Source organism: Zootoca vivipara, chromosome 8 (assembly GCF_963506605.1).
Source record: "Zootoca vivipara chromosome 8, rZooViv1.1, whole genome shotgun sequence".
In the NCBI taxonomy this organism is placed as follows: Eukaryota; Metazoa; Chordata; class Lepidosauria; order Squamata; family Lacertidae; genus Zootoca; species Zootoca vivipara.
This window is the reverse complement of record NC_083283.1, coordinates 15,839,960-15,984,138: the sequence shown is the minus strand read 5'-3', so window position 1 is coordinate 15,984,138 and position 144,179 is coordinate 15,839,960. Positions and strand designations below refer to the sequence as shown.

At 44.6% G+C, this 144,179-nt stretch overlaps 2 protein-coding genes across 2 annotated transcripts; one reads left to right on the top strand and one right to left on the bottom strand.

The window, feature by feature from the left end:
- Positions 1 to 67,390: 67,390 nt before the first annotated feature.
- Positions 67,391 to 137,075, bottom strand: EIF3H (eukaryotic translation initiation factor 3 subunit H). The gene is made up of 8 exons (XM_035125028.2): positions 136,899 to 137,075; positions 121,998 to 122,154; positions 83,083 to 83,250; positions 80,386 to 80,485; positions 76,246 to 76,395; positions 73,510 to 73,630; positions 71,374 to 71,506; positions 67,391 to 67,676 (listed from the first exon to the last, which is right to left on the bottom strand). The coding sequence occupies exons 1-8, from the start codon at positions 137,019 to 137,021 to the stop codon at positions 67,579 to 67,581; spliced, it is 1,050 nt and encodes a 349-aa protein (XP_034980919.1). The 5' UTR covers positions 137,022 to 137,075; the 3' UTR covers positions 67,391 to 67,578.
- A 761-nt stretch (positions 137,076 to 137,836) lies between these two features.
- UTP23 (UTP23 small subunit processome component) lies at positions 137,837 to 141,945 on the top strand. Its single transcript, XM_035126351.2, has 3 exons — positions 137,837 to 138,078; positions 140,205 to 140,379; positions 141,436 to 141,945. Exons 1-3 carry the CDS (start codon positions 137,891 to 137,893, stop codon positions 141,826 to 141,828), a joined length of 756 nt encoding a protein of 251 aa, XP_034982242.2. The 5' UTR covers positions 137,837 to 137,890; the 3' UTR covers positions 141,829 to 141,945.
- The last annotated feature ends 2,234 nt before the right edge of the window (positions 141,946 to 144,179 follow it).

Genomic DNA, 144,179 nt, shown 5'->3' with positions numbered 1-144,179 from the left:
TCCATAACAAGAGGGCACGTGTTGCGGTGGGACCTGGCTATCAGGCCTAGGTGTTGGGGGCGGGACCATTGGAGCAGCCACAACACCCTATTGGTGATCCCTCAAAAGGGGAGCAAGTGGGCTTTGGGTATGCCATCAAAAAGTTAGAGGGATCACTATTTAACTGCTGCACGTGACCCAGAGCTTCTCCTTCGGGTCTCAGTGCACCAGAACACCCGCCCACCTCTCCCTATTTTTAGGGCTTGCGCTTGACCTTGCTATGCCGTCGTGTGTCGCCTGTCTTTGAGACAGGGGCACGGCAGGAATTTTCCCCATTTGGCTGATTGGCTGGTGCCACTTGGGTTTCGCCTGCCATGTAGCAAATCGTCACAACCTGTAAGGTTGGCAGATAGGCTCTGGTTCTTGTCGATAAGGGTGGCAGGATCCCTAGCCATCCCTGTTGTTGTTGTTTAGTCGTTTAGTCGTGTCCGACTCTTCGTGACCCCATGGACCATAGCACGCCAGGCACTCCTGTCTTCCACTGCCTCCCGCAGTTTGGTCAAACTCATGTTCGTAGCTTCGAGAACACTGTCCAACCATCTTGTCCTCTGTCGTCCCCTTCTCCTAGTGCCCTCACTCTTTCCCAACATCAGGGTCTTTTCCAAGGATTCTTCTCTTCTCATGAGGTGGCCAAAGTATTGGAGCCTCAGCTTCACGATCTGTCCTTCCAGGGAGCACTCAGGGCTGATTTCCTTAAGAATGGATAGGTTTGATCTTCTAGCAGTCCATGGGACTCTCAAGAGTCTCCTCCAGCACCATAATTCAAAAGCATCAATTCTTTGGCGATCAGCCTTCTTTATGGTCCAGCTCTCACTTCCATACATCACTACTGGGAAAACCATAGCTTTAACTATACGGACCTTTGTCGGCAAGGTGATGTCTCTGCTTTTTAAGATGCTGTCTAGGTTTGTCATTGCTTTTCTCCCAAGAAGCAGGCGTCTTTTAATTTCGTGACTGCTGTCACCATCTGCAGTGATCAAGGAGCCCAAGAAAGTAAAATCTCTCACTGCCTCCATTTCTTCCCCTTCTATTTGCCAGGAGGTGATGGGACCAGTGGCCATGATCTTGGTTTTTTTGATGTTGAGCTTCAGACCATATTTTGCGCTCTCCTCTTTCACCCTCATTAAAAGGTTCTTTAATTCCTCCTCACTTTCTGCCATCAAGGTTGTGTCATCTGCATATCTGAGGTTGTTGATATTTCTCCCGGCAATCTTAATTCCGGCTTGGGATTCATCTAGTCCAGCCTTTCGCATGATGAATTCTGCATATAAGTTAAATAAGCAGGGAGACAATATACAACCTTGTCGTACTCCTTTCCCAATTTTGAACCAATCAGTTGTTCCATATCCAGTTCTAACTCTAGCTTCTTGTCCCACATAGAGATTTCTCAGGAGACAGATGAGGTGATCAGGCACTCCCATTTCTTTAAGAACTTGCCATAGTTTGCTGTGGTCGACACAGTCAAAGGCTTTTGCATAGTCAATGAAGCAGAAGTAGACGTTTTTCTGGAACTCTCTAGCTTTCTCCATAATCCAGCGCATGTTTGCTATTTGGTCTCTGGTTCCTCTGCCCTTTCGAAACCCAGCTTGCACTTCTGGGAGTTCTCGATCCACATAGCCATCCCTATGTGATGGGTATTCCTTTAAAAGGAATCCAAGGACTCGTGATGGGTCTTCCCTGAGCAGGGTTGTGCCCTGAGCCTGAGTTCAGGGCTCATCTGGGAAAGGCGTGGCAGGCACCCCTGCATGCCTCCGTCCCAGGTGTTCACCCAAGGCTGACTTATGGTTGGTGCCCAGAGTCAGTGCTGCCTGCAATGCTGTAGGAAGCTAGCTAAACCAGAGCCTATGCAACCACTCACTTGATTTGTAATCAATAAAGTTGTGGCCTAACAGAGGTCCTCTGGCCGGGTCGGGACGACATGGGGTTGGGGGGCCAACTCCCATCTCTTGCAGGGGCTCAATTAGTGCCAGCGCCTTCTGTCAAGAGTTTGGGTGTAACCTTCGACGCCTCCCTTTCCAGGGAGGCGCAGGTTGCAGCCACAGCAAAGGCGGCATTTTTCCATCGCCGTATCAAGCAGTTGGTCCCTTACTTCTCTCACCCTGATCTGGCCACAGTGATCCATGCGACGGTCACCTCCAAGCTTGATTATTGTAACTCGCTCTACGCCGGGCTGCCCTTGAAGCTGACCCAGAAACGCCAGCGGGTGCAGAATGCCGCGGTGAGGCTCCTTACGGGGTCCTGGCCGCGGGATCACATTCATCCAGTGCTTTACCAGCTGCAATGGCTCCCGGTGGAGTACAGGATCAGGTTTAAGGTGCTGGTTTTGACCTTTAAAGCCCTATGCGGCTTGGAACCCTCGTATCTATGGGACCGCCTCTCCTGGTATGCCCCGCAGAGGACCTTAAGGTCCACAAACAACAATATTCTGGAGATCCCGAGCCATAAGGTGGCTAGATTGGCCTCTACTAGGGCCAGGGCCTTTTCAGTATTGGCACCAACTTGGTGGAACGCTCTTTCACTGGAGACCAGGGCCCTGCGGGATTTGTCATCTTTCCGCAGGGCCTGCAAGACAGAGCTGTTCTGCCTGGCCTTTGGGTTGGACTTAGTCTGACCCCTGTGTTTTCCTCCCTCATGGCTTGGATTTATGGACTACTTAAAATGAGGCTGCATTTTAAATTTTAATACTGTATTTTAATCTGTATTTTAATTAATTTCTTTTTATGTTTTACTGTAATTTTTTTGGTGTGAGCCGCCGTGAGCCCGGTTTTGACTGGGGAGGGCGGGGTATAAATAAAAATTTATTATTTATTATTATTATTATTAAATTCTGCCAAAAACCAAATCAAAATTTGAGTCCTGTTTGAATTTATTTCTAGGCCAAGTTAAAGGGTCTCCACACGCAAATCATGGGGAAGAGATGGTGTCACGGTCCTTGCAGACCCGTGCAGCACCCCCGGACGTTTCACGGTCTATGAGTACTGTACCAATGACAAATGGTACCTCGGCTACAGCTCACCAGACTGCTAACTGGTACCTGCTCATTTTATTTACCACAGATGAGGATGATGCAATTTGTATGCAATAAGTTTATTCAAAGTTGTTTATTCGAAGTTGCTTTATTGCGTACAAAGGCTTGTGGTTGCTGGATAATAAACAGTGTTTTGTTGTTGTTGTTTAGTCGTTTAGTCGTGTCCGACTCTTCGTGACCCCATGGACCAGAGCACGCCAGGTTTGTTAAACAGTGTTTAACAAACTTATAATAGATGACCTATACCAGCCTATTACCGCTATAAGGTTACCGGCCTACTACAGCTAATTAATAAACACAACAAGTTTCACAATAACTGGTTATCCTGTCTGCTAACTACCACCAATTCTACACCTATCACTCCCAGACCCAGCTCTTACTCTTCTCTCCCATAGCTGCCAAGTATCCCGTATCCGCCGGGAAAACCCCTTTTTTCTTACCGTTTCCCGGCGGCCTCCCGTTTGGCGGAAAATCCCGGCATTGTCCCTTTAATTTGCTTCTTCCCGGCGGCCATTTTTCTCGTGCCGCTTTGCCCTTCTATGGGCACCAGAAAATGGCGGCGCCGGAAGTCGCTTCCGCGCATGACCGGAAGTTGCGTGACACGACTTACGGTTGCGGTTGGCCCTTCTATGGGCATCAGAAAATGGCGGCGCCGGCGTCGGAAGTCGCTTTTACGTGTTTCCGGTCATGCGCGGAAGCGACTTCCGGCGCTGGCGCCGTCATTTTCTGGTGCCCATAGAAGGGCAAACCGCAACCGGAAGTCGCGTCAAGCAACTTCCGGTCATGCGCGCGCTGCCGATCCCGGATCTTTACGATCCGGACTTGGCAGCTATGTTCTCTCCTCTCCTACCAACTCCACAGGGAGGGGCTTTTTATACCCTGGCTGAGCCCGCCCCTCTGGGTTCTAACTGGCACAAAATTTAACCCTTACTTGTTTGGGCCTGGCTCTGGGGCTAATCGCCACAGATGGCAATTAGGAGAAAAAATGTGCAGGTAAGCTCAACATTGAGGTTTTCTGAAAGTCCCCTCCTTACATGGAACAGCATAGAAGAAGCAAATTATTAATTCCTCATTGGTTTGAGTTTTGTGTCTTTCTGTTGTTGTTTTTTTTAAAAAAATATTGAACATCTGTATAAGTGATGCTGCGTCCCTTGAGATTTGCGAAGGAATGCATTTCATCAAGCTGCAGTTTGAATGCCAAAGTTTCTCAGACAATCCATTTGATCTTAACAAGCAGTTGATAGGAATAGTTGTCCGTGAAGGCAGACAGGAGTGGAAATTAATTAGGTGATAACAAAGCCCATTGCTGGCAATGGCAGACACATGCAATCTTGGTCTGCAAAACAAGGAAACCAGGCTAAGGAGCTGGCAACCACATAGCAACTGTGCAAAATGGGCTGTTAAATGAGGATGTTAACAGTAGACTGAACTAGAGGTTAGCAGAGCATGGACAACCAATGGATCACTAAGCCAAGCCAAACCAAACCAAACCAGTGGATTACAAAGTTGCAGTGTTCACTGAGTGCAAAACTTTCAAAACGGAGTGCTGCAGTAAGTAGCTAAAGGAAACCATGTCTGATCTAAGAACGAACAGCTCAGATTTCCATGAGGATTCTATTCCATGTTCCTCCACAGAGAAAGTTGAACATGGGTGGAGCAAAACGAGAAATCTACCAAAGAAATGGTCCTGTCCTAAACCTAGATTTGAGGAAAGGCGTAGAATAGTACAAGCAAAATGATCATGGGTGTGAGCTTTCTGCAGTCTCATCCTGCTGGTCGGATCCAGCGGGACAATTCTTAGCTTTCTTCAGTGGAACTTAGACCTAGTTCTCACAAACATCAACCTATTTCTGGACTGTACCATTTTCACATGACTAAATGTTTCTCAGTTTAAAAAAATAGCAATCATTGCATGTCAGGGACAAAGCAAGCTATTAACTCTGCTCTCTAACAACTGCTTTTCTATGTGGAAGGAAAGGGTTTGTCTGGTCAATCCTTCAACCACCTAAGCACTCACCTGCAGTCTCAAGTGTACACTGCAAAAAGAGGTTTACCTCCCCATCCACTGTTTTATAAGAAGTAGGACTTTCTCCCTGGTAAGGAGCCTTAATCCTGTGCAATCTTACCTGAGGCATTAGCCGCTCCAAGAAAGTGGGGCTTACTTCTGAGTAAACAAGCACATGATCAAGGTAATAAAAAGTCAAACATCCTGCTCCTAAACCTATTTATATAGTACTGTAGTCTCATGGCTTTCTGCAGAACCTTATTCAAGTAAGTATGCTTAGGACTGCCGCATAAGGCTAAAATGTTTCTGTCTCAAGGAAAAAGCTACAATTTCCCAGTTGTGTGGAGGCAAATAAAATGTGAACTTTATTTATGCACCAGTGAATACCATTGTTAAAATGAACCAGAATAATTACAGATAGTCTTAGGAAATATTTGCAAAGAGACCTTTATAACCTCCGTTCCGTTGTTCATGCTTACCTTGCTATATTGCTAATAATAGCCGCTAAAATATGATATCTAATATCTGATAATGTTTCACAGAATTATATCACTGATGTGTGGGGCTCTCAGCACTCTTCAATTTCTCAGACCGTAGGGTTGCTCCCAACTGTTGCTAAATAGCATTCATACCAACAACAACAACAGTCTAGTGCTGTGCTAAACTTTTGCACAACTTTTAAAAAATTACCCAAAGGAGTGCTGAAGCTAAGTGAAAACTGCTTTTCAAAGGGTGGGCAGGAGGTGAAATTTCTCAATAAATAATAATAATTTCGAGGGACCCACTGTGTGTGGGGGGGGGTATATTTAGTCTTCCTTATACAAGGGGAAATTGCTTTTTTCTGCAAAAATGAGGCTAGTAGGCAACATGAAGAGAACTTTGAACTAAACTACTGCTGAATTTTCATGGCCATTTGCTTTTTTAAAAGATCACAAACTGATGTGGAAATGTGGATAACTGAAGAGTGGGAAAAGAAGAAACAAAGAGAAATCAAAACTGACAGATTCACCCATCGCTAATCCTAACAGCTCGAAGCTACGAACATGAGTTTGACCAAACTGCGGGAGGCAGTGCAAGACAGGAGTGCCTGGCGTGCTATGGTCCATGGGGTCACGAAGAGTCGGACACGACTAAACGACTAAACAACAACAATCCTAACAGACGGGTGTCTGTGAGAAGTGGAATATGTGAACCTGATGCTCGCAAATTTTAGCTGCAGAAATCTCTCTTATCAAAGCTCTGCAAGAACTCAGAGAATGCTTAGCTTCTAACCTTATATATTATGCCATCCAGAGTGTCTGAAAGCAATGAAAACTGAACAAGTATTGACACTCTGAATGAGTTCTCATGCTACAGGAATGGCTCCGGTACCACTCTGTGGCTTCATGCGCTGGTGCTCTGGTAAACGAAAAAATAAAACAAGAATATGCAATGGGCCAGTTGTCCAATTGGCTACCCACCCACCATGCCAGCATCAGCAGAACAACCATCCCAGGTGCACATGTGAAACAATCATGTCAATAATGTACCTCACCTGCGTAACTTCCTTTATGCAGATATTGCCAGAGCAGCTTGGTGATGGAGCCAAAAGTGGAAAGACAAATTAACACTGCAGTCTTGTACACATTTACATGGGAGTAAGCACCTTTGAACTTACTCCTGAGTAGACACATATAGGACTGTAGTGTACGACAGACACTTGTGTACAGAAGAACTGACTCTAAGTTAAGAAGCCGCTGAGAGTTTCGGAAGGGAAAGGGGTTTTTAAAAAAACAAACCTCTAACCAACCATTTTTTGTTGTTGTTGTTGTTTTAGGATGCAATTCTTATTCCTTTTCCTTCCTCTTATTGGGTAATAACACCCACATCAAGAGTGGGAGAATGGACTCTGTGCAGCTATAAAACAAGGTTGAAGATATAAAATATCTTATGCTTCCCCTTGGCATTTAAACATCTATGAAAGCCATTTATTGCCTCATATACTCCCCCTCCATCAACTTTCCTGTTTCCTAATTATCTGGCATAAGAAAAGTAATAAATGCCTAATGATGCTCAAAGTGGCAACGTTATAAACATTTATTTGAACACCTTGAGCATTATGGGCTGCTTTACGTTGATTGCTTTGACTGCCTGCCCATACTCTTATATAGACAGACAATAAGGTAAAGGTAAAAGGACCCCCAACCATTAGGTCCAGTCATGACCGACTCTGGGGTTGCGGCGCTCATCTCGCGTTATTGGCCGAGGGAGCCGGTGTACAGCTTCCAGGTCATGTGGCCAGCATGACAAAGGTGAACCAGAGCAGCACATGGAAACGCCGTTTACCTTCCCGCTGTAGCGGTCCCTATTTATCTACTTGCACTCTTTGACGTGCTTTCGAACTGCTAGGTTGGCAGGAGCTGAGACCGAGCAATGGGAGCTCACCCCGTCGCGGGGATTTGAACCACCGACCTTCTGACTGGCAAGCCCTAGGCTCTGTGGTTTAACCCACAGTGCCACCTGCGTCCCTAGACAGACAATAGACTGTGGCAAATTCGGCAGTTATTTGTTTGTTTGTTTGTTTGTTTGTTTAGTATACCGCCCTTCATCCTTAGATCTCGGAGCCGTTCACAATGTAAAAATGCAATTTTAAAAAACCCACAAAACACATAATCCAAACAAGAACTAAAACATACCCCAATAACTCCCCTCCTAGAGCACATTTAAAAGGCTATCAGATGCTCATCACCCAAAGGCCTTGTGAAGAGGAACTGATGGTATATAATGAAGGAACCAGCCCAACGTTCCCGAGGAGAGCATTCCACAAACAGAGCCTCCGCAGAAAAGACCTGTTCCCATTTTGCCACCCTCCGGACTTCTCGCGGAGGAAGCACACAAAGAAGGGCCTCAGAGGATGATCTCAGGGTCCAGGTTGGTTCATATGGAGAGAGGCAGCCCTTGAGGTAATGCAGTCCTGAGCTGCTTAAAGCTTTATAGGTCAAAACCAGCACTTTGAATTGAGGCTGGGAATTAATGGGCAGCCGGTGCAGTCAGGCCATAATCGGTGTAAGATGCTCAGACTTTCTTGCCCCGGTGAGCAACCTGCACACAGTGTACAAAAATATGTCCCTATGCTGGTTCTGAATCTTTCAGCTTCATTTGAGATTTTCGATCTCAGGGTCTTGAGTTCAAGCCCCACGTTGGGCAAAAGATTCCTGCATTGCAGGGGGCTTGGACTAGATGACCATTGTGGTCCCTTCCAACGCTACAATTATATGACTCTTTGACTGCATCAAGTCATAGTAGTATTACTGCCAAAACAATAACAACCCTCCCTTAAAGATCAAAACTATAGAGCAGGGGTGGGAAGCCACAGCTCAGAGGTCAAATGCAGCCATTCCCAAATAGCCAGTGGGCCACATTTGGTTCCATATCACAAGCTGTCCAGGCCTCCTCTAGTCAGTGGCCCATGCGGCAGCACTGTAAAGAAGGAGAGTTGCGCACATTTTCCCCATTTTGTTTATTGTATTGCTACAGAAAAGGCAAAGCTCCCTTGAAGTTAAACAAGAACAAAAGTCGTTTCTTAGACAGTGGTCACTTTCTATCCAAAATAAGCACGGTCTCCGGTGCCAGCTCAGAATAAAACACTATTCCACAGCATTCATAAATCATACTTAGGCTTGATAAAATTTGGTTCAGCTACAATGCCCTCGCTGCATGGGGCGATATGGAACTTGTTAAGACTGAGTTTGACATTATCCAGTAAATGAATGGGAACGCTTGTTCATTAAGGCTGAAAATTCCCATTTTTGTATGTACAGCCTGAGTTTAAAAAAAGAAAAGAAAAAAGGACTGATGTGGGAGTCTGGAAGGGATGGAAATTCTTTATTGAAACCCTCAACTTGGCAACGAGACGTAAGGCATTCCCAAGAGACGGTTTGCACCCAAAACCACTACTGAAGTTGGTAATTTCACAGGACAATAACAAAAAGCTTCATTAAAGTGAAAAGGGAGCCCTTAGCAATAAATGTATCATTCATCTTCCTTAGCGTTTACATAAGAACATAAGAAGGCCTCTAGTGCTGCGTATTGTTTCTCACAGCGATTGGCTGGAAACCTCCAGGCAGGCGTGGAATTCAGAAAGCATGGGGGGGGCTACCTAATTAAAGTGTGGGTCCAGCCATCCTGTGGACATGCTTTGCTTGCAAAGGAGAGCAAGTCTAGTATACATGATGTCACCAGATAAGGACAGGATAAGGCTTCGCATTGGAGACAGCTGCTGCCATGCAGTATAGACAGCAATGATCTAGATTGTGCTGTGCTGTTCTGATGTAAAGGTGCCTCCCTCTATCTCTGTGCTCCAAACTTAGGGTCTCTGCACTTAAACGTTTACTTGAGCCCATGGTGCAGCAATAAAACAACTAGGGGGGAAATAGCCTCCTTCACTTGCCAATAGACTCAGTGCCCATAATAATGGATGTGCCATCTCTCGACTCTTTGCTGAGCATGTGCAGAAATATCCTCCCATCAGAATAATGAAAGCAACATTCCCAATTGGGTCACACCTACTCTATTACCAATCAATTTCATTGGATGACATCATGCTCTGTTATTACAGGATGGGAAAAGGACATTCTTCCTCCTTTTTTAATCTGAATTTTTATTGAAATTATTCAACATACAATAAAAACCAAACTAAAGGTAAAGGGACCCCTGACCATTAGGTCCAGTTGCGGACAACTCTGGGGTTGAGGCCCTCATCTCCCGTTATTGGCCGAGGGAGCCGGCGTACAGCTTCCGGGTCATGTGGCCAGTATGACTAAGCCACTTCTGGCGAACCAGAGCAGCGCACGGAAACGCCGTTTACCTTCCCACCAGAGCGGTCCCTATTTATCTACTTGCACTTTGATGTGCTTTCGAACTGCTAGGTTGGCAGGAGCTGGGGCTGAGCAACGGGAGTTCACCCCATCGCAGGGATTCGAACCGCTGACCTTCTGATCGGCAAGCCCTAGGCTCTGTGGTTTAACCCACAGAGCCACCCGCGTCCCTAAAAACCAAACTAATCTCTATAAAAATAGTGAATAAAAGGTGGGGAGCAAAAAAAAAGAAAGAGAGAGAGAGAAAAGAAAAGAGAGAAAATGGGAGAGAAAAGAGAGAGAGAGAAAATAAAATAAAATAAAGATCCCTATATCAGGGGTAGATATTAACCCTCATCTCACACAAAAGGGAGTGGACCATCCCAGTCTTCACCTGCAAGCTTCCATTTCTTCTCCCAACCTCCATCCCTGGGAGTTCGAAGAGTACATTCTTTTGCAAAATTCAGCAAAAAAACTACATTTGCATCCTGGGCTGCCATATGTCCAGATTTTCCCAGAAATTTCAGCAATTTCTGCCTAGGCACTGTTTACAGGGATGTCTTTTACAGAATTAACTTCTGTCATGTCCCCAGTTTAGGTGTCACTTTTCTAAACTAAAAACTCTTGAGTGCAAAGGTGCTCCAATAGCCTGATCATTGTGGTTGCCCACTTCTGGGGCTTCTTCAGCGCTAAAACATGCATTTTGAGAAGGAGTTACCAGAACTGCACACAGTATTCAGAATACAGTGGCACTGTAGATGTGTAAAAAAAAAATTAATGTGTGAATTCTCATGCAGTTTATGTACTTATGGATAGTTCGGTCTATGACAGAATCGTAACTTTGTGTTATTGTCATCTAAAGGCTATTGGGCTCCTAAAATCACAGAACTGGTTTGTGATATTACTGGGAGTAGAACCCAAGACTTACTGACACTCCAGACCACACTCCCCACATAAGAGGAAAAATCAAACTAAGCAGGAGCATCAATCAAGGGTGCTTGTTTTCTGTGATGAGAAAGAGAAGAAATGCCACGCTTCAAAGGCTTTAGTAACAACTCAGATTTGCTGCATCGGCACAAAAGTTCTTGGAATAATATAAAGGATACCAGATGCCACTGTACACCTCAAGAGTCCTGGGGGTAGTTTTGCCATCAGGGACCTTATTTTTGGAAGTGTAGGGACTTGGAGGGGGACCTTTTCCTCTTGGAGGAAATGACCTCATCAGATGCTTCAAGACATGCAGTTAAAGTTGCCAGGATGTACAAATTGGCAACCCTGATATCCAAAACCTTCCACCAGTCATGGTCCCAGCAGGAGAATGAAAACATCATTCTTTTGTGGTTGGCTGTGATGATCTTTAGTTTCTTGTGTGAGTGGGGAGGGAGGATGTTTTGATTAGGTTAGCCATATTGTTTTGTATGCTGACGGTAAGTTTTTGTTGTTGTCTTGTTGGGCTGTATAAGTGACGAAGGGGAACCATACTGGGGTGAAGGTGTCTTCTTCTGTTTGTCCCCGTGTCAGTTTCAGCTTACTGGTTACCCCTACACATATCAAGAAAAACAGAAACATTGACAATCCACCACACCCAACTCCCCATCCCACCCACCTCTTTCCCCCCTTCCTCATAATGTCTCAACAAGTAAAACTGATGTGTAAAAATGATGCCTGAGACACTGCACTACCTTTGCAACCCACAAAAATCCTTAATAAAAATGATTTTAAAAGAAAAGAAAAAACATCATTCTTCTGTTTCAAATATGGGGGGGAACCAATCATTGCATGTATTCTCCTTGCGAAGTAGCTAACAGAACCTCACTTGCACATCTACTACCGCCATTTACACTCTATCTTGTTTGTGACAAAGTGCAGAATCCATCCATCCATTTTTTTTTTCTCTATTCAGATGTCAGCGACTGGTTGGACACAAAGGGATAGTGGGAGAAGCCAGCTGGGGAACCACCAAGAGTATCATAGAATTGTAGAGTTGGAAGGCACCATAAGGGTCATCAAAAGATTGCACACTGTTTTGTAGCATTTTGGTTGACCCAAAGGTATTTCCCTAATATGGATTCTGGGTTTTGTGTTTTGTTTTTTGTCTTATGGGCCAAAATTTTCTGTTTTTTGTTATTCTTTCTTCTAGCAGACTGGAGCATCCCCATTCCAAGGGCTCTTTAAACATGCACATGCGGATAAATACTTACCTAGGAAATCTATGCCCTGTGGTTTCTTTCCATGCATAGATCTAAAAGCCAGCTCCAGCTTATAAAAGGCTGAAGCACAGGAGAATTCAAACAAAAAGTAGGCAGAAGGAAAAATTCTTCATGTGAGACATATCTGTGCCAACATCGTGTTTATATTATCCATCCAAATCCAGGTCTACAGCTAACTTTTCCAGCACTTGCAGAGGCTGAGCACATCTGGGAAGCCTTCCCAGAAGCTGGGGAGGGGGGGGTAGGCACTGTCCCCCCCCCCCAGATCCTGCATACATTTGTAGACCCACATTGCAAAGCTCTTGTCGAAAGCCTAGCTTTTCGGTGACTTTTATGAATCTGTTCACGCTATGCTAGTCGGACACTTATCACTTCTTCAGGCATCGGCTTGAGTCAAAACAAACCAGCCACCCTCTTGGCTGGCATGCAGCTCCAAGCTGAAAGTACAAGGCTGCTTAAATCCCTGGACAAATGATGCATGGAATGTGAGTCTAATTGTTGCCATGGTGATGCCATTCGGATATTGCTTAACATTCTGTACTGGTTGGCACAGGTCTCTCTTGGTACCCCACTGAGACCATGCTGGCAAGTGACAAAATCTTCAACAAGTTCTTGCCGCATTATGCAATGCCCCATTGAGAAGAATATGTACAGTGTCTCATTTTTTCCAAAGCAACTTTGACTGCCTTGGTGTTTTTTCCTTCCTGCCACTGCAGCACAACTTCCATGATGGACAATCTCATGCAACCTCAAAAGAACAGCTGTTGCAGCACCTTCTTGTAGTTGTTTTTTAAAGGATCCTGGCAGGGTCTGGATCTGGCTGAAGCAACAGTGTTCTGAGTTTGGAAACAAGTACCTGGGCCAAGTAAGATGGAGCATAGCAGGCAACTGATGACATCAACCATGTAAGACGCCTGCCAAGGAGGCAAAGAAGAGAAAGGAATGGACAGCATAAGACTATAACACACATACATAACAAAGTTTATGTAGCCTTCACAATTCACAAACGTTGCATGATGGAGATAGCCATTCTCTCTTCCTTGTCCCCAGCTTCTGATTGGCTAAGCACGGTGAGGCCATTGGCTTAATATGTCCATTTGGCATTATTTATTTGTAATGTGTTGTCTTCCTTCAACAGTGAAGCTTGGCATGCATATTTGCAACACGCTTGCTTGAAGTTCAAATACTGGCATGCCCTCCAATTCATTGCCAAGGTGGTGGGAAGGAAGACACAAGATACATTGTGATGCAGAGCCTTAAACAAGACCTCTTGTGCTTAATTAGTGCATGTTTCTTACATTTTTAGCTCTTGGTGCTAATATGACTTTCCCTCCATGAATTTTTCTCATCGTTCCTTAAGTCATTGAAACTAGCAGGAGGAATCTGATGATGGTCAACAATAGTAGCTACATACCTTCCAGTTTGTGACCCCTAAATTCAAGTCAGATATTGTTTTGAGGCAAGACAAAGACATCTCATGGTGATCTTAACTGGCTTGATTTCATGTGGTTAATAAAAATGAGCAATTGCTTAAGAAGAGTTGGCTCCTAAACTATGGACTCCTTTCATAAATTGGTCCAGAATGGAAATCTTTTTTAAAAAATGAAGCAAAATTTCTCTTCTTAGGATAATCTTTGGGGAATCCTAGGATCAGAGACAGCAAGTCACTAAATACCAGTCACTTGAGAAGAACAGTGTGGGAGGTCTATTGCCCTAATGTCTTTCTTGTGGGCTTCTCTGTTTGGCCAGTGTGGGAAAATGGATGCTGAACTGGATGGACCATTGGTTAGATCCAATAGGGATCCTCTTATTTCATTTATCTAACTAACTTGGCTAAGCGCCGATTTCATATTATAAATGTAGTTTGTGGGTTATTTTATAATGTGCAGTGGTGTTTATTTATAACCTACCCTTTGTCTTTCAGGAGCCCAGAGTGGCAAACAGATACACAATCTTAAAACAAAGCAAAAACATTATAAAACAGCTAAAGCATTCTAAAAACAATTACTGTGTGTGGTTTTTTAAAACAACAACAACACACACCCTAATACCAGTTATACAGTGGTGCCTCGACTTACTAATTTAATCCGTTCCGAAGGCACCTTTGTAGGTAGAAAAATTCGTAAGTCGAAAAGCGCCATTGGAAACGTGATTTCCCATAGGAATGCATTGGAAACGAAAAAATTCGTAAGTTGAAGCAACCCCATCTAAAAATTTGTAAGTCGAAAAATCCCTATCAAAAACCACCGCGGTTTCCGTTCGGATGTCGAGAAATTCTTAAGCATGCGGCCATTTGCCCCACTCGTAAGTCGAAAAATTCTGTTGTCGAGTCATTTGTAAATCGAGGTACCACTGTAGTTAAAAGAAAAGCATTCAATGATCTCTGGGTTGCCAGAAATAGTATTTTTCAGCCACCAAATGCCTGGGTACACAGGAATGTTTTCAGATTCCTCCTGAAAGTTAATAATGATGGAAACAGATACACACCACTAGAGAGGGCATTTCACCAACAGGGAACCACCACCAAAAAGACCCTGTCTTGAGTCAGTGGCAAGTAGGCAGCCCCTAGTGATGGTGGCACCCACAAGTCACACTTGTCGATTGTAGGGTACTGGGGAAGGCACTTTTTTTGGTACGTGAGACCCAAGCCAACAACAAAATTGTTGTCATCCCGTGCCTTGTTATCATAACAAAATTTTAGATGTCTCCGGACTGCCACTATTTTGCAGGGAGGATCCAAGCGCATAACAGAAATTTAGGTTTACACAAATAGTGGATTAAAGCATTCTGCCACCCTACTGCAACAAATCCATTTAAAAATGTGACTTTTTGCAGTTAGGAAAATGACGAGGAAATGTACTAATAGATGTGGGGTGGATAAATGAATGATTAAAGGGGAGATGTGCAAACACCCCACAAGTAAATCAGCATGAATGTTCATTGTCGTACAGTATAACCACCTTGTAAGCAAATCAGAATGAATGTTCGTTGAATATTGGACATAGCCTAGCCACCATGTTTGCTTTATGCAAGCAAAACCAGGATGAATGCTGAATGAATGTTCCCTAATGATTTATAGTTTTAAGATGACTCTATTTTGGTAAGGATTTGTAAGCAGCTTTGAGTAAATGCAAAATGTCATGCAATAAACCTAAATCACAAGTCCTATGTGGAAAATATTGACTCATTGTGTACAAAGGGAAGGGGACTGCTTTTAAAAATAGACATAGTTCATAGATTTCATAAATCCTAGAAGTAAATTATTGCACATCAATCTTGGCCAGGGAAAATAGCATAACATCTGGTAAAACAGGATCAGAAGTGAGTTGATCCAATGGGTTGGCTGAGTGAAAAGACATACTTGGCAAAACAACAACAATAATTTCAAGGCATGCCTAACATTTGTCTTTACCCTGAACCATTTTATCATCTTCCCAATAATTTGGTTAGGAAATCACTAAGGGATGGGACATAGCTCAAGGGAAGGGCTATATCTCTATGAAAGAGCACACTGAAAAGGGCCAAGATTCAATCTCCCTGGAATCTCCAGGTAGATCTAGGTAAGACTCTGAAGATCCCCTGCTAGTCAGTATGGAACTAGCTGGGGCAATTGTCTGGCTCCATGTAAGAGAGCTTCTTGTGTTCCTATTTATGATAAGTTACTTATGGGCTCTGCTGAGGAACCTGACACACACAAACTGGCATGTACTTTGCATGTGCAGACATCCATATACACATGAAGTGGAGACAGGAGGGGAAAGCAGCAGCAGAGAAGGTGAACCTCATCAGGTGACACAATCTCTTGCTCCATCACTGGTGGCTTAGTAATGGAAGTTAATAGATGTATCTAACTTAGGGTCTCCTCTGAGGAAGACTTAGCTTAATACAACCCAATGCGTCAAGGTCCAGGGAAGCTTGGGTATATATATTTGTGTCTGTTTAAGAGGTGTGGCACTGTGGGTTAAATCACAGAACCTAGGGCTTGCTGATCAGAAGGTCGGTGGTTCGAATCCCCGCGATGGGGTGAGCTCCCATTGCTCGGTCCCAGCTCCTGCCAACCTAGCAGTTCGAAAGCACGTCAAAGTGCAAGTAGATAAATATGTATCGCTACAGCAGGAAGGTAAACAGCGTTTCCATGTGCTGCTCTGGTTTGCCAGAAGCGGCTCAGTCATGCTGGCCACATGTCCTGGAAGCTGTACGCCGGTTCCCTCGGCCAATAACGCGAGATGAGCGCCACAACCCCAGAGTCGGTCATGACTGGACCTAATGGTCCCTGGACCTTTACCTTTTAAAGGTTATTACCACCCTGGTCTCATGAACTGTCCAAGGGAGGACATTCAAGAGATTGGGTGCTCTCATTGAGAAGGCCTTCTTCCATGAGGCCACTAAATGATAATCCACTGGTTGTGAACTGACCAGCAGAGTCTCCTTCGAAGATTTTGAAAACCAGCTTGGTCTGTACCTGCTAGGTATCCTGGAACCAAGTTGCTTAGGGCTTTAAACTCTGACTTGCCATCCTTTTCCACAGTTGTTTTAATTGGGGCCTGAGGGCTTACAATTGCATTTTAAACACAGCCCTGGAGAAATCAAAGCCAAACCTAGATCTTGTTATGACAATGCAAAGAGTTCAGAAGAATAAGTAAGAGGAAGCATGGTTCACTTAGAACATCAGTCAGAGAAGGTCCAGGAAAGTTCATAATTGGCATAAAATGAAATAGTTAATGAGCATATTAGATTTAAACGTTGGACCGAGGTTAGCCACGGATGATTGATTAGCTGATTATAATGGCTTCATTGATGCTAATACCTGAGCCTCTAATAAAGACCTATTGCCTTTTTGATTTACCCAATTTTATTGACTGAGGTTAAGAAAGCATTACTTCAAATGAGAATTGAATAAAAACATAGTAGCAAGCAACCTTGACCTCCAACTATTTAAAATAATTGCTTTGTCCATAGAAAAATTACTTGCTGATTAATGTTACCTATATTTCTGGGCTGGTGGATTTTATTAATCACTTCGCCATAAAATCAGATCGTTCGACCAGGGCAGGGTGTTGAGAAAAAGTCTCTTTTCCGATTCCCACCAGAGAAGAGATTCTTCCACAGGCCAGATTCCCATGGCTGTAACCTGGCACAACAGCAGAAAGATGTTTTTAAGCTTATTATACTTCCCACTGAACGCTGGAGATAGTGTATCTACAGGATATGCATCTGTTATTTTCCCAGTCATGGAACCTAATTCTAAATAAGCGCTAGAAATAAAAAGAACTCAGAATGCGCATTATCCAGAATGAGGTGATGGGCTGCAATGTAGGGTGTTGGTAGAGCATAAGACTCTTAGTCTTAGATCATTGGTTTGAGCCCCACGTTGGGCAAAAGATTCCTGTATTGCAAGGGGTTAGAATAGATTACCCTTGTGGTCCCTTCCAACTCTATGACTCTATGATTCCATGTATGAGAAAAGGGCCAGCCGCCATGTTGAAGGAGAAACTGAAGTGCCTTTCCCTGAGGAAATGGCCCTTCCTCTATTGCGGTCCCCCCTCTGCTTTCTGTTCTGTCTTTAGCCCCTAATGGGCCACATTGTCTCTTCAGTGCTGTCTGAAGTCCTTCCTCTTTCAACAAGCCATTTTTAAGTGCATGTCTTTATCTCAGTCTGCACTTGTATTAAAATAGCTATTTTAACTGTTTGGGTTTGGGGGGGAATTATTTTTAAATGCTTGCATTGTTTTATACGCAGAAACGTTTTTCATTGTGTTTGCACTTTCCTGGTCTTACGTTGTAACCGTTATATTTATACAACAACAACAACAACAACTTATTATTTCTTCCCCAGCCACTCTGGGCAGGTTCCAACCAAAGATTAAACATACATTAAAGCATAAGTCATAAAAAATTTCCCTAAACAGCCCCTAAACACGGCTGCCTTCAGATATCTTCTAAACGTCATATAGTTGTTTATTTCTTTGACATCTGATGTGAGGGCACCACTACCGAGAAGGCCCTCTGCCTGGTTCCTTGTAACCTCACTTCTTGCAGTGAGGGAACCGCTAGATAAGGCCCTCGGAGCTGGATCTACATGTCCAGGTTGAGCAATGGGGGTAGAGATGCTCCTTCAGGTATACTGGGCTGAGGCTGTTTATAATTACATATTCTATTGTTATAACCCAGCCTGAAGAAATCAAAAATGAAATGAAATGAAATAATAATAATAATAATAATAATAATAATAATAATAATAAAATAACATCATACCACGCCTTCCTTTCTTTGCTACAACATTACAATAAAATGTAAATCATTTTATTCACATTATATAATTAATACATGGTTACAACATAGTTGTAGCATAATGTTAACTCCCTCTTAAGCAGCTATGACTGAAATAAGGACCCTTCCTTGCCAAATTATTAACCAAGTTAATTATTAGAGGGCACCATGTTGACAATCCCTGTGGCAATCTACACGTAACAGAAAACAATTTCTGAAAATTGCCTTACACTCCTAACAATCAATAAATTGTGTTGTCCAGAATGGTATTGGCTTCCTTCTTTTAATGATATGAGTGCATTTATTGTCCCATATATCCTAATTCCCAGAATGCTAATATGACTGCAATCTGTGCTCCCTTCAGTAAGATATTTCCCATGAAGAGACGGGAATTATCAGAAGTAAACACATGAATCTGCTAGGTAGCATGGAAGATCCTTCATAAAAGCTACAAGTGCCTATTCCTTTGGGAAAGCTTCTTTCCAGAAGGGGGGATGACTCTCACAAGACAACTTTGTAGGCCAGGAATGGCTCGTGGGGGCCATCTTGTGCCTTTGAAGCAAAGCATTCAGAACCAGCCTCAAGTCTTGTTTGCTTTAAAGACCACTGAAGAGATACCCATGAATAAAAATTAACGATGTGAAGCTAGGAAAGCAGATATTATACCTCTGTCACCAGAAAGATAGGAGAGATATCAGCTTCTCTCCCTCCCTCCCTCTCCCACTTTTTATCTCCCTCAAATAAGTGCTGGTACCCCAGACCACACTAAAAGTGCTTGATAGTTTATGAGAAATAATAAAAAGGGTGGGCATCTACATAATTCTTCCAGGGATGTTTTCAAAAGCGAGTGTGGGAATTATTCTCAGAGGCTATTTTTGCATTATACTGCACAGCTAAGAAGAGGCATTTAACGTCATCTCTTAATGTGCATTCCTTTGGACCTTCAGAACCCGGCGCATGAGATGGCGACTCTTCTAAAGCTCCCCCAGACAAAACAGATCATCCCATATCACTCGGCGCAATAGTATGAAAAGCAGCACGCGCCGATAGTGTGTTTTCATAACTACTCGGTTTCCCTTGGGAAGAAGCTCTGAAGGAATCTCATTCCATTAAACGGAACTACAAACACTCTAGAAACTAATCTCCATTAATAGTGCAATATTTCGTGTGTAAGAGAAGAAAAGGGACATCTTTTCCTCGGGACTGTTTTGAAGAACACTTCCCTGCTCTCAGAGAGAGAGAGAGAGAGAGAGAGAAAGAGAGAGACCCTGCAGCGTTTCCTCCAACTTTAATAAAGTCTCCAGCTATAATAAAGTCTTCCACTCTACCAGAGTGGAAATCAAAAAGAATCAAGTATCAAAAAGACATGTTGGTAATAAGAGAAATGCTGATTGCTTTTTCAGTGGTGCGTTAAGTTTGACCGTGAGCTTAGAAGCGCACACTTTTGACTTGTGTTTGAAGGCATGAGACCAACCACTGTGTTTATGGGGCTGGGGTGGAATACAGACACACACATCCCCATTAGGGATGGATAGATCAGCCTCCTTCCAGTCTATGTCAGTTTTGAACATGTTCCTTCACATGTCTGTTCCATCCCCTTTCTGAGTCCATCTGTGGTTTCTTTTAATCCATAATAAAACTCCTAATTAAATACTTTTTTCATTATTGCATTTCTACCCCACCTTTCCTTCAAGGTTGTGCAGATTCTTCTCCCCCTTCTGTGCAGGCGCTGGAACATCAGAAGAACTTCAGAAGAATCCTGCTGGTTCAGGCCAGCCATCCTGCTGTCACATTGCCTAGATAGCTGCCAAGTCTCCCGCTGAAAAATGCGGGATCAGCAGTGGCGCGGCACCGGAAGTCACTTCTACGCATGTCTGGACATGCATAGAAGCAACTTCCGGTGCTGGCGCCACCCGATTTCCGGTGCCCATACATGCGTGGCGCGGCACCGGAAGTCGCTTCTACACATGTCCAAACATGCGTAGAAGCAACTTCTGGTGCTGCTCTGCCCAATTTTTGGTGCCCAGGCATGGGCGGAGCGACACTGGAAGACTTCCGGTGCCACGCTACCCATGTCTGAGTAGCCTCCCAAAATGGAGCCTCCCTGGCAGGTAGGAAATCCGGGGGATTTACGGGATTTTTTCCAATCCGGGCTGCCAGCGGGAAATGGTTTAAAATACGGGGGTTTCCTGTGAAAAACGGGAGACTTGGCAGCTATGCATTGCCTAACTAGATGCCCATGGGAATCCAGCAAGCAGGACCTGAGCACAAGGGTACTCTCCCTACTTGCGATTCAAACACATACTGGCTCTGACAATGAAGGTGGAACATAGCCATCCAGGCTAGCGGCATTGGAGAACGTCTACGATGGCATTGGCAAGTGTTCAGTGGTACCCTGATGCTCATTGCACATTCACTATCCTGCATAGCTCCCTTTCCCAGACCAGCAAACCAGTCCTGGGATTAATTTTTTCATTTATTTTGAGCATTTCCCCCCACCCCCACTCTTCAACCAAAAAGTCTCCCAGAGTGGCATGTGTACAAGCAATTAAAGCAAGACTGTCGTTTGCAGGCTTACTATCTTTTTTATTTTTTTAAAAAAAGACACACAGGGAGGGAAGAGGACAGGAAGTATAATCCGGCATCAATACTTAAGTCAGGCATGTCCAAAGTTCGTTTCTGGGGCCCCCCGTGGCAGTATATGTCCTGGGGTAAAATTCTTTTGAAAACCTCACATAGAGCATCAGTCAGAGAAGCTCAACAACTTCAATCATAAAAAAGCTCAACAACTTAAAAACTCAACAACTTTGGTCAGCTCTCATGCATGTTCACTTCATCAAATCTGGCCCTCTTTGAAAAAAGTTTGGGCACCCCTGACTTAAGTAAAAGCTCTGCTTCTTTCTCTCCATCCCTGGTGGAACTGTTACTGCCTGGTGACAGTTGAATGAGAGGCACATCTCAGTTACACTGTGCAAAAGAATAATAAAAAGCAGCATATGATAAAGTAACATTGCGCAAATTTTCCAAACACACATAATTTATGCAGGTTGCAGGATTTTGCTTTTCTTGGTGCAGAATCTGGATTGTCTAATTAAGGGGCTTTAATTTTTATTTCCCTTTGCAGGAAAGACATAGTTGTAATGCATGTCCCCAATCAGTGTCTCTTGTCTTGTATACTCTTTTTTTTAACTGGAATCCTGTTATATACCACTTTGTATAGGCTGGCGTTTGAAAAAGGATTTTCAGGAGAGTGCATGCTTCTACGTGCTCACTTAGCTTCTCGTCACATCTTACATAAGCTGTTGGGAAGAATTTGGAAGAGAATCTGCTTCAAACTGATTTCTCAGCTGCCCTGAGTTCAAAGCTTTCGTTATCTCTTGTATTAAAAAAAAATGTTTGGCTTGTCCCTTAGGATAATTTCTCTCTCCACCCCCACCCCCACCCAACTCCTGATAGGCTTCTTGTCAAATAGGAATTGCCTCTGAAGAGGAGCCTTTGAAAGATGATATGTTTTATGCATTCCTTATTTTTCCACGTAGTGTTTCCAAAGGAAATCAAAGGGAAGAATAGCTTAGTTATAAGGAAAGTGCGAGGTGGTGGCTGTACATTTGAAGTTTGTTTTTGTTTTTTAAATAGCCAATACAGTACATTTTGTTTGCTTTAACAAACTGATTTTAATGAGGAGAGAATGGCTTTAAATAGTATGCTGCAATAGCCTGGCCCAGATCTCTTGGTATCTCCTCACAATGAATGGCAGCAATGCTGAACTATATGGTTCAGGATCGCAGTGAGACACAAAGACACACACATTTTATATATATATACGTACGTTTCAAAAGACGTTCCACCTCCTGCCTGCCTCTAAAGATGCTCTACAGCTGCTTGCTCGCCAACTCAGTAGACTGAAAGCAAAAGGCACCCCAGGGCAAGGAATGTTTATTTACTGTACAAATATCTACAAATATACTGCTTCCCATAGGAATATACCATTGCAGGGAACAACATTTTAAAAAAATCAAAATAAGATCAAAAGCAAAACAAAGGGTTCAAGTCACGTTGATCAATGGTATACGTAGCTGGGTTGCACTACAGAAAAAGGCTAGCAAGAACAAACAGGTACTGAGCAACTGTCTAAAGAGGACAATGGTTGGCACTTGCCTGGTGTAAGCAAGGAGGGAATTCCTCAAGGCAGGTGCTGCAACACTTAATACCTTGTTCCCAGTGATCAGGGACAGATGTCAGGAACACTGGGATGAACTTTATACTGAGTCAGACACATTGGGGCATCCAGCTTAGTATTGTCTCCATCTGGTGGGGTGGGGGGGCGGTCTCTGGAGGTTGATGAATTACAGCTCCTATCAGTCCCAGTAAGCTTGGCCAACCTTGATGACACAACCTTGATGGCAGAAAATGAGGAGGAATTAAAGAACCTTTTAATAAGGGTGAAAGAGGAGATTGCAAAATATGGTCTGAAGCTCAAAAAACTAAGATCATGGTCACTGGTCCCATCACCTCCTGGCAAATAGAAGGGGAAGAAATGGAGGCAGTGAGCGATTTTACTTTCTTGGGCTCCTTGATCACTGCAGATGGTGACAGCAGTCACGAAATTAAAAGACGCCTGCTTCGTGGGAGAAAAGCAATGACAAACCTAGACAGCATCTTAAAAAGCAGAGACATCACCTTGCCGGCCAAGGTCCATATAGTTAAAGCTATGGTTTTCCCAGTAGTGATGTATGGAAGTGAGAGCTGGACCATAAAGAAGGCTGATCGCCGAAGAATTGATGCTTTTGAATTATGGTGCTGGAGGAGACCCTTGAGAGTCCCATGGACTGCAAGAAGATCAAACCTATCCATTCTGAAGGAAATCTGCCCTGAGTGCTCACTGGAAGGACAGATCGTGAAGCTGAGGCTCCAATACTTTGGCCACCTCATGAGAAGAGTAGACTCCCTGGGAAAGACCCTGATGTTGGGAAAGATTGAGGGCACAAGGAGAAGGGGACGACAGAGATGGTTGGACAGTGTTCTCGAAGCTACCAACATGAGTCTGACCAAACTGCGGGAGGCAGTGCAAGACAGGAGCGCCTGGTGTGCTCTGGTCCATGGGGTCACGAAGAGTCAGACATGACTAAATGACTAAACAACAACAACAACAACAACAACAACAACAACAACAACAACAACAACAACAAAGCATGGCCAATGACCAGGGAAGTTGGCAGTTGCAGTTTAGCAACTTCTGGAGGGCCAAAGGTTCCCCACGCTTGGTATCTACACTGATTGGCAATGGCTCTCCAGGATTTCAGTCAGGTTTCTGTCCCAGCCTTATCTGGTGATGCTGGGAATGGTATGCAAAGCTGATGCTCTACTATTGAGCATCTCGCAATGACTGCAGTGTCTGAGGGTATACAAAAACTGTGGTCTCTAAGGTAACCTGGCCACAAGTTTTTAAGGGCTGTGTATGCTAACAAGGAAACCTGAAACTGAGCTTTGTAGCATATTGGCATGTTTCGTTTATTGTGCAATGAAGACTAACATGTCTTGTGGCACACTTACCAAAGAGGGATTGGCCAGCAAAGCCACACAATCTGAAGCAGAATAGCGTTTTACACCTACAGCTCCTAGGTGCATGGGTAGCTTGCTATGCTTCCCAGAAGGCCTCACTCTTGTGACATTGACAACCTAGTGGCAATGTATACATACCTACCACAGAACCAGCTGTCTAGGTGCTGAGCTCATCTGTTTGCTGTGCACCTGATAAGACCCACAGCTTAGATAATCTCAGTATTCAAGTGCTAAATTATAAAACTCTTGCAGTATTTTGAACATAAGCTGACCGCTTTTATTTATTTACTTGTCTGTTTGTTTTAAAACATTTCTATGCCACTCTTCAATTGAAAAAAACAAACAAACCTCAGATCAGTGAACGATAAAATAATCGAAAGAGTGCTTTTTGTAATTTACAAAAATAAAAGAGCAGAAGCATCAATCCCTACAATTCAGTAGAATGGATAAATCCATAATCAAGGCTGTGAAGAACAGCAAAGAGCTTCTTTGTGATCTCGCTGGCTTTGAAGCTCAAGGCACCTCAGAGCTATGGGGTTTCTTGAGAGCAGGGAAGGAATGCTTTGGAAGCCCATCTGTCACCAGCCAAACAGACTCTATTTTGTTATTTCCTAGCAAAATCTATGGCATTGACCCAAACGAGTTAGACAAATCTTAAGCTAGCACCAAATCAATCAGCCTCGGGCTTTTTTAAAAAAAAAAATCAAGATACTTCATGGGGAAACGGATGAGGGGAAACCAGAGGTTGTGTTAAAATAAAACTCAACTTAGCATTCAAACCAAATCAGGGGTGGCCTTCCAGATGTTGTTGGACTCCAACTCCCATCAGCCCCATTCGGCAAGGCCAACAGTCAGGGAAGATGGGAGTTGTAGTCTTGCAACATCAGGAGGGCCACAGGTTCCCAATTTCTGACGTAGACTGTTGCAACATAAATTATTCCACTAACCTTTATAATTGATATAATCCAGTAATGCTATATTTCAGTCCTTTGAAATAAGAGAGTATGAGTATTCCACTTCTACAGCTCAAGCAAATGTTTTTTTAAAAAAGACTATTTTGTCCAAGGTGTCTATGAGGTGAGATACCAGGACTTCCCGGCTCATAAGGAGAGCCTGCTGGATCAAACCAGTGTCCCATCTAGTCCCTGTTCTCACAGCGGCCAGCCAGAGACTCAGGGGAAAGCACACAAGCAGGACTTGACCACCAGAGCAATCTCTTCCCTGTAGTTTCCAGGAACTGGTATTCAGAGGGATCAGTGCCTCCAACTGTGGAGCCAGAGCATAGCCATCATGACTAGTAACTATTGATAGCCTTCACCTCACAGACTTTTAAAACCTTCCAAGTTGGCGAGTATTGCCGCATCCAGTGGCAGTGAGTTCCATAGTTAGGTCTGTCCTGAATCTTCCAACATTCTTTGGATGTTCATGAACTCTAGTATTAAGAGACAGAGAGAAAAACTTTTCTCTATTCACTTTCTCCAAACCATGTGTCATGTTGCGTCTTATTCACCTTTCCTCATTGAGGAGTTCCTGCGTCACCTCAATCATTTTGCTTGCCCTTTCCTGAACCTTTTCCAATCGCACAATATCCTTTTTGAAGGGAGGTGACCAGAACCGCAAACAGTATTCCAAATTCAGTTGCTCCATAGATTTGTATAACAGCATTATGATACTGGCAGTTTTATATTCAATCATTTGCATGGGATTTGCTTCTTTCTCAGCCACCTCACATTGAGCCAACATCTTCATAAAGCTATCCACTACAATGCCAAAGTGTCACTCCTAGTCAAGTCATCATTGCCAGTTCAGACCCCATGAGCATATATGTGAAATTAAGGTTTCTTGACCTGACATGCATCACTTTGCACTCATTTACACTGAATTACATTTGCCATTTTAGGGTCCATTCAGGCAGTTTGGAGAGGTCCTTTTAGAGCTCTTCACAATCCATTTTTTATTTTAGCAAACCTGAACAACTTAGTTTCATCAGTAAACTTGGCCACCTCTGCCCACTCCTAACTCTAGATCTTTTATAAACAAGTTATAAAGCAAAGGTATCAATACTGATCTTTGGAGAAGTCTGCTTTCTGCCTCCCTCCATTGGAAGAACTGTCCATTTTTTCTCATGCTCTTTGCCTCTGTGCTAAACTAGCTCACATTTCCCTAAAAACTTCTCTTTAGGTATCTGTGTATCTTCATTGCAGTGTGTCACGAATCTTTGTCTGTGTAGTGATATGTTCCCCAGAATTCCCCTCACAAGCAACTTAAACATCATTTGTCATTTACATATGTTTTCACTTGATTGAAAAGTTTTTAAAGTCCCCACATTTCATTTCATTTCATTCCAGAAATAAACAATAAACAGAGTCACATATATCTCCCGGGTCTGGTTGAAGAAAAATTTAAAAAGCCTTTGCCGCAAGATCTCTGGGCCTCAAGAAAGTGATATGTTTTTAATGTTGAAGGGTTAAAAGAGGACACTCTGGGATCATCTGGAAATCATTAACGTTACAAAGCCCCGAGAAGATAAAAGTTTCCATTTTCTAAAATGTAAATCAAAAACATATTCATTAGTATTGCAAAACAAACATGCAAATCTTTGCCACTTCAAGAGCCTGGCTAAATATGTACAAGGGCAAAACCCAAAAATACATCTGCTCCTCGGTTAGGAAACTTGCCTATTCGGTTTTATCTAAAGAGCTTGTCTGCCTTCCACGGTCGGCTTCTTGGAATATAACAGTTCGTAATAAGCATTTGAACTAAAGGATGGAATAAACAAAGATAAAGCCTGTGTCCTGGTGGTGTGGGTGTCTGCGTGTCTCTCTCTCTGTGTGTGTTTATGAACAGTCCTGATGAGATTATTCTTCCATAAGCCTTCATGCATACCAAATGTTTAGGAATCATTTATTACAGGGCTTAGCGGAGATTAGAAGAGCTGTATAATGGTGTCCAAGGACTAAGACGTATGGTTTGTATATAATTGCCGCACACCTTTTTAATCTCCCATTATTCCACTGTTCTTCTCATTCACTTGCGGCGTCCGTGTGTTATAAGACAGAGGAGTTCCATTCAGCAAGCCGATCAAAGCAAAGGGCTTGCTGTGCCCAAATTTGGATACAGCGTTGGGCACAGGCAATGCCTGACATCATAGCAATGACAATGAGGGGAAGGGTTGGCAAAGCTTGACTCATTCCCCTTTATGATGATTTACTTACTGTCTGGCAATCTTCTCCTCACATGATGTTTGTTTCCCATAAACAGTTTCAACATGAGGGAGCGTGGCGTCAAGATAACAAGGGGAACATCCATCATGGCAGAATACCAACCAGGACTGGCAAGAGAACAGGACTATCGGTGGCTTCTCGGAGAGTGTCGGTGAGGGCAGCCGTTCCTCAACGTCTCACACACTGTTTTGCTTGAAGTCCGACAGTCACCTCTGAGCTGTAGCCCTGACTGATACAAATTAATTGAAAGCAGGCTAAGATTGAAGACACGCATGGGAAAGTGTCTGCTTCCATGTGGGGAAATGTTCCTCTGAGCGCATCAGGAGTACTTGTGGAACGTTGCCAGGGTTAAGGCTCCCAATTGCATAAAAACATCCATGCTGTTCTCTGTCACAGAGTAGAAAGATAGTCACCTCCTTAGGCTTCATAGCTCAAGGGTCTTGCTAGAAAGGCACTGTTGGTTAGCTGGTAGTTCCTAGAACAAAGGACAGGAGGGTGACCACTGGTGCTTTTTCCCTAGAAAAATAGGTGCCAGTACTCACCATGAAGTTGTTACAGTAAGTACCACACTTTTTAACTACAAAAAAGAGGTGCTGGTACTGCGTATCCTTGAGTACCCCCTGGAAAAAAAATACCCAGCACTGTTGATCTATGTTATAAACTATAGCCACTGTCTAAAATAGAGATGGAGAACCTTTGGCCTGCAGGCCACTCCTCTGTATTTGATCTGCCAGGCAGGGGCGGTGCTAGGGTTTTTTGCGCCCTAGGCGAGATCACCTTCTGGCGGCGCCCCCCCCCCAATTTCCCAGAGCTGTTGACCTTTTTTTAGAAAAAATAAAAGTGGGAGAAAAAATATAAAAATAAAATAAAAAGAGAGTTCCTTGGTTGTTGATGAGGGGAAGGGGTAAAAAGCAGTCTCTTTACCTTGTCAGCTAGCGGCCTTCCCTGTTTCTGGCGTGGCCTTCCCCTGCTTCCTGTGGAGCCCGATCTCGGCGCACTAGCTGCTGGAGGGGTAGGCCCGGCTCGAGGGAGTGAGCGGAGAGGGTGCCTCCAGGACCGTCCCTAGGCCTGGGCTGGGTGGTGCAAGGTGCCAGGGCGCCTGGCCATCAGGGGCGCGGAAGGGGCACCAAACTCAGCGGAGGAGGCCCCAGGCTCCCGCTCCCCGCTCCGGAGGCACGCGGGGAGTGCGAGCCTGGGGCTGCGCTCCCCATGCACCTCCGGAGCTTCGCGCGGGGAGTGGGAGCCTGGGGCCACCTCCGCTGAACAGCTGAGAGGCGCGGCGAGGTGGCCCCAGGCTCGCGCTCCCTGCGCGCCTCCGGAGCTTCACGCAGGGAGCGGGAGCCTGGAGCCGCCTCCACTGTGCCTCTCAGCTGTTGAGTGGCTTCAGGCCGCTCTCTGGAAGCCGCTCAACAACTGAGAGGTGCAGTGGAGGCAGCCCTAGGCAGCACTGAGCGGTGGGCGGCAGGTTGGCCAGCCCCCCTCCATTTTGGCGCCCTAGGCAGCTGCCTAGTTCGCCTTAATGGATGCACCGGCCCTGCTGCCAGGCCATTTTGTGGAAGCCATGCCACTTTCTTAACATGACATGAGAATTCGAGTGGGTAAGAATAGGACTTCAATGGAAAAACCAGGAACTTAAAGTAGACTCTCAGTTGTTCCATTGCTGCAGCAAGGCATGCTCACAAGGAAACAGAATGCACCAAAGAGTTCACTGGAAGCAGGCAGCATGAAATAGTATGTTAGGCACACAGCAGCCACCCTTTCCCCATCCTGTTTCCTTCTCTTTCAATACTGGCTCCTTCTGTAAGTTTTTCCAGTCTCCCTTGCCAACTGTTCCATTGCCACCTGACTCTTCCCCGCAACTCACTGTCAATTGATGAAATCTTCCCCATCATCTACGGAAGACTGCAAGCCCTAAAATGCAAGAAACAAATCATTTCTGTATTCTGAACCGTGTCTGGCACACACTTGTTCTGAGATGAGCATTGGAGAGGAGTGCTAGCTGTGGGACCTCCAAAGAAAATCAACCATCAAGAGCTGGAAGGAGCCACCCAAAGTCCCCTATGGAGGTGGTGTTCACTCTGTTCATATCTGACACTTAGAGAGGACTATGAGAGATCAACTCTGTGTCAAGGCTAACCTGGGGCTGAGGGCGTAAGAAGGTAAGAATAACCTGCTGGATTAGGCCAATGGTCCATCTAGTCCAGCAGGCTGGTCACACAGTGGCCAACCAGATGCCTGCGAGGAACCCGCAAGCAGGATTCAAGCACAAGAGCACTCTCCCCTCCCGTGGTTTCCAGGAACTGGTATTCATAAGCATTGCTGCCTCCAACTGTGGTGGCAGAGCATAGCCATCATGGTTAATAACCACTAATAGACCTCTCTGCAATGAATTTGTCAAATCCTCTTTTAAAGCCATCCAAGTTGGTGGCCATCACTGCCTCCCGGGGGACTGAGTTCCATAGTTTGTCTGTGCTCAGTGTCAAGAACTACTTTATATTATCTGTCCTAAATCTTCCATTGTTCAGCTTCATTGGATGTTTGTGAGTTCCATTGTTATGAGAGAGGGATAAAAGCGTTGTCCTCTCCGATTTCTCCATGCCGTGCATACTTTTCTAAATTATGATGCTTTCCCATACACATCTGGGTTATATCCAGGGCTGGTCCCAGTAAGAGGAGACCCATTGAAACTAATGAACCTAATGTAGTCATGTTCATTAACACTGATGGTTCTGTTCTTAGTAGAGCTAGCATGTTCTCCAACCAGAATCCCTGTGTTGGGTTCTTCAATGCCTGAACTCACGCAAGAGCACAGTGCCCAAAATGGCCGCCATTCTCGTACAAGAAGAAAGGAGGGTGTCTCCATTTTCCCGGAACATTTGTGGGGTATGCTACTGTGCTACAGCCTCTCTTCAAAAGTGTGACGTCTCGCAGCAATTCCAAGTGACTTGAAGCAAGACACACACACAGGACTAAAGGTCCTGGCCCATATCCCCCCGATGATGATGATGATGCCCATGTGTCACTCCAGAGACAACCTAAGGAAAGAGGCAGAAACAAAGGTATACATGCAGATTAACATACAACTTTCAAGCAAGAGCCATGGGAAATTTGTGGCTTAAAAACTGAGTTATCTGTGTGAGTCCTGGGTGGTCCCACTACACTTGAGTGCCCTGCTCAGCTCTGAAGAGAACTGTTGATGTTCCCTGCTGGTTGAAGCTTTGGAAGGGAAAAGATGTGGAATGGATTCGTTCATGTATATACCATGCAAAGAGTCTCGGCCATGACTTACGACAAAGCGCCCACAGAGGACCATATGTGCACACAGTTTTAATTTAATTTAATCTAATCAAGTAAATGCAAAAAAAAAGTTTTTAAAGGAACAGGCTGCCCAATCATTTGGGGACTTTTGACATTTCTCCTAAAGATTCCTTGGCAACAGCATGCCATCGCAATTATTTGTTAAGTCCTCATAATGTTTCCCAGAGACTCAATAATATCCAAGCTCCCTGCAGCACATGGGAAGGCTGTAAGTACAGCAGCCAAGCAGCCCTTTCTGGAAATGGGTGGGAGGGAAATGGGGTCTCTCACACCTGGGACGGAAGGAGAAGGTGGGCCACTAGCTTAAAACATTTATATGCCGCCCTTCTTCATTAAACCAGAACAGCCACTGCAGTGAAGGTTAGAAATCACGGCATTTTAGAAAGCACGTCCATAAAATGCACAGAAGCCCTGTTGGGACTGTGATGAAGTTTCAGAGATCGAGAAGCAGTTCCTGTGTTCGGTGCCATGTAAGCAGGAACTAAAGTGATTTGGAAATGGTTGCATGGGGGGAATCAGTTCTGGGTGACACTATCAGGTAAAGGAAGCTAAGATGACCTGACTAGTTCTGATTTTGTATGATGTCTGATAGCAGCACGCTGCTAAACTAGTTCCCGGGATTCTCCACGACTGTTAAAGTGGTATAAGGGTGCTTTTAATGTGCGGTGTGGATTTGGCCACAGATTGTGAGAATCTCCTTGTAAGAGAATACATGCTGACCATAGAGGGCTGTGGGGGACCAGTCTTTACTGCATCATCATCAACTGCCACATCAATGCATGCAGTTGATGCATGCTATTCCATTTACCTCCCCTGCACCAGAACATACATACATACATACATACAAGGGCAGGACTTCTCACAATATATAGATATTGCCCCTGTGAAGGAAAATTACAATAAGTGAAACAGGTCTCAGGCAAAATGGATGAGATAATTCATCATCAAAGCTGTTGAGGGATTTCACTATGGATCTGTTTTCTAGATCTATTCCTTGCACATAAGGCACCCAGTAGAATACAGTGGAATCTCTAATTACCACCATAATCCATTCCGGTGGCCTGTCCTTTAGGTGAAACGGGTCGCTAGTAGAAGTGCCGTTGTGTGGATGTGCAGATGGTGGCAGCCACTTCTGCGCATGCGCAAATCCCAGCAAACCTGGTATTTACTTCTGGGTTTGCCGTGGTCACGACTTGGATCGGGCCCAAGTAGAGGCAGTTGTAAGTAGAGGTTCTACCGTATGGCCAGTCATCCATCGATGCATTCAGTATGAATGGTGCAGATCCCAACCTTGAGAAGTTTATGATCTAAAATTTGACACAAGGGAAGCAACAGATAAAGAGGAAGGAAAGGGGAGGCAGGAATATACAGTTGAGCATTATGTGCACAGATGCGCTCTTCAGCCCCAGCAAGAAACAGGAACCTCAGGCACTTTCCATAATCTCATTTCTGCAGTTTTGCGTGATGTTACTTAATCTGCACGTGTACTAGATGAAGCTGTGAATGTGCTGCAGAATGTTGTGTTCTGGGGCCCCCACGCCAGTCAGAGGCCAGGAACAAGGCATTGGCCATTCAGGAAAATGCAGAGGATTGGGGGAGGGGGGCACATATCTTCATAAATGTCTGCTCTTTTCTGTTTGCTATTGTTTTAGGTCTTTTTTTAAAGCATTTTCAAATACTTTTTATTGTTGGTTTTGGGCAGATTTCATGCTGTTAGAAAGTCACCATGGGAACTTCAAGTCCAGGAAAAGAAAAGGCAGCATAAGAGGGCAGTTTGGGATGCAGCAGAACTCCAGCTCAGCTGGCTTTAAGTCCAAAATTCAATCTCCAGATACAGTGGTGTACAGGTGACTCCCCTTTTACACGGGGTTTATGTTCCAGCACCCCATGAGCATAAGTGAAAATAACGTAAGTGGGGAGCACCCTCTAAACGCCCCCTAAATGCCCTCTCTGCCACTCTCTCTCCAATCCATATCAAAGACACTGTATCAAAAATATCCACAACTGGAATTAAAGTTCTGAAGCTGGCAGGAGGCTGGAGGATGCACGGAAAAGGGGCTGCTGCTGCTGCTGCGCTACCCCATATATCACCTGTTAGGTGGGGAGGCTGTCGCGAATTCCTTCACGGCGCTTTAGCAGAGATGTTAGAGTTCCAGTTTCTTTAGTGCAGTATATTTATTGTGAGCTATATACAAATATCTACAGGCAGTTCATACACAAGCAGTTCATACACTCTCTATAAACCTCTCACTGACCATACCCTTCTACAACAACAACAACAACAACAACACACTGCTGGAAACGTTTCCCTTTTAAACCATTGACAGCCAATCATAGAATCATAGAGTTGGAAGAGACCACAAGGGCCATCCAGTCCAACCCCCTGCCAAGCAGGAAACACCATCAAAGCATTCTTGACATATGCCTGTCAAGCCTCTGCTTAAAGACCTCCAAAGAAGGAGACTCCACCACACTCCTTGGTAGCAAATTCCACTGCCGAACAGCTCTTACTGTCAGGAAGTTCTTCCTAATGTTTAGGTGGAATCAACTGACAGCACATTACTGCTGAGTCATTCTGACCCAGCACTTCTACAGAAAGTATTGCATCAGCCAGTTTCACTTTACTAGTACACTCAGGCCTGCAGACTTACTATTTCACACAGCATTCTGTGGATCCCAACAGAGGCTCGGCAGCATAAACAAAGCCCAGCTGCACCTCCAGTTTCTTCTCTGCCCTCACTGAAGTCCGATTTAGGCTCTGGGCATGCTGCGAGTACTTTCCAGCTCTCTCCCTCCATTTCCCAGTATGAATTAATGGGCATTTCAGGGTTGTGGCAGGACTAGAGAGGAGAAACTTAGGTTGGATCCTGAGCCCATTCAGCTCAGTCATGTGACCTGGCGACCTGGCAGAAAACACTACTTTGAGGCTTGTATTCACTTTGCCAGCCTTAGGCAGAGCAGCAGCAGCAGCCCTGCTGCTGAAACCGGGTCTGGATCCGCTGTAACTTTATGCCAGGGTAACTTACACTGCCTTGCTTTCCAACAGTTTCTTGTGCAAAGGATTGTGTGAATGAATAAATAACAGCAGACTGGCAGGGACTGAGGAATAGTTTGTTTTATAGCTGCACTGGCTCCCGGTGGAGTACAGGATCAGGTTTAAGGTGCTGGTTTTGACCTTTAAAGCCCTATGCGGCTTGGGACCCTCGTACCTACGGGACCGCCTCTCCTGGTATGCCCCGCGGAGGACCTTAAGGTCCACAAACAACAATACTTTGGAGATCCCGAGCCATAAGGTGGCTAGATTGGCCTCTACTAGAGCCAGGGCCTTTTCAGTATTGGCCCCAACTTGGTGGAACGCTCTTTCCCAGGAGACCAGGGCCCTGCGGGATTTGTCATCTTTCCGCAGGGCCTGCAAGACAGAGCTGTTCCGCCTGGCCTTTGGGTTGGAATTAGCCTGACCCCTGTGTTTTCCTCCCTCATGCCCTGGATTTATGGACGACTTGAAATGAGGCTGCATTTTAAATTTTAATACTGTATTTTAATTTAATTGTTCTTATGTTTTATTGTGGTTTTGTTGGTGTGAGCCGCCCTGAGCCCGGTTTTTGGCTGGGGAGGGCGGGGTATAAATAAAAATTTATTATTATTATTATTATAGCTGTTGCTCATGTGCCTTTTTCTCTAGGTTTTCAGCAGAAAAACATATTTTCTGCATTCTCTCTCTCTCTCTTCCTTTCTCTCTCTGGAAAGCTGATATTCCCAGGATTCCAGTTATAGGTCATGTGGAGCCTAATTTCCAGGTCCTTCTGCAACCAGTACAAATCATGGGAACTCACATTCTAACTTGCAATCTGAAAATCTGAAATTTAGCACCAGCCCTGTGATGCTTTCCTTTAGGCATGAGTGCCTTTTATCTTTTCTTTTAATGCATCTTGCCTTGTTCATCCTTTCCTGCCAATAAGTTCTCTAATTTAAAAGCGCATATTTGATTGCTATCAGGAGTTATTATCTGGTTTGGCTCCTTGAAAAGAAATCTGGACTCTCACCACAGCTTCTAACAAACAGCAGGGTTCCTCTGGGCATCCTGAGATTGGCAATTAGCTGAAGAGGTACAATCTTTTCTCAGATGGAGAAACTAGCCATCTGATAAGGCTTCCTTGGAGGTCAAGTGTGTGTCCCCCCCCCCATCCTTGCTCTTTCCCAGATGCAGACTCGGCAGGTCATGACACTGACTGAGGACGTATCTCGAGGCTCTAGAGCAAATCCCATTGAACATTGTCTTAAGTAACATACATGGGGTTTAGCTACACACTTGGCCCTCATTCCCTCTCCCCAGGAAACTCAGAATCAGGGCCAGTCCTATCATTAGGCACTGTGAGGCAGCTGTTAGGGATGCAAAGCTGTGGCAAGGTATTGGAGGACACAGCTATGTTTACCTGCATTCCCTAAGGTTGTCTGCTGCCCTGAGGTTTCTGTCTTGTCCCCAGTGTTAAAAGAAGGTCTGGTCCGTTTCTGTGCATAGAATCGGAAGGGAGGAGCTCAATCTCTTCCTTTGCCTCAGGCAGCAAAATGTCTTGGACCAGCCCTGATGTCAGGGCTACCCATCACTATGTACCTCAGATTCTTGTTCCTGATCAGATAGAGAGGGCTGTTTATCCTCCTTCCTATCTAATGCAGCAGGGGATGTGTCAGACTAGTTCTCCCATGATGCACTTCAAATATGAGCCAAAAGATGGAAGACGTGGGGGGGGGATCTCTTCTAAAAGCTGTTCATCATGGAGAGGTTGGGATGGAGAACCTGCCAATTTTTGTTTCCTTCATATTTCAAATCTTAAATGCAGTTCTCTACATTTCTACAGCAATTTGCTATTTCTTTGTCACGAAAACCCATCAGCATTTCAGTGCAAATTTTTCCCAACAAGCACCTTTTTTGTATGTATATCTTTATAAGCACTTCTCCCAAATATAAGGCACTTTTGTATCTTATTTTCACTTAGATATTCATTTCTGCACATGTGCATTTTTCTAACTATTGTTTGGCTGGGGAACAGCATCACAAAATTCAGGGATGTGTGGATTTTGAAAGAGAGCTGTCTTTCAGTTAATGTATTGGTTTAATAATTGTGAATCACATTGTTCCATATTAAAATGCAAACAAAATTAAATTTCTCCTCCATCCCTATGAAGGGAGAGACAATTACAGTGGTGCCTCGGCTTACCAATTTAATCCGTTCCGAAGGCAATTCGTAAGTCGAAAAGCGCCATTGGAAACGTGATTTCCCATAGGAATGCATTGGAAATGGAAAAATTCGTAAGTCGAGGCAACCCCATCTAAAAATTCGTAAGTCAAAAAAACCCTATCTAAAACCGCCGCGGTTTCCGTTCGGATGTCGAGAAATTCGTAAGCGTGCAGCCATTTGCCCCATTCGTAAGTCGAAAAATTCGGTTGTCGAGTCGTTCGTAAGTCAAGGTACCACTGTAAAAGAAACCATTTGACCGTCTCTTGGTTTATAAGGGAGCGACTTAGTGGACAGAGCTGATGTTCCTGACCCTTCAGCCCCTGCCACAGGCAGGATAGCCAATGTTCAGTAATTATGGGAACTGTAGTCCAGAAACATTGGGAAGGCCACCGGTTTCCTACTCATGGTCTGCATAGACTGACAGTGGCTCTCCGGAGTTTCAGAAAAGGGACATGAGTGGTCCTGCTTGGAGATGCCAGGGATCAAATTAGGGACACTATGCATACAAAACAGATGCTCTATCACTGAGTTGTGACCATCTCCTGACTATCAGGGATGTGGCTAGATGCGTTCAACAAACACATGGAGCAGAACATGTTGAAAGTGTCATTGAAAGTCTACTCAATATTGATCCAGAGCAGAACTCGGAAGTATAGTTAGCATAGTAACAACTTAAACACATTGCAGGATTCCCCAAAAATAGACCAGAGGCAATTAATATTACATCCAGCAGAGCTTTACTGCTACTGAAGGCAAATGAGCACAATGGTCACAAATCCAATACATTCAGAATTGGCACTGTCCATAAGAAATCCAGTTGCAGCAGACTTTGCTTAAACTTACAATAACTTATAATAAGACTAAACCTTGTTGTTGTTGTTTAGTCGTTTAGTCGTGTCCGACTCTTCGTGACCCCATGGACCATAGCACGCCAGGCACTCCTGTCTTGCACTGCCTCCCGTAGTTTGGTCAAACTCATGTTCGTAGCTTCGAGAACACTGTCCAACCATCTTGTCCTCTGTCGTCCCCTTCTCCTAGTGCCCTCAATCTTTCCCAACATCAGGGTCTTTCCCAAGGATTCTTCTCTTCTCATGAAGAGAACTAAACCTTATGGACTAAACCTTATGTTACTGTATATACAGAACACCACACCAGATGGAAAGAGCCAGAAAATGAAAATGCGAAACTCAGGCTCCTTCTGGCCTATTATTATAATCAGCATGACCTTGACTGAAAGAGATAACAGAACCAGCTTAAACCAGCTGTAATCAAGTTCTCTGAAGGAATAACCCAAACATCATGAACCTTTTGCATGCTTCTTTCACACAGAGAAGCTTCCAGAACCCTCCTGAATTAAGTAGAATAGGAAAGATCTCTACACATCAGATCAATACTTTCTATACTAAGAAATGCAAACTGAACCGCTGGAGACAAAGCGAGTCTAGATCTGGTCAGTGTCTGAATGGGATATTAATGGGAACCCTTGGTATAGGCCTAGTGCTCAGAGCTCTGTTAAGAAAAGCCAAGGTCAAAATGAAATAAATGAAATGTTGAGAAAACTTGGGGCCGCTGCAGAGGTGTAAGAGGATGACGGCACTACATAGCACTTGTCTGTATCTTCTGAAGCATTCTGTCTGCTTTATCTTCCCAGAAGTGGACTATAAACTGTAAGGATCTCATAGCTGTATAAAGGAATGGGAGCCTACCTCCTAGGCGGTGCTTCCCCCCCCCTCCCCATGGCCTCTCCATCTGTAGCCTTCTGGAATTTGCCCTGCCACTAATGGTCTTATGCAATCTGGGTTTAATCCTTGGCTAAATGAATGAAGCATGTGAGTTATAGTATTGCTAGTTAGGTGTTGCATGCACTTTAATTAATTTTTTTTAAGGGGGAAATAGCTGGATTAGCTCATATAAACAAATATTAACACGATCATTGATTGGGATCTGCGAGGTTTGTGTGCAAGCTGTAAAATGGCCTTTGGCAAGCCGGCAGCTATCTGAACTTTCATGACTGTATATATTTTATGGAATATATGATCCGCATGCATGAAATATGCAGGTAAAATGTAAAAGTTGAGTCTAGACTCATTATGGACATTATAGAACCCCTGGAACTTCACACTTATTATAGGCTTTGCACAGGTCTCTGACTCTTGGCCTGAATCCATGCAATGCACCTGAATTCCATTTTGCTTTAAGGAGGCAGGCTAAGGTTTACTTGAATTGTTCTTTAGCTTTAGCATCTAGACTGGGATCCTTCGGGCTAAAGGAAGGCTGTGCCCTCAGATTTAATAGGGAACCATAGGAGGAACAAGCCTTCCACTCATCCTCTCCTATCCCATGCATGAGGGAAGGAGATTAGAAGCCTCTGGTGCTGGTTTGTGGCAAGCCAGAGTTTGCCCTTCTGTCTGAAGCCACTAAGTGATGGTTTGCACAAACCATAGTTTGCTGGGTTTGGACTCAACAGAAAAATATAGTTTGAAGGAAAACAGCCTCAGAGGCTTATCTCTCCTCATCTTCTCGCATGCAGGGAAAGGGGGGAAGGAACAAAAGCTAATGATCATAGATAATAATAATAATAATAATAATAATAATAATAATAATAATATATTATTTATACCCCGCCCATCTGGCTGGGTTTCCCCAGCCACTCTGGGCGGCTTCCAACTGAATATTAAAACAGTACAGCGTTAAACATTAAAAACTTCCCTAAACAGGGCCGCCTTCAGTTGTCTTCTAAAAGTTAAATAGTTACTTATTGCCTTGACATCTGCTGGGAAAGCGTTCCAAAGGACGGGTGCCACTACCGAGAAGGCCCTCTATCTGGTTCCCTGTAACCTCACTTCTCGCAATGAGGGAACCGCCAGAAGGCCCTTGGTGCTGGATCTCAGTGTCCGGGCTGAATGGTGGGGGTGGAGACGCTCCTTCAGGTATACAGGACCGAGGCTGTTTAGGGCTTTAAAGGTCAGTACCAACACTTTGAATTGTGCTCGGAAACGTACTGGGAGCCAGTGTAGATCTCTCAGGACCGGTGTTATGTGATCCATCTCAAAGCTCTTGTTCACCATCTTGCACTTAAGAAACAAGGAGAATGCAAATAGAATTTGGGGTTCACACCACTATGAATACAAAAATTCCTTCCAGTAGCACCTTAGAGACCAACTAAGTTTGTCATTGGTATGAGCTTTCGTGTGCATGCACACTTCTTCAGATACACTGAAACAGAAGTCACCAGAAGTCACCTACCTGTAAGTAACACCACTATGAGTACAGCCACCATGGAAGAATGAGCTGCACTGTGTGGCAATATTAGAAGCAGAGGTAACAAGCGTTTTAGAATGCAGTCCCTTAGGAACACCTGTTTCCAGGAAGGAACAGTTGAGCTTCTGCCCAACTCTTGACCATGGATCTTGTGCAGGAGATGTTCCTGATGGACTGAGCCCATATATTCACAACCCTATCAAGGCCTTATGTGGGCTAAAGCAAATTTTCATATGCATGTATCTGTTGCATGGAGCAAGAGGAATAAAGGAAGAGCAAAAACTACACCTTATCTTCCAAGTCCTGGACTGCAGAATCCGGGACCAGCAGCCCTGTGACACCAGAAGTTGCATCAACGTAACTTCCGGTGTCGCTTTGCCCTTCTATGGGCACAAAAAATGGCCGCCGCCGGCTTCAAAAGTCGCTTCTACGCATGTCAGGAAGTGTGTCGACGCAACTTCCGGTGTCGCTCTGCCCATCTATGGGCACCAAAAATGGCCGACACCGGAAGTCGCGTCTATGCACTTCCGGGCATACGTAGATGCAACTTTTGAAGCCTGCGGCAGCCATTTTTAGTGCCCATAGAAGGGCAAATCAGAAAGAAAAAAATGGCCGCCGGCAGGAGAAAATAACGTAGAAAAATGGGAGACGAAGTGATACGGGGGACCACCAGGAAAAGGTAAGTAAAAACTGGGGTTTCCCGGGGAAAACGGGGTACTTGGCAGCTATGAACTACACCCAAATAGGAAATAGGTTAAAAATGACTACAACTTTTGCCGGTGGTATTTGACTCCTAGTAAGTTAACAAAAATGTATAGAACAAGTACAAATACCTGCTGGAAATGTAAAGAGAAAATAAGGTACCTTTTATCATATGCGGTAGTCATGTAAGGTAACAAAATCTTTCTGGGAGATGATCTATAATGAACTAAAAAATGTTTTAAAAAACTTTTGTTTAAAAACCAGAAGTGTTTTTATTAGAAATTATAGGTACCAACATTCCAAAGGAGCGGGAAAGACTTTTTTATGTATGCAACAACAGCCGCACAGATGCTTCTAGCCCAGAGATGGAAAGAAGAAAGAGTCCCTATCAGAGAGGAATGACAAACTAAGCTGATGGACTAAACCGAAATGGCAAAGATGACAGGAAAGCTAAAGAACCAAGAAGACAAAAACTTCAAGAAAGAATGGGGGGGTGGGGAGAATATAAATTATTTAGGAGACCACCGTAAGCAGATGAGAACATTAGCAGGATTAGTATAACACTTGTAGTGTAACAAATGTGATGGATAACATGGATAGATATAAAACATAGATTACAATACAATATGCAGTTTAAAAAGTTGACATTAGGACCCACTGAGGGATGAGGGAAAGTCATGAGATTCAGAGAAATCTCTGTATATGGAAATGTATTTGGTTTTGTCATAAATTTGAATTTGAAAAATCAAATGAAAAAGATTACAAAAAATTATATGACAACTTTTTATTGGTTGCATCTCATGCAGACTCCCTATTTGAGCATTCAGCTCCACACAACTCTAATCACATGAGGCAGGAGAGATGGGCCACACATGTGCCCTGAACACACCCTGCCCTGGCTTCTACCCAATATTACCCACACATTGGGGGCATGACTGCAGGGGACAGGCCATGCAAGTTCAGCAGCAGACCTTCCCCCAATGCCTTTGCAAAGTGCAGAAGCGTGCACCCTCCTCCTCTCTTTACACAATTAGCCGTGTGTGGCTGAAAGCCCAAATAGGGCAGGCATTTGGCGCAGCATAGGGCAAAGATAAACAGCTCTGATGGTCTGAGCTTCTGAGCAAGACCATCACCCGGCCTGTACGTTGGATGGAAGGCAAGCTCAGGCATAAAACATGGCAGACCAATTCTGCGGGCTGTCACTGCTGAATCAGGCATGTGGCAAGTATACTAGGCCCCCAAGCTAGGCCAGGTCTTGAAACACCACCCCAAGAAACTAGCCATCACAGCAAGATACTAGCAAGGTTCCGGCTATGTTCTACCTCCACTGTGAGAGGCAATATGAACAACACTTGCTGGGAATCACAAGTAGGGAGAATGCTCAGGTGCTTTTTGCAGGCTTCTTTCCATGGGCATTGAAATATACTCGGAGTCGAGAGTGAATTTCATGCTCTTTATTCAGCTCGTAGTCATCAAGGAGAAGAAGAGAAGAATGCCCTTTTCCCAAAACCATCTGCTTATATACATTATTTACACAATGGGCTTTGCGTGATTGGCTACTTCAGGGCTACACCTGTGGGCCAATCCGTTTGTGGATTGACTTCTGTCAGCAGCCTGATTGGCTGCTCCTGCAGATTCACTTCCGCCAGCCACCTGATTGGCTGCTCCTGCAGGCCAATCAGGTTGCGGATTCACCTTCCACCTGGAGTTGGATTGGGTGGCTCCTGCGGACCAATCAGACTGCTGATTCTGGATCCTATTGTTCTATGATTCAGCTCAGTACATGACAGGCATCTTGCGGGCCACTGTGAGAACAGGATGCGGGACTCTGGTAGGCCTTTGATCTGGTGCAGCTGGGCCCTCATCCTGCAAGAAGGTCTCTCAGGGGAAGCCTGCGGTGCATCGTGCCCAGTCAGAACCATTGTAATGCAATCATAGAGCAAAGTATTAGAACCCCTTGACTAGAGCTACTCCCAAAATTTCAAACAGATAAGGCCCTCCGGCCTTAAAAATGGCCTGCTTAGGAGCTCATTGCTTGCTGGATGAGGCGCTATAGGCCGCTGCCTTGCCCTCATGCACACAGGTGCAAATCGTATGAAAGGCAACAGGGAACTGGGTACGATATTATACTGCCGTAAAGGATTTTAGGTTCCCTAGTGTCGAGGGGCTGGGTGAGGACAGAACAGAGGTCGGGACAAATAACATTGACTCTGATGCAGACCATATGATCTGCCTGTGGAAAAAGGGGTTTCCTTCAAGGAGGTACAGCGATAATGCAAAACATCTTGCTCCCTGTTCTGACGTTTCATGAACTAACCACAAAAATACTGGGATTTTTTTCCCCTTCCACCACCCCTTCATTAATATTCTATTAGTTAAATGTACACCAGAGACAGGCTGCTCCGGAACATTCCTCTCCCTGCCCTCCCACAACCGCTCCCCACTTTCCTCTTGAGAAAACACAGCCAAACAGATACCACCGCTCAGTGGCAGAGCACATGTGTAAAGCGTGTATAAAGGCCTCAGGTTTACTCTCTCCAGTTAAAGGATCTCAGGTGGCAGCAGAGCTGGGCCCTTCAAAAGGCTTCAGCCACATTCACGCCACACATTTAAAGCACTTGTTGTTGGCATCCCTCTTTCTCGAGAGACAATGGAGTCAGCACCGGTGCTAGGGCTTTTTGCACCCTAGGCTAAATCACCTTCTGGCGCCTCCGCCCAGCACATGCGTCATGTCGCCGCTGTGTCCCCTCCATAGGCGGGAGGGCGCTGAGCTCTCATTTTGGCTCGCGCACCTCCCGCCTATGGAGGGGATGCCGTCAGGTCTTCGGCGGCGGCAGCAGCAACAGCGTCCATAGCTGAAGGCTTCAGTTACGGGTGCTGCCGCCGCCACCGCTCACTCTTTGCTCCCGGTGCTGGCAGCAGCGTGGGCAGGCAGTGGGCAGGCTTGCCAGTGCCCCCTCCATTTCAGGGGCGGAGCCGAGGAGCCGCCCGCCAGGCTCCCGCGACCCGTGTGGAGGCACCAGCAGGCGGCGGGCAGGCGGCGGGCAGGCGGCGGGCAGGCTCGGCAGCGCCCCCCATTTTGGCACCCTAGGCCATGGCCTAGTTTGCCTAAATGGAGGCGCCGGCCCTGAATGGAGTGCATCTCTGGGGGTGAAGCCAAACCTCTGTATTAGCAGCACCGAAGTGACTTCCCCAGGGCGTAAGCCTGGGCAGTGTATATGGAGGTCCTGGGCTTCCCAGAGGACAAGACCTCGCTGATGTGGTCCAAAGGAAAGTGGAGCAATACGTTTGACACCAGCTTGGCTGCAGGAGATGTAGAAGGCACCATCCAACTATCCTAGGGATCCCACTCTATATTTGTGTAGGGTTTTACTCTTGCGGAGGTTTAGGATCAGTGTTTTCCTTTTACTAGATGTGTTACCTTCCCAGCTTGATGAGCCACATCTGACCCTTACTTCCCTCCTCAGTGTGTGCGGAAACCGCCTACTTGATCGTTGAACCCACTATTGGTCTCATCTCATGTGGAGCCTGCCTCCACATGCAGGGGAAGACCCTAACTCACTGAGGGTTGGAGACCCATCAGCTACCCTCACCTGGTTTAGGTGGCCAGTCAAAGCTGTTTCCTAGAGTGTGACTGCTGTTGAATGCTAACAGCTTCTAGGACAGTGATGGCGAACCTATGACACGCGTGTCAGACGTGACACGCAGAGCCCTCACTGCTGGCACATGCCCCATCCGCCCATTCACGTTGTTGTTGTTGTTGTCCCCCCCCATTTGTTCTCCCGCTCCTCCTCCCGCTACAGATTGTCTCCGCTTGTCTCAGCTGTTAAAACCCGGATCCTTTTTTGTCGTTGTTGTTGCTGGTAGCCAGAGATTGGTTTTTTAACCCTTTCTGTGCTGTTTTTCTGGCGCTTTGGCAGACAATGATTGGGTGTAACAGCATTCATTTTTCAACCCGTTCTGTGCTGGGTTTTTTGGCGCTTTGGCAGACTATGTCGGTGCTGCGTGTTAGTTCCAGCAAAGGTATTATTCATCATTTATTTCTGTTCTCTTCCCCCCCCCCCAAAAAAAGTGCAGCAGCTTTGGGGCATTCCCCCCCAAAAAGCAAAGCAACTTTTGCACCACCACCCCCCAAAAAACCTCCAAAACTTTGGTCAGCAGCTCCCCCAGAAAAGCTTAACAACTCTGGGCACTTTGTGATAAATAAGGGGTTTTTGGTTTGGTTAAATAATTAGTTTTTTGTTTATTAAATACAGTTATAAATTACAATTATATATTTTTGTTATTTAAACTATAAATACTGCGAAACTATGTTGTTTTTTTCCTTGAAGTGACACACCACCCAAGTTATGCTCGGTTTTTTGGCGAATTTTGACACACCAAGCTCAAAAGGTTGCCCATCACTGTTCTAGGAGCCACAGGTGAGAGCTGGAAGCACTATTGTTGTTGTTACCGTTCTTACAAATATATTTATACCCCACTTTTTCTGCTGGCAGGAGTCAAAGTGACACTTTAAAGAGTCATGCCTCAGCCTCAGAACTTGTGCCAGGCTGAAGAGACAAGACTGGGCTATATGGACCATTGGACCAATGCTATGTGGCAGCTTTGTAGGCTCAGGAAGTAAGAATTCAGTGTTACTATTTACTTAATGCAGCACGTTGTAGACCCTGGGTGAGGTTTGCACACCTGAACCTGGATTGGCTTCTGTGCCGTGTGTTCAGCAATCACATGAAAGCACTTAACAAGATAGCCCCCACCATTCACCAACCAGCTCTTTTGGACGACTGGTCTAGACCATGGACAGCTCCAAGTGAGCCTTGTCATCCAACAAAGGTTGGAAGCAGGCTGAGGCCTTGTAAGTCTCTGGCCCCAGATTATACCCTCTAGGCTCCGCCCACTTGCAGAGAACTTCAGAGCCTTAAAGGGCCAACACCCTGGCCTGAAGCTGGCACCCTTTCCGTGTTCCATAGCTTCCCTCCTGGCACACTCCTTGCACTCTCAGGCGGATTATGTATGGCAGGAGGCATCTGGTTCCTCAGGGGAAGGCGCTTGTGAGGGTCCAGGCTTTTACCCTACAAAGTCTTGGGGACAGTCTCCTGTCCAACAGCCTCAGGCACAGTGGTCTCCACATCTTCATCAATCAGCTGCGAACCCTGAACCTGACCTGGCTCCCCTTCTGGTATCCCTGCAGCCTCCAACTCTGTGTCCAGATCACTACTAGATTCAGGGGCCATGACACTACTCCTTTCCAGTGTTCCTTTTTTTATTAAAGCTTTTCTTGTGTAACAAACAAATGAGTTAACAAAGAAGAGTACATATAGTGTATCTACTTTCATTTCACAGAGTCTTTTTAACAGTTTGTTTATACAGTGGAACCTCGGTTTATGAATTTTCGGTTTAAGTACTCCATGGACCGTCTGGAACAGATTAATCCACTTTCCATTACTTTCAATGGGAAAGTTCGCTTCAGTTTATGAACGCTTCAGTTTATGAACAGACTTCCGGAACCAATTGTGTTCATAAACCGAGGTACCACTGTATTCAGCATGAGGCACTGGGAAAAGAGAGGGGGAGAGATGGGGGATAATGATCTTTTGTTTCATTGAGTAGTGTTTGTGCAGGGTTTTTGTGTCAGCATCATGTGGGAGGGTCGTTTGTTTGTTTGTTTTTGCTGGCATTGCAAGAGATTGGGAGGCCCATTCCAATGTTAAGGTAAGATATAGCTGTCAATCTGGTTGACTTCTGTATGTGGAATTGTGCAGGGGAAGGGACGCCATCTTGTTTTTCCTCTCAGCCAGCAAAATGTCTTGGGTTGGCCTTGCCAGGTGGCATGGAAAGAGCTGTGGTTGGTTTTGTTTTATTTCTTTCGTTCCTTCTTCTTCTTCTCCTCCAGTCAAATAGCTTCTGCGTGATGTTATTGATGTTTTCTAAACCTGAACTGAGCAGGTCTCTCTGAACATGATTTATTGAGCCTTAGGAACATAGCAGCATAGGAAGCTGCCTTATAACATGTCAGACCATTGGTCCATCTAGCTCAGTATTATCCACACTGACTGGCAGCAGCTCCCCAGGGTTTCAAGCAATGAGTTTTACCAAGACTTAGCTAGAGATGCCAGGGGTTGTACCTAGGACATTTTGCATGCAAAGCAAATGCTCCACCCTTACCTCAAACGCATTGTAGTGGCCGGACATATTCTTTTTTGAACTTTTTGAAGTGAGGGAATGAAATGTGCTCTGAGCAATTGTACCAACAATGTGGGGCCGGGAACACTACATCTAATCTCATCATTAAAAAAATGGATGGCGGATATTTCCATTTGAAATGGATCCATTTTTATGAGAATAATACATTTCAACACGCTCCTCTACCGTTCTCAAGCTGGCAGCAAAAGCACAGATCATATTTTAGCAAATCATTGTGAAATATTTTTTAATGAAACCTGCATGCAGTTCCTCCCTCTAAGGAAGCCCCATGTAGCAGACTAATATATCAATAGGAGAGGAAAATGAAATGTAGAAACAAATGCTTGGTTAGGACAGCGGTGGGAAATGTCAGCCAGCTGACCGGGAGGGGGGGGGGAAGGGGAGGCAGATTTTTAGAACGCAACTCTCAATTTTAGCATTAATACAACTCTTGATCATTCTTCAAGCTCTCCAAAGGCAGCCGCTCAGGGTGAGGTGACATGCATTAATTAGCTCTTAGTAACATTTTAACCAGCACAAAGCCACAATCACATGGTCTACGTTGCTACAGATGATGATTCACCAAACACACAAATGTTCATAGAATTGTAGGGTTGCAAGGGACCCAAAGGATCATCCATCCCTACCCCCTGCAGGAATCACAGAAAAGTCAAGTTGAGTGGCGGTGGGAGCCTTGGGGTCTATTTGACCCCACTAATCTGCTACTGGGATGAGAAGAAAGGCAACATAAGGAATGCAGTCATCTAATCTGGATGTTGCCAGGTCAAGAATTACCATTCTTCAGCTGTGTTGTTGTTTATTACATCTACCCTGTTTCCCCTTTTTTAAGGTGTAGTCATAAAGTAAGCCATGGCAGGATTTTTAACCTTTTGCAAAATATAAGACATACCCCGAAAATAAGACATACCTCCATGCCATGTGGAGCGAGACCGCCGAGCGCCCCAGCCAGCCAGTGGGACCAAGAACGCCAGCTGCAGCAGCAGGAGGAGGTCTGCCGTCCTGCCGCCCGGAACCGGCTGCTGCAGTGCGGAGCCCAGCTGAGGAGGCCTGCCGTCCTGCCGCCCGGAAATGGCTGCTGGGGCACGGAGCGCCCAGCAGCTCAGAGCACCCAGCAGCGCCGGGCAGAGCGCCAGAGCCAGCGGCCTCGCCTCCGCCCAGCTGAGGAGGCCTGCCGTCCCGCTGCCTGGAAACGGGTGCTGGAGCGCGCGGAGCGCCCAGCACCTCAAAGCGCCCAGCAGCGCCGTACGCAGCGCCCAGCAGTGCCCCGAACCAGCGACCTGGCCCAGCCGAGGAGACCATAAGGTACCGTAAAAACCGTAATAAAAAAATAAGACATCCCACCGAAAATAAGCCACCCTGTGGTTTTTTGAGGGGGAAAGGGGGGGGAAACACGGGTATACACCATCCTGAACCCAGGGGTCTCAGGGCAGTTCACAGAATAACATCAAGATATAAAACCTCAAAATACCTAATATAAATTAAAACAACCCAATAGCCCCCTCCCCACAAAAAGTCATTTTAAAAGGGCATAGGATGTAAATCGGATCAACCAAAGGCCTGTTTGAAGAGGAACGCTTTTGCCTGGCGCCTAAAGGTATATAATGAAGGTACCAGGTGAACTTCCCTGGGAAGAGCATTCCACGAATGGGGAGCCACTGCAGAGAAGGCTCCGTTCTCATGTCGCCACCCTCCGAACCTTCCGAGGAGGGGGCACACGAAGGCCTGGAAGGGTTACAGCTGCCACACAATCATTTCTAGTAATGATAGCTTTGCTGCAGCTTAATCACATAGATTTTTTTATAAAAAAAAAAAAGGATTTGTTATCAGTGTTCCTAACCCGAGATCTGCGTAAGTGCCACTGTACACTCAGAGCCTCCTGGCTGAGCAAGATAACTTGTTCACTTCAATAGAGGGAGAAGGCTCACCTGCTCGTTCTGTTATGTGTATGACACTCAATCTTTATTGAAGTTAGAGGGATGCAGGGTCCTTATGGGCAAGGACGTCCCATGCAGGTACCACTTGCCAATGTCTTTGTTCAAAGGGAGCCTGTAGCGCTGCAGACAATAGACCCCCTGTCTCTGACTATTGGCCATGCTGCTGGGGGGGGGGGATTCAATTCAGTTTGCCTTTAATTTATTTATTTATTATTATTATTTTTATAAACCACTAAGTCATAAATTGTCTCCTTGCTTATTTAACTTATATGCAGAATTCATCATGTGAAAGGCTGGACTAGATGAATCCCAAACCGGAATTAAGATTGCCGGAAGAAATATCAACAACCTCAGATATGCAGATGACACAACCTTGATGGCAGAAAGTGAGGAGGAATTAAAGAACCTTTTAATGAGGGTGAAAGAGGAGAGCGCAAAATATGGTCTGAAGCTCAACATAAAAAAAAAAACTAAGATCATGGCCACTGGTCCCATCACCTCCTGGCAAATAGAAGGGGAAGAAATGGAGGCAGTGAGAGATTTTACTTTCTTGGGCTCCTTGATCACTGCAGATGGTGACAGCAGTCACGAAATTAAAAGACGCCTGCTTCTTGGGAGAAAAGCAATGACAAACCTAGACAGCATCTTAAAAAGCAGAGGCATCACCTTGCCGACAAAGGTCCGTATAGTTAAAGCTATGGTTTTCCCAGTAGCGATGTATGGAAGTGAGAGCTGGACCATAAAGAAGGCTGATCGCCAAAGAATTGATGCTTTTGAATTATGGTGCTGGAGGAGACTCTTGATAGTCCCATGGACTGCAAGAAGATCAAACCTATCCATTCTTAAGGAAATCAGCCCTGAGTGCTCCCTGGAAGGACAGATTGTGAAGCTGAGGCTCCAATACTTTGGCCACCTCATGAGAAGAGAAGAATCCTTGGAAAAGACCCTGATGTTGGGAAAGATTGAGGGCACTAGGAGAAGGGGACGACAGAGGATGAGATGGTTGGACAGTGTTCTCGAAGCTACGAACATGAGTTTGACCAAACTGCGGGAGGCAGTGCAAGACAGGAGTGCCTGGCGTGCTCTGGTCCATGGGGTCACGAAGAGTCGGACACGACTAAACGACTAAACAACAACAAAGTCATAAATATATATAATGGGACACAGGTGGCGCTGTGGTCTAAGCCACTGAGCCTCTTGGGCTTGCCGATCAGAAAGTCGGCGGTTCGAATCCCCATGATGGGGTGAGCTCCTGTTGCTCTGTCCCAGCTCCTGCCAGCCTAGCAGTTCGAAAGCACGCCAGTGCAGGTAGACAAATAGGTACTGCTGTGACAGGAAGGTAAACAGCATTTCTGTGCGTTCTGCTTTCCGTCACGGTGTCCGGTTGCGCCAGAAGCGGTTTAGTCATGCTGGCCACATGACCCAGAAAGCTGTCTGTGGACAAATGCTGGCTCCCTCGGCCTGAAAGCAAGATGAGCGCTGCACCCCTATAGTTGCCTTTGACTGGACTTAACTGTCTAGGGGTCCTTTACCTGGGTGGTTTACAGCAATAATATTTTTATTATTTATTAAATTTATATACTGCCCCTCACTCGAAGATGTCAGAGCAGGTAAAACATAAAAAGGACGAGGCACATCTGCCCCTTGAAAAGAAGGTGTTAACTGTTTAAAGACCTGTCATTGGATTGTTAGCAATGAAACAGGAGAAAGCCCTTTGTGTATGGGTTGCACATCAGGATTGAAACTGACACATATACATACAACAATATGAACATCTGCAAATGTTATGCGAATTTGCACCAGGGCCCTGTGCCTTAAGTCCTTTAATTACTTAGCCACACCCCTGGCTGCCGGGGTCATTCAATTCGACCTTGGTCCGACCAGCAAGCCAGCCAAGGGCAATGCAGGCTTCCTTGGACTTGCAACAGATGCAACTTCTAGATGCAGCAGAACCATAGCTGCCAAGTTATCCCTTTTTTAAAGGGATTTTCCCTTATGCTGAATAGGCTTCCTCGCGAGAAAAGGGAAAACTTGGCAGCTATGAGCAGAACAGATGCTCACCCCAGGAGGACAACAGCTAGAAGGCTCTTCCTTGGAGGAAAACACACAGAAAGTTAGAAGGATGGTTGTGATCGAATGCCGTGGAGAACCTGGAGGCTATTTATGCCAAAAACAAAAACAAAGGCGATTGCCCCTGAAGAATACTCAAGCAGTATCTCTTACGTCCTCCCCACCAGGCTACAACTGGTGGTAATTATTCACTGTTTTCTATTACAACGGTTTCAGTACTCTCTCTCCTGTTTTCTTCTTCTCTCCACCCCATGCCTCTTCCTAGGAGAGGGAAGGAAAGTTAGCAGGCAGCAATTTTCCATCCCTGGCTAACACATCTCTGCATGTCGAGAACGCTATGAATATATCAAGGCTGATGGAGCCTTTGATGGATGGAAAGAGAAGATCATTCTGTACACGCGGCCACTGAAACATTAGCTTCTGAGAGCAAAGGTTATTTTATCAGGAAATAAATCAAAGCTCCCTTTCACGGCTAGGGTTGTTGTGTTTCTTTCCAGCTCATCTCAGTGATGATGAGTAGGGTGTGTGTTTAGACCACAGGAATTTGAAAAGCCACCAGCTTCTTGCCCATGCTCAAGCACTCGTGGACTATTCTGAAAGGCCCTTTTTTCCTTTTCCTTTTCTGTTTTTGCCCATCTTACTTATTTGGTCTCTTGGCAGTGTGCTTGTTTGGATGTTCTCTCATTTTTATAACCTGAGTGATTACAGCTCGCTTTGAAGACTCGGAGCCAAGGAATCCCTGGTTTTCTTCATGCCACTCGCTGGTGCTAAACTGGGCACAGTCAGCCAGCGATGTAAGGTGCTCCTCGTTCCTTTCTGGATTGTTTATTGGAGCCCAGCACTGAGCTAACACCCTTTTCTCTAACTTTTAAAAATGACTTGCCATTGTCGTTGTACAACTAACTAAGTTAATGGTAATGGTAAAGGACCCCTGGAGGGTTAAGTCCAGTCAAATTTGACTATGGGGTGCGGTGCTTATCTCTGCTTTCTGGTCGAGGGAGTCAGCATTCGTTCACAGACAGCTTTTCCGGGTCATGTGGCCAGCATGACTAAACCGCTTCTGGGACACTGTGACAAGCGCCAGAGAGCACAGAAATGCCGTTTATCTTCCCACCGCAGTGGTACCTACTTATCTACTCGTGCTGGCTTGTTTTCGAACTGCTAGGTTGGCAGGAGCTGGGACTGAACAACGGGAGATCACCCCGTCAAGGGGGTTTCAAACTTCCGACCTTCCAATCGGCAAGCCCAAGAGGTTCAGTGGTTTAGACCACAGCGCCACCCGCGTCCCTACTTCTTCACTGCAAGACATAGCATAGTTTCAAGTACAATAGGCACCAGGTACGTTCTATGAACATGATGCCTTTGAAACACTTGTTCTTTCCAGATGTCCAGCCTGCGCACATGAGGGCCAAAGGTGGGGGGGGGAGCTCATGTGCCACCTCTATCACCAGTGTCTCCATGCATTCCAGACATGTCCACCTGACCTTCCCACACTAAGTAGGAAGACCTTCTAAGAATATCCGGCTGGACATGCATAGAAGCATCCTTGTCCTATCAGGGTTCCTTATTTCAGGGAGACTTCAGACTTTCATACTAAACATACAAAGGTCAGGAGTTGAGAGAATAGGATGGGGAAGTGCATATGGAGACATTGGTCTAGGGGTGGTGCACACATACACACTTATTTTCCCTGCACGTGTTAAGAATATAAGAAGAGTCCCGCTGGGTCAGACCAAAGGTCCATCCAGTGCAGCATTCTGCTCTCTCAGTGGCCAACCAGGTGTTTGCAGGCAGGACCAGATCCCCTCACAGCACTCTGCCCACTTGTGAGTCCCAACAACTGGTATTCAGAAGCATACGGCCTCTGACAATGGAGATAGAATAGCTTCAGCCAGACTGCCTGAAGATGCGTCCTCTGCAGCTATTATTCGTGTTCCTAGCATTCGTGTTTCTTCAATAAATAGCTAAAAAGAAAAGAGGCGGAAGAGCCAAAGAAGCCGGAGGAAATCGGGATTTTGGAAAATGTTTGGGAATTGCAAAGCGGCAGTAAAAGGACTGCAGGGCTTGGCCCTTGGAGCTTCCACAGCGCTGTGGCCAGAAGTACCACACTCCCTCGAAACCTGAAATAAACATGGACACCACACCTTCAAGAGAAGATACAGTAATTTAGGGACATTCCAGCATTTGCTTTGATGCTATTTCAAACCTGTAAGATATAATTTAGCTTTGGGGGGATGAAATGGGAAAACATGGCCTAAAAAGCAAATCTAAGGACATATTATTATGTTTGGTTCCTGTAGCAGAGGCCTGTAGCCAGACCTATTAAATGCTTTTCTGTCTTTATTAAGTTACCTTTTCCATGTTCTGTTTTCTAATGAAGTTTTCAAATGCTAAGAGTTATTGTTTTGTTTTGTTTTAATTTAAAGAGAATGTCCTTGATTTTTAAAAACAAACAAGCAAGGAGCTTAGACTTTATTAAGCACTGAGCGATGGAACAATAGCCTTGTGTGATTAGCAAGCTATTCAACAGTGGAACAGTCTCCCTCAGAAGGTGGTGGACTCTGCTTCCTTGGAGGTTTTTAAGCAGAGGTTGGATGGCCATCTGTCATGGATGCTTTAGTTGAGATTCCTGCATTGCAGGGGGTTGGACTACTGTAGATGACCACCGGGGTACCTTCCAACTCTACAATTCTATGATTCTATCTCTATGCATATTAATTAGGATACAGTTTTTGTCCTCTTTTGTGGTGATGCGTAAGTGATCACTCCACGTAAGGCAGTTTCATCTGTTCACAATAAGTGGATTTTAGCAACAGTTTTATTAGTGTGTAGAAATTGTCACGACTAGAAGAAATACAGCTGACGGGGAACCCGCGATTCTCCAGATGTTTTGGACTCCAACTCCCATCATCCCTGATTGTTGGCCATGCTAGCTCGGTTTTATTTAAGAAGGATCTTGACAAGCTGGAACTCTGCAGAGAAGGACAATCAAGATGATCAAGATTCTGGAAACCAAGCCGTATAAGGAAAGGTTAAAGGAAGTGGGTATGTTTAACCTGGAAAAGAGGAGACTGAGAGGAGATATGATAGCCATCTTCAAATATTTCAAGGGCTGTCACATGGAAGAGGGAAGAAGCTTGTTTTCTCCTGCTTCAGAGCTTTTTAAGCAGAGGCTGGATGACCATCTGTCGTGGATGCTTTAGCTGAGATTTCTGCATTGGGGGGGCTTGAACTAGAGGACCCTTGGGGTCCCTTACAACTATACGTTTATATGATTCTATAGACTACCAGACTTTTAGAGGACATCTGAAGGCAGCCCTGTTTAGGGAAGCTTTTAATCTTTAAGAAATTAGTGTATTCTAATATTTCTGTTGGAAGCCGCCCAGAGTGGCTAGGGAAACCCAGCCAGATGGGCAGGGTATAAATAATAAATTATTATTATTATTATTATTATTATTATTATTATTATTATTAGATGTGAGTATGGGGAGTGTGACTGGTTCACCCACACTGGGTGCCGAGCCGAGAGGGGTCCACAAGGGGTGCCACAACAATGACTCAGAATGCAAGGCAAGAGTGGGGCACCAAATGTTGCTGTCACACAGGGCACTGCTGAAATTTGAAAGCCCAAAGTCCACCACTGCTCACTGGGAACAAGAATATGGGTAGAGCCTGCTGGATCAGGCCAATGGCTTCTAGTCCAGCATCCAGTTCTTACAATGGCCAACCAGATGCTTGTGGCAAGCCTGCAAGGAGGACCTAACCACAAGAACACTCTCCCCTCTTGTGACTTCCAGCAACTAGTATTCAGAAGCCTACTGCCTCCGACAGCAAAAGTAGAACATAGCCATTGTAGCTATTGATATACGACATTCCTCACATACGGCGTATAGAAATATTTATTAATACCTTTTCCCCAAGGGGTCATCACTCTGTGGTTCGAGCTTAGTTTTATAGTCCGCAAAAGGTGAGCAGAGGAACTGCTGGGCCCTTTTTAAAAGAGATAGATGATTGATTGATTGATTGATTGATTGATATTTATTACGGCCATTGGCCCATCACACAACAATTCCCATACCAACATATATGTACTTAAACCTCCAAATTTAAAACAGCCAAAAACTTACAAAAAACAAACTTACAAAAAAACCAACAACCAACAACATACAATACAATAAATTTGCAAAAAGAGATAGATGCAAACATGCATTCTGTACAGCGATAAATGCAGTCAAGGTATTTAACCACAGAGCTACCACACCTTTGACATTTTTTGGGGGGGGGGACACAATTAGCTAAACTTCCAAATATGACACATTAAGAGAAGCTGAGATGGTGTCTCTGCCCTCTGATCTTTAATACTGTCTTTCTTCCCTGTGGCTGGCAGAGCCATTAGGCGAATTCCAGCCTTAACTTGAATTTTGTGTCAAGAGCTGCATTTAGAGAATAATTTGTGGGTGGGTGAGCACATTATATTTTCATTCAAAAGCCTTCTGAGGATTTGCAGATTGTACAGTGTTTGGGGTAGTAAGCACCCATTTGCCTAAACATTGTTTTGTATGGGACAGGACAACAGAAGCGATATCTTTCCAGGACCAGCTAATGATAAAACCTATGAACAGCAATTTATAAGTAATGGCAAAATTCGTTAGCAGTGCGGGAGGTAAACATCAATACAAGCATCTTTAAAAATGTAGTATAAACACCGACAACTGGGAAACACTGGCCTGCAAGCGCTCCAATAGAAGAACAGCCTTTACCAAAGGTGTCATGGGCTTTGAAGACGCTCGAACTCAGGACAAAAGGGAGAAATGTGCCAAGAGTTTTGAAGTGTTGCCTAAAGTGCTGAAAACAATGGGTCAAATATAAAAATAGTGATCTAGACAAGAAACTAAATATACCTCTCTGTTTATGGGAAATTCTAAATTAAGCACCTAAAAGAAAGAGCCTTAGTGCTTTACAAAGGCAAAGTCTTTCCCTATCATAGACACAAACCTGTTCCTAATGTTTGGGAATTACAAGGATGATGTACAACAGTATGTTGCCTTCAACATATTATAACCCTACAAATATTAATCTTAAATGCCATTGTATTGTATGCATTATTAGTCAATGATTTGATTTTATTTTTGGCGGGGGAGACACAAGAAAAGTGGGAGGGCCATGGAAGTGGCATAGGCCTAAGTGATGCATCAAGACCTATCCTCCAATTTCTTCCTCTGCGAAGAGGCGTCCATTCTTCTGTCTCATTCTCAGGAAGCCTCAGGACTCTCTGGCAGTCCTTTAGTGGGTGCTGAATTCTGAAGCTACTTTATCGTTGCAAAATAGCCTCCCTGACTACCCTCATTGGCTGATCTGGAAAGAAAGGAAAACCCAGGCACCTGCCCTCCCAGGGCAAGTCTGGAGAGTGCAGACCGCTGTTGAGGTGATTTGCAGAATGAAAGACAAGAGACTAACAAACACCTCTTGGCTACCTCGAATGTCAGATAGCCTGCACCCTATCCATGAGATTCTCACCAATATTTTATCTCCTCTTTGCTAATTTTGAGAGGCAATTTCTTTTCTCATCCAGCGAAGGAAAAAGACAGGAGATATTCTCAGCATGGTGAGCTCTTGTTGCTCGGCCCCAGCTCCTGCCAACGTAGCAGTTCGAAAGCACGCCCAAAAGTGCAAGTAGATAAATAGGTATCGCTCTGGCGGGAAGGTAAAAGGTGTTTCCGTGCGCTGCTCTGATTTCGGTGTTCCGTTGCGCCAGAAGTGGCTTAGTTATGCTGGCCACATGACCCGGAAAACCTGTCTACGGACAAACACTGGCTCCCTCAGCCTGAAAAGCGAGATGAGCGCTGCAACCCCAGAGAGAGAGAGAGAGAGAGAGAGAGAGAGAGAGAGAGGAGAGAGAGATTCTTGCATGCAGGACCCAAGAGCTCCCTCCCTGTGGTTCCCAGAAGCTGGTATTCAGATATATTTCTGCCTCTGATTGGAGGCAGAGCAGAGCCATCACAACTGGTAGCCATTGATAGCTATTAACTGGATAGATTTGTCTAATCCTCTTTTAAAGCCATCACTGTATTGTGTGAAGAACTACTTTCTTTCTCTTGTCCCGAATCTTCCAACATTCAGCTTCATTTTGATGTGCAAGTTCTAGTGTTCTGAGAGAAGGAGAAAAACTGTTCTTTGTCCCCTTTCTCCATGCCACGCAGAATTGTATACAGTTCTATCATGTCACCTCTTGCAGCCCCAAATGCTGCAACTTTTCCTCGCATGGACTTGCTCCATCCCCTGGATCATTCCAGTTGTCCTTTTCTGAATCTTCTTCAGCACCACATGATGGTAGCTAAAACAGTGTCCGTGTTGAGGGGCAGCTAATTTTTCCAAAGCAACCAGAGCTAGGGAGAAATATATTCAGGGCAATGAAGAAGACTGGGTGCATCCTAGATGTCAGAAGATGAGATACAGATAAGCAAATCAGAAAAGGAGAGAGGAACCAAAAGATAGATTCTGGTTTCTACAGTTTTTCCCATTCAATGACTCCCAAAGCAGCTTACAAACAATAAACAGCAGCAGTATAACAGAACATAATCGTTACAGCGTTATGCAATACAATTAACAAATCATCTTTAAAACTATTATAAATAATTGCAGCCTATAAAACAATGCTGACATAAAAAGACCCTAAAATGTAGGCTAAACATAATTACATTCACCACCCTACACACTAACTCAATAATCGTTCATTCTACAGATGACAGGTAGACAGGGTGAGATGAAGCGTTATCACTGTTTAATGATCCCTTCTCAGTGAAGGAGGGCATGAAGCAGGAAAGTAAGGAGTGTGGCCTGGAGAGAATAAATTTGGCCTGGGAGAGAGCACTGTCTGGTGAGCATCTTGAGGGCCAGATAGACAGGACTGTAGGGCTCCATTCACACACACGCACAGACCCCCTCCAGAGGTTCCCCACCCCTGTTATACATGGATAGTGGCATAAATTGTGTGGAATTTGCCTGAATGCCGAAAGAGTGGGGCAGGTCGATTCATCTCCAGCCTCCCAAGCAGGGCTTTGATCCAGGCGTTACGTAAGAACCTTTCCAATCCTGCCAGCGCACTCGATACGATAGGCTAAAAGCACCATTTCCATGGCAAAACAAACACAGGCTCCTTTTTAAAAACACCTCTTACGCTTTACGAGCAGGGCTGGTATATGTAAGCCATCAAGAGTCGCGTATGGCTTATTATGACATTTAGCTGATTAAAATAGTCTAGACATAAACTTGAGATTTCAGAACTGTTTTAAGTGTAGTCAGAAACGGGTTTTTTTAAATGTACAGTAGACAGAGATGGCGAACGGGGACCACCTGTATCCCTGCAGGAATTCTAGAGCAGGAAGTACTCTTGACTCAAGAAGTGTGTCTGAAAATTAAGGCCCTAAATTAACAACAGCTTGTCTATTCGATTATTTCCCCTCCCATAAAGGATTCAGTATGTTTCCAAAAGGCTTGTGATTTTTCAATACCTCCGAGTTGTTACTTTTAATAAAGAAAGGACTCTGGCAGTGGTTTTGGCTTCCAACCTGGAAGGCACAATTTTTAGAACGCCGTGGAATAAATAGAAGCAGCCGCCCAGACGGTGGTGAAACATACCTGTGGCCAAGGGAGACTGGAATCCTGTGCTTGGCGTACCACGAGCACCGTGGTGTTGATGGGCATCTGGGAGGCAACGCAGCCATGGTTTCTTCTTGTTTGTCAATTCAAAGAGAAAGCACCAATTTGGAAGTGGAAATGTTGGGACAGGGCTGTTGTTGTTTTTTTAAAGCAAGCAGAAGGATATTGCACAAAGCAACTTAAAATCTGATAATGAAAGGCTGCCTCTGCTGAAGGCTTCCAACACTTCACACTGGGTGCTAGTGTGGTTTTGTAAGTACAGTAGGACCTTCTTGGCTGGTCACCAACTGCAAGGAAGAAATCACTTCCAGGTGAACAAGGCAAAGGCTCCGCAAAAGCCGGTCCATTCGCTCTCACAAAGCGCCGTGTCTTTTATTCCTTTACTTAGGATGTTTAAATGGTGCTCTTCAAGCCATGCTCTTGGTAAAGCCCACAATGACAGCAACAGATCATAAACATTGTGGCAAAACAAGGAACAGCATCGTAATAAAATAACAGAACAATGGCAGCACACAATTGCATTGGACACTTCAAGGGTCCAGGCACATAAAAGAAAGGCAATAAAGAATCACACATCTCTCTCAACGAAGAGTGTACTCCAGAGACAAGCTGACATGACAAAAGAGATTTCCCCCCCCCCACTCCTTTGAAGGGCACAAATGACTAATAAATAAATAAGTTTGTGGACAACCAAGCAACCAGGTCTTTCTTTCAGCTGGAGCTCGCTGGAGCTCAGCTGCAGTACCTCTTAGGTGGGCACCATTGCCATTCTAAAAGAGAAGAGGGGAAGTTCGTGGTGAGCTCCAGCATCTCTTTTTCTAGAAAAAATAGCACTGCAAGCAACTAATAATTTCCGTGCACCAGAAGGAGATCAGAAGAGGGGCAGATTTGCATGAAATGTGCACATGCTGCTTTAGATGTAAATTTAGTCATAATTGCGGAAATGTAAGACCCTAAGATCAGCCCATCATGTTCTCAAGGTGGCCAACCAGATGCCGATGGGACACACACACACACCTGTGAATCCCAACAGCTGGCATTCAGAGTCACACTCCCTCTGACAGTGGAGGCAGAACATAGCCATCATAGATAGTGACCAGTGATGACCTTATTCTGCATGAGATAGGCTCACCTGGGTGGAGAAGACTGTGACCAGGTGAGCTATGTGCCACTCAGCCTGCTCTCCAGACATTAATGGTTAAAATTTCAAGGCTCCTCCTCACTCTCACACCTAAGGGTGTTCTTTCTTTAAACTGAAGCTTCTGCAACTTTTATCACTTTTGCTATTGAGATGGTGTGGGTTTTTTCTAAAGTATTGTTATGGGTTTGGAGGAGGGAGGAAGTAGGCTGTATGCCGAGCCCCTTCAACCCCCTGGATCCTTAACATATTTTTAATATCCTGCCTCTCTTCTTTGATGGAGCATTTGAGCACCTAAGTATCCCTTCCAAAGCCATCGCCAAATCACTCTTACCACCAGGAGTGTTTCATGCTGCAAGCCACCTTGAGCGTGGTTTAGACAATGGAAATGCGGCATATGAATAAAATGATATATCTCCTGGTCATCAAAAGCCACCAAGCATGTGTCATCAGCTGATTCTCGACACATCAAGTGCCCACCAGTCCTCTTTTGCCAGGGCCGTCTTAAGCATATCTGGCGCCGTGGTGCGAAGATCCCTCCAGCGCCCGTTTCCCAGCGCGGCTGGCGGGCGGGCGCTGCATCGCGGTGCCCCCTGGGGGCCCGGCACCCTGCCGCATTGCGCCACCCAGCCTGTCTTTTGCACACAATCAGATCATAGGAAGCTGCCTTCCACTGAGTCAATTCACTGGCTCATCAAGCTCTGCATTGTTGACACAATGGCTCTCCAGGGTTTTAGGCTGGGAGTCTCTTCCAGCCCTACCTAGAGATGCCAGTGATTGAACCTGGAACCTTCTGCATGCAAAGCAGATGTTCTACCACTGAGCTATGCCCCTTCCCTGAATGAAACAAAATAAGATCCATTTCTTCCCTAGAGAGGTTATAATATGTACCAACTGGGCCCCTAAGACAACAAAGAGGATGGGAGAATATAGCTGTCATGCTGTCGTAGTTACTCCAGCTCTGGAACATTGCATATTTAAACAATTATTTTTTATAAAAAAAACCTAAGCTCAGTGTGAGTATTATGGGGTGGGGGGGGAATTAATGTAAGGCACAGCATTCCTTGATCAGAGGAGAGGAATAGCCAAGGGTAAATTAAACACAGCTGGAATGAGCATAAGAAATAGATTAATTCCACCAGGGTCCCCCCCCCCACTTTGGTCTTTACAAATTATAGGAGTTATGAAAACTCGCACTTCCTAATTCCTCCCAGCATGTAGCATTTGCTCACCAGCCAATGTGTACTAAGCAATAGAGATCATTTAGTCTACAGATCAATGGCTTTTGAAGTGACACACAGATGCTCACATTCTCTGCTTCTGGGCAATGGAAATGAAATGTGGCATTTAGTGTTCTTCAATATTGGCAGCTCTGCGCAGAAAGAATATGGCATTGCTTTCGGATCTGAGGTTTCTTTTATAAAATGGCTAAGTTACTAGTCCTCGTGCTGACCATGAACCTCAGAAATATGGTTGTGGCTCTTCACTGTCCTCTGACAGCCCACCAAAGACAATATTGTAGCTCTGTAAAATATGACCTACAGAGCAGTATCTAATTTTATTTACCGTATTTAATATTTATTACATTTATATCCCACCTTTCCTCCAAGGAACTCAAGGTGGTATACATGGTCCTTTCTGTTTTAATCTCACAACAACCCTGTGAGGTAGGATAGGTTGAGAGACAGTGGCTGGATTGATAGGTGAGGGGGAAACTAGAATCCTGGCCTCTCAGGTTTCAGTCCAACACTCTAGGCCAGGCATGTCCAAAGTTCGTTTTGGGGGCCTAATTTGGCCCCTGTAGCAGTTTAATTCCTGGGGTAAAATACTAAAAAAAAAAAAGCTCAACAACTTCAATCCTAAAGAAAGCTCGACCACTTTGGTCGGCCCTCAGGCATGTTCACTTCATCAAATCTGGCCCTCTTTGAAAAAAGCTTGGACACTCCTGCTCTAGGCACTACATCACATAGGCACTAACATATCCTGTCGTTGCAGCGATTTATGCTTCTGCAGTGGAACCTCCTCCCTCCCCTCCATGTGCACACCTTGCAATCTCACAAAATCCATTCCTGAGGAACCCCTAGAGCAGATCTAGGAGACACTTGGGGCTGGGGGAGGAAAGTTCATCTGTGTACACATAAATCTTGCCCTGATGAGATGCATTAGTTAGATACCCTGGGCCACCCTAAACTGTGCTAAGAAAGGGGAAATCCCACTCTGTTGTGGAGGCCGAAGCTTTGTCTGTATTCATCCCATTAATTCCTAGATTGCAGGATTCACTGCAGTTCAAATGCTATATCTGCACTGCAGGCTTCACACCAGTTTACCAGGCACCCCTTTAGCCCAGAGACCTCTGGAAATCGTAGTCGTGTAAGAGCGAACTCCGGGGGGGGGGGGGAGTTGATCATGGTGAGGTATTCCACTGCTTCCCTCTTTTTTATTTTAAAACAGGAATGGGGTATCAGAGGCCTCCAGGTGCTCTTGGACTCCAGCTCCCATCAGCCTCAACCAGCACAGCCCATAGTCAGGGATGGTGGGAGATGGAGTCCCAACAGCTTTGGGAAGACGATAGGTTCCCCATACTTGTTTTAAAACAAATGCAAAAGGTGGAGAACATAAGATGAAAATTCTCCTTCAACTGTGAAATTAGAATTTCTAAATACATACATATATATTTAAACATTTTAAGCACCCATGGCTTCCTGTTTCATAAGAATTATATTTCTAATATTGCTGAAACAGTGGATTTTTGTACAGCGGAGACCTCGTTTTTCTCCTTGGTCATCTCTCTATCTGAAGAGTTACTATTCTTCAGAGACCATAATGTAATATCTAAAGTTATATTAATGTTTTATCACTGCCTGTCCCCTTGCGGCTGCGACAGGGTAGCTGCTGTGCAAGGATGAAGGTAGGAAAGGTAGGAAAGTTTTAACTCTGAAAGTTATGGCATTTTAAGTAGGTAATAGAAGGGTCTTGCCAGGTAAGAGTGCATCTGCTACACTAGCCTCCTGCCAGGTGGGGCGCTGTTGCTTATAGAGAGGGGTGCAAATGGATTAGCAGAGCCAATCTGCCTTCCCCATTGCCTCATGTCTCCCCTTCTTAGTAAGCAACAGTGACCCACTTCCTGGGAAGCTGCTGTAGCAGCTCTGCTCCACCTTCCTAGCCACTTCTGGCATGAAACACACTAGTTAGTCCAGCTTTCTCATGTAACATAGAAGGCTCTCCAGCAAGTGACTTTGACCACATTGGAGCTATACATTTAAAGCTGTGATACCACTTTAAACAGTCAAGGAGCGCGCGCACCCAGAGAATTCTGGGAGCTGTAGTTCATTAAGGGTGCTAAGAGTTGTTAGGCGATCGCTAGTCCGATCACAGAGCAGAACACTGACCTTGCTAAGGGGAGCTGGGAGTCCAACAACATCTGGAGGGCCACAGGTTAGCGCCCCCTGGTGAAGTGGAGGTTCAAACCATGATTCCTCCTTGGAAGGAACAGTGGTGTCAGCTCTCCTGGGAAACGCTAGCTCAGCCTTTGCAAAGTTGTTTTGCAAAGTTCCAGGTGTTTGGGGCTACAACTTTCATCAGACCCCAGCCAATACAGGAAATTTGAGGGGGGGGCATCCAAAACAACTTGGAGCATGAGATCGAACAAGGTTGTGCCACAGGATCTGCACCATACACGTTAGGACCAAGAGGAAAGCAAACGATTCCCATAAGATCTTTCCGTCCGGCAATTGCTGGGGGCATTCAGCTGAGCTGGACATTTGAGCCTTTTGAGGTTCAGCTACTTCCAAGTCCTGAGGGATAAATTCTCATCTCTCTCCCTGCGTGTGGGGCTTTAATTGTGCACGTCCTATTAGTGCTAATGGGACTTGTGCACCTAAAGTCCTCTGTGTGAAATGAGTCTAATAAATCCAAGGTTACAACCTCATTAAAGGCAGAGTTGCTTATTTCATGTGTAATGGGCCTTCAGCCTCCATGATCTGGCAATTCGTGACTTTTACGCGTCTCCTTTGAGAGAATTCTTCAAGGTTCCTTGCTAATAAATATTTTTCACCATTCTTCCTAGGGTGACCGACCCCCTCGTGACTCTAGCCTGGCTTCACAATGCTTGCACCAGCTAATGAAACAAGCTGCTATCAGGTCAGCCAGAAATGTGTAGGCGCATTCCTGAGGGATAGCTGGGCACCACCAGTTTCTAATTTCCCATTTGAAATGGCTGGCAAGTCAGCCACCCGCCTCCTCTACTTTTCTGTAGTGCTATTAGCTTTTGAAAATCCAGCAGTATTCAGCATTTTGTTGTTGACTGCACATGCCTTGAGGGAAAACTTTCTTTCCTCATCCAGAGTTAAGAAGGAAAGGGGTCTCTCTGCAGATGGAAAAGCAGTAGTAACCTTGGCTAAAAAAAATTAGCCCAGGAAGAGAAATTGTTAAAAAGTGCGGCAGCTAGACTGGTGACTGGGAGTGGCCACCAGGACTGTATAACACCAGTCCTGAAAGAACTACATTGGCTCCCACATTGAGCACAATTCAAAGTGTTGGTGCCGACCTTTAAAGCCCTAAAGGCCTCAGTATACCTGAAGGAGCATCTCCACCCCCATCGTTCAGCCCCACTGAGGTCCAGCTCCAAGGGCCTTCTGGCGATTCCCTCACAGCACGAACTGAACTTACCAGGGAACCAGGCAGAGGGCCTTCTCGGTAGTGGTGCCCAACCAACTGTATGACCTTCCATAGACATTTGAAGGCAGCCCTGTATCAGGAAACTTTTGATGCCTGGTGCTCTGTTGTGTTACTTTATATAATAATAATAATAATAATAATAATAATAATAATAATAATAATATATTTATTATTTTATACCCCGCCCATCTGGCTGGGTTTCCCCAGCCACTCTGGGCGGCTTCCAACAGAAAAATAAAACACAATAATCTATTAAACATTAAAAGCCTCCCTGAACAGGGCTGCCTTCAGATGTCTTCTAAAAGTCTGGTAGTTGTTTTCCTCTTTGACATCTGTTGGGAGGGCGTTCCACAGGGCAGGCGCCACCACCAAGAAGGCCCTCTGCCTAGTTCCCTGCAACTTGGCTTCTCGCAACGAGGGAAACACCAGAAGGCCCTCGGCGCTGGACCTCAGTGTCCGGGTAGAACGATGGGGGTGGAGACGCTCCCTCAGGTATACTGGGCTGAGGCCATTTAGGGCTTTAACGGTCAGCACCAACACTTTGAATTGTGCTCGGAAATGTAATGGGAGCCAATGTAGATCTTTCAAGACCGGTGTTATGTGGTCTTGGCGGCCGCTCCCAGTCACCAGTCTAGCTGCCGCATTCTGGATTAGTTGTAGTTTCCGAGTCACCTTCAAAGGTAGCCCCACATAGAGCGCATTGCAGTAGTCCAAGCGGGAGATAACTAGAGCATGCACCACTCTTTCTAGACAGTCTGCAGGCAGGTAGGGTCTCAGTCTGCGTACCAGATGGAAACCACCTAGAGTGGCTGGGGCAACCCAGTGAGATGGGTGAGATACAAGAAATAAATTATTATTATTATTATTATTATTATTATTATTATTATTATTATTACAACTACTACTACTACCACCACCGCCAAATCGTTGATGTCTGGAGAGGCTTTATTGCAACCAAATCAGGACCAAAATCCAGAACATTTGTAGTCTGAAAAGTTACAGGACTTCAGCAGGACTTCAACTTACAGGATGCGCACTGATTGGAAGAGAAGCAGTATGACCACCCCAAAAAGGTGGGATCATATATGAGGACCCTGACAGCATCATGAATGAGCAGGAAAAATGGGATCTGCAGGGTTCCTAGGAGTCTGCGTTTACATCCAGCTATCCAAACAGTTGCTGTAGGGACAACTTAAGAATGTGCAGGAAATAGTGAAATACAATCAAAGATGGAAGACAGCTCCATCATTTAATTGCATTCCACTCCTGTACTTTCCATTAGGAGTTATGGTTCTGAGACGAGGGTGGGGTTTTCTTCGCTAACTGCCTGCGTTACTAGCACTCAAGGTAAGGGGAAAGAGCTGGGTGTTAACATGTTTTGGTTTAAGATTATTAACAATGAAGTAAATTCTTCGGTGCTGGCCTAAGTAGTTACAAGAGGGCTTTAAATGTGGAAAAAATGATCAAATTTCTTCTTTACAGCAGTATTAAAGACACATCAGTGTGTCAAGTAAAACAAACAAGGATTAAACATACACTTGTCTATTAAAAACAAAGTGGAAAAGGCCCACCGTTCCCGTTTCACGACCTTGAAAGCAAATTCTTGCCAAAAGAATTTAGACTTTGACTCGTTTCCCTTCAAGTGAGCTCCTTTTCCCAGGTCCCTTAGTTTGCAAATCCATTCACATGATGCATTAGGCTTTCAAATGAATGTTTCCCCCATTAATATAAGTAATACCCTGTGAACATTATACCAAAGTACCCAGTATTTCCAGGAGTCGATGGATGGGATTTCATCTTCAGTGCATCAATAAAGCTGACAAGAATTAATTTAAGTTCTCTCGGGCTGAAAAGCAAACTAGGACTTTACGGGGGTTGGGGGTTGTTTTTTGGAAGACTCTCCTGGGTTGGTGTGTCTGGGCCTATCACACCGAACCAACTGGGCCAGGCCATCCAGTGGTCTTGCAATGCTGGAGAACACTTAGGCAGGCATTGTGTACTTTGGATACAATGATCTCCCAGAAGCAAAGTCATTAGCAAAAGAATACTGGCTTTGAACAAATGAAAGCAGCATCTTGGAAAACTCTGCTGCCACCCAACAGTTGCATAGCTGCATACAGACCAAATAACTCCTGATTTAGCGCAGCTGCAGAAGCAAACAGGTGCAAGACACAGACACACACACACACACACACAATCCGGCCTTCGCAATCTCCCATGGACTGAGTCTACAGACCCAACCTTATAGATCAGGAAGTGGAAGGTGCTTCTTATATAACTGTAGCCTCCTGGAGCAGCGCACGGCCTTTGGTGTGCAAGAGCTGTTTGGTTCAAATGTCGATGTGGCCTCCTATACTATTTTCAGAAACCCTGAAGACTATCCCCTCTTGTCTACGAAGCCTTGGTTTTCTATTATAAAAAAGCTTTAATTCCTTGCCAAATATATATAAGAATTTAGCTCAAGGTTCCTGGACGTGATTTCTGTAGAATGGCGGCACTCAAGAGCGGGGCACTGCGCAGCGTAACAGGATATTTAATCAGATTGAACAGTTTAGATAAGCAAGACTGTAGAAACAGTCCATGCAAGAGCACTCTGAACTCTGAAATACCACGGCCCGCTTTGACACTTTGCCAAGCGCCCGAGGTTTGCAAACAATTTGCATATACATTTACATAATGTGAAAAATCTCTATAAAGTTAAATGCTTGGGAGTTGCTGAGGGCGGGGGGGGGGGGTTTAGAGAGAGAAAGTTTCCATTCTGACAACTGGATTTAACATTCTCACAGCTTTATCTCTCTCAAACCACTCCCTGCTTCCCTTTATTCCGTGTGCTTGTCCCCTTTCAGAGTTAATTTTAATTAATCCCCTTTTGACATTTTTGGCTGAGAGCAAAAGCACCCTTAATTTCCCCAATGCAAAATAATTATATCCCCATCCAAAATAACCCGATAATGAATTAACACTGAAATACAACAAGTAATTCTGCTTCTCCCCAATTCTCTCCCCCCCCCTCCTTTTGAATACACAGGCTTCAAGGTGTTTGCTTAAGTGAGAATTCTCCAGTGTTAAAAGCCACTTATGACATTTAGTCTATTCACATTTTAAAAACATGGTCATGGCAACAGCTACGAAACAACCGACAGTGTGAGTCACTGTATCTACCAGAAGCGCCTGTTGTGAGTCCCACATTTTGGACCATATGATCTGCTATTCCATGATTTTTTTGCAAACAGTAAATGTAGCTGGGCAGTGCCGCAGGGCAAGACGACAAATTTAGATTGGAGCTGTGTCATTAGCATTTTGTTCCAGCACCATTTTCCTGACTGCTATTTCTCCCACGGAAGAAAACTTTCATATAACAAACTGATATCTGTATATTTTATTTCACAGGGGCAAAGAGAAAACTCCCCTCCTTCAATGCTGTGTGGTCCTAATCTGAACTGGAGCCTCACTCGTGGCTGCAGGCAGTGTTTTTTTTTTCTTTAAAAAAATGTTTAGGGGTACTCTCATTTTGACTCAAGAAAATCACCATGTTGTAGTTCAAATCGGGGAAAATAAATACAGTAAATGGACAAAAGTACAAAGATTCACAAAATGTTTAGGGATATGCATACCCCTGCATACCCCCAGGAAAGAAAATGCACTGGCTATTAAAAACACAAAACTAAAACAAAAAACCTCACAGGAGATCCAGTTCACAGATCGCTCCCAGAATCACATCCAATCTGGCCCCTGAACTTTGGGTTTCAGTCGTTTTCTAGCAGTTTTCTTAACTTTTTTTTAAAAAAAATGCAAAATGGGAAATCCAGTTCAAAGTAGCCTTGGCTAACTCTGTTGAGAAAGGGTATTTCTTCTGCCCAGTCACCTTTTGTCATTGTGCAGAGGAAGGATTTTTTTCCCTACTGCAACGGCAAGTTTAAGTGATCTGTTAGATCAAACACTCACGTGCGAGTTATAGTACATGGCATGTAAGAATCCTGGAGATAGCCGCCCAACAGTCAGTAAGAGCACATGCTAAAAAGTTTAAAATTGGTCGTTTATTTATTTATTTCAGAAGAGGGATAACTCCATTCAAAACACACGAGGGAGTCTAGTTCACGGTTCATTTTGCAACGAGAAATGGAAAATGTCTTAAGCAAAAACGAGCTGAGATTCAGAGCATCTCCTCCTTGGGCAAGAGACTGTTAAACACTTCATCTTCCTCCCTAGTTGTTGTGCTCTTGAAGTGCCTGAGCCATGAAGAGTTTGCCCAGGTTCTGTGCAGTGAACTCCTTGATGTTCTGGCTATAAGTATTAATTTGACCTGCAAATGAACAGAAAGTGGGAGGTGGGGAAGAGAAAGAAAGAGTGAAAGAAAGAAACATTTTAAAATCTGTGAATTCATGGCCCTAGAGAATGTCCTAATATTCCATCCCATCCCACAAACATTCTCTCACACTTTATAGCATGACCAAGAAACAGAACTCGAGAAACACGTTTGCAGACAAAGAGTGGGATGGGAGACAGAAGTTAAGAGGCTGGGACAGCCCCAAAATTTTATCCATCCTCTTCCAAACATTCGGCCTCCCCATCTCCACAAACATTTTGCAACACACCAAGAAACAGAATGCCAGCATATAGACAGGAGCACCACTGAGTTTGGGAGGGTGAAATAAAAAGAGGTTGCAATCTGGATTCTCTGCAAAATCTGCAGATTTTGCAATACCGGAATTACCTAGGAGCTAGCTTTGCCCTCCTCACCCCACCCCACCCCACGTCTAGCCGGGGGGGGGGGGAGAAAATGGGGTGGTATCCAACTCAAGGATTGACACTTGCACAATGGAAAAATCTCACCCCCTCTCCTCCCGTGTGCACCCTGTGCTCTCCCCCAAAGGGTTGAGGGAACCTTAGAAAAGATTTAGCGGGGCATGGGGCGGTGAGGGGCAAGATCTGTTGCACAAGTCTAAATCATTGCACTGTCCTTCCTTCCTTCCTTCCTTCCTTCCTTCCTTCCTTCCTTCCTTCCTTCCTTCCTTCCTTCCTTCCTTCCTTCCTTCCTTCCTTCCTTCCGGTTGAGATTCTTTGGTTAGAGGGAACACAGGCAGGACCAAATTTGGAAAGGAAAAACCTACCCTACTTCTGCTCTACCAACAGGGATGGATGGGAGGGTGAGGAAAAGGAGAGGATATAGAGGATGCCTCTACTTGACAAGTACTGGCTAGACCAGGCATCCCCAAACTTCGGCCCTCCAGATATTTGGACTACAATTCCCATCATCCCTGACCACTGGTCCTGTTAGCTAGGGATCATGGGAGTTGTAGGCCAAAACATCTGGAGGGCCGCAGTTTGGGGATGCCTGGGCTAGACCAAAGGAGGAGAGAGGCAAGAGAAGTGACAACTACATAGCAAGTCTACTGGATTTAGTGTAGATTTCTTGAGGCCAAATTGGCTAGCCACAGACTTGCTTGATAAACCTCAGGTTTCCCACCTGTAAAATAAGCCCCTAACTCACAGGTCTGCTGCAAGTATCAGTAAGACCCGTGCATCACTTTCCCTGCTCTGGAGGGGATAATTCAAATGTAAAAATGACACTTAAAACACAAGCCCGTGCGCATTTACATCGGCATAAAGTTGATGGAATCCCATTTTCGCACCAAGAAATGTGTGCATTCTGCAACTTATTTTTCTCTTTTTAAAAGGACTAGTTACGGTCGTGGGTCTGGGGTGGCCTGAGGGCTGGATGTGGCCTGCAGAACTTCCGTGTTGAGCCTTTGGCTTGAGGACTCCCATAGGAATCTCTTTCCAAACCCAGCTTCTGCATGCATGGGATAGAAGGAAACCTTTGTGGAGATTGCAGTTTGGGGAGAAAAGGCTGTAGCTTTTCCCCTCCTGTGCCCCTTAATCTCTTTGAAGAGCATCCCCTTCTTCTAGCTATAAGTCAAACCGCTGCTATGAGTGTGTGTGCTGTGTGTGGCAATGCATGCATGTGAGAGTTATGTGTGTATAATTGTGTGCCTTGAATGAGTGTGTGTGGACCCACCCACCACTGCCAAGCAACTTGTGGAAGGCTAGCCATGAGGTAACCTCTCCCTTGGGCTGAAAAAGGGCCCCTGGTGTGGGTGGTTGTGTGACATGTGATGCTTTCTGCTGGCCTATGTGGCTCACATTTGTTTTGTTAATTGCTCAACATGAATTGGAGGTTTGCTGTTAAAAATGCAAGGTTGTGTTTGTTAGAAATCCTATCGAGGCAGCAATACTGTATGTAACATGCTCCCAGGACTATGCAGGATCCCACAGTATTTGATACGCTACAGGGATTTCTGGGAAGGCTATGAAGAGAATAATTCAGACTGTCTCTCTTCGACTGTGGGCCTGGAAACTATGCTTGCCTCATCCACCTGACATTTTGTGGGTCATGTTTTTGTTAGCTCCCTCACATTATTAGTAATTTCTCGAGCCAGCAGGCTGTGAAGGCTTTGTCTGAAGTGCTGTACAAATAAAAAAAAAGTGTCTCCACCACCCCATTTTATTATTATTTTGTACACACTCTGCCTCTGCAGTTCATTTCTCTAGCTAGTCAGGAAGAGCACAAGAGAGAAAGAGAAAGCCGGATTATCAAAATTAGAACTGCTTAGCAGACTAACACACTTCCAATTTAATGCTCTACTTTAAAAAGTTTCTAAACGCCTCAGAGACAAAACCACCCGAGTCTCAGCTTTGATCCCCAACTTAATTCCGCGTGCAGTAAAATAGTGAACGTTTTCATCTCTTTTCCTGACTCTGCTAAAAAGAAAAGCATTTTGGCCGAAGGCTGCTGGAGTGTCAATTGGCTGCTCCTTGCCTTAACTCTAGAAGATGGTCGAGGTATAACCTACCAGAAAACAGACATAAACAAGTGTAATTTTTTAAAAGTAAGAGCTGGGGTGTGCTTTTTGCACTACATGGTTCCACTATAAAATTGTTCCCTGTGTGCTATTTGTGAAAAGGGGGAGCTGCAGCATTTTTTTGGTGAACATCAAATTTCACTCCAAATTTTGTTATCAATGTGCCGTCATTAGCCCTTGCCCTTGAACCAACCTGGGATAGGGGATAGAACTGAAAACATAGTATCATAGAAATGTAGAGTTGGAAGGAAATGTGAAAGTCCAACCCCCTGCAATGCAGAAAACATTTGCCCAATGGGGGGGGGGGGGCTCAAACTCACAAACAACCCCTGAGATTTAAGAGTCTCGTGCTCTACTGACTGAACTACCAATGTGGATAAAAAATCTGGGTGCTTGGTGGGTAGCTTTCAAACTGCTGATGCAATTAACAGAAAAAGGTCCATGTTTCTGCAGTACGAAAAATGGTTCTCTCGCCTTGCCTGTTCACCCCCTCCATTTCACAGTGTGCAGTCTACCCATCTGCCTTGAGCTGGGATTTACGTGCCTCTTTTTTCCAAAGGCAAAATATCGAAGAGAGAAAAACCATGCACTTACCTGTTTCATCTCACTTCGGCCACCTTGGATGAACAGGGAACAATGTGAAGATGCTTTTAATCCCAAACACTACAGGCTCAGCTAAACGAGGAAGGGCAGCCCAAGGAACTACTGTACTATTAAAACAACTTTGCATCCTTCTGGAAAGAAGGTCGGCATGGGGGAGAACTACATCTGAAAATCTCGCTGGGATCACCAGCCTGACATTAAAGCTCAGTTGTGTAGTTCCAGGACATGGTATGAAGGCACAGGATAAAGCCCCCTTGCTAGATGGGGAGCATGATGCCTGGAGCTCCATGGAAGAAAGGCGGGGATATAATGAAAAGGAAAGGCACACAGACACACACTAGACACAAACACACAGACAGACAGACACACACTGGCTATTATGGTTCCCATTTGGATATAAAACCAGGACTCATTGCCCAATGCTTCACCTACTTTGCAGCATTTTGCTGATTCTCATGAAAACATTACTCAAAGAAGCGTAGTACACAGGGCCATTGAAGAGTCACAAAGAAAGAAGAAGGCTGTAAGTGTTACCTGCAATCAACAGCGAGTCCATCCTGGGAGGTGGCTGTGGCGGCTTGAACAATTTGTTCATGTCCTCCTCCGGAAGGGGTGGCTCTCCCCTACTTTGACGCTGCAAGTTCTCTTGCTGACGTCTCTGCTGGTACTGGAAAAGGAAAAGAGGAAACATGGTGGTAAGACTCTCTCATCCAAAGGGAACCCCTAGGATTTCTCTGAAGAATGCAGGGGAGCTGCCTTTCCATATACTGAGCTTACTTCACGCAGCTTAAGCTGGCTTCAAAACGTTCCATTTTGCTGGCACAAAAATGCTGTTAATTGTTGTTGAGCTTTAAAATGAAGTGGTTCCCATCTTGTTCCCCCCCAGGCTAAGGAACATGGCAGTTTCACACACCCCTCTCACTGGGTGATCCATCTACCCCACCTAAATCAGCAATGTGGTCTATAAAAGAAATTGGATTGGGTTTGTGGGATGGGAGGCCATTGCCTAAATTTGCACCACTGGAGATGCTGCTGGACTGGGGGGCTAATCACCATTTGGCCTGGCCCCTGAAGCTTCTGAAGCAGAACAGGCTTCACTGTGTATGCTACAAAAAAATACTACAGTGGTACCTTGGTTTATGAACAACTTGGATTAAGAACGCTGCAAACCCAGAAGTAGGTGCTTTGGTTTGTGAACTTTGCCTTGGAAGCAGAACATGTTCTGCTTCCTGTTGAGTGTGTTCCATTTGTAAATTGAGTCCCCCGCTGCTATGGGAAAGTACTCCTTGGTTTAAGAATGCTTTGGTTTAAGAATGGACTTCTGGAAAAGATTAAATTCGTAAACCAAGGTACTACTGTACTGAGACTCAGAAGCCACCCAAACTTGTGCCCAACTCTCTGGATTCTGAGAAGTTCAAAAGCAGAACTCAGAATGGGTCCAAGAAGTAGACATTTATGCGAAAATCTTAAGTCCATCAATTTTTTTTAAAAAACTGGGTTTTCTACTGCCAATTTTGCAAGTCGGTAACTTTTACCATGGGATCAAGAGGCGGAACATTACGATTAGCAGCGGAGGGGGTGGATATTGGGTGGGAATAGAGCCAAGAAGTCACACATAAAACTCTGCAAAATCCTTTGCATCTCAGAGCGCATGTAACAACTCAATAAGGTTGGAGGAAGGAGGGGAAAGTGGCACAATTTGCCGTATGTTTGAGAGGGACTGAACAACTGTGCTGGCTTTAGTTATGTAAAGCATGAATCTAGTAGCACTTCCAGAGCAGCATTTTCAATACACCTTAACCTGCTTATTTAGATGCAAAAATGGAGCAACTGGCAGCAAGGGAGACAAGGCAGTTAGCAAAACATTTATTCTCAGTCGTCTCTAATCTTTAAAGGAACAATGGTGTTACCTAAGAGAGCAAAAGGTACAAAAACCTCTAAATGATTTGTGAAGCATTCATAATTTGCTGGTTTTTGCTACTCAAATGGCATTTTTATTTATTTATATTTTAGAGCTGGGTTTCTTAAAGCTTCTGACTGTTGAGCAAAGAAATGTGTGTGACATTTTATTGCTTGATAGCAGAACCAAAATACACCCAGATTTAGAAAATGTTAGCAAATAAGAGCTTAAAGATCTGTATCTCAGCACGAAAGCAGAAAAAATAGGGGAGAGGAGAGGAGGAAAAAGAAGATGGATATCAGATACATTTATTTTTTATACTTTGCACTGAGTAGGTGCATTATGTACCAAAATTGCTTGCTCTTGCACAGAACTGTTCTACGGTATATCTCAATAAATGAACAGGCTTGAACATGGTGCAATGAGCCACATTTACAGCAATTATAAGTTAAGCAAGAACTGGTGGGGTAACAGTCCTGGATTTCTACCACCACCCCTCCTTCAAATCAGTTTTTCCATCTCCAAAACCTTCTCATAAATTTGCCCCTGCAGATTTATATTGGCAAGCGAATGAGCTGGAAGGAGCCATAGCTCAGCCCATGCTCTGCATGTAATGAGTGTCTAGGATACAGAGATTAGATTTCCGAACAGGCTTGTGTATTTAAGAGATGCAATACAAAGATCCTTCAATTTGCATCTATTACAGAAGCCACATATTGTGTCGTTTCACCCCAAACAGATGTGATTCAGCCCCACCCCCCCAAACCAACCTGGTGTTTCTGCTGCTGCTGCTTGCTGGTGTTCCTTAGATAGGTGTTGTATTTGACAATATCCTGGCTCATCTCATCCACTCTGTCCATCAACAGCTGCAGGCTCTTTCCAAGGTGATTACTGAAATGCACAAAGAAAGATGGCATGGTGAAGGTTTGCAGCAGTGATGACTGGACACAATATTTTGCTTCTGCAGGAATATTAATTGATGCTTCTCTGTGAATTCACAGCCCACTTAAAGATCATTTAGGAGAACAGCTCTGTTAATTTAGCTCAGGCATGGGCAACCTTAGTTCTCCAGATGTTTTCAAACTACAACTCCCATGATTCCTGACCACTGGCCCTGTTAGCTAGGGATCATGGGAGTTGTAGTTCCAAAACATCTGGAGAACCAAGGTTGCCTATACCTGATTTAGCTCATGCTCTGAATAAGAAATAGTTGAGTACGATCAACTGGGCTTGACGCATAACACCGTACGCCACCTCTGTCAGGCCCAGAGGTCATCAGAAACCCTAAGTCAGTGTTGGCCAAACTTGGGTCTCCAGCTGTTTTGGGACTACAATTCCCATCATCCCTGACCACTGGTCCTGTTAGCTAGGGATGATGGGACTTGTAGTCCAAAAACAGCTGGAGACCGAAGTTTGGCCAACACTGCCCTAAGTGGTCAGTTGTTACTTCAAGGCCACAGCTAAATGATAAAGCTCCTGCTTTGTATGCAGGAGGTCACAGATTCAATCCCTGGCATCTTCAGGTAGGACAGAGAGATCCCATCAGAAATCTTGGAGAGCTGCTACCAGTCAGTGTAGACAATATTGAGCTAGGAGGGCTAATGCTCTGGTTTGGTATAAGACAACTTCACAGCAGCCTTATAAGATCAACTGTCCCATGCTGAGAAAGTATGGTTTTTTGTTGCTGCTGTACCGTATTTTAAATGCTTGGTTTTCTAACTATTCTCTTCCCCCTCCCACTGCACACGGGTTTATTTATTTCAGGCTTTTTATTCTTTGACTGTAAGGGATTTAATTAAATCATATTTCATGAATACTGTGATCCAATAAGGGGGCTCTAGCCACTTAGTAAAAGGAGGGTGCAAAGCTAAAATTAAACTAAATTAACTGGGATTCAAAACAGAACCAGGTATGCCTCGAGAAAGAAGCTAAGGCTGCTCCACATTGTCTCCTATTCACAGGATATTTCCCTTTAAAAACCAATTTCCTGCTCAACCACCTGAGAATCTGTGACATTGCTTGCTTAAGCCAACAATTGATTTTCTAGTAACAGTTCATCTCCCTAAGAGAGGGCCTCAAACAAACAGCAAAACATTCCCAGGACTCAAGAATATGTACTGCAGCAGTATCCCACATTTTGTGTTCTTTTCTTATTGTACCTCTTCCCCATCCCAAACTGTCTTTTTAAAAAAGAAAAGAAGGTAGGCTTGTGGGCAGGGCCATGCTAATCTTCTCTGTATTGTTCCAATTTTAGTATATATCGTTCCAATTTTAACCTGACTCAACTAAGGCAGAGGCGCAATGACAACAAGCACCTGTCCACAAGTAGAATAGAACAACTTTTCCTTCCTCTTGCACCTGCCATGCCCACCCCCCATTCTGCTCCAGAGTAGATTTGGGGGGGGGGGCAAGAGGAAGAGGACATCTTATTACCGTACTTAAGCATTACTGGGTGCGCATGTATGTCAAGCTAAGCCTTGTGCACGCCACCCAGTTTTGTAATGGCCTCACTGTAAAAGATTCCTGAATCCCATTCCTAATAAAAACACAAAAAACCAAGGGGGCTCATTGAAAGGTCCTCCTGAATTAGGAAGCTTTTTCTAGCATAAAGGGAAACTTTCTTCTCCTCCTCTGAAGGAAGGAAGGGGTTGCACAACTCAACCCTGGCTATGCATCAATATACAGTAATGCATACCACTAACTCAACTAGCGGGGCATAGAAAACTAAGGAGCAGCTCCCCACAGATGCCAGGGATAAATAAAAGCATTTTGGTCAGCCTGTGTTACTGGAGTGGGTGGGATAGAGACACTGAAATAATTAATATCAGCCTGAAGGGAGAGATATGTTGAGAAGGAAAGAGATACATGGGAGAATTCTAGGAGGGGGGAGAGAGTGCTTAGGGACAGGGGTGGGTGGTTTTGCTATGATCCCTGTGCCACAAAACTACAAACAAGGCTATTCTGCACCAGGAATTATGAAGTGTGATGCCTAACAAACTATTAAATAATATTAAGTATGTAAGCTGGTCAGGGTGTGTCTGTGTGTTGGGATGGGGATTTTGGTTTCTCATTTGCTTCCTCAAATTACAACTGTACAGTCTTTGTTTTGTACTTTTCTTCCAAAACAATAAATATACAGTTGTACCTTAGGAGCCGAACGCCTTGGCACTCAAACGCTTTGGTTCTCAAACGCCACAAACCTGGAAGCGATTGTTCTGGTTTGCAAATGTTCTTTGGAACCAGAGCGTCTGGCGCAGCTTCCAAATGTTTTGGAAGTCAAATGGACTTCCAGAACGGATTCCGTTCGACTTCCAAGGTACGACTGCACACAAAAAAGTTAACGGCTTAGGCTTTCCTTCCCCACTTTTCCCCAACCTCTCCTTCCCACACCTCCTGGTTAAGTGACGAGGCACATTGATGCTGAAGTATACAAGATGCTGTTCAACAAAAAGAGCAAAGAGGGTTGGAAATGGCACACTGCATTTTCCTTTCAAAGGAGCACTTACTTGCTTGCGAGACTGAGCAGCTCGTGTCTATCTGCCACTCCTGACTTCTTTTCCAGCTCCCAAAGAAGAACATTGATGAGGTAGGAATTCTTGATAATGATTGGCACCTCTTCAAACATGTTTTCAAAGGCGATGCTTGCTTTTTTCAACCTGCAGAGAGAGAGGTCCCTGTAACAAACTTGGCATGCGTGTGCACCTGGACCGAGGAAAAATACTCCGCAGGTGATTAGGGAGAGTCCCAGCTTTTTTCTTTTTACCCTTCCAATTCAGCAAACTGTCAAACTTTTATAGCAAACTTGGGAAAGAGTGTGGAAAACCCTTTTTAAAAATTTTCTGGGAGCTTGTGAAATACTTGCGGGAAACAGAGAGAAGCAAATTGGCTTGGAGTCTAAATACTGTACAGTACAGCAGTAGCTTTCAAAGCAAGAGTACCTTTTAAGCTCACTAGAGGTCCCTTAATGAGGAAATCAGTAATGGTGGAATAAATGGCTCTGTCCCAATACTGATCGTTTCCAACTGTATGCAGTTGCCTGAGTGTATTGAGAGTGTTCTAGGGCCATAGCAGGCCTGGTCAGTATTCTGTACAAACTAAAGAGCACATGCCCCCAAATCCTCTGCAACAGGACCTTCTCAGTGGTGGCACCGCAGCTTTGGAACACTTTCCCAGAGAGGTTTGCCTGATTTTCAAGTTTGTTGCCTTTTATGGTTCAAGAAGAAAACACTACTTTCTCCAGGCTATTTAGAACTCCAATTTGAATTCAGATTTTATCTGGACAGGTCTGCTCTCGCTTTTGTTCATTTTCACTTATTGTATTTGTTAAGTTGCACAACAACCTGATGTTGAAGTTTTATACGCTTAAAGTCAAGACACTATAATAAAATCTGGATAAAGGTGCTAGATTGGAAAAAGTTTCTAGCAGGTGCCTAAAAAATTATATAGCAAGGGTGCCTGTCTAATATCAATAGGTGAAGAGTTCTAAAGCCTCACCAAAAGACCAACAGCTTGTAGTTAGTGAACGAACATTATGTGGCACTTGTAAAAGATCAAAGTGATCGAGCAGGACACACACGGGGCAAAGCAATCCTTCAGGTAAACCGATCCAAATCTGGCTTTACATGGCAATTTATGAACTTGGTCTGGAAGCAAATTAACTTCCAGTGCATATCTCAGAGTGTGTGAGGTGCTGCCAGGATCTAACCCTGTCATTAATTGAGCTGCAGCTTTCTGCAATAGCCGCAGTTTCTGGACCAACCACAAAGGGACCCCCACCTAGAGTGCAATGCACTGACAATCTTGACTACTGTGGTCAAGGTATTATGGCCAAGGAACAGGTGGTGGAAGGAGTGCCAGCTTGGCCCTGTGACCGTGGGTGCCCAGGTCCGTGGATGCCATGCAGAGTGCATGGCTCTGGCACTCAAATTTGTGGATGCCCAGCCCCTTCAGGGGGAATTTTGTGTGTGCTCGTGTATCCAAGGCCCCAGGGAGTTGGCACCTATGGGTGGTGGAATCTACTCGGAAGTCTACCCAATTACAAATCTCTGCTGTCTTTTTGCAGCCCATTGAACACCTTTCTTTTTACATAAGACCTTCAAAGTGGATATTTTTATCCTAGCCTGTACCTGTATTTTTGTTTTCATATAAGAATGGGTTTTACATACGTTCTTATTGTTAAATTGCTCGGGATGCTTCACAGGAAGTGGCTCACAAACGGAATGAACTAAAATAAGATTAGCCAATATCTGAAAATGTTTTCAGGGACAGTGGTGATTTCTTTTGCAAAATTTTAAGGTAAAGAGTAAAATGATTATTTTCCCCATTCTTTGCCATTTTGCTTATATTATCTTCCCAATTTTTCTATTTTTTTTTTAAAACTCAAACAGTTCCTGAGACTAGGAAAGAAAAGGACAATCTGTTGGGTTTGGAGGTGGGCAGAGTGCTGTGTAAATATTTGTTTCACAAATTGGAGAAGGAAGTGTTGGTTCCATCCTTTTAGAGACTGCAAAAACCATCAGTGTGTATTTGAAGATTTGGGGGGGGGGGGGGGAGATGTGGCAGAATAGTAATTGGGTTTCCTTTTAGAGAAAAAAAGAGATCCCTTTGGATGTTTTGAACAACTTAAAAACAACGAAGAAAATGCAGCTTTCTTCTTAATCTAACACATAATAGAAAGCAATATCATAAGAAGAATATGTTCTGTAATGCCCATTAAAACACCGTCTCTCAACGAGAAAATGTTTTGGAAAGCATATTTACAAATATATTCTAATAGTTTATTTTTCAACGTTTTTCTTTAAAGTGAGTAAATCTGTTTCAAGTTCTCAGAATGAGTTGACATGCAGCATGGAGGACAGCAGTTTGGATGCTGACATAGAATAAAATCTCTCTCCTGAGAACAAGGCAATCTTTTACCCTTTCTGTCTAATATATTTTTACATTTATATTATATTATTTTTATTTATTTATTGCATTTATATCCCACCTTTCCCCCAAGGAGGCCATGCCCACTGTTCTCCCCCTCTCCATTTTTACCTCACAACAACACTGCGTAATAGGCCAGGGTGTGAGAGAGTGACTAGCCTAAGGTCACCCAGTGAGCCTCATAGCTGAGTGAGGATTTGACGTCTGGTCCTGATCCAACACCGCTGCACCACAGTGGCTCTTGCTTTCAAGTGGTTGAGATCTGGCACTGTCTCAACTTAAACCTTCTCCCGCTTCGTCTTGAGGTTCAAGATCCTCCAGATGGGAGATGGAACCCAACATCTGGAGGTCACTGATTCTGCACCCATGTTATAGACCCCCAACACCCATGTTATAGGCCCCTTCTTCTACTTGAATGACAAAAGGCAACCATCAAAAACACACCACCCTTGGCTTTCTGCAGAGATGGCTGAAGGACTACGAGGTGGGGCGATTCTTTGGGGTTCGAGCCATTCAGAAAAAGCTCCGCATTCATTACTGGCACTGGGCTAGTATTAAATTCAGATTTATTAATAATCCAAAAGTATCTAATAATCACTCTCTCACACAGGCACCAACCGCACATACAGAAAATGCAATAGAAGAACCCATTTCTAATCAAACAGATTTACTGAACTGGGGCTCTAAAATGAGCCTGATTCCCTAGTCCTAATCCTCAGAGGGACGTGGGTGGCGCTGTTGGTTAAACCACAGAGCCTAGGGCTTGCCGATCAGAAGGTTGGCGGTTCGAATCCTCGTGACGGGGTGAGCTCCCGTTGCTTGGCCCCTGCTCCTGCCAACCTAGCAGTTTGAAAGCATGCCAAAGTGCAAGTAGATAAATAGGTACCACTACAGCGGGAAGGTAAATGGCGTGCTCTGGTTCGCCAGAAGCGGCTTTGTCATGCTGGCCACATGACCTGGAAGCTGTACGCCGGTTCCCTCAGCCAATAACGCGAGATGAGCGCCACAACCCCAGAGTCGGTCATGACTGGACCTAATGGTCAGGGGTCCCTTTACCTTTACTCGTCATTAGGTCCTAATCACACCACTAAAATGCTTTGTGTTTAGTAGGGCAAATGAGGCTCCACATCTGGAAATCGTTGGTAAATTATTGCTATTTAAAAGATACATGGTTTGGGCTATTTGTAGTCATTGAACCGTTCTGGTCCAAAATGGAAAACTGGCATCTCATCCTAATGACTGGATAAAGAAGGTATCAGTATATGAGATAATGGGAGCATATACTGTACTCAGTATTTCCAGAACTGGAGATACAGAGAGAACACTCAAGACAAATTGTCTGGAGAACGACCTATGTAGACCAGTTCACGATCTTACAAGTTGGAATAGTTACAAGAGAAGACACTGCTGTCACAAAGATTTCATAACTCAGCACTCAGATTCAGAACCCTGAGCATTTCATTTCCTCTCTTCCCTGCTCAATTTCATTTGCCTTTAACACTCATCTTCTGTTTGGGATGACAGAGTGCAGCACATCTCTCTGCGGTGAAGTAAATGCTGCTTTCTTTAACCCTATTCACCTGTGGAGGCCTCGACTATTTGCAGCTACTGAGAGATTACATGCATCATCCAAGGCTGCTATAGGGCTTTGCTGCGAGGGATTTCATCTCTTTGCTCCCCTTTTCTGCCACCCACATTCCAAAACATCCCCTCACACTTACGCTTCTGGAGAGAAATCTTTCTCTTTGCAAACCTCCATCAATTTAGGTGTCAGCCTGTAGGCTTTTAAGGAAAGGTATCCGTGGCCAGTTTTTATAGGATCTGAGAAAGAACAAGAGGAAAGCACAAAAGATACCGAATATTCATCAACAGCACTTTTGGCTGGGCAGGTTTCATTTCATTTTTAGACAAGTTTCTAAAGTTTTGCTAAAGAGGATTTAAAAAAAAGTCAACTTTGAGGAACATAGTAATGCAAACTGCATACAAACATACCATGCAAAGTCTTTTCCAAAGACTCAAAGCACCAGACCTATCAATAAAAACATTTTAACAGTGGAAACAGATTCCCCCAAATGAACAGTTGCAAAATCCGCAACTTTTTAATAAGGTAAGCAGTGAAATAAAATGAAATAAAAATCCAGATTAAGAGGATGATGAAAAAGAAGATTTCCTGTAGACTGACTTCCTTCAGGGAAGAATCTTAATAGTGGAATTGGTGCCCAGGGGGGGGGGGGGGAGAGATCAGCTCTAAGCCTTAACCTCTCATGGTGGCTGGACAGGAGAAATCTGTTACTGGTCTTTGTCCTGCCTTCAGAATGCCAAGTTCTGCACCCAGTACCACGTTCTGCACCTCCATGCAGCTGTAGCTAAGACTACGCTGCAATGCTGTTACGAGGTGCACAGAGACTATACTGCGGAGATTCCAATCTTTACAATTGCAAAGACAGGCCTGTCAACTGCATGGGCAATGCTTGGTGGCAATGCATCTGTTTTGCACCCAGATGGGCCCAGGTTTGGCCCAAGTTATCTCTAGCTAAAAAGAACAGATAGCAGAGGATGGGAAAGACAGATGTGTATGGAGAGAGGTTGATTAGACTGGGCTAGATGCACAAATAGCCAGTCACTGTGTAAGGCAGCTTCTTATGGTTTCTTGGTGGTAGCAGAATAGGATCTTTTCTTCTCCAGTGGCCAGAAAGCAAAGACTTCTGTGGTTTGCATAACTTCTGCCTCTTCTGTATGCCTCACATTCTGCTACTAAAATGCCACAACAGTTTTTGAGGTTTTTTAAAAAAAATAACTAATGCCAAGAGCACCGTATCAATCCATCAATATTTATGATTTCCCCCCACAATTTATGCTCTTTCTCTGCATAAGAGATGTCCTCCTTGGAATGGCCCCTACATGATATTCAGCCCAAGATTACTGAATGTATGGCCTACCAAGTGATAAAGCTGTGTCTTAACCTGGGCTAATTCAGACAAGGTGTGTGTTAAGTGTGCTACGTGACCAAATGCTCTTCTGTTATAAACTAGTCCATGCATGTAGAAACTTAGCACTGTCAGGGAGAAACCTGGGCCAGAACATTTATCCCTGACATCTAGTTTCCTACATGCGAGCTGGGAGGAACTCTTAACCGTGAGAGTCCCCTACTGCAGTTTGAAGTGGTACAAGCCAGATACCAGTTTACTGCCTCTGTAAAAACTAGACTTACTTTACAGTGACAATGGAATAGACCTCCTGGGTCCTGGCCTCAGACTTGCACCTGGTCTGGCAAGCTCCTGGTATTCTATTAGGAAAATATTTATTTAGGTAACTGTTTCCAGTTGCATTCATTTTTTTTAAAATGTGTACATAGTTTTCATGCTGACATGCTATCGCTAAGAGTGGAAAAACTGTATGAATTAAAAAAAAACTATTTAATCTCTGGACAAGGAGCTTAACATCTGTAGCAAGATAGCAGCTGAGGTAGGCTTGCCAAATAGTAAACTCACTTTTTTTTCTGTTTTTGAAAAAAAGTTAACATTTGTGTTGTCTGAAACGGAACATAGTAAAACTTTTAGCAATCAGTGATAAAACGAAAACCAAAATAGACTGAAACAAGTGGAAAATTAATCAAGATCTGATGATGCAAAGTTTCCAGCCAGTATAAGTATACTTTAACAACTTGTTCTTTACTGTAATCCAATTGTTAACATACTGAAACAATTTTGGGGCAGCTCATAAGATTGATCGTATTCATTAGTATTTTTTCTGACAGATACTCAGGACGTTACATTCGCTTCTCAGCTGGAAACTATATGCGAGCCTGCCAGATATGGCAAAACTGTGAGTGTTTGGGGAGGGGAAGGCTATAAAGCTGTTAAATTGCCTACGGTTCTGATACAGCGCAGAACATCTGGTCTGGAGAGCTTGAGGAAACGCCATTAAAAAAAAAAAAAGTCCGGCAGAAAAGAAAAAAATCTTTGTGCTACGGAACAGGCCAGGTTTTGTACGCTTCTGTCAGATGCATAAAAAGGAGGGGAAGAAAGGGGGGGATACTTGGCAAAGCTGCAGGATGATTGGTCAGTCACGTACAGAGCCAGACGCTCTAGCAAGCAGGGTTTGTTAAGACATCTGGTCGAGTTCCACCAGCCGCTTCCACGACGGAGGGGAGAGGCGGAGGGATAAAAATGAAGCAGCTACCCCAGCATTCCAAAACGTACACATCAGGGCTCTGATAGCAAGAAAAATAAACAGTGAGAAGGAAACCCTGTCTAGACTTCGCTGCTGCTGAGGCTGCTGCAGACACAGGGTTGGTATTTACTTGGAGAAAGCCTGCCAGGGCCGCTCTTGCAGGCGAGGAGGTGGGGGAAGGCAAAAAATAGCCGTAATAATATTGGTGCGCGCGTGTAAAATAATACAGGAAGCGGCACACTGACCGTAAATGAGAACGACAGATTCCTCAATGGCGTGCTGGTAGCTGAACTGGGAGTCCAGGAGGGCACGGGTGACAAAGGAACCATAGTAGGTGGACTGGTACCAGCCGACGTGAAGATGGTCAATGTTGACGTGGCGGAGGCTCCTCATCATCTCCATCTGATACTGAACTGGAGGGGGAGAGAGAGAAAGAACCAAGCACTTTAAAGGAGAGGCTCAGATTTACATTACCCAACGTTTCTGAGCAATGCGCCGAATAAAGGCGACTTGCTACTGGTGGTAGAATGGGCAGGAACTCGAACCAGGAGCATCTTGAGGCTGCACAATTGAGAAGCAAGGAAGAGAGTCGTTCTATTCATTCCTGGAGTTTTTAAGACAAACATGTCTCTTTTTTTCGAAATTGGCTTGGGCAGGTCTGCTGCCTTGACATGAGAGATCTAGCAAAAGAAGTGGGGGGGGGGTTGCTCTCAATATTGAGGGATGAACTGTGGCAGAGGACAGGTTTTGCTCTCAGGAGATCTCAGCTTCTGTCCCTGTCTATCATCTCCGGTCATTGCCCTAGCCTGTTAAAAGGTTCAAGAAGAAAGTGGAGGGACAGGCCTTTGCTAAGAGCCTTGTGAGCTGCTGTCTGTCAGGGCGATGATGGGTGAGTGGTATGAAGCAGGCATTTCACCTGGTGCAGCAGCGATGGGAAGCAGGCCCACTCCCTAGGCTCTGCTGAAGGACCAAACCCTGAAGGTCCAAACCCCTCATCAGGCTCCTTCAACTGCCACCTAGCAGAAACCGTTTCATCTGGCAGCAGCACAGGGAGGCTTGCTCGACTGTGACACAAGCACTCTTTAGACCAGGATGGCTTCCATTTAAGGAGGTCATTACCAAAAACCCTGCCAGACTGTTCTGCTTTCCTCTTTCCCTCTCATCCTTTTTTTCTTTTGCGCCACATCTCTTAGATTATAAGCCCGAAGGCAGGGAATGTCTCGCCTCACTTGTTATTTATGTCACATTAAGCTGCTCTGTGAACCTTTTCCATCCAAAAAGCAGGTTAAAAATGCTTTAAATCGGAGCTGGAGAACCTGTGGCGCCTCCCGACGTCGTTGGACTACAGCTCCCACAGTCCCTGACTACTGGGCTCGCCGGCTGAAGCTGATGGGAGTTTTAGCCCAACAGCATTAGAAAACCAAAGATTCTCCATCTCTGCTTTAAACAAGTTCCTATTGTGAGAGAGGGCCAATCAAACGGCCTTCCCCATCTGTTAAAAATGACAGCTTCCCTCAAGTATGCATTCCCGAACATGTCAGAAATATAGGATATTGCCTTTTCCTACATGGCTGCTGCTGTTTTTAACCACTGCAATTTTTGGCAGCTTTTTAGTCCCTCTCGCTGCTTTAGTTTTCTCCCAGCTCTATGCTTAGTTCCTGCCAGCATCCTAGACAGTCCACTGCTGCCTCCTGATCTGACCTAGTTATTATATATGCTCCCAGGTCAGGCCTGTGTTTTCACCACAGCAACATCCTGACTTTAGACCTGCTTGTGTAGCTTGGTGTCCTTGCCTGTTATATCTGCCCGCCCAACCCAACTCTCTTTCAAGTCCAGCAGCTTCCCCTCTCTGCTTCTATTCTCATTCCAGCCCTTGTGCTCCATCCAATTCTAGTCCAAACCCTGGTCAGGATTCCCATTTCAATTCCGCCGTAAGCTCTGTTTCCTACTGCCCAGAGATAAGTCTTTCCCTCCCCTCAAAGAAACCCTATAAAGCCAATTTTGTTTTATTCACGGTGGATACTTGTTTAAAATGTACCTGTAAAGTATATATGCAGGGTGCCTACGTTTGTGCTAATCAAATCTAACCCGGGTACAGTGGTACTTTGGTTCTTGAACTTAATCCGATCCGGAGGTCCGTTCGACTCCCGAAACGTCCGTGAACCAAGGCGCGGCTTCCAACTGGCTGCAGGAGCTTCCTGCACTCAAGCGGCAGCTGCATCGGACGTTCGGCTTCAGAAAAAACATTCGAAAACCATAACAATTACTTCCAGGTTTTTGGTGTTCGGGAGCTGGTTTGTTCATCAACTAAGCCGTTTGAGAACCAAAGTTCCACTGTAGAAGCATAGGAATGGGCGGGCAGTCACATCAACAGAAAACCAACGTTCTCATGGCCAGGTGGGTGGAACTTGTGGAAGACGCTGGGAAAGCAGTGACACTACTGGCCGTGTGTTGAAAGTGCAGGACAGGGGACAGAGGGCCCTCGTGCAAATTAGTACTGGACACAGAAATCTTTATTAAAGTATAGAGTCAGAGCAAGTGGGGGGGGGGACTACCACATTGGGTGTGCTGGCTGGGTCTGATGAGAATTGGGAGTACAGTGGTACCTCGGTTTAAGTACACAATTGGTTCCGGAAGTCTGTACTTAACCTGAAGCGTACTTAACCCGAAGTATGAGTGTAATTGGTTCTGGAAGTCTGTACTTAACCTGAAGCAAACTTTCCTATTGAAAGTAATGGAAAGTGGATTAATCCGTTCCAGACGGGTCCGCAGAGTACTCAACCTGAAGCGTACTTAACCCGAGGTATGAGTGTAATTGGTTCCGGAAGTCTGTACTTAACCTGAAGCGTACTTAACCTGAAGCGAACTTTCCCACTGAAAGTAATGGAAAGTGGATTAATCCGTTCCAGACGGGTCCGCGGTGTACTTAAACTGAAAGTACTCAAACTGAAGCGTACTTAAACCGAGGTATGACTGTACGGGCATACAATCTGAGACCGTTTACATGCTTAGAAACATTTGGTGGTGCTTTTCTCACTGGTAGATTCCCAAGCTGACCCTTAGCTGTGTTTACAACAGAAAATAAATAATGAAATCAAATAATGAAAATAAATAAGGAAACCAAGCCCTCTACAACAGGGATGGGTGGGTGGTAGGTCTGTGGTAGACATCTGGTTGAGCTGTAGTATATCAGCAAGGGGCTTCTTCCAACACCCCACTAAGGATGGCAATGAGACGACCTTTTCCACCTCGGTTAGCCTGCCGGCATGAAGAAAACCAACCAGGTGCATACTTTTGAAAGAAAGGACAGTGAGTTCAGATCGGATCAGAATCGGGGGGGGGGGTGTTAGGGTTAGGGTAGATCCACACAATACGTTTAAAGTACATGATCTCCACCCACCCCCAAAAAATTCCGATGAACTGTAACTTTGTGAGAGGTAAAGTTATGTGCTTTAAAATTAAATGTCCATTGAATATGCTGTTGGTGTGACCTATGTCTTTTGCACCTGACTCTGGTTGGAAGATCATGGGATTCCGCGCCGGGGGGGGGGGGATCACACTTCAAAATAGCTCCCACAAGCCTGAAGTCTACACAAACCTGTTCTACAAAACTTAGGAGGCCTAACCGCTACAAGGAACTTGGAAAGAAGAAATCAAGTTTTAAGTGCAACAACATGTCTGTGAAGAAATGGTGCTAATTTCATTGCTTCAGGGGGGTGACAATAAAATCAGTTCTCTCAGTGGCCAAGTCTTCCCTCAAACTGGAATTTACTTTGCAGTTCAAATAATTAAGTTAACAACAGAAACTAAAACGTGTGGTAAAGGCCTTCAGCTTCTTCCTCACACAAGCAGGATCCAGTTGGAGAATGGAGACAATTAATATGCTTTCATATAATATTCACACATACACACACACATTTCCAAAAGGCTAAATTACATTTTAAAACTATTTACAGAGGAAAATGAAGGCAGAGTATGTGCGCGCTAGATCAGTACCATTTTTCCCCCTTTGTTAAATATGTAAAATATTAACCTATGTTAAATGTAGACCTGTAATTGAGAAAATGTTTTAAAAATTGAAAATATGCAACAAGCGGAAAACAGAGCTTACTCATCCTTGATTCTGCTTTCATTTCAAATTTACTTTTTTAAGTAAAGGCACTTAGAAAAGAATGGCGGGGGACTGTGTGTTTTCAATTGTTAGCCCTTTAATTCCGAAACTAGCGTGCAAATATTTCCCACTGTTTCCAAATGTTGGTTGGGATGAAACATTAAATTTAGTAAACAAGTCTTGCCAGCTCCCAGGCTTGCAGATTCCCCCTTCCTTTTTCTTTGTTGTTGCCTCAGAGAAGAGTTTGGACAGTTCTGGTTAATCAGAACCATAGCCTGAGCCCAGATAAACTGTGGTTCATCATAACTAGTGTTAAACTAACTTAATGCCAGTTTATAAAACTGCTCGTTTCCACTTACTATGGCTAATATTCACCACAACTGGAGCTCAAGGTAAAGGTAAAGGGACCCCTGACCATTAGGTCCAGTCGGGACCGACTCTGGGGTTGCAGCGCTCATCTCGCATTATTGGCCAAGGGAGCCGGCGTACAGCTTCCAAGTCATGTGGCCAGCATGACTAAGCCACATCTGGTGAACCAGAGCTGTTTACCTTCCCTCTGGAGTGGTACCTATTTATCTACTTGCACTTGATGTGCTTTCGAACTGCTAGGTTGGCAGGAGCTGGAACCAAGCAACGGGAGCTCACCCCGTTGCGGGGATTTGAACCGCCGACCTTCTGATTGGCAAGCCCCAGGCTCTGTGGTTTAACCCACAGCGCCACCCCCATCCCACCAACTTGAGCTCAAACAACATGCTAAACTGTGGTTTACCTAAAATGGGGAAACGTGCATGCCGGGGGGGGGGGAACTAAGCTCATTCTCAATTTTCTAAACAATGGCTTAAAATTTACCTGGATTAAGAATAAAGTTCTCAATCAGGGCCGACTCTAGGTAGACCCCCAGTGGTGCAGGGCGCCACGGCGCCGGCCCGCCAGGAGGGCGACACGAGCTGCGCCCGCCCACTGGCCGGCCGGTCCGCCGATTAGACGCGCAGCTGCGCCTGTGGCAGCTGCGCCGGGAAACGGGGTGGGGGGGCGCCGGAGGGATCCGTTGCTCCACGGCGCCAGGGGCGCTTAAGACGGCCCTGTTCTCAATCAGTGTATAAGATCATAGCCAGGCTAGGTTTAAATAGTCACATATAACACTGGAAGATGGGAAGGAGAAATCACATGAGAAGATGTACACACTCAACCTACTAGCTTCCATCCAGCCCCTAAATTCTAGTCCCAGTTATGTTCAGACTACTCCAGAGAACTAAAATGCACAGATGTAGCTTCTCTACAGATGCATTCAGTCCCAAGTAGATTCCTAGAAACATGTTTCAGTAAAAATGAATAGGATTTACTTCCAAATAAATGCATTTAGGATTAGGATGGGTGTATTCAGAAGGTTAATCAGAAAGTAATGAATCAGGGCCATATGGGATCAAGAGTCGAAGGAAAGGCCTTATAAGAGGCTTCAAGATAACTGGAAGTCTGACGGATCAGGTACAATTGATTTCAGTGTGTGTTTCATTTGCCTCCTTTTAGGTGAAAGATGCGGGAATATCCTATTTCTAGACTTTGCTAGTAATAATCCGTCTGTCTAGACCTGTGTGTGGCACCAGACTTGTACACAGTCACCTATGGGAGGGAGTGTGTCTAAGCAAGCAAACCAGCAAGTTTTACAGAGCTGGTTTCCTTGGCTTTTTATTTTAGGCCATCAGCGTATGTGACGTCAGAGGGGGAGAACGGATGCATCCTATGGCCTCTGGAATGCTGTCCCAAGGAGTCAAAGAACTGCAGCCCTCAACTCTCTGTAAAAAGGGTAAGTTTTAAAAGTTTCTTGAATGCCAGGACGGAAGACGCCATGCAAATGTTAACTAGAAGAGGGTGCCACGACTTTGGTGCTTATTATTCTTTGCTTTGAGCTTTTCTGAAAACGAAGGTGGTCATAAAGCAATGAGGAAACAAATATCAAGCCAGGCCCGTAATATATTTTGTAATATAAAAGGGTGAATGTGTCAACAGTATGGGTAAACCTACGTATTATACAGTTGTCAGTGAGCTGAGATTGGTTGCAGCCTCCCGAGTGTACATTTGGTGATAAAAGATGAATTTGCTGTTGTTAATCTGCGATTACCCGTATGGCAATTTTCTCAAAAGAATATCTCTTCTGTGTCATAAATTAAGTAATGTGCTAAACTGCAATCCAACTCAAGTTAAGTACTTGGAGGCCTATTGATATCAATGGGACAGTGTAAAACACATACTGTACCGTAGTTAACTCTCCAACTGAAAATGGAGGTTGCCCCACTTTGGCTAGACATTTCATCATGCCCTTAAAAGAACTTTTTAAAGTAGTTAATTACACAGAACCCCCAACGAGGAAGCAAACAGAGGTAGAGGAACTGAGCAAGATTTTATTCAAATGAAAAATATTTCCTTTATTTTAGTTTTAAAAGAAAGCTAGGATTGGCTTGCCAATTCGGTTCCCAGCTCCAGGGGGGATGTAGATTTATTTCCAGATTACAGACTATCACCTTTTTACCAAAAACAAGCAAACAAACCGGGGGGGGGGGATTCGGTATCATGGCAAGGCATGCAAAATTTCCACAAGGTTGGGAATAACCATGCTAAGATCTATTAAGACGGTTACTTTCATTTCTGTTACTCTCTTACGAGAAATAAAAATCCAAAATGTGTAAAAGACCGCTTATTCTTTTTAAGGACGGGGAGTTAAATAGTATACTGTCCTAAGAGTATACAGAAATTGTCTGCCAGATTCTAAGCTGTAGTTCAATAGTGGTTAAGGAATGGCAACTGAGTACCTGAAGTGCTGATTGCACATATTCCACTGGATAGATTCCAAAAGCCATCAAGACTTCTATCCAGCAAAAACATACAATTTCAATGCATGTCCACCCATGGCAAGATTTATCTGCCTTGATCTAATTCGCCAAATATTGACAAAATTGCATGCTTAAGCCTTTGTTTCTGCTTTTCTATAAAAAAACCAAACAGATAAAATTAGTAAATCAGTGCTTTAGTAAAACACACTGAACAGTTAAAAATAAGATGACCAGCGCAGATGTCAACACAAAAGTTGCAAGGGTGCGAAATAGCAATATTTTATCTTTTTCCTGTTCAAGCATAGGTGTTCAGAGCAAAATTAAAGAGAGCCGGTGCATGTCCAGACATAGCAGTCACCTGGACCATGAGATCAAAGGCAATGCCACACCAAGTTGTAGTGTAGACTCAGGTACATTCCATGGTCCAAAGAGACAGGCTGGAATTTTGACTCCAAATGCCAGGTTTTATAATAGCTGGCAAAGAGATCGCCACACCATCTCTAACAAGCTAAATGTCAACCTGCAATTCTATTTGGTCCTCGTTGAAGCCTCATAAAAGAGACAAAGAAGAAAAAGAAAATTTCTCGGTATCTCTAGCAGAGGTGAATCTATAGTGTAAAACACACCACTAATTCAAATTCTATCAAATTATACATCTACTGACCAATATGAAAAAGATTGATTTGCATGAAACACATGCATGGGATTACAGACTCAACTAGCTAACTACAGTGATCTAAGAATGGATAACTTAAGGAGGCTATCAACAGTACAGGTTGATAGCTTGAGGCCTCATTCAGTAACAGATCTACAAGAACACCATGCCTTCTCTCAAGGTAAAAACCAGATCATCACTGTTACACAATATCATGCATTACCCACACAAAAATCATTACAGTGTAATGTACATAGCCTGCAGCACTGGACCTTGGGAGAACTGGGTTCAAATGGCTGTTCAATCATGAGGCTCTCCTTAGTCGTGTTTAAGGGTTACTGTGAAAATAGCAGGGGATAAACCTTATTCAAAATATGTTGCCCTCCTTGGAGGAGGGTGGGATTTAAAGGTTTTTTGGGGGGACCATTCCAACATGCTATGTCAGCTTAAGATGAGAAATACACAAGACTTGTGTCCATGCTGGCCTTGTGATGTCTCTCCCTGCCTCTCTACTTGCTAGACAGAAAGCAATCCAAGAAGTTTCTGCTAACCATAGTTTACTGTATAGACAAACCAGGAAACTGTGGTTATGTGGTTAACAAGTCAACTTTGCATCATGGCTTAAGATCCTGGCTTGTTTTTTTAAAAAGAAACATAACCATAGTTTATGGTTAAACCTAAACTGGGAAACTATGGTTCCTAAAAACTTCCAGGGTTAATTGCTGATTGCCAAACACAGGAAAGAAGGTGACCTTGCTCATCCGTTAAATGTAGAAACTGACACTAATAAGTCACATATGTGACTTCAGCTGACTAAGGAGATAAACCTAGGATTAAGTGTCTCAATAATGAATTGAAAGGCTTAGCTTGATCTATGGGATAACTCATTTCTGTGTCTGCATATAGGCAGTCTCAGAGATGATTTGTCAGAAAGCATCTAGAATTTATAAATGTGCCATTACAATAGCAGGAAATGCAGACACTTAAAATTCTGTGTAAAGTAATGGCTGTTCACAGAAAAAGATTGAACTGCACTAGTCTAATACAAATATAGCTTTTGTTCAAATGCTATTTTATTCAACAGATGGTGAAGCATGACAGGAAGGAAACTCGTTGTTCATGCTTAGGAGATGGCTCACCACCAAAATGGTGTCATCTTTACCAATACAGCAATTGGGAAGAACGAAGTACAAAGTCACATTTTAGAAGTACAAAGTCACAAGAATAGTGAAAGCTGCCTTATACTTAGTCAGGTCACTAGTCCATCAAGCCTAGTGTTGTCTAGCCTGACTGGTAGCATTCTGCAGTGTCTCCAAAGAGGTTCTTTCCTGGAGATGGCAGGGATTAACTTGGATCTGTGCCATAGTTCTGTGGGTCAGCATCTGCTTTGCATGCAGGAAGCCCCTGGCTTAACCTCTGGAATCTTCAGTTAGGACTAGGAACATCCCACCTTGGAGAGCTGCTGCCAGTCAGTGTAGACAATACTGAGCTAGATGGACCAATGGTCTGAGTCAGTATAATGCAGAATCCTGTGTATTCAAAGCACATATTCTACCACTGAGCTAAAGCCCTTTCCCAAATGTGCTTCACAGATTTCCAGGTCATGCTTGCACAGGGTCATGCTTGCCTGCCAACTAAATAAGGATCTGGTCCACAGCGCTGAAAGGGCTCCCCATCCTTGGTATAAAACAAAGCAAGCAAGTCTGTTAGAAAACTGGCATTACAGTTCAAGATATTGATTAAGGTTTTTTCCCCTACTTTCCAGAACCCCCCAGCCCCATGGCAAGCCAGACCTGAGCCCTTTTGAGCTGTAAAAACAGGTGGGGGGGGGAGGGAAAATGATTTCCGTTCTGGAAGTCTCAAAAAATACTGCAAGGGAGGTTTCAAGCGGCTGGGAAACTGCTGAAAAAGAAAGGGATCACGTTTAATTCGACCATGACAGTACACAAAGAGAGAGAGAAATTTTACAGGATCTATATTTGCAAAGCAGGGTTTAAACTGTGCAGCTTTTGCAACATCACAAGGAGGAGATTGGAGACATCTAAGTAAAGACTTCAAAAAAAAGAGCAACTGGTATTCATAATATTATCACTGCTCAAGAGCAAAAGAAGTTTTATAACTTAACATCTAATTTTATTTTCAGTGTTCTTTACGAGCAGCACCTAATTTTAGCACAGTAGGGAGTTTTTGCTTTTAGCAGGGTACAACCAAATTCCTCGCACTGCCATGCCTGTGAACAGCATTTTCTATGGGTTTAAGAAACAACAGCCATTACCCCTCACACACACATGTACACACAATTTAACACTAGGATGCTACCTAAAGAAAAACGAACATCTGGCAAAATATGTCATAAGCTCGGGGTTCCCAGCTGCTACTATGTTTAATTTCAATGCTCTACAGCTGTAAGATTTGTTCACAATTCTGAAGAACAAGAACAAAAAGACGACCCCAGATTTAAAGTGCCCTCCCATCATTGAAACAGGCAACCATTTTCCCCTTCAGATGAAATCATCTTAGGTTTTTGTTTTTTAGACATTCAAACTAAAAGAGGAGGAAGGTGCTTTGTGTAACATCGACGAGCAATTTAACCAATGTTTCTTAATATGCTCTTCTGAATATAGTTAAGAGCCACATTTTTAAATTTAGATTGTTAGGTCCAAGGCACCAACTTTCATAAACTAAACGAAGGGAACCCGAAAACAAACCACCCACCACCTAATGTTCTGAACTTGACAGCATTGCCAAGCCAATACAAAATAAGCCAAGCTATTCCTCAAGGGAGTTTTATAAGGTCTTTTGAGAGAATGCTTAAGTATTAACAATGCATTGCTGAATTTTTAATATTCCTTGCCATAAACTGAAGAAAGCGGTTACAAGCAACAAACTGCTGTGAATCTTGCAACTGAAAAAAAGGCCCTGTAGCTTTTATATCTTAATTTGGAGTCCCCCAAAATAGGGGGCGTCGTATACATGGGGGCATCCAATACACAGAAAAATTCGGTATATATTGTAAAAAGCAAGCAAATATTTGCAGAGGAAGATTTGCAGAGAAAGACTTGCATTTTCAAACAGCTGTGAAAGATCACTTCTCTGATGGAGCGGAAATCAATAGGAAGTTCAAAAACATATATAGGATATAAAATATTCCATCTTCTCACATGCTCAGCCACTTGGACAGTATTGAGTACGGGGGCGGGAGGAGAGTAGCCTTGTAAGAATACAGGCTAATTGGAAAATTAGTAAATTAGCCTATTGAAAGCCAAAAATAAATGTTAGTGGAGTTGTTGCAGCTGTGAGTTTATCGTTTCACGACTGTTGAAATCAGTGTTTATAACCAATTGTGTAATCACTAAATGTGAGATATTTATCCCAGTTGTTATCTGCACTGCAAGGCTGGGGGGCCTTTGGTCTTCCAGATGTTGTTGGACTATAACTCCCATCAACCTCAGCCAGCCCAGCCAACCATTGGGGATGATGGGAGCGGTGGCTAGAGAGGTCACAGGATCCCTAGCCCTGCTGTTCTGGAGTTGAATTGTGCTATAGTATTAAACTGTATTTATACATTATTATTTTTTAAGAACTGCGTAGAGATGAAATTGTTTCAAGCGGTTGTGTGTTTTCATTGTAGTGCAAATTGCGTCAGGATGCCTCATGGGAAGCGATTCATAAATGAAGTAAAACTCAGAAGCAAGCCCCACTGAGTTCAAGGGGCCTTACTCCCAGGTAAATGTGCATAGGGTTACAGGCTTAACCTAGGAACTGCTACACTTTGCTGTGGGGCCTGCCCCTAATTTTCCTGCGAGCAGTTCTTATTTCAGAAAGCGTGTATGCGTTTTAAAAAGGTCTGCACTGTTACTCAACATGACTGATACACCCGTCCATTAAACACCGCAGGTCCAATGAGCCGAGTGGTACAGCCTTCCTTAGCTTTGAAATGCCGATCTGGCAATGCAGCTCCTCTACCCACCTCCTCTGCCCACTTAGCATCTGTATTTGTATCTCTTTGGCAGCGACAACTGCTAACAGCGGCACACCGGGAAGCATCAGTTTTACCGCCAATGCAAAATAGCAGATGGAAGCAGAGGGAGCTCCCATGCACACACATTGGCACCAGGTATTATCATGCCACCTTGCAAACATGCTCCCAGGGGGACTGTGATTAAATTCATTTACAATGAAAATGCAGAATACAAACAAAACGTACTCAAAATAAAGGGCAACAAGTTGGCAAAAGGAACAGGACTGAGACTGTATCTAAAAAAAAACACACTAGTATGGGAGGGGTGGTCTTCTCCGAGTGCTGCAAGACAAAGTCTCCAGGCAAACCTTTCTGGGGACAGTCTTCTGCAAGTTGGGGGGCCACCAAAGAGAAGGCCCTCTCTTTGGAATACAAGCTCAGCATCTTAATGCTTGAGTAGGTGCATATTGAGACAAGTGGTCCTTCGAGTAATCTGTTCTAAAATGTTAAGTACAAAGCTTTACCACTAGGTTTCTGTTCCTAAATGGCTCTGTCAAGTCTCCCTTGCTCCTTAGGATCGCATGCTGCCTCCACACAAACACACACCACGTTTGACCTGGCCGACTGATGTGCATGATTCCAACCAACCTTTTGAAACAGCAGATTCAAAGGGGCTGAGCAGTGTGAACACTGCTCAGCTCAGCCGTAACTATATACATGTGTGGGTGGAAAAGTCACAAGCCCACCACCCCACTGCGTGCTGGGAAGCATGCAAACAGTCCCACAGTGATCTGTGATGCTACAGTTTACTTGACAATGCACATGTGACTCATTCCACCTAAAGGCACAAATGAAATTATAAAGCATTATATGTGCACCCTTGCACAAATGCCCACTCATGCTACATTGGATCTCATTCTCCCTTTTGAAATTCTTCACCCCCACCCACCCCACCCCCCGTGATAATTTGTTTTAAGTGTTTTTAATATCGAATTGTAAACTGTTGTAACCCACCTTGGGACATGCTGGTGAATGGTGGGTGATAAGTTTAATAATAAAAATAATTAATTATATATAACCTTTGTTTTGGCTTTCCTCCCAGATAATTATCGGATTAGTCGTTTAGCAAAAGTGCTGGGAGTCCCCAGTTAGCAATCCCTAGGACTGCCTGGGTAAGTGGAATGTTGGTAGTTTAGAAACGCCATGAATATCGGTAACCAAGAGGAAAGGTGCATGGGGGCTAAATTCCTTTTGGCAAGACATGAAGAACACTGTACAAGTGCCGTTTCTTGGTTTGTATTGTTCCTAGAGGGGCGATGGGTATATTGGCTTTACAAGACCCATTTCAAAGATTTGCTTTGCTTTTTAACGTTACCGATTCATTCTGCTTCTTTAGCACTACACCAAGAAAGACATAAATTCTACATTGCAAGAAACTACCCTCACTGGTTCCCTAATCCACTTGCTAGTAATCCAACCAAACTGTAAACCTGTTTCGTTGGATCCGGTCTCGTTCCAAAATGCCCTGTAGTTTGCAAATCTCTTAAAACCTCAATTGGGGTCTTTTAAAAATATTTTTCTCTCTCGCATATATAGGGAACATATTTCGGTTTTGTAAAATTATCTGTGTTTTCCCTCAAGTCAAATTAAGGGCTACCAGCCTGTTTTTCTTAGCAGCACATTTCTTCTCAAGAGATTACAATACAAGCTACCATTTTTCAAGGCTCTGGCACAGTGGCGCTCTCAGTAATAAATTACACATTGTTAGCCATTCAGCTGCTTTTATTTCTTTTGTTCCTTGTTAACTTGGATCAATGCCATCTGGTTCTCCTGATTTATTACTAGTTACCTTCGTTTCCACCTGTAGGTCTCCTGTATCAACCACACAGCTGAGCTTCTGCGCACATTCCTACAAAAGCCGCACGCTAACCACCTGGGGATAGAATCCAAATTGTGGGGCCATCACCTCAAACTCAGGCCTCATTCCCACAGACATGAACACCCTCAAACAACAATTCCTTCTAACCCACCCTAAAATAAAAAGATTTACTAGATCCTAATGCTGACGAACATTCCTAAATTATTGCTGCAGGCTGCCCCCAAACTACTGAAACATTAGCATGAAGAACCCTATATCCCCACAAGGGGAGGGGAGATATTTCAATTATTCATGTCAAGGAATCGTTATGGGTGAAGCAGGAATGCTAATTGACATTAGCAAGTGTGCAGAAAGAGTTATTCTAAGTTAATAAATTCCTAGACAGGAGCATAAAAATGCAGTCATTAAAATCTATGCATATTGAATTATTTGGGACTAAAGAAAAGTTCATCTCTAGTCCAGTACAAAGTGCATACACCCCCCCTTTTAAAAGATTTCTCTTTTTAGTTGAAAGCCTTCTATGAGGAGAGAACAGTGTTTTGAATTTTCTGCTCTTGAGCTCATCTGCCTTCTCAAAACAGGAGCAGGGTAAAGTTTGACCTTCAAAATTATAATTCCAAACTTTCTGAGCTACCAACAAGTGTTCTGAACTTCGTGGTGTGTGTGTGTGTGTGTGTGTGTGTGTGTGTGAGTGTGCGTGTGAGTGTGAGTGTGTGTGTGAGAGAGAGAGAGAGAGAGAGAGAGCACTTCTTTAAATGCACAAAACTTAACAATAGCTGCTACCCCGAGAAAATCGAGGTTTGCAATAAAAAGCAACATATGGTATCTTGCAGAGCTTTCTGCACCTTGATTTCCTAGCAAGGCAACAACTGGTGAAGGCTCAAACCAGAACGAGCATGGCAGGGCTTCAGGTATCCCGTTTTGCTCCTTGTGTGCTTTCCAAGGCAGCCACTATACATCTTCCTCCGCTGCTCATTACTTATCCCAATTCAACGCCCATTCCCTGAGTGCCCAAAAGTTTAGAATTACTTCCGAATTTTGGAGGCATAATACATTGGAGGTAAATATAATCATATTTCATTTTACATCAGGCATGTGGCTGGGATCCAAAGGAGGCTTATGTCTGAGGAAGCCGTGGGGAGTTGGACAAGCTGTCTATGGTTATTTGTGAGGAGTAAAATAATGTTCTAGAAGGTGCCTGAGTTTTCAGAAGAAACTTTTTGTGAGGTAGGGGGTGTAGGAGAATAGCAGGGGTCTCCCAAGTGCAAGACCACATACAGTGGTACCTCGGTTTTCAAACGTAATCTGTTCCGGAAGACCACTCGAGTTCTGAAACGTTTCAAAACCGAAAACTCAATAGCCGACAGGTAGGGCTCAGGATCTTGCACTTGGGGGAAGCTGTGTGGCGTGTTCGACTTCCGAGGTGTGTTCGAAAACCTAAGCATTTACTTCCGGGTTTATGGCGTTCGAAAACCGAAATGTTTGTCAACGGAGATGTTTGAAAACCAAGGTACCACTATATGTCTGTTTGAGAACAGCCCTAAAAATCATCATCATTTCCTACAGCAAGGCAGAAGCAATGGATCATGCCATGTAAACAGTGTTCCAGAAGCAGTGGGAATGTGCTTACGGACTCAGGTGAAAAGAAGCCTTGCCAATGTTCCTAGAGGTTTATTTCTCACAACACCCAACATGAGGACCAGAGACTGAGCATCCAACAAGGCATTCCATGGGAAATGAGGTGGGAGAGGGGTTGCAAAATGCCTCCTCTCCGTTCCCCAACTCATTTGCAAACTTACCGATTTTCAGGAGGAGGTGGGGGACTGAAAACTGTGGAAGGGTATTGGGAAGGGGTATCTACACATTAAGGGACGTGGGTGGCGCTGTGGGTTAAACCACAAAGCCTAGGGCTTGCCGATCAGAAGGTCGGTGGTTTGAATCCTCATGACGGGGGTGAGCTCCCGTTGCTCGGTCCCAGCTCCTGCCAACCTAGTTCGAAAGCACGTCAAAAGTGCAAGTAGATAAATAGGTACCGCTACAGCGGGAAGGTAAACGCCGTTTCCGTGTGCTGCTCTGGTTCGCCATAAGCGGCTTTGTCATGGTGGCCACATGACCTGGAAGCTGTACACCGGCTCCCTTGGCCAATAACGCGAGATGAGCGCCGCAACCCCAGAGTCAGTCACGACTGGACCTAATGGTCAGGGGTCCCTTTACCTTTACCAATCTACACATTTGCCTTAGAAGAAAGAGCGGGAATGTTCCAGCTAGGCATGCCTAAGCTGCATCGCTTCTCTCTACACACATGTGAACGGTGTTAGAAACTCCTATATATAAGGCTAGGCACCAAATGGCTCCTTAAATCAGGGTCACAGACACCAAAACGGAATGCCTAGCTGCCATTTTGGGGCCAGACAGCTCCAAAGTGTGGAACAGAGCGGGTGGGTGGGTGGGTGCATAGAATGATAGGAAAAAGGAAGATCCAGGATAATATACAGGGGGAAACCAATCTTACCTTAAACTGGGGCACAACTGTGCAAGCCCTCCTTTCCCACTGAGATTCAGTGCCCTTGCTTTAAGAAACTCATGAGATTCAGTGCCCTTGCTTTGAGAAACTCGGCTTAAGAACTTGATGCATTCTGGAGGTCCATTCTTAACCTGAAACTGTTCTTAACCTGAGATACCACTTTAGCTACCGCCACACAGCCGCCACCTGATTTCTGTTCTCATCCTGAAGCAAAGTTCTAAACCAGAGGTACTATTTCTGGGTTAGCGGCGTCTGTAACCTGAAGTGTCTGTAACCTGAAGCGTCTGTAAGCCGAGGCACCACTGTACAGTATTTGAAACAAAAACCATTTCCGGTAGCACCTAAGTTTGCCATTGGTATGAGCTTTCATGTGCATGCACACTTCTTCAGATACAAACAGTATTTGTTTGTTTTTACAAAACGAAACCCAGGATTAATACAGCAAAACCAATGATAAATAACCCTCTTAAATAGTCAGGCAAAGAGGTTCAGACAAATTCATGGAGGATAATGGTATCAGTGGTGGTCCAACATGTGGCCCTTGGGGCCTTTTGTAGCGGCCTTTGGCAACTGCAATTTATGCCCCCTCATCTTTCATGCTGCTTTCCCAAAGTTGGGTAAGCAAGGCGTTGGGCTTTGGGAAGGTGGCGGGAGGGCTTTAGGACCCTGCCAGGGTTTCATAGAAAGCCCGGAGCCTCACTTAGCTGGCTTTGGGAAGGCAGTGTGTGGGCTGGGGGCCCCCATCAAATTCTGGCCTCCCTGCTGCCCTGCAAGACAAGAAAGTGTGCAGCTTCCAGGTTCCAGTTGAAGTGCTCTTGCGGCTCTCTTGGTATGAAACATTGGGCCACCCTGAGTTAGGCTATCAATGACTAAGTTCTGCCACCACTGTTGTAGGTTGAATGGCTCTGAATACATGCTACTGAGAATCTCAGGTGCAGAGAGCGCTCTTGCTCGCAAGGTTTCTCATTGGCAACTGGATAACCAATGTAAGAACAGGATGGTGGACTAGATGGGCCACTGGCGTAATCCAGCAAATTCTTCTAATGTTCTAAGTTAAGAAGCGTTTCCTGATTTCTTAAGTGCATCATTGTCTTCTAAGCTAAATAGGTTATCAATGCTGCTACACTTCTCTCTTTGGGCAGAATTTGAGCTTATCTGATGTGCTTCCACCAGCACATAACCCCAGCCACCACTGGCTGCAATTTGCAGTAATAATGTCTCAATTTTCTATTTTTACGAGTATATCCCATCACACAGTCCAAAAGGTCCTCATTATCCCTTTACCCAAGTTTCCTTTCAACACAGTACTTTTACCGTGTTTCCCCTTTTTTAAGACACCGTCTTATAACTTTTTTTCCTCAAAAAACCACATGGTGTCTTATTTTCAGGGGATGCCTTATTTTTATTATGTTTTTATGGTACCTATGTTCCGGGCAGCGGGGCGGCAGGCCTCCTCGGCATGGCCAGGAAGAGGCCAGGCCGCTAGCTCGGTGCTCCGCCCAGTGATGCCTTTGTCTTGGTTTTTTAAATCTTTCTCCCATCCCCCCCCTGCCAACCACTCCAAGGTTCCTGCTGCTTTATTTGGGGGGGGGTGTTTCACGAAATAAACGCATGAGGATGAGCAGGGCTGAGGGATCCCGCCCGGCCTTAGACAGGCCACCCGCGCGCCTTCCACCCACCTGCCTCCGGGGAATGCAGGGCCCGGGCAAGGCAGCACCGAGAGCCCCCACGGCCGCCGGGAGACGTGACGCGGGCGCCACCCGCACAGCCATCACCCTCGTCACCACGTCCCTTTCATGCCTCTTGCTCAAAGCGAGGCGCGGCATTCACTGCGCTTGGAAGGAGCCGCGTGCCCATGGCTCATGCAGCAAGGGCCCTCCCGACTCCTTCCCAGGCGCCCTTTCTCCTCCTCCTTGCCGGTTCTGGGCGGTGGGGTGGCAGGCAGGCAGAGGCCAGGCCGCTGGCTCAGCGCTCCGCAAGGCGCTGCTAGGCGCTCCGAGCTCTCGGCGCGTCAGAGCGCTCCGCTCTGCAGCCGCCGGTTCCGGGCGCTGGGGAGGCAGGCCTCCTCGCCGGGCGCTCCGGCGGCGCAGAAGGGGCCAGCAGCGCTCCCGCCGCCGCCTGTTGCCCCGGTCGCGCGAAAGGGGCCAGCAGCGCTCCCGCCACCGCTCTGCCTTGGGCCATGCAGCCCATGACGCTCCGGCGGCGCGGAAGGGGCCAGCAGCGCTCCCGCCGCCTGTTGCCCCGGTGGCGCGGAAGGGGCCAGCAGCGCTCCCGCCACCGCTCTGCCTTGGGCCATGCAGCCCACGACGCGCCAGCAGCGCTCCCGCCGCCGCCTGTTGTCCCGGTCGCGCGAAAGGGGCCAGCAGCGCTCCCGCCGCCGCCTGTTGCCCCGGTGGCGCGAAAGGGGCCAGCAGCGCTCCCGCCACCGCTCTGCCTTGGGCCATGCAGCCCACGACGCGCCAGCAGCGCTCCCGCCGCCGCCTGTTGTCCCGGCGGCGCGGAAGGGGCCAGCAGCGCTCCCGCTGCCGCCCGTCACTCCAGCCATGCAGAAGCGTCCGCGGGCCTTCCGCCGCTGCTCAGCCTTGGGCCATGCAGCCCCCAGGGGCGAGCAGCGGCAACAGCAACAGCAGCAACAGGACAGCGCTGCTGCTGGGTCCCGCTGCCTCAAGGCGAGCGGCGCTGCTGCGTGGAGATATGGCTTATTTTCGGGGGGTGTTTAATATTGCACAAATGCTTTAAAAGCCTGCTATGGCTTACTTTCTGACTACGTATTAAAAAAGGGGAAACACGGTATTTAAGTAGCAAACTACAGTCTCCCCCTTTTGCAACTCCTACATGCGATTTCAAACACACAGATCACCAGGATCATCCCCCTAGATAGGCATTTAATATGCTTGTGGAAATCAAAAACAGCTAATTCTCTATTCAGAATGGTATTTGGAGGCATTAAATTTAATAAAATGACCCCAATAAAAGTTAATCAGAAGTGCTTAAATGTATCGGCAATAAAACAAATTTTATGGCTAGCCGAGTCAGTTATCTTCTGTGACAAATTAACTGAGCACTCAAAATGAGATGCATCAGTACCATTTTAATAATGAAAAATGAATGCAAATCAAACACAGCCCAAAAAGGACCTGGGTGCCACTTTCGAAATGGAAATCCTCGCATAAGAGGATTTGTCCATTAGCGTGAAAATAAGGGTCAACAAATTCTGGCTGGCCTTGACGGACAACTGAAAATAGATAATTACCAAGACCTTGTCCCTACTGCAAGCATAGGGGCCTTCTTCTCGACCTCACACATCTAAAATGGGCTGTGGGGTCAGGAACAACCCCCTGCCTTCCCTCCCCCCCCCTGTGCTTTGAGGGAGGTGGGAATTTGCCTCCAAAGTTGCAGCACATTTCCAAGGGCCTCAAAAGCCCAGCACAATTGCATAATGGATTGCTCTACTTTTTATGATTTTTTTAAATCATAGCTTGTACACTGCACTGTTATACATCAGTGGTTGCCAACATGGTGTCCTGCAGATTTTGCTGGGCTCCAGCTTCCATCAGCCCCCACCACAATGGCCAATGGTCAGAGATAATGGGAGTTGTAGTCCAACACCACTTTGGAGGACATGTGCTCTACATCACATTATTGAAAACTAGGAACACACTCACAGAACTTTTATGAGTAACTGCTATAAGCAAAACAGATGTAAGCAATGAGGTTTGGGGAGGACAATGTATGTACTTTTGTATTCCTTGGTTATCTCCCTGAAAAGGGGCAGGACCTTTTAGCCATCTAAGGATCAGTTCACCTTTTGGCTTGCAGTTCTTCCTTCCTGACCCAATGCCTGAACTACTTATTCCAGGGTTAAGGCTCCATTAATGAAAGGTGAGCTTTGTATCTCCTTTAAGAAATCCTTCCTTTAAGAAGCAGTTGCATTTAAAACACATCTTGCATCCTTATTCAGAAAGAAAGTGGATGAGGAGATAATGAGAGTAGGGCAGGGCAGCCTCACACTGAAAGTGTGTGCAAAATTAGAGCCGCTTGAATATGCAACCTGATATGGCTTGGCGGCCTGATCTGCATCATTGCTTATTAAGAAACAAGGAGAACATTCTCCTGGGACGATGCAGCAAGGGCCAAATGGAACGATTAACACCAATTATCAGTCTTGTCAAGTCTGCAGGATCTAGAGGGAAAGTTCCGTTCATTTCCCTCCTCTCCAACTCCTACAGTTTAGCAAGCTGAAGGTCAACACCGGATTTTGGCAGGCTCCGTCTATTATTTGCAGATTCTCTCTTCCGCTCATCTCCTCCTATAAGGATAAACCCAAAGGGAAAGGCTGGCATGTATACTGAAGGCAACACATTTTTTTAAAGACTTGGGGATTTTAGAGAGGTAGTTGATATTCAGATTGAACTGTTCCAATATCTTAACTGCAAGTGCCCCCCCCCACATTCCGTCACCCCCACTGAAGAGAGCAGAGCCATTATCAGGAACACAGGTCAACAAAAATGGAATGGCCAAACACATATGATGGACAAATCTTTTTCACAGAATTAGGAAATTACTTTCCCCCCCCCCTGCATTTTTTAAAAACATTGTAAAACCAGCCACATTTTGTCTCATGTCAAAAAAATCAACATAAATAATTTCTAAATAGAATTTCTTAACAGAATGCTCTAAGGGCATCACAATCCTGTACCAAGAGAAATCTGCACATCCGTACTTATTTTGCATAATCTCTTTTCCCCCTGCTAGTCATGTGGAAGTGCAAGGAGGACTGCACCCAACAGCTTTGCCTCCAATATCCATGTATCTCCAGCTTCTCATGTTCTGCCCAATGCGCAGCTATTGGGAGCAGCATGGAACTAGGAAGTGCTGCCTTGTTTCACTTACCATGTGTTGGGGAAAGACCATAGCTAAGTGGTAAGGAATCTGCTTTGTATGCAGAGGGTCCCAGATTCAATCCCTGGTACCTCCAGCTAAGGCTGGGAGAGATCCCAGTCTGAAATGTTGGACAGCTGCTGCCAGTCAGTGTTAATAATACCGAGCTAGATTGACCTATCATCTTTTCAATGAAAGGCAATTCCCTACGTTCCTATGCGTGACTATAGGCCTAGAGGGGTGTTCTAATGAGTAATCCTATGAGGTCCTATCGTATTAAATACCCCTTTGGACACACACACACACACACACACACACACACACAATCATGTAGCTTCTGGGATTCTTCTGGGCCTGTAAGACAGAGCTATTCCACCTTTCCTTCAATTTGAATTAGCCTGATCCTCTATTCCCCTTTTCATTCCCTTTTCTATGAATAAATCCTTCTGGAACCCCACATTTAAATTCTTCCCTGGTCTCCTTGCTGGCCCTAGTGGGATCAACTTGGCCAGTTACCCCTGGTGATCATTTGATGTTTACTGATTGGGGGTTCCCCCCCCCAAAAAAAAGACCCCTGAATTTTTGAATTTTATTGACATTGATGCTGCATTTATGTTGTATTTTTGCTGTTTTAAAGTCGCATTTTAATCAATGTTTTATATTTGCTGTTAGCAGCCCTGAGCCCGGTTTTTAAACTGGGAAGGGCAGGGTATAAATAAAAATTTATTATTAAAAAATTATTATTCTGATTAGATGCCACCCATTCCCTAGAATTGGCTTCTGTGCAATAAAAGTCATTCTAAATCAAAGCAGCAATGGGTCCAGAAGACAAACAGCTTGGGCTTGCAAGAAGCGGACCCTCGACCTAGCAAAGGGATGTGTGCCACACACAAGCAGCCTTTACTGAGAGTGGAGCTTTGGCCTAGAAATGCCACACCTTTCCAACCTCAACTCCACAGCCAAAGGCGCTGCAAAAGTTTTCATGTGCTAACAAGTTTCCCCTTTGTTCTGGGGTCAGCGCCCGTGTCTGAACTTGCACCTCCTCAGAATGTACACTGGGCTTAGCGTGACACCTTCCCTTTCACAAGCCTCAGTTGAGTTATATCAACCTGAGGTCTAAATCACAAAAGGAATTGTAGCCGTTTAACACAGACAAGTCTTGAAATAATATTGTGATCAAAGTAGAAGGCAGCCTAATAAAACCCAGGTGGCTCGGGCTTATCATACATGGTACTCATTACTCCAATTGCTCTGTTTAATAGATTGCCTGGTGTCAGCAGAAGGAGGTTTCTGGTATTAATTCCTCCAGTTATAATCCTACATGTGTTTTCTGGAGCTCTCTGATAAATCAGCTTTGTCCAGGAAAAACTTAAGGGGGGGGGAATCTATTTTAGAAGTTCAGACCTTTTGCCACTGCTGGCAAAACCACAGAAACCACTGTGAATTTGCTTTATTCACTATTAACACAAGGCTAAACAAGGTTCTTGGGAGGTTCCAGATGACTCAAATCTGCCAGAGTTCTGTGTGGGTTGATGTGTTTTTCTCCCCCACCCCACCAACCCACATAAAAATGCTAACTTTGTTGCAGGAAATGTTCCATAAATTCCAGATAAAGGTGGCCTGTTATTTTCAAATCTGTCATTTCATTGGGTTTGCCATTTAAGCTGGGCTCGAAATTAGCAGGGCGCCAGGCACATTTTGCACCTAAAGATTCTCCGTTTGCAAGCACCTCCAAAAATCTGGGTGCCATTCTTTGCATCTGGCTGACACTCAAGGATAACTGAAATGTATGTGCTTTGAAACCCCAAAGTGTATGTTAAAGATAGACAATATGTTAAGAAGTTTAACAATAAAGAGTAGTGTTTTGAAAACTGAACCATGGTACCAATATTTTTCTTGTAAACAACCAAATTAAACATGTATTATCAATTTCTGCTAAAAATGAGATATTAACAATGTGTCACTTATGTGAATTGCATATTAATTCATGCTTATCAAAATAAAATAATAATAAGTGTTGCCAACTACACCCCCCCCCGCCCCCCAAGTGGGGACTACACATTCTGCTTTGGTGCCCACAACCCATGTCCCAGAAGCCATTTGGCTCCTAGCTTTTCTATCCCAGTTTATAACACTGCATTTGAGAAATAAACACTGAAAGACCTTGCCTGTTGTTGCTGCCTGTTAGAAACGGCACACACGGTTCATCTAAATGACAAAAAAAGTTACCTGGACAGCTTGCAGACACAAAAAGTGTTTCAACATTACAAAAATCCCTAGTTTTGATGAAAATTTCATTTAATTAGATTTCACTTTTAATTTGTATACTGCCTTTTATATATTACTACAGTCATACCTTGGAAGCCGAACGGAATCTGCTCCAGAAGTCCATAAAAGTGCCAAAGGCATTCGGCCTCCAAGGTATGACTCTATACACAATGCCATTTACACCAACAAAATATACAACAAAGAACACACACCTTATAATGAACTGATCCCACACAGAAAGTCATAATAAAACATAACTTTAAAATGGAACAACTTACATCAAATAAAGTAGCATTCAATAATCTATTAGAATATAATAGTATACAATAAAATTAACTCAAAATATCAGCAAAAAAATAACACCAGCCCATATTAAGCCATGTGGATTGGCATGAGATCAGCATGTCTAAAGCCCAGTAGCACACATAGTCCAGGTTCTGGGCTCTATAATTTGCAGTGATGAAAGCGAGGAGCTTTGGAGGAAAGTAGCATTGCGATCCTGTTACTGCTGACTGTGCAAGCTCCTTACGATCAGAGCATATCGAAATGGCCCCTTGATGCTTCTTCCAACGAGGGAAAAAGTTCTGCAGCAAGCAGAAACCTAGGGAGGGTCAGCTAAAATGCCTTAATCATTTATTTCTGTTCTGCGCAAGCAAACCTGGATGCAGTATTTCTGGTGAGAGGCTACTGGGATCCAAGGCTTTGGGGGCACTACCATAACTGCCAACACCCCCTCCTGTAAGCTATTCCACTGAAGGTGGTTTTTTCCTGCCCATGCAGAACTTACCTTCTTCACCATCTTAGCAGAGCTTCCTAATTCCCCAAACACTGCTGCTTTGAAACAACAAAAGAGGGGGGGGCTCTTTATAAGTGTGAACGGCTCCACACACAGTGCTGGCAATATATATGCAGTAAGATAAAGTGCAGAGACAAAGTGAAAAGCCAAAGAAAAGACTGCCAAGCAGTGCCAGGTTGACCGATTCAATTTATCCCTTCTGGGATTTTGTGCTGTTGTGTTTTAACCGCCCACCCCACCCCACCCAGCCACGCAACGCGCTACTCCTAAGGATGAACCATTTTCAAAGCCTCCTAAATAACAAGACTTCCATTTTCAAGGCTGTTTCTTGTTACAACTGTTTGGGGTTTTTTTATATAAAAAAATCTTTTATATACCTTTTATATATAAAGGTGCTCTTTAAACTGGCTCCAAGCGTTTCAGGAGTGGCACCCAGTGTCCAAACAGATTACTTACACCAGATTCCTTACTTGGCTCCCAACAATTGTTCCGTTCTATTTCAGCATCTCTCACTTCACCACCTACTGGAAACAATATTGCACGACACTGTGTGTCCGGAAACACTTTAATATTATAGAAAAAAAATCCTTCAGTAGCACCTTAAAGACCAACTAAGTTTTTATTTTGGTATGAGCTTTTGTGTGCATGCATCTGAAGAAGTGTGCATGCACACGAAAGCTCATACCAAAATAAAAACTTAGTTGGTCTTTAAGGTGCTACTGAAGGAATTTTTTTCTATTTTGCTTCGACTCAGACCAACACGGCTACCTACCTGTAACTTTAATATTAGTTTTCATGCATGATACTCAATCAGTAGTGTAGGGTTCTTTTTAAAATAAAATAAAAAATCCAGCTCCTTAAGATAAAGAACTCCAGGCTATTCTGGTTACTGTAATAAGATATGCAATTTCACCTACAGTTTGTGCTAAATTCAGAAATAAGGCATAAAAAAAGATTACAGACCTTATTTCCATATTTGAGTTAAGACAATGTTGGCAAGGTAAACAACACACTGATCTGATGCTAAACTTCCGTACAGTATAGCTTCCTAGTGCGGCTAAGACACCCAGCTGCCTTGAATGAGAAACTACTGTACTTCTGCCAGGCATATCGCTGGCCAGACCCACAAGACACTTGCTAACATACAGATGATTTGACTCTACAAAATTGGCAATAAATCAGTTTAGAGAAGACATGCCTTTAGGTGGCTATTTTTATTGTGTTCTTATTGCTGTGCTTTAACCCTAAAAATCGGTCCTTCCTAATTTATAACATTGACTTGGTCCAAGGCACTTTCTACACAATAGCCCCTAATTCCAGACACTATTATGCCCATTTTTCTGATAGGGAACTTGTGCTGAATATCTCATTCTCCACAAACGATGAAGTGTTTAGGGTAGTTTTAACACTCTTCACAGCACAGCGAACTAAACTGGTCACACTGAGCCTAACATTCCGGGAGAGAAGCCTTTTGAGAGCAACAGGCATCTTTTCAAGCTACACATAAGCATCTCAGAGGCAACACACTGCCCTCTCCCGTATCAACGCAATTTTCTTTACAATCAGTTTATTCACAGACGGGCTTTTTATTTTGTTTTAAGAAAACAGGACAGCTGTTCTAAGAATTGCAAAGCATTCACAAATTCACCAAAGTGCTTGTTTTAGACATCCCAGGCACGTTTACACAACTGCGTTCCATACTTTGACACCTTCTGCTGTAAAATAATAATAATCGCGGTGTCAGGAACAGCTGGCACCAGAGTCAGGAGACCCAGACCCTTTGTGGTGAGTTTGGGTTCCACAACGTAATAGTCTCAGCTTGAACGGCCATAAACACTAACAAATGTTAAATCCATCCTACAACTAAACGCTGAGGACTTTGGATGAAAGTCGCAAACAGCACTGGGTTTCCTTTTTCTTTCTCGTAGGGATGCAAGCGTCTGTACGCGGCAGGCTTTTGAAAACGACAAAAACCTTACTAAAATCTCAAACTTCTCTATAGACTCTGAAGTTTTACTATCAATTCCCAAAACCAGAGTGGGTGGGCGGGATTGAATATATCACTTTTGATACTTCTGTCAAAATACTATTTTCAAGCTGCACATCAAAGATTGGGTCATGTTCCAAGTACTATTGCAGTTTAAGGAATTAAACTAAACATTCCTTTAATATAACTCCGAAACAGATTTTTCAATTCTTTCACTTTTTAATGTGACCCAGGGGCTTTCTTTTTCTTAACCCACCTACTAAAGTGCACCTACTAAAGAGAAGGTGAAGTTACCCTAAACAGCAAAGCCTTGCAGGATAGGAAACTGAAAAGGAAGTGTCCTGAATTCAGTTTTGGAAACTAAGGATTGAACTTGTGCTTCCGGGGCTAAATATCCTATACTCAAGGATTCCTATGTGCAACTCAAGAGCCTCCACTTTCTCAGCCGGTAGAGTATGAGACTCTTAACCTCAGGGTCATGGGTTCAAGTCCCATATTGGGCAAAAGATTCCTGCATTGCAGGGGGGTGGATTCGATGATCCTTGTGGTCCCCTTCCAGTCCTATGATTCTATGTGCAGGTTTTTACATGGCATCAGAGGCATGTGATGAGGCTCTCCTAACTTTGGGGTGTAGTATCACTGGTGGTATGGTCAACACGTAGTACAGTATTTTTTATTTGAGTACAAGAGATGTAGCAACTAAAGCTTCAAAACTGTGATGTTGTCAAACAAGCCTTCATCATTAACCTTTTATTTCTATTACGGTATCTCTAAACTTCACTCCCTAGGATGCACAGTAGTCAAAAATGGGAAAAGGTGTCAATTGCCATTTCCCCTTGACTTAGCCAAAGCAAATTATACCCTATGGTATTTACAAAGGTTTACAGCACAATCCTGTTTACTCCTAAATGTCCTATGAAGCTTAAAGGTAAAGGGACCCCTGACCGTTAGGTCCAGTCGCGGACGACTCTGGGGTTGCGGCGCTCATCTCCCTTTACTGACCGAGGGAGCCAGCGTACAGCTTCCGGGTCATGTGGCCAGCATGACTAAGCCGCTTCTGGCGAACCAGAGCAGTGCACAAAAACGCCGTTTACCTTCCTGCCAGGGTGGTACCTATTTATCTACTTGCACTGGTGTGCTTTTGAACTGCTAGGTTGGCAGGAGCTGGGACAGAGCAATGGGAGCTCACCCCGCCGCAGGGATTCAAAACGCTGACCTTCTGATCAGAACCACAGAGCCACCCGCGTCCCTCCTATGAAGCTTACTTGCAGGCAATTGGGGTTAGTACTACAGCCCTAGAAGTTGGAAAGTATGGTAAATGTATAGAAACAAAGGATGGTGGTGACACACACTACCGGGGGGGGGGGAATGGGAATTCCCTGTCTTTAGCTAACAAAAGCCAGCCTGCATTAGGTAGTTGTAACCAGAAATTTGAGTCTGGTACTCAAGAGTTATGTCTTCCTACCACCATTCCCCAAGTACTGGATCACAGCCTATTTTCATATTTATCTATAATAATATAATTACAACATGTGCACATGTTACTGTGTCTGGGCAAAGTGAGTGACTTGTTTAATTTAATTTGATAACATCCAAAATTATGTGCTGAAAACTATTAGTGGACATCTGAACCTTTATCGGCAAGTTGCCAGGTTAACGGTTGTGCTAACAATTTTGCATGATCCAGGCAGATAGCATTTGCTGGTGTTTGATTCGCCTCCAACATCCTATTAACCAGATTAAATACTGGCATTTACCTGTTCTCCACAATCTGATTGTGTGCATTTTCAGAATACCCTCAACTACTGTGCCATTCACTTACAGCAGATATATCTATTTGTTTGCTTTCACTTTAAATAGTAATGACTGACTTATCACAGTGAGTGTTAGATGGAGCAGTACAATGTTTTGTGCAGAGGCTTCTCATTCTTCACAACTATTAAAAGGCATGAGGTCTCTGTATCGTATCAAATTAAGCAAGTCTAGCCGAGGGAAGATTTTCTAGACAAGTCCCAATCTCAATCTGCTGCACAGAACTGTAGCTGAACGAAGGCTAATATTCTGCAATATTAAAGCTCCTTGGATATACTAAAATGAAGGTATAATCTGGTTTGGCAGGAAAGAAAATTACCTTTGGCCATTTTATTTTATTAAAAAAGATAAAGAGCACTGAATTCCCTTGTCCCTCCCCTCCAAAGAAAATGTTCAAAAAAGCCAGTTGCGCTAAATCTGGTCTTTTGAGGCAAAGCTAACGTTTCCCAAAGGATATTTGCACTTTAATTAATTATTTTTCTCTCTATCCCACTGTTTTCCCCCTTTCTAAGTGGAATAATCACATTTCCTTCTACCTCTAATCGCTAAACCATGCCATAAATATTTACTCCTAATATATCCTCAGCTTTTATTTTACTTTACTTTCGCAGAGACCAAGTTCTTTATGCTCCACTTGCTACAAAAGTTTCAACACTCATTGAAGCATTCTTATTGCTTCTCATAACAAAGGTCTTGTCGTTATTAAAGTCTGCAAGAACCCTGGTCTCTTCAGAAGTAGCCTTGAAGATGGATGTGGCAATGGACATAGGCATTTTAAAAAAAAAGTGTGCTTGAAGAACTTTGGCTTTTTTCCCTGAATTTAATTCACATGTTTCTTCTTTAGTCAGGGTCTCCGATATTGACATAATGGAAGTTCCCGGTTAATTCATTTGAGTAATTAAATCTCAAGTGGAAGTGAATTCCAAAGCTGCAAAAGAGGGGGACGGGGACGGGACAAAAGTGATGAAGCTAGAGTTGGGGGGGGGCATAAACCACAAAACAAATAGATTCATAAAAACCTGGAAAAAAATCGTATTTTAAGAGACAGCCTGCAAAGTGTGGTGCATGAAGGAATAAGGGAAAGCATGTTCGTAAGTGAGCTTTAATTTCTTCATATATAAAACTGCCAGACATCCCAAATATATAAAGGTAAGTAAAATATATATTTATATTTTAATTAAAAGCAACTGCTGGGGAGGGGAGCTTTTTCAGCAACAAAAAGGGGGAGAAAACTAAGACAACAGCTTGATTAAGCAAAATCCAGCTGATCTTTACAGAATGTATTGTTTCATATTAAACTAGTATAAACTGAAATTATATGTCCTTCAACTGACAATTCTGAAATTCACTTGTATGCACCCTGTTTGATCTCAAATTTGCTCTAGAAAGGTTATCATTAAATCCTAACAGCCACACCTTATGGTTTCGGGGGGGGGGGGGGACAAGAATTTTTGAACTTCAGCTTTGGCATTTGAACTGAATGTTAGCAATGCCAAATCTGAAAGTATTTTAGATCAACCTAACAGCTGGACACTTCATAAATCTCAACCCTGTAAAATATTTTAAGTTTGAAAAACCAAGTACATTTTTTAAATAAAAAAAAGCCTTACCTTATGCAGCCATGTATTAAATATCAGAATACACTTACACTTTGTTTTACTATGAAAGTGATATTTTAATGTTCCTAACTTTTAAATAAATACAACCATATAAAAATGTACAATCCTTTCCTTTTAACATATTCACAGCTCAAGTATGAACGGATGCAAGAGCAAAGCCATTAATATTACTCTTGATACGTCATATTTTAGTTTCAACCCTCATATTTCAACTTTAAGTTATCTCAGCTGCTGGAGACTAAAAGGGATATATATATATATATATATATATATATATATATATATATATATATATAACAGTTAAACGGTGCCAAGGTCTTTCCACAACTTATCAGAATAACCTACAAATGGAACATTCAACACATTTCTTACCAGGAACGTTCAACCATAAGCCAATAAGCCATAATAAGTTAACATTTTCAAAATATTTTGAAAATAGCAGCAGATCCCCACACAGGACCGAAAAATATTAATATTACATATATATTGATTATCTCTAGTTACACACCTGCACCATTTCCTATGCTTTTTCTCCAGAGATTCATTCTATCAATTTAGGAAAAACGTGGGGTTTAAAAAATAATTTAGTAGATTAATAGAGCATTGGAGTTTTTTCCCCATAGAAGCACAGCCACAGAAAGGTGATGAAGTTTTGTGTTAGCGTTTTAGACCACAGAAAAAACTTTTTTTAATTAAAAAAAAGGGTTCTTAAACAGCTGTTTGTCTTGTAAGCTATAAAATGCAAACAAAAATTCATAGAGTACACCGCAGGCTTGTATGTCATATAATTATGACTAATGGGAAGGAATTTAACTTAGTTGAGACAAGCATGCTACAGAGGCAAGAGCTGCAGGCTGTTAATTTGATGAGAACATGCATATACTGCAATGGAATCAAATGAAAGATACCAACACTCTGCGAGGCAGAGTGAGTAGATAATTTTTCCGGAGGGGTGACCATTTTCAGCTCTCTCCTTTAAACAGACAAGGCAAGGGCATGGTCATTTATGCCTAAAACAAATTTTACAACGTGCTACGGACGGTGTACCCCTTTCAAAACAGGCTCCCAACCTAGCCATTTTGCGTCATTCTTCCATCATCTCTCCCTCTTGCACAAAGGAGGACTCAACTGGAGATGGCGGTGCCCCCCCCCCCCCCGTGAATTGCCTTTGCTGCGTCAAATTGCTTATCTTACATCTCGAAAGATATAGCCTGTGGATCAGGAGCTCCCATTCAAAATACAGGCAACTACAAGGATCCGCCAGCCTAGCTGCACACTAGGGCTGTGGCCCCACATTCTGTATTAGCCCCAGACAGCACAGCAATTAGTTGAGGATGACGGGAATCGCAATCCAACAACATCTGAAGGGCACCAGGTTGGCATTCGCTGGTCTCTGTGTTACAAAATCATATGCCATCTGCCAACCAGCATTTCTTCCGCATCATGTGAAAATGGCTACATGCTTTTTATTCTTCATTTTAAACGTCTTAGCAATATTCCTGCTCACATCCTTATGGCGATGCTTATTAGCTTTAAGCACCCATCACATATTCCTGCACGATACAGACTGAAAATTTGTAAAATGAGGACGGGCTGAGAAAAGAAAATCTGATGCTCGCTCAGGCAAGTTCCACGCACCGTCTAAAAATACTAGCGAGAGGTTTATGGAACCTAAGGAAGAACAGTGGAGATTAAACATTAAAGGATGACGTTAATGTTATTCTGATGCTAGGATTCTGCAGTAAAACCTAACACATGTCTAGTTAACATCCAGAAAGAGAATCACCAGGTAATCTGAAAAGGGGCTGTTCCTCTATTTTTCTATAATGCGAGTAGGATTTGACCACTTTTGGAGGCAGTATGCCTTTGAACACCAGCTGCTGGGAACCACAGGCAATATGTGTGCACTTGGGTTGCTTGCGGACTTCCTATGGGCACCTGGCTGGACTACAGGGGTCACTGACCTAATGCAGCAGGGCTCTTACCAGCCTGGATAGCTCAGCTGGTTAGAGCAGGCATCCCCAACCTTGGCCCTCCAGATGTTTTGAGACTACAATTCCCATCATCTCTGACCACTGGTCCTGCTAGCTAGGGATTGTGGGAGCTGTAGGCCAAAAATATCTGGAGGGCTGAGGTTGAGGATGCCTGGGTTAGAGTGTGGTGCTGATCACGCCAAGGTTGCAGGTTCAATCCCCATATGGGATAGCTGCATATTCCTGCTTTGCAGGGGGGCAGGACTAGATGATCCTCAGCGTCCCTTCCAATGCTATAATTCTAAGATTCTATTATTCTTACGTTCTTATGAATGCCACGCAGCCAGTTACAGATGAAATGCAAAAGTAGCATTATAATGCATCATCTGAAATAGGCTACTTATCAAAGGAAAAATAATAATAATAATAATAATAATAATAATAATAATAATAATAATAATAATACGGACATCCCTTAAGGTCCAAATGAGATGTTATAAAGGATATTGGCTCTTCCCTACCAATGCCTATGAAAGCCAATGCCTGTCGTGATATCACCAGGCTCAAAATTTCCAAGCCTCCACAAGCAGCAGCCACTAAGGGGCAGGGAAAGCTGAGTGCGATGACTTCACGCTTTTTAAAATCAAATGCTACTAAGAGGAGGTTGGGCTGCTGCTCTCAGTTGCAGTTAATGTGTACCTTGCAACACCAAGTTTGAAATGGTCACGGGTCAGTGGAAGAGTGCATGAAAAAAGGCCCCCCTCCAGGTAAGGCTGAAAGAGCCTCTTGCCTGAAAACCTCAAGAGCTGCTCCCAGTCAGTACAGACTGTAGACAGTTCTGAGCTAGAAGGACCAATGCTCAGGGTTAGAAACTCAGATATTTAAGCTAATCACCAAATGGCACCTTTAACCTAGGTTATGGTCACCAAAACGGGATGTCTAGGCGCCTTTTTTCCTCCAATGAGATTTATTTTTTATTATTATTCATTTCGTTTCTGTACCACTTTATATTTTAAAGAAAAAAATCTCAAAAGTTGTTTACAACACATTGAAACATCAAATAAAACAATCCAGAATAAATCAAGCTTCAAGGAAAATATTTCAGATCCTTCTCTAAGTGACATTTTTCTTTACCCATATTCATTTACTGGTACCTACTTAATTCATAGACCTGTCCCATAGAAGAAGAACTCCAGGAAGCCAGTGTGATGTAGTTCTGTCCGACTAGGACCTGGGAGATCAGGGTTCAAATCCCCACTCAGGAAGTTCAATGGGTGACCCTGGGACACTCAGAGCCTCTTAACCTACCTCACAGGGTCATTGTGGGGATTAACTGAGGAGTGGGGTGAACCATGTACTCACAGGAGAAAAAGGTGAGATATAAATGCAATAAATAAGCCCTTCTACTTACCTGCTTAAGAAAGCTGGAGGGGCCAGGCAGATGGGGATGTCAGTCACAAATCTGACACCCAGAAATCTCCACAGGGTCGCCATTGGACCCATGCCGGTGGCAAAATGTGCCTGGCACCTGGCTAATTTTGAACACTGCCAATGATTTCATGCAGTAAAAAGCCGAGTCCTGTGTTTCTACCATCCTCTGACAGAATCGTAGGCGTTGGAAGGGATCCCAAGGGTCATCTAGTCCAACCTCCTGAAGTGCAGGAATCCTGCCCACAACCATCCCTGGGTGGGCTTGAGCCACTAACCTTCTGCTTAGCAGCCAAGTGCACTAACCCATTGTGCCACCGGCCCTACAGCCCTTCCCCACCACTAGGTTTCATTCAGCTTGTGATGATACAGTACAACTGTAAGGTAAGGTAATGCTAAGGTAATATCTTGAGATTGAAGCAAGATGGAAATTTCAGGGGTTATTCACTGCGGAGGAACAGCTGGCGTCTGACGGACCCATGGTCTGTCCCTAAAGGGGTTTATTAGAGCAGAGTGGAAGAACTGTGTTGGATTCCACACAGAGTTCTGAGATAAATGTCTTGGTTTGCAAGAGATTACCTAAGCACCTGTGCTTTTTAAGCTAGCAGAGTTTGCCTGAAATGACAGCCAGCAAATTTATTGGACAGGTATTTAAATCAATGCGCTGTGTATCATGCTTACAGAACTTGGTTGTATAAAACAGTAGTCGAACCTTAGCAAATGAAAATAGCTCTCCTTTTCCCGCCCCCCCTCCGCCGGCACCCGCTTGCGAGCCTCACTCCTAACGCAGCCAGCACACACAAATGAGACGTGACCGGTTTTTAGCTGGGTAACAGTGCCCCCTAATGGGGCTTTTAATAAAAAGCCCATTTTAAAAAAAACAACCCACCTTGTCTCAATTTTCCTTTCAGTTCTTATAACAGCCTTGCTTAATTGCCCGAAATAGATTTATTTTGTAGCTTGTCCAGTAAAAGGAATTGTAGCAGATGAGCCTTCGTCTTGGGTGAAAAAAAATCCCAATGGAGGGATGTGAGAAAATAATTCAAAGTAATATGCTTTTAAAGCCCCACAGAAAAGCCTTTCCGATAACGACATAAAGGATAAAAAGTTTAAATGAAGAATTATATTGTTTATTCTAGATTTATCGTCTGCTCTGTCTGAGGAAATTCACAGAGCAGATAAATCTCTTTCCCGCTCTCTTTGGCAAGTTCACAATGAGAAGTGACTCCTTAGCCCCCAAAGGGGTCACAATCAGCAGATGAAAAGCTTCAGAATACCTGCTCGGCATTGGGTTCTTTGGAAAGCCACAATGAAAGCCCCCATGGGGTAGCCTAGTACGGTGGTACCTCGGGTTAAGAACTTACAGTAATTCGTTCTGGAGGTCCGTTCTTAACCTGAAACCGCTCTTAACCTGAAGTACCACTTTAGCTAATAGGGCCTCCCGCCGCCACCGAGCGATTTCTGTTCTCATCCTGAAGCAAAGTTCTTAACCCGAGGTACTATTTTGGGGTTAGCGGAGTCTGTAACCTGAAGCTTCTGTAACCTGAAGCGTCTGTAACTCGAGGTACCACTGTATATGCCAGGCATACCCAAACTGCAGCCCTCCAGATGTTTTGGCCTACAACTCCCATGATCCCTAGCTAACAGGACCAGTGGTCAGGGATTATGGGAATTGTAGTCCAAAACATCTGGAGGGCTGAAGTTTGGGGGTGCCTTGTATATGCCATGCATGTGCAGCAGGTTCTCTCCCAAACCAGAGAGCCACACCAAGAATGGACAGGCATCACTAAGACACAGGCCCCAAGTACCTGAGAAACCACCTCCTTCCCTATGGACTACTAGATTTAACCTTTCCAATCTGAGAGCAGCCATTTACAGGTGCAAGCCACAATTGCCAGCACAGTGTTAATTTAAGACTGCAGGATAAATAGGACAACACCACACCATTGAGGGGTGGCCTTTACCGCATTGAGTGCAGTGTGCTTTTAACACAGGAACAGACAACATGGGCTATTCCTCTCCGTAAGCTGCTGTTCGGCTCCTGCCGGAATTGGCCAAGGGTCGGGGGTGGCGGACTTGCAGCCCAACCAAATCCGGGTGCAGCACACTGGCTGCTACCCCTGTTTTACAGTTACAAAAGCTTTAAATCTAGTTCCTTGTGGGAGTTTTCTACAGTTTTGGAGATACAAGTGTTCACTTAATAATCAGGCCAATGTGGGTTTGGGGTCTTGGGAGAGCAGCGTCGGAGGAGATGATTCATCTGAGTAGATGATTCATTTCTCAGAGATGATAGTTTTGAAGGTACAGTTCCTAAGATCACCATCAAATGGAATAGAAGGGCTTTTCTTGCAAAGACTAATCTTGGTTTATATAAAAGATTGGCCGCTCAAGAGCTCTAAAAGGCAGTGTGAACAGCACAGACACAGAACTGCATTACAAAGTTAGCACCTCATAAACATTTGTGCTCCTGAGGACTTCAGCATCCTTCGCATTCATCTCCGCCCCCTTCCCATCAGGCAAGTTAGCAGCCCTCGGGATATGGGGAGAATTTAAAAACCAGCAGAGCATGCCTACAGACATTTCTGGATTCAAGAAGTGGAGCCACGGCCGAGAAACATGTTCCACTTACATGTCTGATGCAACCTTAACAATCCAGATTGCATTGTGAAGACTGAAACAGGACGGTTTGCACACTCACATCAAACCATAATTAAAAAGAAACAGTGGCTCAATGTGAACATGCAGACTTTTGCCATGTGAACAATTTTTACTATAAATGTATGGAATGTTTGCTTTGACTTTTCCAAGCGTTCTGAAGTTGCTCAGGCTACTTTCGTAAGGGCCAGGATCGAAAGTGATATGTGCATACAGCAGGAACCGAGAGCCCGGAGTCAACAAATGTTGTGGCTCCATCATCACTGAGCATGCTGGCCAGTGCTGATGGGAGTTGGAATATAGCAACATCAATTGGGAGGACAGAACACGGATTTGCCACCCCCAGTGTACAGCTGGAGGTTTGCTAACGCTTTCTGCCTCACAGCATTTCTATTTTCTGCCTCACATGCAGATATCCCCTCTGCCCCATTGTCAAGGGAGTTTGTCTTCTCCGAGTTGTGAGCATGCACACAGATATTGCCAGGTGCTACAAGTTCTCTTCGCTGTCTTCCTCTCTTCTCAACATATAAATAAATACACTATCTACCAAGATTCAGATTCTGCTTAGTAAAACAAAACTCAAGTAGTTTACAAAAATGATACATAACACTCCTAAGAGAGTGCCAGGAAAATCAATGGGCTTTGGAAACAAGTAGACAAAACAAAATAAAGATAAAACCAACAGTTATATACACGTGGCAGGTAGGCTTGACTAAAGAGAGAAGTTTTTAGCAGGCCTTGTAAACAGTACAACCAAGGCGACTGTCTAGTATTAATAGGCAGAGAGTTCAAGAAGGTTAAGCTCCTTGGGTGCTATTCAGAGAAATCATTCCATCAGCACAAGGAGTTTTGGCTGTGCAATGGAACTTTCCCCCCTCTCTTTCCTCTTCCCACAAGCCTCCAAAATCTGTCCTCCCAGATTTCTCCAAGCCCTTCAGAGCAGATTTGGGGAAGGCACAGCGCATGCGTGTAGAAAAGTGGAGTTGAGTATGCAGAAATCTTTACACTAATGGAGCATGTGCACTAGCTACCAGCCTTAGTCCTTCCTTTCAAACTTCTCAATTATTCCAATCTACCCTCCCTTCCCCATCCTCACAATATTTGCTGCTCCTCACAATATTTGCTCTAGGCAGGTACAACCTTCTGCTTACACCTAAGATTGCCCTCTGTACTCCTCTCTCCCAAATCCCTTCTCCCTATCAAGGTCCTTCCTACATTACAAATGCTCCTCCACCTTAACACTGAATATTATTACACTGAAGTGCCTCCCTGAAACACATCTGGCCGCTTCATTTTGCTCTGCTTTCCTCCCAAACATGCCCCATTTCTACCTTGAGCCTGCAAGCCAGGGGGCAGGCCGCTTGACTTGCAATTTTCGTCCCTAGCGATTTTAGGGATCGTCATCATCTATCTTATCCATTTGCCAATAGGAAGAAAGAGCAATCCAAAGTGTATGCACAGATTTGAAATCTGAATAGGAAACTCTTAGATTTTACATAAAGCTGCACGTTAGGGACCCAGGGCTAAGACTGTGCAGGAATTACAGTACTGCAGGGCATGCCTACCCAGCTGAAATGGGTTTGGTTACCCTGCTGCTACTTTTCTAGGGCCTTCAAGGCCAAGGCAGAATCTGAAAGCATGCAGCTTTCATTTTTTTAAAGAAGTCACAAATCCTCTTGACTGCAGAGGCATATTTTAATAGGCAATGGCACATTTGGAATGTATTTCTCAGTGTCAAACAAGCTGCCCACCCCTAATTTTTACAGTTTTTATGTATGTGATTTTCTCAGCTTATGCTAGAAAACCTTGAGTTAAGAATTTATCAGAGCCCAGGAGATAAATTTAGATACAAGAATCAACACAGTAGAGAAACTGGTTGTGTTGGAGTAACAATAATTTTCAGCAAAGAAGAACAAGGGTCCATTTAGGAACAAGATTAAAAAATGCTAGCTTGTTTTAAATCAACAGGTATAAGCAAAGTTAACCAGATCTTTAGAACAGCAATATGAATTTTCTTTGCAAATGCCACCTATATTTATCGTTTGGCACTTCAAAGCTCAAAATGTACAAAATGTATAAGGAATAACAGCATTTACAACACAAAGCACCATACCTTCATTATTTCAATTGCCCTTATAGCAGTTAAGTAAAGTAGAACAGTATTAGCCCCATAGGTTGGGGCAGCAACTAAGGTTGAGACTTACCTAAGACCATCTTGTGAATTCATGAAGAGCAATTCTAAACTGAGGTGGTTATGATAGAAACTGAAGTCGAACACTTCTGGTTCTGCCCAACACTTGTCCCCCTAGGGCAGGCATGCCCAACAGGTAGAGCTTAACAACATTCCCCTGCTGAACCCCTAAAAAGGTGCTTTCCTCCTCTCTTAAAAAAAACTTAACTATGACCTGAACCCAAAAAAACGGGCCTTCCTCCTCCCTAAAAAAGCTTAACAACTTACCCCCCAAAAGGGGGTAGATCACGGCCAGTTTTTAACTCTGTGAGCAGATCGCAGTTTCTTGGGAGTTGGCCACCCCTGACCTAGGGTATCCAACATCTGGAAGGCTCCAGATGTAGGATTTGTTCATCCAACAATGAACAATTATTCTTGTTGTGTTTCCACAGATAACTCTGATCTCATGGCAATACTACCATACGGATCCAGACATTGTTGGGGCTAAGAAACAGAGATCATCCTCTGAGGCTTCTTCATGTGCCTTCCCCAGGAGCAACATCAGAGCAGGCCTTTTCTGCAGTGGCTCCCCATTTGTAGAATGCTCTCCCCAGGGAGGTTCGACTGGTGCCTTTATTATACACCAGGCATCCCCAAACTGCGGCCCTCCAGATGTCTTGGCCTACAACTCCCATGATCCCTAGCTAACAGGACCAGTGGTTGGGGAAGATGGGAACTGTAGTCCAAAACATCTGGAGGGCCGCAGTTTGGGGATGTCTGGTATACACCTTTAGGAGCCAGGCAAAAATGTTCCTCTTCATCCAGGGCTTTGGCTGATAGAAACTGGATGCCCTTTTAAATGTGGTGTGTGTGCGTGTTATCGGTTTGTTTTTGTTCATATATATATATAGTAATTTTATGTTGTTGTTGTTTTATGTTGTGAACCGCCCTGAAATCTACAGATAAAGAGTAATATACCAATTTTAATGAAGAAGAAACGACTGAACTGTTCATACAGCTTCTGATGAAGGAGGCTTCTCCCCAAAGCATTGGGCTAAATAAACAGTGCATTACCAGAAGAGCTGGAGATTGCCTTCTTGTTGTTGCCATTTCTTTGATGCTTGCTCCCTCTTCCTGCCCCACAACCCTGCTTAAAAACAAAAGAATTCCTTCTGGACCAAGCTTCACCCAATCCAACATGCTTTTCAAGTGGCCCAATAACCAGCAGGCAGCACAACAGAATGAGCCAGCGATACACCAGAGGACCTTGGTGTGTTTTACTACCTGTCCCTGCCTTACATTACATATACCTCTCAAACAGAGCAGGGGCAGCCAATGGGGTGTTCTCCCGATGCTTCGGGACTACAGCTCCCATCATTCCAGACCACTGGCTGTGCAGGTTGGGAGTTGGAGTCCCAGCTCTACTTTGGCGGCCACCACATTGGCTACCCCTGCACTACAGACACTTATTTCCCCAATGAGATCCTACCTACCGTAATAGAACATATTGAGTGGTAGGTTCCTTCTCCCATATAGCCTCCAATTTACAGTGTTTTCAGCAGGTGTGACAGCCCCAGAACAAGACTTTAAACATGATTATTGTGAATTGTTACCTTCATCAAAGTCGGCATCATCCTCTGTATGCTGGGGGAATGGAAAGCAGTTGGTGATTTCGAGCCTGTCTTCCACCACTAGCCCGAGCAGCACACCCTGGACCACTTCATTGCCCTGGCCTTCTTCCTGGTAATGCTTGATTATCTTCAGCACTACCTGAAAATACAGATTCAACGAGCCTCGTTTAGAACAGATCATTCAGTTCAACTAGCAGATAGTTTCCCAAGAATTAAAATTTTACCTTAACTATAGGGTTAGGAAATGGAATTGCTTTAATGGAAAAGCAACACAGAAATATAACATGTCAACTATGTGGAGATCAGTCCTCATGAGGGTCGAGGATTCCAGCAAAGGTAATCATAACGAGAGCAGATTTTCTTTTCTGGAAAACCAACTCAAGAATCGCATATTCTGCTCAAGCTGAACTAATTGCCAAGCGGAAGAGTAGGTTTCATTAAGTATTTTTTTTGATGAGGATTAACCTTCTGCTCAAATACCGTTAATTGAAACAGGCAATTGGTATGCAACCCTGTCAGAGGATGAGCTTGTGCATTCCCATGGAAACGATGTCACTTTCACAGTAATGACCACCAATCACTGAAGTAGTCTCAACGTTAAGCATTTTGTGCTTGCAACCAAGTGAAGATGCCCAGGCACCAGGATGGCACCTGAAGTCTCCACCACCTGGAGGCACATGCCTGCTGATCCTTGGATCCTGACTGTTTTCACACACTAGCAACAAATCCTGTAGAATTCTATCCATTATATTTTATCGGTACAATCAGAATGAATTTCAGGAACCAAAAAGTCATATTGAAAAATACGACTTTCAAGCCATCTGGCCCCAAAATGGCAACTAGGCATTCTGTTTTGGCAACTGCAATCTTGGTTTAACAAGCCATTTGGCGCCTAGTTTATGCATCTGAGTTTCTAACACTGCTCACACAGCTAGCGAATACAGTGGTACCTCGGTTTTAAGTACACAATTGGCTCTGGATGTCTGTACTTAACCTGAAGCGTACTTAACCTGAAACGAACTTTCCCATTGAAAGTAATGGGAAGTGGGAAGTGGATTAATCCGTTCCAGACGGGTCCGCGGAGTACTTAAACTGAAAGTACTTAAACAGAGGTATGACTGTACTGGAAACAGAGTTCAGCTCAATGTGAAGAACACTGTCCCTGTAGCCTGAGAGTCAGAGGTGATGGATGCCTGCCAGAGTGTTCTCCCAATCTCGGATCCCTAGAACTCTCCTACGAGGTTCATACAATTTCCTATTAATCGCCCCAGCCCCTGCGCTGGTTGCATGCATTTTAAATAGGCTAAATTACAACTTTCGACTTAAACTGGAGCCTTACGCTTGGAATTAATTTGGCACAGCCATCAACCCCCCCCCCCGAAAAACAATAGGGGCAACACAAATTGGTCCTGTTTCATGACATAACTGGGAATAGTGAACTTGCCTAGTGAGAAGGATGGCAGCAGGAGGCTCCAACCCACCATTTTCACCCGGATTATTTATTTATTATTTATTTATGGACTTTCTACAATGTCCTTCATCCAAGCATCGCAGGGCGATTTACAAGATAAAAACCACAAAAATGCATACCATTGTAACAAACAAAGGCAATAACCTCCCCCCACCCAAGTAGATGTCTGCATAAAGCAGCAGTGGGGACCCTGCGGCCCTATGTTGTTGACTACAATGTCCATCATCACCACCGGTTATGCTCGCTGAGACTGATGGAACATAGGGGTCCAACATCATCTGACAGGATCAGCAACCCTGGCATAAATGTGAACATGAATCAAATCAAATCAGGAGGCAACATGATCCTGGAAGTTAACAGTATGCATGTCATGAAGAAATGGAGAGTTTTTCTCCCTCTCTCCTATTGCTGTAACTCATGAATGTTGGAAGATTTAGGGCAAAAGAAAGCACTTCTCCACACGGTGCATAGTTCAACAAGGAATTCGCTCCCACAAGAGGCAGTGCTGACCACCAACTTGGATGGCTTGAAAAGAGGATTAAATAAATCCCTGGAACGTAAGGCTAACAATGGCTACTACCGTGTTTCTCCTAAAATAAGACACGTCTTATATTTATTTTTCTTGCAAAAAAACACACCACGGCTTATTTTCAGGGGATGTCTTATTTTTTATTTTTTTATTAAGCTCTGTTGGGGCTCGGCACAGCGCGCCGCTGGCTTTGCCGGCTCCCGCTCTGTCGGGGCTTGGCAGGGCGCGTGCGCTACTGCTTTTGCCGGCTCCCGCTCAGTTCAGTCGGCAGGGCTCGGCAGTTCAGGGGTCCGCAGGGCGCGCGCGCCGCTGGCTTTGCCGGCTCCCGCTCTGTCGGGGCTTGGCAGGGCGCGTGCGCTACTGCTTTTGCCGGCTCCCGCTCAGTTCAGTCGGCAGGGCTCGGCAGTTCAGGGGTCCGCAGGGCGCGCGCGCTGCTGCCTTTGCCGGCTCCCGCTGGGTCAGGGCTCGGCAAAGCGCGCGCTGCTGCCCTTGCCGGTCCCGCTGGGTCAGGGCTTGGCGCGGCGCGAGCTGCGGATCGTGCAGGGTCCTGTTGGGTCGAGGCTCTGCGCGGCGCGTGCTGCAGCTTCTCCCGGCTCCCAGTCCGTCTGCGCTCCATGTGGCGCACGTTGCGCATCCGCTTCCTGACAGGAAAGGCATCTCCCTTTTCCTGTTCCTTACGGAAATGCCATCCAGACCTGCTCCAGCACGGTAGGGTACCGGTACCCCAACACGTCTTATTTTGGGGGGATGTCTTATATTTTTTTGCCTTTAAAAAGTCGTGCCATGTCTTATCTTTTAGACCTGTCTTATTTTGGGAGAAACACGGTAGCTCCACTAGTTTGACCTCCACTTTTAGAGGCAGTCCGAATACCAATGGCTGGAACCCCCCCCCCCCAGGAGGGGAGAGTGATGTGGGGCTCAGGTCCTGCTTGTGGGATTCCCACAGGCGTTTGGTTGGCCACTGTTGAGAGCAGGATGCTGAATTAGGTGGGTCATTGGGCTGATCCGACAGGGATCTTCTTATGCTCAAGCAGCAGTGTAGCTGTCCCAGACCTGGCTCCATGCCTAGGGACCCCACCGCAGCCCTGTGGTTCAAGGATGATGCTTCCCGGCTTGTGCAGTGAGACAGCCAAGGCTGCTCCACGCAGCCGAACCTGGAGAGATGGCCTCTGGCTTGAGCCGTATGCATCACAGCGCCAGCCGATGAGCTGCAGCGGTGGTCCCCACAGAGGCATGAAGCGCACATGGGTGGTGGTGGGAGGAATAGCTAAAAGGGGGGGGGGGAATCATCTCCTCTTTGCCTTGCCCCTGCCCAGAACTTTTTTGCAAGTCCCCACTTGCAAGCTATCTAACATCGCAACATGACAGCGGCAAGACATTTTTACATTCTCCAAGCTGCATCGCTATCAATCACTTTTACGCTCCCTTTGTAAGTGCCTAGGTCTGCAGGAAATAAAGCTATTGAGCTCTGTACCTTTACAACATGTGCTATTAATCTTGTGTAAGCAGCACTGAAGGCTTATTGATCTGTCAAAGAAACCAGGTACGTAGACGGAAGGCCTGGAGCATTCTTTTTTTCTTTAAGGGCATCCGTGTCCTTAACAGGGGGGCACTGCCATGGCCTGTGAGACCATGAGTCAGTCTGCACTGTGACACACAATCTTTAGGGTGGTTTGACCAAAATGAAGTTTAAGGTTTTGAAAAGCAGTGCCGAAAGCGGCTGATCTAAATGTGGAGTGCCATTGTACCCGTTCCACGAGGCAAGTTTATTGCCATGGAAACTGCCGAACAATTCCACTGTAGAAACATTTCTGAAACTGGTGCCCTGAGATTCCAATTCTCCAAGCTCCAGAGAATGTGGGCGCTCAATACCGTTACACTGCAACCAACAAGGTACAGTAATAAAATCAAGAATTTCCTAGCCGAGCTGTTGGTAGTTCTTTCTCCCCTTTCAACCTTAAACAAAACCGGTTCAGAGTTTGCATTGTTTAAAAAAAACAACTTATGATGGCTTTCTTTAATCAATGTATCACTTTTTAAATTCCGCCTTTCTTCCAAGGAACTCACATTGACAGACATGGTTCTCCCCCTTCAACCCACCATATTTTATCCTTTTGACAAACATGTGATGTCAATTCAGCTGGGAGATAAGCCTTCCATCCACTCCAGAATATCCCACCACGTGTTATCACTGAATATTTCAGGGGACGGTATCTAAAAAGCCAGAATGAGCCTCGTGGCATAATAATAATAATAATAATTTATACCCCGCCCATCTGGCTGAGTTTCCCCAGCCACTCTGGGCGGCTTCCAACAGAACATTAAAATGCAATAATCTATTAAACATTAAAAGCTTCCCTAAACAGGGCTGCCTTCAGATGTCTTCTAAAAGTCTGGTAGTTGTTTTTCTCTTTGACATCTGGTGGGAGGGTGTTCCAAGGGTGGGTGCCACTACCGAGAAGGCCCTCTGCCTGGTTCCCTGTAACTTGGCTTCTCACACTGAGGGAACCGCCACAGGGGTTCCCAAACTAAGGCCCGGGGGCCGGATGCGGCCCAATTGCCTTCTAAATCCGGCCCGCGGACGTTCCGGGAATCAGCATGTTTTTACATGAGTAGAATGTGTCCTTTTCTTTAAAATGCATCTCTGGGTTATTTGTGGGGCATAGGAATTTGTTCATTTTCCCCCCAAAATATAGTCCTGCCCCCCACAAGGTCTGAGGGACAGTGGACTGGCCCCCTGCTGAAAAAGTTTGCTGACCCCTGCAGAAGGCCCTCGGCGCTGGACCTCAGTGTCCGGGCAGAACGATATGGGTGGAGACGCTCCTTCAGATATACTGGACTGAGGCCGTTTAGGGCTTTAAAGGTCAGCACCAACACTTTGAATTGTGCTCGTGGCAGAACAGGGATTGCACCTGTTTTCCTTGGTCCCAGTCCAGTACTCTATCCAAGGGGTGGAGACTCTATGGTCCTCCAGATGTTGCTTGACTCCAACTCTCATCAACCTCTGACAGCATAACCAATAATCAGGGTTGAGGGGAATTGGAGTCCAACATCTGGAGGTTCTTCACCCTGCATTATCCACTACACCATACTGGCTTTCCAAAACAGATGAAAAAGTACAGTCTCTCTGAAAACATATTCTCAAACATGAAAATATGAGGCTCCTTAAACTTGGGGGGGGAGGGTGTCCTATTTTATTCTCCAAGATTTAGACTCTAAATTTTAGAAATACTATAAAGAAATGAGCATATAGTAAAACCAACTCTTAGTATACAGCTAAGGAAAACAAAAAGGAGGGACAGAGTCAAATGGGAAACCCAGTAAGTGTTTTTTTTAATAAAGGACAGCCAATGTTAAAGGGCTAGGGAAGGTTGAGCCTCGCAAAAATAATTATTTATCATGTTGCATCTTATTTTCCTGTTTGGATCATGACTTTCCCACCAGCTTCCAAGGTTGAACCTGTGTCCTCCTTCAGCACTGGATGGCCAACTTTTTTAAAAAAAAATTTAAAACACAGTAATATACTGCTTTCCTGAAATTATTTTTTTTAGCCACTGCAGATACAGTGGTACCTCGGGTTACAAACACCTCGGGTTACAAACACCTCGGGTTACAGACTCCACTAACCCAGAAGTAGTACCTCAGTTTAAGAACTTTACCTCAGGATGAGAACAGAAATCGCACGCTGGCGGTGTAGCAGCAGCAGGAGGCCCCATTAGCTAAAATGGTACCTCAGGTTAAGAACGGTTTCAGGTTAAGAACAGACCTCCGGAACGAATTAAGTTTGTAACCAGAGGTACCACTGTACTCCAGTTGTTGCCAACACCTGGAACGAGCCTCCGCTCACAAAACACGACTTCACATTCCTCTCCTTCCCCTGTGACCCTCCAGAGAATAGTTTGCAGGCACATTGTGGGGCAGGAAAGCTGCAGGGAGGAGGAGAAAGGTGAAGTCCTGTTACATGAGCAGCGGTCTGCTTGCGCTACGTTGGGTTCCACCCTTACCTCTAAAAACCAATACCTAATATATTGTCACTCCAGTCCTAGTCCCACCTGGCAGCCCATTCTCATCACCCACATATTTATTACATATGAGAGTAGGTCACCTAGTGGATTCGCAGTTTAGCCAAGGCATGAATTGGAACCTTCCTAGTCCACACCCTGATCTGCTATGCTACATCATCCAAGGGCAGAAAGTGGAAAGTTCTTTCCTACTCAGGTTATATCATCAGGCAACCAAGCCTCTGTTTCCTGATGCACTCGAGACACATCAAAATTAAGCTAGGGACAAGGTGACATCTCTGTCTCATACTGTGAGATGCCAACACCCCACTATTCCATAGCATACATGGAATCTTAAACATACCACATAATTTGCTTTTTGGAAACTTTAGAATTGCTATTCCGTCTTCAACAGTCTTCTGTTGAGTAACTAAGAATCAGGATTTCAGCTGACAGCTGTACACTGAGATGCGTTCTGCTATCCTACTGAAATACCAGCCTTCAGTTATTATTATTTTTTGCTGTACTCATGAGCTGCTTACTACTGCCATCTGTGCATAAAAGCACTACTCTTCAGGCTTCAGCTCCCAGCAGTCGCATGTGTGAATATTTTGAGATGACAGCCAAGTGCAGCAGCAGTTAACCTCATCATCATTCAACAAGCCATTTTTCACATGGATTTGAGCTGAATTTCTACTGTCATTTTGAATTTAGAGGAAAGAGCCTGCAGGGAGGGGGAAGGGAAGCATTCTACATATAATCTGGCCATCAGAAATGGTTGGAGGGGAAGGCAGAAAGCAAGTGCTGCAACTGATGTCTGAATGATCTATTTTGGTTAGCCTAAATTTAAGCATGCCTTAGCAAATCTAAGGATCTCATCCGCAACATGGCAATTTAAAAAACAAACAAACCCAGAGAGAAAATACAAGTTAGCCATTGGCTATGCCAGTCTATCTTAAACAGGGTTTCAGCCTGAATTCTGAAAGAGCTGTAAAAGCATTATGATTAGACGCACCAAGTCCTCTGAAGTTCATGGTCTAATACAGTGTTTCCCAACCTTTGGTCTCCAGCTGTTTTCAGACTACAATTCCCATCGTCCCTGGCCACTGGTCTTGCTAGCTAGGGATGATGGGAGTTGTAGTCCAAAAACAGCTGGAGACCCAAGGTTGGGAAACACTGGTCTAATATAACATGAATAAGCCTTGTGTTCACATGCTACTTCCACCCCCTTCCTCTCATGCTTCAATTTGGTTTTTTTGCAAACCCTCCAAATCAGGAATGCAAATCATGATCAAACCATGGCTTGGAGGGATCATGCAAACCATAATTTTCCTGCTCAAATGCAATGGCAAACTGTGGTCTCTGCAAAAGAAACTTGTGAAGGGGGCATCTGGAGTGAGTCCCACTGACTTCAATGGTGCTTACTTCTAAGTAGAAATATGGAACTGAACTGTAAAATTGAATTTTAAAGAATTTCAGGGAAACCCCCACAAGTACAAAGTCCACTAATGCTAATGAACTAGATGTCACATAAATGAAGATATAGTAAATAAAATATCCATCTAGCCTAATGTTCTGGCCATCTTAGTAAGAAGGATGGCCTGCAAAATAAGAACAGAAAATAAAGAAGTGGATCTGTGTCCCCTACTCCCAGAAAAGCCTGGGTTGTTTTACCTTTTCAACTATTGTTCAAGAATTCTTCACAGGATTTTTACAAGCTTGAATATTGCTTTTTGAGACACTGCACATCAAGGCACGTCCCCAAGAGACACTAAATGAATAGTAGAAGGGAATAATTTTTACGTCAAATCAAATGCATGTAATTTTCTATTTACAGAATGAGGAAAGCTGAACTGCTGCTTGTTTTCATCACTTGTGAAAACTGCTGAAAATAAAAACCCCTATAACCTGGTCTAAACCAATCCATGTGTGAAATGAGCTACTCTGTGTTCAGCCAACTGGCTCCTCTGCCCACCTTTTGAGGAAAAACCCTATCCACACTCCAGCCCAACATCACAAAGAGGCTTTAACATGAGACCAGAAATGGGTCTGGATACAGGAAAGAGATGCCATTGGCATTACATTACATCTAGACAACAGAAATCCCTATCCATATTAGACAGTTTGATGTTGTCGTACATGAAACAAGTGGCTGGTGCTACAGAAGATTCTGCACACAGCAAAGGAACTTCCTCAGGCAATTGACAGCTTCAAATATTCCATAAAGTTAAAAAAAAAAAGCTGGCCTGGGTAAATGGTAAGAGCTATTGTGTGCCTCTGGAGTCTGGATCATTTGCTCATACAGTACCTGCATTTTAGAAGCTGGGGTCCGTTCCCCCAATTTCCCAATGAAGCTACAATTCTACCTAGTCAAGAGATAGGAATCATCTGGCCCTCCAAATTTTGTCCGAATCCAACTCCTATCCGCTCAGTATGATCAATGATCCAGATGTTGCTAGACTCCAGGTTCTCCATCCCTGACCCTCCTCAGAATAAAATTAAAATATTCCTTCAGTAGCATCTTAAAGACCAACTAAGTTTTTATTTTGGTATGAGCTTTCGTGTGCATGCACACTTCTTAGCTCACACCAAAATAAAAACTTAGTTGGTCTTCAAGATGCTACTGAAGGAATATTTTAATTTTGTTTCGACTCATACCAACACAGCTACCTACCTGTAACTAAAACTTCCTCAGAATGTTAGTTGTGGAGAGGAGACACCTCCATGTGACCTGACATCACACTATGAAACCTCTGGTAGATGGCAGTTTCGCCCCATTCTTTCTGTTCCTTGTTAGTGTTCTAATTAAGGGTTGTATCCAAGCTTTTACTCTCTCATCCATTAATTTCAATGGGTCTACCCCAAGAACAAACACCACATTCAACCCAAATGCTTGACTTTTAACCGTCGTTGATGGGTCAAATGACTAAAGGAAGTTTCGACTAGTCAAAAAAGCCAACTCTAGAGTAACTTGTATTTTGGCACAGTTTATTTAGATGACCCTTAAGTGGGACCCAGGTGGCGCTGTGGGTTAAACCACAGAGTCTAGGGCTTGCTGATCAGAAGGTCGGCAGTTCGAATCCCTGCAACGGGGTGAGCTCCCGTTGCTCAGTCCCAGCTCCTGCCAACCTAGCAGTTCGAAAGCACATCAAAGTGCAAGTAGATAAATAGGTACCGCTCCGGCGGGAAGGTAAACGGTGTTTCCGTGCACTGCTCTGGTTCGCCAGAAGCAGCTTTGTCATGCTGGCCACATGACCCGGAAGCTGCCTGCGGACAAACGCCGGCTCCCTCGGCCTATAGAGCGAGATGAGCGCCGCAACCCCAGAGTCGGGCAACCCCTGATGGTCAGGGGCCGCTTTACCTTTACCTTTATTTAGATGATATTTAGATGATATAAATACTGCCCCTTGCATAGGATGGTTTATAATAAAAGCAAGTAAACAAGAATACATAAAACACAGTCCATTAAAAACATACAACAAACCACTCAATGACAACTCCTAATTGCACTGCTTTCACCATAACATACTTTTAGAACTGCAGACCACCGGCCACTAAAAGAAAAGCATTTGTAGACATAAAAAGAAGCCCAAAATGGCACCCCTACCCAATATCAAGCTGCTCTTGAAAGGGGGAGGGGGCAGAGGTGTGAAAGTGAAAGCATGCTACCCTTTCCATAGTGGCCTATAGTTGCAGGAACTATATGGTACTTCCCAATTCAGTTGTGGTATGGTACTATATGGTACTTCCCAATTCCCTCCCTCCACATCTCCTATGCTCTTCCTTCAATCCTTGCAGACCCTGCAACACTCTCACCACTGAATGCCATCTCATAGCTGGGTCAAGGCTGATTTGTCATGAAACAAGCACTAAGCAGGAGAAGACTCTGGCCTTAAGATGGCTCCAGCCTTAGACTTAATTGGGATCAGCTTCCTGTGAGCTTTGCACAAGGTTGCTTTAGCTCAGCAGTGCTTTCCCCCACCCCTCCTGGAGAAAAGCAGAACATACAGGTATATGCTGGTGGCAATGAGAGGATTAGCTGCTAAGAAGAGTGCCTTTTAAGAGAAGTGCATCACCAGCATACCCCACAGTGCTTTGCGGATGTAAGTGGAAACACACATTGTTCACTACATTTGTAAGTAACAGCCCGACAAACTGGCACCAAGAGACCAAACTCCATCAGCCTTTTCAGCTATGCATATATAATCACAACACAAGGGACCCATCCAATGAGAAAAGTAATGAGAAGCCCAACTGTTAAAACCACAGCGGCACAGACAAGATGGCCAGTTGCCAATTTCCCCTCCAAACAGGAAGAGCTATTGTCAGGCAGAATTCCATCCATGAACCTTGAAGTACGACACGTAGGCCTGATGCTAGCGCACTCTTCAATGGGGCGCTAGCTTAATCATGCCAAATGGTACCAGATGTTGCTCTTTCAAGCTTTTTTGTTGCTGCATGTTTACCAATGGCATCATCCTTTGAGGAGGCGCTGTGCTCTTTGGCATACAGCAATAAGGATGCGGAGACTTTAACCTCCAGATTGAAATGGAGACAAACCAACCTAGCCTGGCGGATTTCTTCAGTAGTTTGATTGCCTTGCCTGAAATATCCTGGATACTGTCTATCCCAAGCACAACAAATATCCTCCAATGTGCTTGCGTCAAAAGGTTAGGAGCACTTCAGGACAGCTCTGACCTGTATCCCCCCCCCCAGATTGTTTCTCTGCCATTTGATCCCAGAGGGAGAGAAGGTTTATGGGGATTTCACTGTATCTTGCATTTTGTTCAGTTGTTTGGCTATTTACCCTTCACCATTTTTGTTTACCTATTGTATTTCCTGACATTCTGGGTTTTTTGTTTTATTATGTTTTATTATGTTTAGAAGAAGAAGAAGAAGAAGAAGAAGAAGAAGAAGAAGAAGAAGAAGAAGAAGAAGAAGAAGAGGAACAAAACAGCAACAACAGAATAAAGTGAAGTGGCAAGAGCAGTCAGCAGAGTTAAAAAGGATGTTCTTATGGTAGAAATCTCACCAGGCCCTGTGGTTTGCAGAAGGCTGTGCTTTTGAAGCATTGCAACCCTTCCTCAAACAAAACCAATCAGAGCAAAAGGTGTGCATTCAACGGGGTTAGCTAAATGAGCACAGACTGAGAAACGAAGCCGAGAAACAAAATTCCATTCCTGCCCCCTCCCCTAAAAAAGTCTATGAAAAAGAAGAGTAAGATGTCTCAAAGTGTCCTAGATAACCTCCCCAAGGCAAAAGGCAGTGCTAGCAGTATTTGGGACTCTCAAACATTTTTATCTTACTCTTCCTCCAAGCAACTAAGGGGTGGAATACACCATCTTTCCCCCAGCCCACTTTATCTTCACAACGCTGTGAGGTAGGTGAGGCTATGAGATAGTGACCGGTTCAGGTTCACCTAGTGGGCTTTAGGGCTACAGGAATTCTAATTTAGGCCTCTCTGGTCCACAGTTACTCTCTAACTGCTACACTGAATCTGCTTTCTTATTTGTCTAAACTGAAATAAATGAATAAAGCTTGAGAATGGCTGCCCTCACTCTCATCTCAGGCTCAGGAAACTGAAAGAGAAGCAAGTACAATGCTGGCACTATCTACTAACACTGAGGAAAAACTATTGGTAGAGCCCAGGAGGATATGAAAAATCAAACAATTCGACATCTGAACACCTATACAGAAAAAAGCAGCTTTTGAGAAGCAAGGATTGGCCATACTGACCTCCAAGTATGTCGCTAAACCCAGGAAGAAACTACAGCCTGCACAACTGTTTGTCTTTTAATGATTGGGAAGGCCAATAGTGGCAAAAGGCAAGAGAGCCTGTGAAATTCCTAGACGGTAGCAGGATGTCCCAAGGTCTGCATGTGTCCTACAGTGCATCCCAACAACAGTGTTGGTTAGAATGTTAGACCTTGGGAGACCAGGGTTCAAATTTCCATTCATCCATGAAGCTCCCCGGGTGTTCTTGGGCAAGTCACAATGTCTCAGCCTAATCTACCTCACAGGGTTGTTGGTTTGTGGGTAAAATGAGGTGTGGAGAGAACTGTGTACTGCTCCTTTGAGGGAAAGGTGGGATATAAATGTAAAAATAAATAAGAATAAATTAAACTTTGGATGATGTGTGATCTCCTTGCCAAAAGGATTGACCACCAAAGATTCAAACTTAGAAAGAGCCACCTAGAAGCAGCTACGACAGGTCAGTGCATCTTCCCATCTGATGATAGGGAACCTGCCCCACTATAATAGCAGTGAACATTTCACAGCACAATCCTATGTCTCCTCAGAAGCAATCCCATAAAGATCAATATGACCTTCTCAGGTAAATGGGCACAGCACTGCAGCCCAAACTTTACTGATATCTGGATAATTAAGCATGGGCTTACTAACTTGCTAGCAACACATTAGAACAATCTATTCTTGTAAGTTGCTCTGAGCTCATTTTTACACCCAAGGCTGACTGAGACTGATATACTTATGCACATTCAAAATTGTGTGCTTATTTTTGTCTGCACAATTAATTCCTCCTCTGTTAGACACAGGAAGACCAAGAGCAATGCTGGTAACTGAAAAATGCCCCGGGGCCACTGGCAATCCTGCCCAATGCTCCATTCACATTGTGGATTCTGAAGTCACCAAGCCCACACACGCACCCATCTTTGTAGTCTTAATAAAAAACTAAATTTGGTACCTGATCCTAATGTCTGTATTTGTGGTGGGGCCACTGCAAAATACCAAGAGCAATATAACTAAGAGCCGATCAACTAATAGTTCAATCCTATACAGTCGTACCTTGGCTTCCAAACGCCTTGGGAGACGAATGTTCTGGCTCCAGAACGTTTGAAAACTGGAAGTGAGTGTTCCGGTTTTCAAACTTTTTTTGGAAGCTGAGCATCTGGCGCGGCTTCCACTATTGTTTCCGGCGTGAATCGCAATCAGAAACCAATCAGAAGCCACGCTTTGGCTTCCAAATGGATTCGTTCGACTTCTGAGGGAAAACTGTACATATCTACACAAAAGAAAGCTCCATAGAGTTCAATGGAGCATACTTCCTGATAAGCTTATACAGGATTGCATTGAAAGGTGTTAAAACGTAATTACATTTGTGGAAACTGCAGCACTTACCAACTCTAAAAGTTCCACAAGCTCATTGTGATGAAATGAGTTTTTGCTATACTATTCCCAGAGAATACAAAATAAAAAAATTCCTTCAGTAGCACCTTAAAGACCAACTAAGTTTATATTTTGGTATGAGCTTTCGTGTGCATGCACACTTCTTCAGATACACCGTGTATCTGAAGAAGTGTGCATGCACACGAAAGCTCATACCAAAATATAAACTTAGTTGGTCTTTAAGGTGCTACTGAAGGAATTTTTTTATTTTGCTTCGACTCAGACCAACACGGCTACCTACCTGTAACCAGAGAATACAGAAAGCAATATAGGGAAAGACTTCATGCTAAATACTGTAGAACATAGCTGTATCTTTGTAACATTTGGGTGGCATTTCTGTGCTGTTTGAGCACTCATTGAGATATAACATAAAGTACATACGGTTACTTACACAAAATGCCCACATGAACTTGCAGCTTACAGCATTTGCAGTACTGTACCTGAAACAATGCATCTGATAATCAAATTGGCAGCTATATGCATAATGCTGTCTATCACAATTCTAAGGAATCTGTGATATATAGAGATAGAGATGGGATCATCTGCTTTGTGTGCAGCAGGTCCCAGGTTCAATCTGGCATCTCCAGGGCTGGAAGACGCTCCTGCCTGAAACACTGGAGAGTGACTGCCAGACAGTGTGAACAAAACTGAGCAAGTTGGACTAAAGGCAGTTTCCAACTTTACATACCATGTAGGCCGCAAGAGTACTTCAACATGGAACCCACAGGCCACACAGGCTTTGTCGTGGAGGGGAGGAGGCCAAAAAATGACACACCCCAACCCCCACAACGCCTTCCCAAAGTCAGGTAAGTGAGAAGCTGGGATTTAGGAAAGAGGCATGAGGCTCTGTCAGGGTCCTAGAGCTCTCCCCCCCTCCTTCCCAAGCAGAGAAAGCCCTAACTAGGTTTTGGGAAGGAGGTGGGAAGACTCCAGGATCCTGTCAGAGCCCTCACACCTCCTTCCCAGAGCCCAGCACCTCCATACCCAGCTTTGGGAAGGCTGTGCTGGGGGAAGGGGGAGGAGGGGGCGCAAAATGTTGCAGAGGACCACCCAAAAAGGCCTCAGGTCCGCATGCAGCCCAAGGGCTGCACGTTGGACCACTGCTCTAACTGAACTGAGAATGCATTTTTAATAATACCTAGACTGCATCTTCACAGTTTTGTTCAACCTATCAGACATCAGCCCGGTCAATATGATTTCAGTAAAATGAATAATCTGCCTTATAAGAGGATAGCACTTTTTGGTTTCCGTGCTGGTCACAGGGAAAGAGAATCACCCTCTTCTGCCGCAAAACCATGGAAATGAAGGCTATTATCACCAAGTTACAGGGGAAGAGAGGAGTACAGGGAGTCTTCGTCAATTCCCGCTTGGAGTCTAGCAATTCTTGGCTCCTCTGAACTCTTTCCATTCCATCTCGTATTTGCAATAATTCTGAAATCAGGGTCTGTGCCAGAGCTTGTATCCCCCAGTCTCTCTCCCCCCCCCCATCTCTTTTCCTTTTGTGTCATATATTTCAGATTATAAACCCGGGGGTTGGGACTGTCGTTATCACTGACACTTGTAACCCATTCTGGGATGGGCTAGATGACCCTCGGGGTTCCTTCCGAACCCTGTGAAGAACATGCGGCAGCGCGCACGGCGGCTCAGGACGGAGCCTCTCCCGGCTCCCCTTCCCTCGCTCCCCTTCCCTCGCTCACCACGCCGTCGATCTGCACTTGCTTCACCGCGGAGTCTCCGGGAGCCGACTTCGCCTTGGCTTTGACGGCAGCCGAGGCAGAAGCGACGGCGCCGGGGGCGGGTGTCTCCTTTCGCGACGCCATCTCTGGAAGAAGAAAACGAGAGAGGCAGAACGCACACCGGCCGGAAGAGGAAGAGGGCGAGGGAAACCGGAAGCGGGTCCATTTCAGGACACCTTCCGGGCGGAAACCGGAGGACTTCCAAAGCACAACCCCCGCCCCAAAACATGGTTCCGCTTTCATATAGTTCCTAGTATTTGTATTTTGCTTTTCCTCTGCGCCGATAGTTTCGCCCGACGGGAGCTCGATCCTGGATACCTGCCATTAACCCACCAGGAAATATAATCCGCCTAGTAAATCTATGGAGTGGTGGGTATACTGTAATAGTTTATGGACTGCATTTATTCCTTCTTCCTCCGATGAGCTCGAGGTGGCGCACGTGGTTCTCTTCCCCTATCTCATTTAATCCCCCCAACAACAACCCTGTGGGGTAGGCTAAGCTGAGAGAGGCATCGTCCGGCGCCCAAGCGAGAGCTTCATGGCCAAGCGGCCTCCCCCAGAGACCCAGCCCGACCCTCTCAACCACTACATCTAGCCCTGATCTGCTTTATCCGTGTATTCTTCCTGCACTGCAGGGGGGGTTGGACCCTCAGGGGTCCCCTGTGGGTTCTATTATAACCGCATTTTCATCCTGCTTTCTCGCTCGCAGCAATAACGTCAGCAACTTAACAAAAAGAAAGCATCTGGGGAGAAGAGTCAGAGCGTGATCGCTCCTGGACACGTTACACATTCCTAGACACGTGTTTTCCCCGACGGCTGCTACACTGCGCATGTGTCAACTTTCGTTACGATTATTGCTTTCTTTAAAAAAAAATCCGGCATGGACTTCCGGCGGAAGAAGTAGTGGGGCCCGTCTAGTATTGCGTCTCCATGGTCTTCCTCCGGCCGCCGCTATGAAGATCAAGCGGCAGAAGCACGCCAAGAAGAACGTGGGCTTCTACAAGCACAACTTCGGCTTCCGCGAACCCTTCCAGGTGCTCCTGGACGGCACCTTCTGCCAGGCCGCGCTGCGCAACAAGATCCAGATCCGAGAGCAGCTGCCCGGATACCTGGCCGGGGCCACGCAGCTCTGCACGACGCGGTGAGAGGCGGGCCGTCGTGTCGAGTGGGACGGGGAGGCGCGTTACGCAACGGGGGAAGCCGCAGCTCAGCGCGTAGGGCGCCTGCCTTGCAAGCAGAAGGGGAGACCGGGCTCGATCCCCAGGGGGGGGGCAGCACCCCCAGCCCGAAATCCCGGAGAGCTTACTGGGTTAGACCAGCCGGAATTCCTCCAGGTTGAGATGATGGGAGTTGTAGTCATAGAATCATGGCACTGGGTCCCCAAGTGTCATCTAAACCCGTGGTTCCCCAACGTGGGGCAATTTGATTTCTAAAGGGGGGGGGAATTCGAGAATGAGTTAGACCAAGTTTTAGGCTTCCTCCACGTGAATAGGAGTTCACTTTTTGAGTAATACAAATTATATGTCACGGGTGGGAGGGCATCAGGACTTTAGAGATGCTTAGGTGGGGCATGGCCAAAAAAAAAAATGTTAGGAACCACTGATCTAGACCAGGCATCCCCAAACTTTGGCCCTCCAGATGTTTTGGACTACAATTCCCATCTTCCCCGACCACTGGTCCTGTTAGCTAGGGATCATGGGAGTTGTAGGCCAAAACATCTGGAGGGTCGCAGTTTGGGGGTGCCTGATCTAGACCAACCCCCTGCAATGCAGGTTATCCAGGAAAACCAGGGGCTGCACATTTAGGGGTGGGGCTGCCGGATGGTTGAACCATGGCCACTGCTCTCTGGAGTGTACATCTGCCAGGAAAGCTTTAGCTCAACAACTTTGATGAAGGCTCCCCCCAAAAAGCTCAACAACTTTGGTCAATCCAAAGGGTAGATCACTGCCAGGTTTTTTTTATAGTGGGAGTAGATCGCAGTCTCTTGAGAGTTGGACATGCCTGCCATAAAGCAAGACTCCCATTGTGAAACAGGTGGGAAGAGAAGCAGAGGGTGGCTGCCGGCCAAGTTCTGTTCTCTCTTCCTTGACTGTATTTTGGAATTTATTAGTGTATAAGCGAATGCGCAGAGTGGATGACCTTAGAACGCCCCAAATAAATAAGGACCAACCGTACCTTGGGTCCCAAGCTTGAGAAAGTCGGGTGTAGCAGTGCTGAGCTAGATGGGCTATGTACAAAGCAGCCTCCCATGTATCCTACTTTGGGTGGGTGTCAGTTATTCAGTGGACAATGCGGTGGGAGATAGTTGGCTGCTTGGTCCTCATAAAGGCGGAGGAGCTACCAGCGTGAGCAGGATGGGTCAATGAGGCATTTAGGGCAACACTGGGGTGTGTGTGTGGGTGTGAAAGGACTGCCATTTGGAGATGCAAACTCATATGCATACATGCAAATGTAGAAGTAATTGGAATTCAAATGCATCTTACCATAGAAAACCAGACTAGGCAACTTTGTAGGTAGATGCAAAATTCATAAACAGCTGGTGTCTTTTAAATAGAAAATACAGTAAATATCGCTGAAGGGGGAAAGACTATGACGAGGTGGCCTGTGGCTGCCAAGTCTACTGTACAGGTGCTGCTACAGACAGACAGAAAACTTCAGGATTCCTCCTCCTCCTCGTTGTTCTTTAGTATTAAACCACACTTGCGCCTGAAAGCCCCTTCAACTACTAGAGGACTGTCCTCTGTAAAGCCATGTCACTCTATAGAGAGTCCCTATGTCTCTCCTTTGTGCTCAGTTGGCGGGGCCTTTATTTCAGGAGGCCAGGCAGCCAGCAGGAAGAGTCGCCGCATTAAGAGCTGTTTAAATCCCCAACTGAGCTGCAAACCTCCTTGGTTGACTTCGGATCCCTCTCATTCCTTTAACTTACTTGACTTCACAGGATGGTGTGAGGGTAAAATGGGGCCTATAGTAGACCATGTATATTAATATCTTTGGCTCCTTTGATGAAGGCCTGCAGTTCCTGGCTTTGCAAACTCCATATTCATGCTTGCCTCTTAAGGCAGCGCTTAGCAAGCATCCTGCCAGCGTGAGAATTTCTGCTTGGCGGTGGGAATTGCCCCCCCCCACATGCCATCACGTCTGTTCTGGGGTTCCCCCAATCTTTGCATATGGGGTAAACTGGATACAAGACATAATAGGGACATTAGTTCAGAATTTAAAATGTCTTCGTTGAACAAGAATCTCTGCTGTTATCTTTTCTTCTTCTAGATGTGTCCTGAAAGAGTTGGAATCCTTAGGGAAGGAGCTCTATGGGGCAAAACTAATTGCGCAGAGATTTCAAGTTCGCAATTGTTCTCACTTCAAAAATCCAGTGAGCGGCTCAGCCTGCCTCTTGTCCATGATCGAGGGTGGGAATCCGCACCATTACTTCATTGCTACGCAGGTAATGTTCTTTCACTTAAGCTCATGTGCACAAAATGCCTCATTTCCTTCATATTTTGGAATCTGGCCAGTTGTTAATGAGTTTTGAGAATTACATTCACGCTTTCTCCTTTGGGGCTGCGGTGGGAAAACTTCAGCTTATGCAAATTTGAACGGCACCTACACATTTCCAGCGGTACAAGAGAGCGTTCGAAACTGCCTAGAGCCTTGTTTTAAAACAAGTTTACTTGGAAATGAGCCTTGTTGAGCTTGAGAGGGCTTGCATATGCCTTGGATGGCAAGCTCTCCTGCAGCAAGCAGCCCAGCATAGGATTAGAGTTGCAGAGGGAGGGGATTTGTATGTAACAGTTTTATTTCACAAAGAAAGGAATGAAGATACTTGGCAGCTTGTTTGCACACTGTAATTAATGTCTTAGTTGCTAGATCAGGAGGCAGGGCACATCTAAGCATCAGCTAAAGTTCTCGGCTGAGAGTGTATCTGAGAAAGGCAAGTCTGCATAGAACAAGAACGAAGAAGTATCTATGCCCAGCTCTGCTTACAGAATAAGTAGCAGGGACACGGGTGGCGCTGTGGTCTAAACCACTGAGCCTCTTGGGCTTGCTGATCAGAAGGTCGGCAGTTCGAATCCCCGCGACGGGGTGAGCTCCTATTGCTCTGTTCCAGCTCCTGCCAACCTAGCAGTTAGAAAGCATACCAGTGCGAGTAGATAAATAGGTACTGCTGTGGCGGGAAAGTAAACGGTGTTTCCATGCACTCTGGTTTCCGTCCCGGTGTTCTGTTGCGCGAGAAGCAGTTTAGTCATGCTGGCCACATGACTTGGAAAGCTGTCTGTGGACAAACACCAGCTCCCTTGGCCTGAAAGCGAGATGAGTGTCACAACCCCATAGCAACTTCTCTTTCCAGTCTATTTCTGAAATTCTTTTGTAATATGACAGCTACTTTGAAATCTTGTATAGAATGTCCTGGGAGATTGAAGTGTTCTCCTACTGGTTTCTCTGTCTTGTGATTCCTGATCTAGACTTATTGTTTGTGTCCCCCCCCACCCCCATTTGATAGGACCAAGATCTGGCAACAAAAGTAAAGAAAAAGGCTGGAGTTCCCCTTCTCTTCATAATTCAGAACACAATGGTTCTTGACAAACCTTCCATGAAATCTTTGGCTTCGGCACAAGCAGCACAGACAAACCGGCTGATTCCAGAGCACCAAAAACTAAGCATTGAACTTCTCAAAGAGGAGCAGGGTCTGGCAAAGACCTCGGAGCCGAGAAAAAGGAAACGGAAAAGGGCCAGTGGCCCTAATCCTCTCAGCTGCCTGAAGAAAAAGAAAAAGGCACAGGAGACCTTGCAGCCTTCAGCAGCTAAGAAAAAGGGGAATAGGAAACGCAAGAAAAGGAAACTGGAAGCAGGAGGAGAGACTGTGCCATCAGGGTCACAGAATGTGGAAGCATGAAATCATCCCAGAAAACTGGTGGGCTCGTCTGTTCCATGAACTTTTGGTAAAGACTAAAGGAGTGTGATAATCCTTGCATTTAATTATTATTTTATTAAAGGTCTTGTTTTAAAGGTCTTGGAGTATTTGGGTGCTACGTCAAAGTGAAACACACACACACTTTTGATATCATTTTAAATTGTTAAATTGGGTCTTAAAACTGCACAAGAACAGACCGTATAGCTAGCTTATCTGGTTATTGATATCCTTAACTGGGGTGGATTGCAAACTGATAATCATGCCCTAAGCACAGCCTGTTTGTGTCATGCAGGGGAGCACATGAAACATACTAGTTACCTCTTAGTAGAGCAATCAAAGGGGCAGAACTCATCACCTGCTTTGAAAGGAAGCATTTCACAAATCAATCCTGCTTTCTTTCTTGAAGTCCTGCTCACACTGTCCCAGATACATGGAAGCTAACTACAGTTAGTTGTTTGTGAATTCAAGAATGTTCTAGTACAAAACCAGATTCAAGTGTGTTTTCAAAAGTGGGTAGGAGATTAAAACCTACATTTAACTCTCTTTACATTTAACTCTATATTTTCATTGGGGACCCAGGTGGCGCTGTGGGTTAAACCACTGAGCCTAGGGCTTGCTGATCAGAAGGTCAGCGGTTCGAATCCCTGCAATGGGGTGAGCTCCCGTTGCTCGGTCCCAGCTCCTGCCAACCTAGCAGTTCGAAAGCACGTCAAAATGCAAGTAGATAAATAGGAACCGCTACAGCAGGAAGTTAAATGGCATTTCCATGTGCTGCTCTGGTTTGTCAGAAGCGGCTTCGTCATGCTGGCCACATGACCTGGAAGCTATACGCCGGCTCTCTCGGCCAATAATGCGAGATCAACCCCAGATTCGGTAACGACTGGACCTAATGGTCAGGGTCCCTTTACCTTTTTATATTTTCATTATATTGAGTAATAGCTACTTCCATAATGTCTTCGTTTAAAGTAGAAGCCCTTTGAAGCATTCCATTTATTTCTGTCACTGAGGATTAATTTTCAGTGCATTATCAAATGTAACCCCAAGGAGTTAAATGTAATCCCATTCCATATCCAGTTTGTTTAATTGCAAGATCTGAAATGGATAAAACCTTTTGCTGGAAATCCTTTATCTCTCCCTTTTAGCTGGCTCCAGTTCAGTCAGGTTCCAGCCCAGTGGGGACTGAGCAATTTTCCCCAAAGACCTATTTGTAGTGTGGAATGACAAATCCTGGAGCCATACGATAATCTTTGGAAAATTCTATACATATCACTTGAACTCTCAGCCAAAAAAGAAAAGGTGGAGGGAAGTGATTAATGGGTTGTCCGCAGTCAGGACATGATCCATGGTATTAATTACTGCAGAAGGTTGAAAAAGGCAAATGCTGAAATGATTACAAGGGTGCAGTAAATGCTGAAAGAAGGAAGTTTGGAGCAGGTAGATTTTGGGTTGGAGTGGGGAGCGGATTATGGATCAGGACCGCTTCAGTTAAAAGGTAGTAGCCATCCTAAATCATGGTCGGCAACTAGAGCACACTATTACACATATTTAAAAGCAAGTCCTATTGAGTTAAAATGGGCTTGTGCCCTGTTAAATAGATTGCAGAATTGCAGTCTTATTTGCTTAAAAACTGCCTATGCTTCCTGTAGTTAAGTGATCGGCAATGAGACCTGGTATATCTAGCCAGAAGGAAGGCTCTTCCAGATTTTAAGCACAAAGGGTCCTATCTTTCATAACCACCTTCCATACTTCTGTTGGCAAGTGTAGCCCAAGCAGTCTTCAAAATGGATCGCAATACTTGCTCCAGTTGGTATGGGTGGAGGCAATCCTTGCTTGTAACATTACACTTGTGGGGGGAGAAAACATTCTTGGCCCTGCTGATATAAGTTCACACTTGAAACTAGTTCTGTTGTGAACCTCCCTGGGACCATTGGATGAAGGACAGTACAGTGGTACCTTGGTTTACGAATTTAACCCATTCCAGAAGTCCATTCTTAAACCAAAACCGCTCTTAAACCGAGGCACGCTTTCCCTAATGAGGCCTCCTGCTGTCGGTGCCCTTTCACCGTTCAGATTCTGTTATTAGACCAAGGTAAAGTTCTCAAACCAAGACACTATTTCTGATTTGCGGAGTTTATAAACCAAATCGTTCTTAAACCGAGGTACCACTATACAAACTTAATAAATAATGATAATACCCAAGTTATTTCTCTATTTTTTGTAGCTGTGCAATTGATACCTGGCAGCTGACTATATAAATGGGCTCTGCTATAAAGAATTCTGCCTTAAGGCAACATGACACAAAATGAACGGGATGCAAAAACTGAGGTGGCGCC

Coding starts and splice junctions, on each gene's coding strand:
- EIF3H (XM_035125028.2), bottom strand. CDS start 137,021: ATGGCGTCGCGAAAGGAGACACCCGCCCCCGGCGCCGTCGCTTCTGCC. Junction 122,155..136,898: donor AAGTGCAGATCGACGGCGTG/GTGAGCGAGGGA, acceptor CTGTATTTTCAG/GTAGTGCTGAAGATAATCAA. Junction 71,507..73,509: donor AGCAGCAGCAGAAACACCAG/GTTGGTTTGGGG, acceptor TTCCTTTTCCAG/TACCAGCAGAGACGTCAGCA.
- UTP23 (XM_035126351.2), top strand. CDS start 137,891: ATGAAGATCAAGCGGCAGAAGCACGCCAAGAAGAACGTGGGCTTCTAC. Junction 138,079..140,204: donor ACGCAGCTCTGCACGACGCG/GTGAGAGGCGGG, acceptor TTCTTCTTCTAG/ATGTGTCCTGAAAGAGTTGG. Junction 140,380..141,435: donor ATTACTTCATTGCTACGCAG/GTAATGTTCTTT, acceptor CCCATTTGATAG/GACCAAGATCTGGCAACAAA.